The sequence below is a fragment of the Eschrichtius robustus genome, chromosome 11 (assembly GCF_028021215.1).
Source record: "Eschrichtius robustus isolate mEscRob2 chromosome 11, mEscRob2.pri, whole genome shotgun sequence".
In the NCBI taxonomy this organism is placed as follows: domain Eukaryota; kingdom Metazoa; phylum Chordata; class Mammalia; order Artiodactyla; family Eschrichtiidae; genus Eschrichtius; species Eschrichtius robustus.
In genome coordinates this window covers 24218689-24362867 of record NC_090834.1, presented here as the reverse complement: position 1 = coordinate 24362867, position 144179 = coordinate 24218689, and the positions used below count along the sequence as shown (strand labels likewise).

Here is a 144179-nt window from a genome sequence, read left to right as displayed (position 1 = left end):
AGTATTACTATCCCACCTGATAAATGAGGAGCCTGAAGCTGAGAGAAGTTAAATGACTTGCTCAGGGTCTCACAGCTAATAAGTGGCAGAACTGCCTCTTGAATCTTAGTCTTTTCATTCCTAATCCAGTGCTTTTCTTTGAGGTGCCTAGAAATATTTTATAAACATCGTTTTTGGGATCAGTCAAACCTACAAGTCAAGGGAAGTGCTCTCGAATAACTTTCGTAATAACAACAAATTTAATATGGCTGTTTACATGTACTAATGTATTTAGTCCTCACAATGACCTACTAGGTAGATACTGTTGTCATTCCTTGTTTGTCAATGAGAAAACAGAGGCAGAGATGTTAGTGACTTGCTCAGGTCACAGAGCTGCTTAAATGATGGACCTGGGATGTGAACCCGAGCATTCTAGCTTCAGAGACCCTGCTCTTAACCACTACACTATATGCCTCTCAGTTACAGTAATGAGAGCTAAGACGCCATACTGTGTGCTGAGTACTGTTCTAAGGGTAAATGCTATTATCTTCCCCATTTTACAGATGAGAACTGAAGCACAGGAAAGTTAAAGTTTTACCCAAGGTCACTAGTAGGTTGCACAGCTAATATCTGAACCTAAATAATAGCCAAGATTTGTTCTGCTTTGTCTAGCCAGGCCGTCCAGCTTCAGAGCCTGCCTCCTCATCTACCATGTTATCCTGCCTCTCTTAGAACTCTAACCAAATTTTGCAGAGAACACCAGGGTGATATCTATACCCATGCTCTACAGATTCCAGGCTTCAGCAGGAGAATGACTATGGTCTGCCTTCACACACTCATCCTGGCTAGTCCTTTTTTCTATTTTTTCTTGGGGACTGTCACTAAGTGCCTCAGCTGTGGTGGGTCTCCCTACGTCCCACTCCCTCAGGCAGCAGATCTTGTCCTAAACAGGGCAGGGAGGATAATCTTGTGATTCAAGATGAGGACCAGGAGGGCATGTGTGTGACCTTGTATACAGAGCAGGACCTGGATGGTCAGAGATCTCAGACCTCTGACTTAAGGTAACACATCACAACGTGAGGAATTTTGCTGTTGAAATGGAAGAAAAAGAAACCTATCTTGTGAAGATGCAAGGGGTGCAGGGCTGGGGGTGGGGGTGGCAGAGGAGCCATCTGAAAGTAGGAAGACAGAAGAAGAATCAAAAGATGATCCATAAGACCCCTTGAAAGGGAACGTGCTGGATGAGAGGGACATCACAGCATTTACAGAGGCATCAGGTAGAGCAGAGAGAAAGGAGAAGAGGAACTAAGGCTCACTGAATGCCTACTACGCGTCATGCACTTCCCCAAACTTCATGTGATTTCATCTCAGAACAGAAATGTGCTAAAGCTCTGTGATAAACTGACTCACTATAGGAATGATTTAAGTTGAGAATCAAAATCCTATGCCCTCGGAGATGTGATGTACCAGATTCCACACCTAGAATTACACAACAGGCTCCATGATTTCCTTGTGTCATTATAGGAACTTGCTGGGACTTGGGACTTTTGGGGAGACTGAGTAAATGCCCACACAGGCCAACTGCTTCTCCTCATTTTAATATTGAAATTTTTTTAAATTTCAGGGTTTGTGTTAACATTGGTAAGACATGTACAAATGGTTTGGCTGGTTCCAAGACACAACTGTATCTCAGGCAATATCTTAGAACAGGTTCTGTGTGTCTGACTTGGTATCAGTCAAAGAAACTCATACAGTAGTAGTATTTATATTACAACTGCGCTGGCTAAGCATCTGCCTCCATTTTTCACTTCCGTGGGCAAGAAAATCTAACTTGCTTGCCTTTTTTTCCTGAAACTTCAGCTTTAAGGCACTATGCAACACTGGATGCACAACTTTTTAAAAATCAATCAATGAGTAGTTATTTAGTGCCCTCCAGGTGCCCAGAACTGGGCTGGTCAGATACATAGGTGAAACTACAGTGTGTAGTACAAGCCAGAATGTAATTAACTCAACTCTCTAGTAAAAAAAAAACAAAAAACTAACATGATTCAAGAGTGAGAGGAAAAGAGCCCAGAGATGGGACATCAGCAGGATCTTGGAGAGTAAGTGGGGATGTGATGTGAGATGAGAAGGAAGGAAGATTCCAGACAGGCACCAGATATGAACAAAGGCCAGAGGCAGGCAAGCCAGGTGTGTCTGCAGAAGCAGAGGAAGCTTGGCTGCCCCAGAGTGGGGGTGGAAACAGCAGAGTGATCTGGGTTATGAGGATCATAAACGCCATGCGCTGGGTACTGCAAGCAACAGAAGCAGAAATATAAAACCAGAAACGTTTAGAGGCTCTAGAAGAGCACTTTGAAGGTTTTGGACAGGTGTGTGTCCTGATGGAAGTGTTGAGTGTGCAAGTCTGATCAGGCTGAAGCCTGAAGGGAGGGGACTATGGAGGCCAGGAATCTGGATAATACAGATAACTAGGAGGGATGAAAGGCAGATGTAAGCCAGAGAGGGGGGTGGAAAACAGAAGAAAGGACAAAGGCAAGCCCAGGGGAGAGCTGACAGGCTTGATGACTGGATGACACCATCACTCATCACCATCCACCTCACCACCATGCACACACATCTAGGACAAATGTCAGGTTCTCGCTGAGCAAGTCAGGATGGGGGAATCTGGCTCAGCAACGTTGACTGGCAAAAACAGACATAACAGAGAAATGTTTCGTGCTAAGAAAAACAATGGCAACTTATCCAACACCCACCGGTATTAAAGTCTTTACATTCTTCTCTTCAGTCTCCCAGGAACCTTTCAAGATAAGGTATCATGATCTCCATACAATGAGAGATAATGTCATTATCCTCACACCTAGAACCAACCCTAGTGCAAAGTGGGCATTCAATAAATATTTGTGGAGTGAATGATGAACAGGAAAGAAACCAAGGATCAGAGGTGAAGTGACTTGGTCTTAAATGTTAGGGCTAGGATTCAGATCCAGGACTGTCTAATCCTATTGTGCTACAAGATCAATTTTCTTTATTTTGTAAAGGAGAAGCCTTTAAAAGAATTTGGGGTGGCTGAGAGGGCCCTAGCATTGAGAAATTTGTTCAGAAGGGATCTTCTAAGGGAGGAAATGGACACACTGAAATAGTCTCTTGAAATTCCCTCCCCATTACACATCAGAAGGCTGAAAATAACAGGTGGAATTAACAAGTGTCAGTGGGGTCCCTGTGGGCACATGCTGGGCTAGATCAACAGGTGAGACTCACCTGAGTGGAGGGGGTCAGGGAACCCTAAGTGGTTATTTGACAGGTACTTGGATTAGGGCCTCTGGGTCTCAGAGGCCCCCCCCTTCCCTCACTCTCAACAACAAAGACCAAGAACATCAGCATTTCTGCAACCAGGAAATAGGCTTTGCTTTGACTTGGCAGTAACAGTCCCTTATTTCTTGAAGCACTTCCCAGGAGGCCCACTTGACCCTTTCACATGCATCCACCCCTTCTCTCCCCACACTCCATTCTCCCTGAGAGAAGGGCAGAACTCTCATCTGGCAGATAGGAACAGGGCTCAAGAGGTTAAAAGTCAGCCAGGACCTCATCCCTGATATGTAGCAAAACCAGGGCCAGAGTACAGGTCTTCTTTTGTTCACCTTTTCCTGTAGAAAACTTGGAAAACACAAAGAAGAACTAGGAAGAAAATAAAAACCATCTATAACCCCACAACCAAGAAATCCCCATAGTTAATATCTTGATGTATTTCCTTCCAGACTTTTTTCAACTTATTTCACAAAAATGGGACCACACTATATTTACATACTACTTGTAACTTTCTTTTTTCACACTTAATTTTGATTTCATGACCCCCATCTCTTGTCTTACTGCACAGATGGCTGATTGTTTCCTTCTCATTTCCTCCTAGTGTCAGTTCCTGTGAATAACAGTATTAGCTCTGTGGTCCTGCGAGCAATGGACCAGCACGACTCAGTCATTGGCTCCTGGCAAAAAGCTGACAAGTATTGCAACGGCAGCGTCTTGTACCACATGAAGAGCCCATACAGCAAGCTCTTCGAGGCAAAATGGGTATCTCCTAGTTCCATGAACATAACTGCAGTCGAGCTACAGTAAGAACCTATCCATATATGATTTGCTTTGGGCTTTTACAATTTCATATTATGTTTGTACAGTTTTATACTGACCTTGGAGGACTCAAAATACAATCCAGATATGATGTGGATAATTCAGTAGCTGTACTCCTTTTCTGCCTCATCGTTCTTTGTCCTACCTTTATCTGTAGAAGTTTATACATCACACACACACACACACACACACACACACACACACACACACGCACACACACACACACACACCAGGTATGCTCAACATAAACAGAAAGAATTGGTGCTAAAGAAAACCAGAGCTGGATAGTAGTTAAAGCAAAACGAACGAATGAATGAACAAAAACAGATTTTATTCAGGACTATCGCAATAAGAGAAAAGAGAACTCAGTATGGAACAAGTCTCAACTCTGAATACAACATGGGCAAGTGGGAATTTACAGCCCAGGAACAGGGTGAGGGCTCGGTGGATGGAAAATCACTAAGAGGAAACATCAAGACCTGTAAGGGGGCTCTGGCTAAACTGACCTAACAGGATTCTTGCTTAAGGGAGGCCAAGCTGATCTGATATCACCTGGGGGATAGTAGAGGATGAGGAATTCAATCAGATAATAAAGGTGATCAGATATCAAGGGTGGGAGGTTCTTGCTAAACTGACTTATGAGGATTCTGGCTAAAACTGGATTTTACAAGGAAGTGTGCAGATGGGCCTAGGAGAAGGTTCCAGAGCCTGACTAAAGTTTGGTCAAGAAAAGAATCCTTGTCACTGGCACCCAGTTTGCTTCAAATTCTCTATATTCCCTCCTACTCCTACCCAATTCATTCTTATTAGTCTGGGGCAGACAGTACTCCAGAGCCAGGCAGGGTTGGGGGCAGCAGCAGCAAACAGTTAAAAATAAAGACACTCGTCTTGAAACCATCTGGCCACCTGAGCGTTCCCCTCTCTGCCAACCCCCAGGGCAGTCCTCCAGGAGCCCTTGCTAAACTGGGGGTGCAGAGAAGCTGCCAATAGCCAAGAGCCTGGAGGAGGGGTACTCAGCGGCCATTGTTACCAAACCAAACTTGGGTCCACTCACCTGCCGCACAGCAGAGCCAATTTACTGACTCCAGGTTGTGATGAAGGAAAGTGCAGCATTTATTGCAGGCACCAAGCAAGGAGAACAGGTGGCTCATGCTCAAAAGACCCGGCCTCCACGATGGCTTTCAGGGAAGGTCTTTTAAAGGCCACATTTGGGGTGAAGTTTGCAGGGGGTATGACTTTCTTCTGATTGGTTGGTGGTGGTGAGGTAACAGGGTGATGCTTCAGGAATCTGAATCATCAACCTTCTGATTACAACCAGTCTGGGGGTCTACGTGCTTGTGGTCACCATGTAGTCACCATCCTCCACTTGGGCAGGGGTCTTAGTTTCTGCAGAACAACTCAAAGATATGTGTCAGATTGTTATATGTATCCCTTGAGGAGAACTAGGACTCTGTTTTATCACTGAATTATTATTTCTTGACTGCTTTCCTTTGTTTCTGCATTCCCTCACTTCCCTAATTAGTAACTGCTTAAGTCTGCTCTTTGGAACTTGAGGAGGGTCTAGGAGACTAAAGCCTTTTTCTACAAACAAGAAATGGGGGGACATGGTGGGGCTTTTGTACCAGGGTGGGCCCCCAGGGTCCTGCTTGGTTTCAGTCCCCCCGTTTCTTTGATACTCTTCAATCCTAAGGGGAATGGGGGCGGGGAGTGGGACAAGAAAGAAAATAAAGTTTTTGATAGAGTGATTAATCATAAACTCAGCAGGGGATCTCAGTTTTAGGGGGACTCGGTTTCACCATGACACAGAGAATCATTTTTTAAAACATAGATTCATTTTGGAAATGGCTTGCTGGCAGAAAGTGTGATGATTGTACAATAAAACTGGCTTCTTCCTGTTGCACAAAATGGACACACTCAGATTCTGAGGTGAGGCCACCTGGGGACTTTAACAAAAAACTTCCCTCCCAGCTAGGGATTTATTTTCAAGTTCACTTTAAGAACCAAATGTTGAGAGGTCCTTATACTTTCAGACTGCCATTTTGTACTGAAAGGGCAGGTCTGACCATCAGGCCATGTCCACTATGAACTGCCACCAAGTCTCTGTAGACAGCGGTGATGGTGATGCTGCCAAGTCACTCCAGCCCCTCCAGCCATGCCCGGGCCTGGTCGGACCTAGCTGGCTCTGGAGGAGGTGCTATTATGCCCACAGAGCGACTTGCAAGACTAGAATCCAAAGGGAGCTGCTACAACCCAGCCTCACGATGACAGCAGCCCCTTAGAAGCCGGCCAGGGCTAATGAGGGCAATGGTTTTCCCTTCATCTCACCTCCTTAAGGCCTCCACACTCCATGCAACAACAGATAAAACACCAAACGGTGGTGACAACCTTCAATGGAAGCAGCACATTCCCACCAACAGTGCGGTCTCCAGACCCCTCCTCACTCGCACCTGCTGTGATGCACTGGCCTCTCTGCTTGTTTACGATGTACACATGCAGCCTTGATCAGCGAGGCTGACAAGGGGAGGGGAGCAGCACGTACGATGGGGGAAGCCCACTACGCTGAGTAGCGCACAAAAGGCAATGTGAAGAGGTTCCTGCCCACCGAACTTCACAATGAGGGTTGGGAGGTAGGGCCTCTACAGAAATAATTACTGAGGTTACACAGCACGTCCTCAGAAAGCACTCCCTGAGCCCCCAGATCAAGTTCCGCTCCCTGTTTACTCACTCTCATCACTGCCACTGCTTCGTCAGAGCACGTATCATGACTGCGATCACTTCCTTGTCAGTTGACTATTCGTATAAAGTCTCCAGGGTAAGAACCACTCCTGCTGTGTTCACCACCGTCCCCTCAGCACTAACCACAGTGACTGGCATGTAGTGCACTCTCATTAATTGTTCAATGTATGAACAAGAGACTGATATAATAATGGACCCAGTGATATCAGAACAACAGACCAAGCTGTACAGATCATTTAATGAACATTAAGCACCTATGACGCTACGTGTCAGGCGTTGTTGACAACAGAACTTGCCCTCGAAGAGCTGGCCCTCCAGTGGCGGGAGATGCTCACAGCAAGGCAGTGCAGTAGAGGGGCATGTTTCTCAGATGGAGCTCTGTCTGGGTCCATGACAACCAGGAGAAACAATTTCATAGAGGCTACTGTCGAGTCTGTGGGCAGATGTGCCTGGGACTGGTATTACAAGCAGAAAGACTAGCCTGAACAAAGACCAGCCGTGTATACCAGCCTGTGGGGAATTCAGGGTGCTGGTGTTGGTGGGGGAGAGGGATGGACATGATTTTGTCTGGAGCAAAACTGTGGAAGATCTTGGTCAAGACAGTATACAGCAGACCAGTACTGAATGATCTGCTACTTGTGCTGTAAAGAATTTAAGCACAAAAGGAACTAAGAGGTTGGGGTCCCCAGGGAAGGCAGCAATGTGAGCTGAACTTGTGAATTCCTCACCATCATCTCTCATCAATTTGCCCTCCACAGAGTCTTCACAGTCGATTTCCACAACACGGCTAGAGTTTCTTTTAAGATGCTGAAAAGAAATGGTAAGTTCCTCTGCAGTCTATTTACATATCTGGCAGTGAAATCCATCGGCCCGGAAAATTATCTTGTGGGTTTCCTAGAAAAAAGTCATGGGTAATCATGTGCCACCCAGATACCAGTTGAGTCTCCCAGAACGTTGAGGTCTACATAAGATTAGCTCAATCCCTTATCCTGTGCCCTGTGGAAAACAAAAGCCAATTCCAAGGGGCCTTCGATTCTCATGGTCACTTGTGGCTCCAGACGCCGGCTTCCTCAGGAGCTGTTTCCATTCAATACCACACAGATGTGGATATGGAAGTTGGTTCCTTCCTCAATTTTCACAAGAATACCACCTCACACAAAGCCTTCATTGGTATAGCAGACTTTACCGAAGGGTTTAAGGGATGAGAAGGGAGATTTGCACAAAGCAGGGTTGATAGCATAGAAAACCAGTAATTTCATTAGTTCTCAGAGTGGCCTCTGGCCTCCAGCACAACCACCAGGAATTTCCACTGGCCTTTCCCAGGCTGTAGTCCTCAACTTCAAACCATGCTGAGGCTCCCTGCCCTTCTCCCTTCTCTGCACCCTTCCTTCTCTCTTATCTCTCTCTCGCAAGCAAAAACAAATTCAAGAAACTGAGGTTCAGAGAAGATAGGTAATTTGCCCAAGGCCACACAGACAGTAAATGGCAAAACTAGGACTCAAATTCCACATCTTATACTTTTCTCGACTTTTCTTAAACTTACTTTAAAACTATAAAGACAATCTTTTTTTTTTTCAATGAAGTTTTTAAATACAAGCTTCAACCGAGAAGAAGTCACATTAGTCTTTCTCAGTGTCCAGATAACAGGTCTTCCTCGTGAGCCCCCAAACACTGAAATACATCTAGTACGCCGCGCATTTTCCTGTCAGTCAAGCATTGCAAATGTGATAAAAGGCGTATCTATTTTCAACAACAAATATTAAAGTGATTATGCCTAATGAAACTATTATATGAAAGCCTTAACTGTTTCCTTGGTGGCTTCCCCTCTGTGAAAAGTTTGGGATGTTATTTTCTTTCTCCAGGACATTTTTGAAATGAACACTCATATAGATGCTAGGAAAGGAAAAAAAAAAAAACAGTTGGTCTCTAGTCAGGACTCATTAGTTCCATGCTAATAAAATCCAGATTTTAAAAAAGAAGAAAGTGGTTCTGTTCAGAAGTGGTTCTGTTCAGGGCTCAGTGGTGTGCTAGAGAAACATGTGCCCTGAGGAAATGCTAAATGAGATAAGACAATGCCACAGAGCTGGAAGGCACCGTGAAAGTGGGCAGAATGCACAGGTCTGCGCAAATCACTTGGCATTTCCCTTCTTCATCCTATAGTCCCCTCTGTGGTTCACTCAGACCCTTGGAAGTATCATTGCCAAGCTCCAGTTTTCCAGGATCAGATAACCCCCCAGGGATGTAGGCCTGGCTTTCTCTGCTTCTCTGCAAGGCAACCTCAGAGAACCAACATGTGGTCAGATCACTGCCTGTGAAAATGACCAATGCCCCAGACACCACAAAAAGGGATTCAAGCATTTGGACCGGGCCTCCTTCCATTTCCTTTAAAGCAGAGTCAGCCATCCTCAAGTCTGGATGGTGTCTAGTTCTTATAACCTTTACATGGAAACTTTGAAATTAGCAAAAAAAATAAAATAAAATTGTACCACTCTGGATCATATTTGCACTGATTGATCGAATATAATATTAAGGACATGAGGACATTTGAAGGCAGACTGCCTTCCCAACAGCAAATTCAATAGTTATGTAAGTTCAGTATAAATTCCTTCTTCCATAGATCTTAAGGTCAGAGTGTTTCTTATTTTTTGTTCCTTAACATTCTGTACCCCTAGTTTCCCCTCCTCTACACACACTTGGCCCTTGCGAAGTGTTCACTGAATTCTGCCCATGAACTCTGGCTCCAGCATTCCGTCACATTAGCCTAGTTTCTCTAGTGCCCACTCGCCACCCAAAAGAGGTCCTGATGCCATTTTTTTTCCCAGGGACAACCTCAAACTTGACCACCAAGATCTCCACAATCAAGCCAACCACAACCACAACCCCAATCCCAACCCACAAGCTAACCACAACCCCGACCCACAAACTAACCACAAGCCCAACCCACAAACTAAACACAACCCCGACCCACAAACTAACCACAAGCCCGACCCACAAACTAACCACAAGCCCGACCCACAAACTAACCACAAGCCCGACCCACAAACTAAACACAACCCCGACCCACAAACTAACCACAACCCCGACCCACAAACTAACCACAACCCCGACCCACAAACTAACCACAACCCACAAACTAACCACAACCCCGACCCACAAACTAACCACAACCCACAAACTAACCACAACCCCGACCCACAAACTAACCACAACCCCAACCCACAAACTAACCACAACCCCGACCCACAAACTAACCACAACCCCAACCCACAAACTAACCACAACCCCGACCCACAAACTAACCACAACCCCGACCCACAAACTAACCACAACCCACAAACTAACCACAACCCCAACCCACAAACTAACCACAACCCACAAACTAACCACAACCCCGACCCACAAACTAACCACAACCCCAACCCACAAACTAACCACAACCCACAAACTAACCACAACCCACAAGCTAACCACAACCCAAACCACAGCCAAAAGCTCGGCCAACAGAGCCTTCCTCAGCCCCATGAGAGATGTCATTCAGATCCTGCTCATCTTTCTCACCAGCAAACTCCTCTTCTAGAAGGAAGCTGGGGGAACAATTGCTTCTGCCTCCACTGCATCCTTCTATGTTCAGTCCCAAGCCAGGGCTCTGACCTGTGTGAATGAAGACTCTGCGTTCTCAGAGGTACAACTCTACTGCCACTGCTTCAGACCCAAACGGAGACCAGAGGGTCACTTAGTGAAGGGTAGCCAGTCTGCTCACTGCTGTTCAACTGGATCTCTCAGGACACAAATTAGGCTTTTTGTAACCTGGTCTGGGTGTAACTTGGAATTCTGGCTCTTAATTTAACATGTCGACAGCCAATTCCGCAGTCAATCTAAACTTTTGTTTAGATGCAACACCAGTAGTATTTGAAGGGAAAGAAAAGAATGTACCATGTCTGAGTAGCCAAGGATAGGGAAAGATTATGGTATAAAGGCATTATTTTCTGTCATACCAAATACGCTATGCTTCAAGCAAGAATAATGAATGTGTTAAATTCAAATATGTCTTTAATGAGTGATTAACTTAAAATACAGAAAATGTCGTCTAATTTTATTCATTTATGTGAGCATCAAAAAATCAATGGATATAAAATAGGTAACTAATGAGGACCTACTGTATAGCACAGGAAACTCTACTCAATACTCTGTAATGGCCTATATGGGAAAAGGATTTAAAAAAGAGTGGATATATGTATATGTAAAACTGATTCACTTTGCCGTACACCTGAAACTAACATAACATTGTAAATCAACTATACTCCAATAAAAACTTTTTTTAAAAATCAGTGGAATGGTGAGAGTGTGTATATTTTTAAGGCCAGATATAAAAGTAAAATTTTCTCAATTTTAATTTTTCTCAGGTGCAAACTGGTCATTTTTCCCCTAATGGTAACTTCCACTAAGAGAAATGGGCAAAATATTTATAATACTCGTAATACAACATAAAACCAAAAGAAAGTATGGTATTTCCCGTAATAAGCAACCACATTTTCTTTTAATAGTTATGCTAAATTCCAGGATGCCAACATTCAGTGACTGGATGCCAACTTCCAGCTGGCCTTCCTTAGGGACAGTTTCTGTCAATTTTTTCTTTCTCCCTGTGAATAGGCCATACTTTCCTATTTTGTATGTCTAATTTTTGTTGAAAACATTTTCAGTATTATAATGTGGTGACTCTGGAAATCATATTCTCCCTTCTCATCAGGGTACGCTGTTGTTGCTTGTTGAGGGCTGCAATCATCCATTTGTCTAGTAACTTTTCTAAACTAGTTTTGCAATGACTGCGTTCCTTGTTGAATGTGGTCACTGAAGTCTCTCTTCCGTTCTCTCAGTGGTCAGCCAGTGACCTAACAGATTTTCATGTATGTCAAAATTTAGCAGCCTCTTTCCTCATTAAGCATTCCCCTAACAACTATAAGTTTTTTTGTATTAGAGTCTAGAGTTCAGAACAAGTTGACCCTGACAGATTTTGCCAGCTTAATGGCTGCTTCAGTGGAGGGACCAATTCTTGGCGCTCCTGACTCCGCCGTTTTCTGTGATGTCACTTGGTAGCCACTATAGGTATCTGCCAGGCGCGATACTCAGCACTTTATATGCGTCATCTCACTTAATCCTCACAACAACCCTATGAAAAATAGCCATTTCACAGAGGACGACACTCAGGCAGAGAGAGAGAAATAATTTGCCCAAAGTCATTCAGTGAATACACAGTGAAGCTAGTGGGTTTTGAAGAGTGGTCTATACCACTTTAGAGCTTGCACCTTTAACCAGGACACCCTAAGGGCACTGTTGAGAAGGATTCCGAAGCAAAATCCAGGCTCAAAAATACTTCATATTCAACTAGTGATATCTTCGTTGGGCTCAGGAGGCAGGAATTGAAGCAGAACAGGCTCCAAATATTTGCCATCCTTGGTCACTCCTTAAGTGAATCCAGTAAGTGGCAAGCACAGTGAGTAGCAGAAGAAGAGTAAAGGGCTAAAGAAGTATGTACCTTCACAGTCTCAGGGACAGCAAATCCTGATCTTGACTAATGGGAAGTGATAGACCAAAACGAAAAAAAAGGGCACACAAGCAATGGCAAGGAAGCCCACAGGCTGCATGCACCTCATGCACAGACAAGAGACAGACTATTTATCGCTCCCATACTCTCTTGCCCAATCTTGTTCTTCCACTTGTGTGTTTTCTTGTTTGCATCTTCGTGTTTTGTAAATTCAATGCATTCCTATTCTGTGTCAGAAACAGCAACTGCCTACCCATTTAAGGGAAGTGATAATTCATTCTGAGAAAGTAGGAAAGAAAATTAATGTCTTCCAAATCCCATTACCTCAAAGATTTTTCACACACCAGAAAGGTTCCAGACCTGGTCAACAGTCCAACTACAATACCAACCATTCAGAGCAAGAAAGAGACTCAGAACAGGGAGAAAATTTAGACAGTATCTTATTGTCTATCAACCTCCACGTTATTTTTTAAAGTAAGTGTTGAAAACTTTCAGTAAACTTTATTATTTCATAAGAGAGGTAGTTTTGGCAATTGTCTTAAAGGATAAATTCTGAAGCCAGACTGCAGGGTTCAATTTCATTTTATTTTACCCCTTATTAGCTGTGGGACCTCGTATAAGTTACTTAACTTCTGTGTACCTTGGTTTCTTCATTTGTAAAATAGGGAGAAAAATAGTAGCTACCTATTGGGTGTGTGTAAATTAAATCAGTTAATATATATAAAGCACCCAGAACAGCACCTGGCACAAAGTAAGCACTACATAATTATTTAATGCCTTAAAAAGGCACCACGAACAATACACTGATGCACAAGTAAGCCAAGCATTTCTATATAAATATATATAATATAAATAACAATATAAATATATACAAATAAAATGGTGCCCTAACAAGGACTAAAATTTCTCATTTGTAACTGTTGTAAGAAATGGCTAATGTCTGACTTTTCACCGTCTTTCTCCCTCCAGCCCCACCTTCACCTCCACCCCTCAGGATTCTAAGTAGAATGTCTTCTGGCTTTCTGGGTCAGCTCCTAGGCTCTCTTGTAGTAGAGAATCTAAATAATGAGTAAAGGGGTTAAATTATTCTACATAATAGAGAGCTGGGAAAAGGGAGGGGGTGGGAGAAGAGAAAGCAAAGGCAAAGTTTGGGTTGAGTATTATGTGGGCTGAGATAGAAAGAAGCTTTGGAGCCTCTGTGGACTGAAAGGAGAGGCGAGGGGTTTCCCAGGCACTACTCTTGGTTACAAACCAGTTCTGGCAATGTCCTTCAAGAGATACAAGTGAAAATCAGAATTATTTTACTTCTGATTGCTGGACTGTATTTCTTTGAATGTGGCACAACAGTGAAACCAGGACATATGTACCACCCCACCCTGCTTTTATGTAAGTTATATCCATAGATAGATAAAGTTAAATGTATATACCTAATATAACCGGGAAATAATTTAACATATGCAAAAATATCTGCATATTTATCGATGCATACATATATAACCTATATGTAAAAATAACTTCTGACTCAGATGCTTGAGTCCAACAAACTCAAAAAGCCTTTGGCGAAAATAAAATGTGTAGACAAAGCATATTTAAAGAGCTTGGGATATTTTTTGAAATAATTATTTTAATTGTTGAGTTGGGGTTTATTTTTTTTCTTTTTTTTTTTTTAAGCCACACAAACCTAGGTTCAAATCCCAGCTCTTAATATACTTAAACCCCAGATTCCTTTTAGTAAACTGGAGCTGACTCCTACCTTAAAGGGCCTGATGACTGAGACACTGGACACATTGTGACTGACATAACGTTAATTCACAATGAGCCAATAAACGCCAAAAAACCTGTTAGTTAACTACACAGACATCAACACAACTTCAAATGAAGGCGGAAGACGTCACACCCCACACCTGGTTAGGCTGCATTTTTTTCTTTTCTAAACACAGTTTTCTCCTTCAAGAAAGGAACCATGACGTTCCCCCTAGTACTTTGGGAATTACTGAGTTATTATGGCAACAAATTGAGCCCTAGGTTTGCTGAAAAACACATATTGCCTCAGTGTTGCCACCGATCTGTTAGATCTACACTCTGCAAGGAACTCTGCTCCTAGGGGCTAAACAGATGGAATGATAAAAGGCATTCTTTGCAAGACTAGCTGAGGCCTCTCTGCCTGGGGTAAATCCACTCTCCAGGAGCTGGGAGAGTAACTACCCACCAATCTTCAGTCTGTCCTGCCATAAAGGGAGTACCTTAGTGAGCCCCTGAGTGAGCGCTGCTAACAAATGATGGTGTGGTCATGAGGACAGCAATTTACTAAAAGACCCGTGATTCAGAATTCTAGCTTACCTGTGCTTAAATTAGTAGTTGAGGACTAAAACAAATTTTACCCACAAATGGAAATGGAAAATCCCCAGGAAGATAAAGTTAGCCAGACAAACAAGTTTGGAGGAAGACGGAGGATTTTATTTCATGTTGCAGTGGTTGTTCTCTAAGCTGAAGCATGTAAAAAATAACACCTATCTGAAGTATGCTTAAAAGTTTGGTGTTAAACATTGTAAATCAACTACACTTCAATTAAAAAAAGACGTTTTGGTGTTAAATCTCAAAATTTTTACCAAACCAGTTTCAACCAGTGCTTTACTTTCGGGCACTTTCATACATGCAATAATTATTCAGCGCCTGCTCTGTAGGAGGCACTGGGCTAGGTCCTGCGGAAACAATGAATAAGACAGGGCTCTGGCCCTCATGAAGTTGACATCCTCGAGGTGAGTACAGACAATAAACTAACAAGTAAATAAATAAGACAAAAGGAAACATATATATAATTTTAAAACTGCAAGAAAGGGCACTGTATAGGTATTGTAATAGAAAGTAAGAGGATTTCTACCTATACAGGGTGATCAAGGAAGCCTTCAAGAGGGTGATATTTAGGGTGGGATCTGAAGAATGATTAGGTTTTATGAAAGGAATGAGGAATGGGCCAGGGGCAAGGGTTGGGGCAGCATTCTAGGCAGAAGGGAAGTAAACACAAAGATCCTGAGAGACACTGCTTTGGGAAAGATCCCCGGTGTTCTCCCTACTTGCTGCAATTAATAAATTTTTCTCTCGCTTGCAAAAAAAAAAGATCCTGAGGCACGAATGAAGTGAGTGTTCATTAGGAATGAGCAAAGGCCAACGTGACCAAAACATAGTGATCAGCTTAAGGCTGGCGAAGTAGGCAGTGGCTGGATCCTAAGGGGCTTGGCAGGCCAATGTCAGGAGTTTGGATTGTATTTTAAAAACAAGAGGAAGCTTTCAAGGGGTAACATGGGGGAGGGGGATGACAGTGTAGAAGAGAACCAAAGTGGAGCAGGAGACCAGTTAAGAGGCCATGTCAGTAATCCAGGCAAAAAAATGGTGGCAATCTGGACTGGGGTGGTGGCATTGGAAATGGAGAGAGAGAGGCAAAAATCATTGTTTATTTAGAGGTAGAACTTTCTGATAGATTGGAGGTAAGAGGTGAAAAGGGGGAGTGGGAATCAAGGACAACTCCCAGATTTCTGGCTTGAAGAAAATGAATGGGTCGTGGTCCATACTCATTCCCATGAGTATTTTTAGGGAACTAGTAAAAGAAGATTCTGAAGGAGAAATCAGAAATTCAGTTTTGGAAATGTTAAGTTTGAGATGTCCACAAGACACCCAACCACCCATATGCGGTTCTATCTGTGCAAATAAAAACTTTAAAAGGTAAAGGCCAACACTAGTTCTATTTCTTCAGGTTGTCCCCAGCCATAGCACTCACATTTATTAAGATATTTGTGAAAAGTAAAAAAGGGTTTTTAAACTTAGTTCATACTTCTTATCATACTAAATTGGGAATTTTCATTGACTAGTAAACTGGTTGTATGAGGGTGAACTTGGGCTTAAGTACTGATGACTTGTTTCTTGGGCATCTTTAAGAATACATGCCTGAGATGTCACTTCTTTAGCCAACAACCAGGAAAGGAAAGGGAAAGGAATTCTAATTCTCTTTTTTAATGATTAATACTTCTGTCTAGATGGTGACAGAATACTGGTAGGAGTGGGTGGGTGGATTTTGAAGGAAGCAAACTAACTGGTGAAAGCATAACTGCTGCTTTGAAAATCTTCCAGTGCAAGAATCACTTTCCCCTACTTTTCTTTTATGGTGATAGCAGTCCTCTCAGTAGCTATGCAGAGATAGTGTTTATCTGGGGCATTTTCCAAAATGTCTGTCTTGCAACAGAATCTTGTTATAAAGTTAAATTGCATGAAACTAACAATGATTTTTCTATGTGCAAGGGAGGCTAGAAATATCCCAGACATAACAAAAGCAAAATGAGCACAGTCTGTTTCCCATCTTTAAGGTAATTCCATTTCCAGGAGGAATGTAAAAGTTTGCAGTTTAAAAAACAAAACGGACACTTATCATAGATCTCTTTCACTCTTGCAAAATGAAATGTGCTTTACTCCCCTGGGGTCAAAAAGGGCATGCTACACACTCCCTGCCTACCTCTCCAGCCTCATCTCCTGCTATTCTCCATATCACTTTACACACTAGAATATGTTTAATCCCCTCCCCTTGAGTGTGGGACGGATCTGGTGACTTGCTTCCAAGGAACAAAAAGCAGAAACGTGATTAGGTTACAAGACTGTGGCTTCCATCCTGCTAACGCTCATGCCCTCACTCACACCCCCCCCCACTTTTCTCCCTCCCTCCTCGGCCCCCTCCTCTCACTCTCGCTGGCGCTCTCCCTTGCTCACTCTGATGAAGCAAGCTGCTCTATGAAAAGGCCTACATGGCAAGAAAGGAAGGCAGGAATGGAGGCCTAAGTCCAACAACCAGTGAGGAACTGAATCCTGCTAACAACCACACGAGTGAGTAAGGAGGCTGATCTTTCCCAGTCAAGCCTTGAGATGCCTGCAGCCTTGTGAGTGACTCTAAGCCACATCCAGATTTCTGGAACATTAAAAATGTGAGATAATAAATGTTTAATATATGTAATAAATGTAAACATTCATGTAATAAATGTTTAATAGATGCTGTTTTAAGCCCCTATGTTTGGAATAATGTGTTATGCAGCAGTAGGTAACTAGTATGCTCACCCCACAGAGTGGTTATAAGGATACAGTGATGTAACATAAAAAGTATTAGCAAAATGCCTGACACCACAGTAAGGGCCGCATGACATCAGCTCCATTTCCCTTCCCATCACTCTATTTTCACTGCCACCACCACACTCACAACACTGTCATCTCATGTCTAGATTCCTGTAATGACTTCACAACTTGTTTCTTTGCTTCCCTCTGTGCAGCTGGCTATCTTCCTTAAAAAGCAAGCAAATAAAACTTCAACAGCTCCTTACCCCTGGGTAAAAAAAAAAAAATTCACATATTGAGGTATGGGGGAGTCATTCTGGCTTATACATGAGTTAAATGTTATTGCTAACTAAAATAGACTGTTCGTGGCTTATCAAACCTGCACTGTACATCTGCTTTAATTATTAAAGGAAAAGGGCACGGTGACCAGAAGTAAAGAACAGCCATATTAAAAATAAACATTGGGCTTCCCTGGTGGCGCAGTGGTTGAGAGTCTGCCTGCTAATGCAGGGGACACGGGTTCGAGCCCTGGTCTAGAAAGATCCCACATGCCGCGGAGCAACTAAGCCCGTGAGCCACAACTACTGAGCCTGCGCGTCTGGAGCCTGTGCTCCGCAACGAGAGGTCGCGACAGTGAGAGGCCCGCGCACCGCGATGAAGAGTGGCCCCCGCTCACCACAACTAGAGAAAGCCCTCGCGCAGAAACGGAGACCCAACACAGCCAAAAATAAATAAATAAATAAGTTTAAAAAATAAATAAATAAACATTAAATGCCTCCCTTCCTGGGACGCCAATGCTGGTACTCCTTCAGTAAGACTCCCTTCTCAGGTGCCAAGGCCATACTGACTCGCTATGTACATGCTGATCTGGTTTTTTTCAAACGTTGAAGGAATGTATCCCGGACTTGTTTGACATTCTTTGTTCTGACAAGATATAAAACTGTGCTTTGAGCAGTTCCTCAGAGTTATCTGAGAGACTGTCTTCTGGACTATAGTCCTCAGTTTGGCTCAAATAAACCTCTTTCCTATTCCTATTATAGACTGTTTATTGATTATTTTCATCAACACCCTTAAAGAATAAAAATCAAACAGATATTTAAGGCTCGCTAGGCTGTCTCCATCCTGTATTTCCAAACTAACTTCCCATGACTCTCTCACACCGCATCACCATTCTATTAAGATTAATCTACTCATTACATCCCAAATATACTTTGTACACTCCCACCCTGGTAACCTCACTTACGAAATTTTACCCTTTCAGTATTTTCTCCCCTTTTCTCCTGAATTCTAAACCACCACCCTCCCTGTCCCATCACTTTAAACACCATTCAGGACTAACCTTGTCCACACTAAGTTTTTCCACATCTTACCACCCCATAATAATCTTTCCCTTCTCTAAATTAGTATTTACTCATTTGGTATTTAAAATCATCGAGATACAAAATCTAAGAACAGGCAGAAGCAACTTCAGAAAACATCTGTCCAACATTCATTTTGGAGAACTAAGGCTCTGAGATGAAAGTGACACAACTGAGCAGTAATGGCACTCAGACTAGAACTCAAGCCTCAAATTTTTCATGTTATTCAATTCTAAACATATTTCCCAAATGCCCACTATGTACAAGACACTGTAAAATTTTAGCAGTTTCTACCAATACGCCATTCATTTATTTAATCAGTGAAAATTACTGAATACTATTTACCAGATACTCTGCTTAGAATAATTTTGCCCACAAGGTATCGGGGTAGTGAAAAAACCAAAAGTTAAAGCAATAATAAAATAGAGCTTACTAAGGTCTCTGATAGCAGGTTCTAGGGAGACTTAGAAGAAATCATCTATATCCTATCTTTGGTCCTTCACTCATCTACTAACTCACTCATTCACTAAATAGACAGACAGACAGACAGTAGGTACACAAATAGAATTCTCACTTTCCTAAGGAGAGCAAGTAGGAAAAAAAATGTTCTCTTGAAGCAACTCATGAACAACAAACACCTGGAGTGTCCCTGTTACTATAAAAAAATGATGTTTTTCTAATATGATCTCAGATCTGCATAACGTGGTATTAAAAAATCTTGAAATGTATACACTGTCCTTTTTTTAAGAGTCTGTGCTTGGCCCCTCCACACCACGTGGGTCCTTGGGGGCATAGGAGGGAGGCTGGGGAGACCAGGAGAGGAAGGCGGGAGGGGTCCTCCAGGAGCAGAGGGCGTTTGCCCTGCCCGCTCGGGCCCAGGGAGCCTGCTGAGCTCCCAGGCCAATCCCCTGCCCTCCAAAGCCCCCTCCAGGTCTTGTGGGTCCTTGGGGGCATAGGAAAGAAGCCTAGGGGAGAAAAGGAGAGGCAGGCGGGAGGGGCCCTCCCAGACTGGAGGAGCAGGAGAGGAGAGGAGGGCGTCTGCCATGCCCACTTGAGCCCAGGAAGCCTGCTGGGCTCCCAGGTGAGGTCCCCCATCCTCTGAGACCAGGGGTGCGGGGCACGCCTGGGCCCCTTCTGTTCTATTATACCTAAGCCCCACCCCCACAGCCTTTTCCAGCCCTGTGGGTCCTAAGCATAGGCTCCACCCACCACCCAAACCTGGTCCTTGCTTAGGCCCTGCCCTCCACAGCCAAGACCTTCCCCCCCACTTTTTTTTCCCTCCTTTTTTTTTACTATTGTGGTACTGTTGTACCTTCTAGTTGTTGATTGATCTATATTTTTATTTTTATATTCTTTCTAACATATCTGTTAGTTTCCTATGTTATTGTTCTTTTTTTTTTTTTTTTCTGCCACCCCATGCTGCTTGCAGGATCTTGGCTCACGAGCCAGGTGTCAGGCCGAAGCTCCTGCGGCAGGAGCTCCGAGTCCAAACCACTGGATTAACAGAGAACCTGTCTGTTGGACAGACTCCAGGGAATATTCATCGGACTGAGGTCTCACGGAGTTCCTCATCTCAGCACCAAGACCCAGCTCTACCCAATAGACTACAAACTCCAGTGCTGGAAGCTTCAGGCCAAACAACCAGTAAGACAGGAACACAATCCCACTCATAAAAAAAAAAAAAATGAGATGGCAAAAAAATATGTCACAGATGAAGGAGCAAGGTAAAAACCTACAAGACCAAATAAATGAAGAGGAAATAGGCAATCTACCTGAAAAAAGAATTCAGAGTAATGATAGTAAAGATGATCCAGAATCTTGGAAAAAGAATGGAGACACAGATTGAGAAAATTCAAGAAATGTTTAACAAAGATCTAGAAGAACTAAAGAACAAACAGAGATGTACAACACAATAACCGAAATGAAAAACACACGAGAAGCAATCAATAACAGAATAACTGAGGCAGAAGAACGAATAAGTAAGCTGGAAGACAAAATGGTGGAAATAACTGCTGAGGAGCAGAATAAAAAGAATTGAAGACAATCTCAGAGACCTCTGGGACAACACTAAATGCACCAACATTCGAATTATAGGGGTCCCAGAAGAAGAAGAGAAAAAGAAAGGGTCTGAGAAAATATTTGAAGAGATAATAGTCAAAGACGTCCCTAACATGGGGAAGGAAATAGTCACCCAAGTTCAGGAAGCACAGAGAGTCCCATACAGGATAAACCCTAGGAAAAACACACCAAGACACATAATAAAACTAACAAAAATTAAATTCAAAGAAAAAATATTAAAAGCAGTGAGGGAAAAACAAAAAATAACATACAAAGGAATCCCCATAAGGTTATCAGCTGATTTTTCAGCAGAAACTCTGCAGGCCAGAAGGGGGTGGCAGGATATACTTAAAGTGATAAAAGAGAAAACCTGCAACCAAGATTACTCTACTCAGCAAGGATCTCATTCATATTTGATGGAGAAGTCAAAAGCTTTTCAGACAAGCAAAAGCTAAGAGAATTCAGCACCACCAAACCAGCTTTACAACAAATGCTAAAGAAACTTCTCAAGGCAGGAAACACAAGAGAAGAAAAAGACCCACAAAAACAAACCCAAAACAATTAAGAAAATGGTAATAAGAACATACATATAAATAATAACCTTGAATGTAAATGTCCCAACCAAAAGACACAGACTGGCTGAACGGATACAAAAACAAGACCCATATATATGCTGTCTACAAGAGACCCACTTCAGACCCAGGGACACATACAGACTGAAAATGAAGGGATGGAAAAAAATATTCCATGCAAATGGAAATCAAAAGAAAGCTGGAGTAGCAATACTCATATCAGATAAAATAGACTTTAAAATAAAGACTGTTACAAGAGATAAGGAGGGATACAACATAATGATCAAAGGATCAATCTAAGAAGAAGATATAACAATTAAAAATGTTTATGCACCCAACATAGGCACACCTCAATACATAAGGCCAATGCTACAACCATGAAAGGAGAAATCAACAGTAACACAATAATAGAAGGGACTTTAACACCCCACTTACCCAATGGACAGATCATCCAAACAGAAAATAAATGAGGAAACACAAGCTTTAAATGACACAATAGACCAGATAGATTTAACTGATATTTATATAACATTCCACCCAAAAGTGGCAGAATACACTTTCTTCTGAAGTGCACATGGAACATTCTCCAGGATAGATCACATCTTGGGTCACAAATCAAGCCTCAGAAAATTCAAAAAAACTGAAATCATATCAAGTATCTTTTCTGACCACAATGCTATGAGACTGGAAATCAATTACAGGAAAAAAACTGTAAAAAACACAAATACATGGAGGCTAAACAGTGCACTACTAAATAACCAAGAGATCACTCAAGAAATCAAAGATGAGATCAAAAAATACATAGAAACAAATGACAATGAAAACACGACGACCCAAAACCTATGGGATGCAGCAAAAGCAGTTCTAAGAGAGTTTATAGCAATTCAATCTCACCTCAAGAAACAGGAAAAATCTCAAATAAACCATATAACCCTACACTTGAAACAACTAGAGAAAGAAGAACAGAGAAAACCCTAAGTCAGTAGAAGGAAAGAAATCATAAAGATCAGAGCAGAAATAAATGAAATAGAAATGAAGAAAACAATAGCAAAGATCAATAAAACTACAAACTGTTTCTTAGAGAAGACAAACAAAATTGATAAACCCTTAGCCAGACTCATCAAGAAAAAAAGGGAGAGGACACATATCAAAAAATTAGAAATGAAGAAGGAGACATCGGGACTTCCCTGGTGGCGCAGTGGTTAAGAATCCACCTGCCAATGCAGGTGACACGGGTTCAAGCCCTGGTCCGGGAAGATCCCACATGCTGCAGACCAACTAAGCCCATGCGCCACAACCACTGAGCCTGTGCTCTAGAGCCCGCGAGCCACAACTACTGAGCCCACAAGCCACAACTACTGAGGCCACGTGCCACAACTACTGAAGCCCACAAGCCTAGACCCCGTGCTCCACAAAAAGAGAAGCCACCACAATGAGAAGCTCGCGCACCGCAACAAAGAGTAGCCCCCACTCTCCGCAACTAGAGAAAGCCTACGCACAGCAAAGAAGACCCAACACAGCCAAAAATAAATAAATTAATAATAAAAAAAAAAGGAGAAATCACAACTGACACCACAGAAATACAAAGGATTATAAGAGACTACTACAGACAACTATATGCCAATAAAATGGACAACCACGAAGAAATGGACAAATTCTTGGAAAGGTACAATTTTCCAAGACTGAACCAGGAAGAATTAGAAAATATAAACAGACCTATCACAAGTAATGAAATTGAAACCATAATTAAAAACCCTCCAACAAACAAAAGTCCAGGACCAGATGGCTTCACAGGTGAATTCTGTCAAACATTTAGAAAAGAGCTAACACAGATCCTTTTCAAACACTTCCAAAAAATTGCAGAGGGAGAAACACTCCCAAATTCATTCTATGAAGCCATCATCACCCTGATACCAAAATGAGAAAAAGATATCACAAAAAAAGAAAATTATAGACCAACATCACTGATGAACATAGATACAAAAATCCTCAACAAAATACTAGCAAACAGAATCCAACAGCACATCAAAAGGACCATACACCATGATCAAGTGGGGTTTATCCCAGGGATGCAAGGATTCTTCAATATACGCAAATCAATCAATGTGATACACCACATTAACAAATTAAGGAATAAAAACCATGTGATCATCTAAATAGATGCAGAAAAAGCTTTTGACAAAATTCAACACCCATTTATGACAAAAACTCTCCAGAAAATGGGTCTAGAGGGAACCTACCTCAACATAATATAAGCCATATATGACAAACCCACAGCAAGCATCATACTCAATGGTGAAAAACTGAAAGCATTTCCACTAAGATCAGCAACAAGACAAGGATGTCCATTCTCACCACTCTTATTCAACATAGTTTTGGAAGTCCTAGCCACAGCAATCAGAGAAGAAAAAGAAATAAAAGGAATACAAATTGGAAAAGAAGTAAAACTGTCACTGTTTGCTGATAACAAGATACTATACATAGAAAATCCTAAAAATGCCACCAGAAAACTACTAGAACTAATCAATAAATATGGTAAGGCTGCAGGATACAAAATTAATGCACAGAAATCTCTGGCATTCCTATACACCAACAACAAAAAATCAGAAAGCGAAATTAAGGAAACACTCCTATTTACCACTGCAACAAAAAGAATAAAATACCTAGGAATAAACCTGCCTAAGGAGGTGAAAGACTTGTACTCAGGAAACTATAAAACACTGATGAAAGAAATCAAAGATGACATAAACAGATGGAGAGATATACCATGTTCTTGGATTGGAAGAATCAACATTGTGAAAATGACTGTACTACCCAAAGCAATCTAGAGATTCAATGCAATCCCTATCAAATTACCAATGGCATTTTTCATTGAATTAGAACAAAAAATTTTACAATTCGTATGGAAACACAAACGACCCTGAATAGCCAAAGCAATCTTAGGAAAGAAAAACGGAGCTGGAGGAATCAGGCTCCCCGACTTCAAACTATACCACAAAGCCACAATAATCAAGACAGTATGGTACCAGCACAAAAACAGAAATATAGATCAATGGTACAGGACAGAATGCCCAGAGCTAAATCCACGCACATATGGGCACCTAATTTACGACAAAGGAGGCAAGAACATACAAGGTAGAAAAGACAGCCTCTTCGAATAAGTGGTGCTGGGAAAACTGGACAGCTACATGTAAAGAATGACATTTTAACACTCCCTAACACCATACACAAAAATAAACTTCAAATGGATTAAAGACTTAAACGTAAGGCCAGACACTATAAAACTCTTAAGAGGAAAACACAGGAAAAACACTCTGACATAAACCACAGCAAAATCTTTTATGACCCACCTCCTAGAGTAACGGAAATAAAAACAAAAATAAACAAATGGGACTTAATTAAACTTAAAAGCTTTTGCACAACAAAGGAAACCATAAACAAGACATAAAGACAACCCTCAGAATGGGAGAAAATATTTGCAAATGAAACAAGAGACAAAGAATTAGTCTCCAAAATGTACAAACAGCTCATGGAGCTCAATATCAAAAAACCAAACAATACAATTAAAAAATGGGTGGAAGCTACACTCAACACTAAGAATGAACCATAGCTTAATAATATCAAATAGGGACTTCCCTGACAGTCCAGTGGTTAAGACTCCACACTTCCACTGCAGGGGGCATGGGTTCAATCCCTGGTTGGGGAACTAAGATCCTGCATGCTGCGCCGTGTGGCCCAAATAATAATAATAAGAAGAAGAAGAATATTAATATCAAATAAAATATTTAAGTAATTAAGTCTAGAACATCACAGGTACAATGTTCTATTTACAAAGTGAAAAAGTTAAAAAATATGTTATATAAAGATATATAGTTTTAAGGAATATATATGTGTATATATATATTCCCTATAAATTGTATACACGTATACATATGCATACATATATGCCAATCAAAGGAATAATGAACCCAGATTTTGGATGATGGTTACTTCTAGCTGAGGGAAAAGGAGGATGGACGGAGTACATATGACTAGATGTCAGTTGTCAAGATCTGAGTTTTTGTACTGGGTTGTGGCTTTACAGATGCTTATTACCTTATTAAAAATAACCAGCTAACAGACTGAAAAGAGGTTCTGAATGGATCAGTGGCAAAAGTGTGTCATAAACCAAGGATTATGCATAATACAATTCTGTATACCTGAATGCTTTTATAAAAGGTTTATGGCTTTGTATTATAAAAAATTTTGTCTATTTAAGGAAAATGTTAAATTTAATGTAAAGTACTTATTCAGGCTGTGTTTATACATTAACTTAGACATATATAAAAACATTATATAAAATATTTTTTAAATCCTAAAAAAAAAAAATGGGTGGAAGACCTAAATAGACATTTCACCAAGGAAGACATACAGATGGCCAAGAGGCACATGAAAAGATGCTCAACATCACTAATTATTAGAGAGATGCAAATCAAAACTACAATGAGTTGTAGATACAACTACTATGGAAAACGGTATAGAGGTTCCTTAAAAAACTAAAACTAGAACTACCATATGACCCAGCAATGCCACTACTGGGCATATATACCCTGAGAAAACCATAATTCAAAAAGACACATGTACCACAATGTTCATTGCAGCACTATTTACAATAGCCAGGTCATGAAACCAATCTAAATGTCCATCAACAGATGAATGGATAAAGAAGATGTGGCACATATATACAATGGAATATTACTCAGCTATAAAAAGAAACAAAACTGAGTTATCTGTAGTGAGGTGGATGGACCTAGAATCTGTAATACAGAGTAAAGTAAGTCAGAAAGAGAAAAACAAATACCATATGCTAACGCATATATATGGAATCTAAAAAAAAAAAAAAAAGAAATGGTACTGATGAACCTAGTTGCAGGGCAGGAATAAAGAGGTAGACATAGAGAATGGACTTGAGGACATGGGGTGGGAGGGGGAAGCTGAGGTGAAGTGAGAGAGTAGCATCAACATATATACACTACCGAATGTAAAATAGTTGGCTGGTGGGAAGCAGCAGCATAGCACAGGGAGATCGGCTCGGTGCTTTGTGATGACTTAGAGGGGTGGGATAGGGAGGATGGGAGGGAGGCTCAAGAGGGAGAGGATATGGGGACATGTGTATATATATGGCTGATTTGCTTTGCTGTGCAACAGAAACTAACACAGTATTGTGAAGCAATTATACTCCAATAACGATCTATTAAAAAAAAAAAAAAAGAAGAAGAATATACATTTCAACTTCAGGATAGCTGTTCTTCTGGAGAAAGAGAAAAAACGAGCCCCACATCTTTTCCTCCAGAGAAAAGGTCACTCTGCCAGGATGGACTGATGGACTTTTGTGATGCACAGTTCAAGATTAGGAAGGGGTGGGAAGAAGAGAAAAGCTAATTGATGTAGGGTAATTTAAAAATAAGTGACAGGGACTTCCCTGTTGGTGCAGTGATTGGGAATCTGCCTGCCAATGCAGGGGACACGGGTTCAAGCCCTGGTCCGGGAAGATCCCACATGCCGTGGAGCAACTAAGTGCGTGAGCCACAACTGCTGAGCATGCGCTCTAGAGCCCACAAGCCACAACTACTGAGCCCTCGTGCCACAACTACTGAAGCCCATGCACCTAGAGCCCATGCTCCTCAACAAGAGAAGCCACTGCAATAAGCCCACATACCGCAACGAAGAGTAGCCCCCACTCGCCGCAACTAGAGAAAGCCCACGCGCAGCAACAAAGACCCAATACAGCCCAAAAAATAAATAAGTAAGTGACAAAGAGGCATGGACAGAAATGCAAAACAGTTGAGAAAAGGGGAACTGTATTGGAGTGTGGTTTGTAAATAAGAGGCTCCAGAGTAATGTGGGTTTACAGAAAATTGAAAAGGAGAGAAAAAGAGACATAGGAAGTGTTACTGGGGTATATCAAAGGGAATTTATTAACAATTTTAGACGAGAGCCAAGTAAATTATTAGAATTCCTTAAAAAAAAAAAGTGTGCTTGGGAGTCAGACTGAGTATCAAACACTCAGTTTGCTATTTATTTGCTGAGTGAGCTTAGGCAGGTAGCTTAAACTCAGTTCAATTTTAATTTTCTCATCTGTAAAATGGGAAAATGGGAATAATACCTTACATGGAAGCTGTGGGAATTAAAACATAAAGTGCCTTACCAAATTATAGCTATCCTGCTTTTCAAGTAATCAATACAAAATATACATGAATAAGTAATATAAAAATTGTGTTGATAACTAAAACACATTTAAATTTAATCAAGTGGGCATTGTATTATTGTCAAAATTTACCATAAAATTCCTGTAGTTAATAACTCTCCAAAATAAAAGTGTACTCCTTTGAAAATTTTTTTAGTATAGTAATCACCACACATGTCCTTTTACTATTTTCAGGCAGCAACATTCTAAGAATCCATTGTGTACTAGTTGCTATGTGGAGAGAAAAATGAAACCCTATATTTAAGAAGTTCAGAATACAAATGAGAACACAAGTGAGAACAGTTCTTTTTGCGAAGAAAGCAAATACGTTCTTGTGGATTTAGGCATGAGAAAATGATACCAGGGATGAAAAATATAGTTCAACCTAAGCAGATAAATTTAGTGATCAGAACAAAATGGAATTAATTAGGAAAAACTGTATAAAAGAGATCCTTTACAGAGTAATATATCCTTTTCATGTTGATTATTTTAACAGGGTTTAATACATGTGATTATTCTTCAGCCTTCTGAGTTTAAATTGTTCAGGTAGCCACAAGGTCTGGAAACACAGACAAATATACATAAGCAGTTTACTGATCTTCCATGATTATGTTCAATGTGCTATTGCTCACTAGCAGTTCATAGTTCAATAAGCTGTGCAAATGTGCAATGAACAATGTGCATTAAAGCAACATTCCCGTCAGTCCTTGTACATCTATTTACAATGCATTGCCTCAGATGATTTGTGTCTAATTTTCACTGAATAAACTTGCACCTTTAGCATATTCTAGAAGTGATCAAGGGAGCTCAATCTACTAAGAAATAGAATGTTGTCTATGTTTCTAGACTTGGTGATCACCTGTATTTTATTTTTTATAAGATTCACCTACTGTGAGTCTTATAAACATTTTTGCCATTTATATTATGCCAAGAAAATAAAATGAATACTAAAAATGAGATAATGGAAAAACAAAAACAGATTTCTTTTGCTTTCATATAATTCTACACCAAACATTTTGCTGAAATGATTTTAATCTATAGATGAAAGACTCTTTAAATGATACTCAGAATACATTACAAATTTGATTTTAAAATAGATTTGAGTCTAAAACAGGTCTTACTCACAATGATTCCAATAAATCAAGTGTTCCAGAACTCAATATGGATATGCAACAATTATGTGATGACTTCTTAATTGTCCAAGGGGATAAAGATCTTCTTCAAATATGGAAAAAAACTAAATCATTCTATAGTATTAACCTCTAAGAGTTATTCTCCTTTATAGACTACAATATTATTATCAGTTTCATATACTTTTACTTTATAAAGAACTCCCATAGGAAGAAATTTCTGGAGGTTTTCCCAGATATATACAGCTACATTTTCTGTCGTGCTGTAGAAGAAAAGGAAAGAAGATCAAAAGGCAAATAAACAAAACTTCATGTTTAATACTTACAGAGAATAGAAATTCTAGTTTTAAAAGATATTACACTAAAACTTCAGAAATCACACAATAATCAAGTAGAATGTTAAAATCGATTCTTCTTTCTTACTATTTACATAAAGTAAAATAGTCACTCACCTTACAACATCTGCAAAATACGGCACATCCAGATCCAGATTCTTATGATCAAGGGGCTTCATAATTGCCTCCTATAGACAAAACAAAGGAAAAACATCACTAATTCCATTTATGACTCATATTCCAAAGTGTTCTACCTTTGCTTCTAAACCTTACCTTATCATTTAGTCACTAACTCGATACTTGCAAGTACTCGGTGTCTTATAAAACAATCTCAGAAAGTTTAAAGTTGTAAAATAAAGTAAGGCCTAGCTCTCCATAATGACTGGATATCCTCATTACTGAATGCAAAGAGGTAAGAAACCAAAAAACAGAGAATTCACTGGAGCTTTCTCATAACAAGCCATTGTGATTCAGAATTTAGTTTAATACTTCTTGAATTCTGTCCAAAATATTACTAGAAATACTTCTCCCTAACAGTCTCACCTTCAGCACAATGTCACAATTTAATTAGGACAAATATCCAATGAGTACTACATTTATAAAGCAGATTAAGACTGAAATTATGTAAGGAGTTCTGAATTTCTGCTGTAAGGAGTAATTTAAGGATGATCTTGGGCTCTTAGAAGAAAAAATAAAAACATGTAAAGACTATTGCTTCCTAATACTTGTATTAGGAATATTAAACATAATGTTTTTCTTTGTCAATGGCAAGAATTGTAATTGCCTTATTCTTTGTAAATTTTTACTTTTAGCTATTGTAAAAAATCTAAGCAATCTAAAAAATACAATAAACTAGTGAATATAACAAGAAAGAAACAGACTCTCAGATGAAGAGAACTAGTTGTTACCAGTGGGGAGTGGGAAGGGAGGAGGGGCAGTAAAGGGGTAGGGGATTAAGAGGTACAAACTATTATGTATAAAATAAGCTATAAGGATATATTGTACAACATGGGGAATGTAGCCAATATTTTATAATAACTATAAATGGAGTATAACCTTTAAAAATTGTCAATCACTATACTGTACACCTGTAAATTATATAATATTGCTCGTCAACTATATTTCATAAAAAAAGCATTTGTGAAACAATCTAAGTTTCCATATGGTATGGTTCCAAGAAAGGTACATTAATGACAATAGCAATCATTTTCTGAACAAAATCAGAATCATATAAAAAAAAGTAAGTCCTAAACCAAACAACTTTTAAAATAAATCAAATGATATCCATATGGATATCAAGAAAATAAATCTTTGTTTAATCTTTGTTTTAACTGAAAATTCCAGTTCAGATCTCAACTTTTCCATTGAAGCCTCTTCTACAGGGCTCCTTCTAATTTGACTCTGTATGCCATGATCAGCCACTTTTACTGATGTAAAAGTACTAAAGTGTGTGGTGTGTGGTATCCTTCAGGTATGCAAAGATGGGGAAAAAGTGTAGAGAACCTCTCCTTTCCTATTTAACTGTATGCCTGCTTGGGGTGTCTCTTATTTCTCAAGTTGTTGTCTTGTATTTGTGTGTGCACATACGTGTGTGTGTGTGTGCGTGTATATGTGTGTGTGTGTGTATATATATATATTTTTATGTCATCAGTAAATGCAAGCACTCTGTCTTTACAGCTTTCCTACAGTACTTTGAGCACAGTACTGTTTGTTCATTCACTCATTCTCCTATTCATTTATTCAAGCAACATTTATTGAGCACTTACTATTCTTTCCCTGCTATAAAAAGTCATGTGAGGGCTTCCCTGGTGGCGCAGTGGTTAAGAATCCGCCTGCCAATGCAGGGGACATGGGTTCAAGCCCTGGTCTGGGAAGATCCCACATGCCGCGGAGCAACTAAGCCCATGCACCACAACTACTGAGCCTGTGCTCTAAAGCCCGCGTGCCACAACTACTGAAGCCCGCACACCCAGAGCCCGTGCTCCGCAACAAAGAGAAGCCACCGCAGTGAGAAGCCCGCACACCACAACAAAGAGTAGCGCCCGCTCGCCGCAACTAGAGAAAGCCTGCGCGCAGCAACAGAGACCCAACACAGCCATAAATAAATAAATTAATTTTTAAAAAAAAAGAAAGTTTAAAAAGTCATGTGAGCACGCTGTGGCTAACAGCTATGTCTCATTCATCATTGGATTCCCAGTACTCAGCTCAAAGACTGATGCAAAGCAGGCATACTTATTGAATATATGGGAGATAAGTAATGTGAAAGAAGTAATGATGATTAATAACAGCATTTTTATGAAACAAATGTCAAATTTTAGAACAAAATAAGGAGCAAAGCTGAAGCAAAATAAACAGGTGAAATGAAGGCATAATAAAAACTAAGGTGGATGGAAGAAAATCTAATCTCAACTTTGCAAAGGACTAACTACATGACCTAGGGCAAGTCAGTTGGTTAACTGTTCAGCATCTCTCAATCTCAATCTATGGAATGAAGAAGTTGGCTTAGATAACCTCTGAGGTCTCTTACAATCCAAGAATTCTGTAATGATATAATCAGTAAGTCTTTCACTGAACAACCTCTTTTTTGTTATCCCTATGATGAACTGCCCCAGTGAGTTTATAATAAAGCTAAAGTGAATAAAACAGGGTAGTACTAAAATCTGTGATCAAAGGTGTAAGGAAAATTCACAGAAGAAATAGAAAGTTTCAAGGAGAAAGCCGTGTCTTGAAAGAAGGGCAGAATTTGTTAAACAGAGAAAATCAGGATACGCCAACAAAAAATACAAGACGAGCACGCTGCATTTATTCCTATCATTGTAAGACAACCATGACTAATTTCCATTAAGTCATCCAAACACCTTTAGAACACTGAGAGAAGTTCCTCCAACTACTACCCCACTCCCTCACCCAACTCCACTTGCCAGGTCACAGGACCTCTGATGATACTTGGTTGGGGAAGTGAAAAGGGGGCCATCAAATATTATATTCAGAAGACAGCACAAAATAAGCATCCAACATGCCATTACCTCCATATACTCTTTGAGGTCAGTCAAATTCATGACCATTCCTGTAACAGGATCAATCTAAAAAGTAAACAAAGGTGAATATTACTATAACATGCTCTTCATATTTAAACCTCTGGTAAATTATTAAAGGCTGCACAATGTGCAGAAATTGTCCCCACATTGGCCTTCATCCCCGAGACAATCCATCTCAGCATGGAAACACCAAGTACTCTAGGCTTCCTTTTCACTGTAGTGCTCTTCTACCTGCCCACATACAGCACATTAAAGAGGACACTTTGGGAGAGGAAAGGCCTGAAATGGCTGCAGCTCACCATACACAAAGACCAACAATGAAGCAGTACTGATTTGAACAGAATTTTTCAACACAGAATCCATCACGTCGGCTGAAAGAGGGCCCAGCAATGTGCACAAACCACAGAGACATTTTCAGCACGTACCTCTCCATGTACTGTCACCACAACTATGGGGAAGAAAACAAAATACCAAAAAAAAACATGACTTTCAACAGAGTAACATCCAAACACAAGTTACCAACAGAAATTATTAGATCTCACCCCACAAAGCTATATTTTCCCCCAGAACATCTTTTAGTTAAGATCTTTTTATCAACTAAAGCAAGACTCAACCAAGGCAGAGGAAGTTAGAGGTGCTTAGCCAAGGCCAAAAAGGGTATAAATTCTGTTTATGATGCACTTGGAAGGAATCTCCACTAGGTAAGATCAAGATGCTGCTTGATCACTGCCTGTAAAAGTAGAAAATATACAGGAAGAAATCCAGCTACACACTGAGCTGGTCCAAGTACCTTTCTGAGCAAGCAAAACTACTACTGGGCCTAAAATTCTTATTCCTTTACTCATGTGAATGTAAACACAGTTTATAGTAATGCTTTGTAAATTAACAAGTACTTGTATGAAACTTCTGAAAAATCTTGATGATCAGAGTGCTCTACAAATTAATGACTTCTACATATTTTTTTCAGCTCCATACAAACACCATTAGGTATTATGTGATAAGTGAGCAAACTGAGAATGAGAGATATCATAGGTCAAGTAAGTTAGGCAGTAGCTAAACTAGAAATCCCAGACTTCTGACATCTTTTCTGGTCTTTTTACTCCATCATACCATATACTGTGATGCTCTATGGCTTACATAGCTGTTTTGTGGAGATATCATCTGTATCTCAAATAATCAAGTCCCTTGTCCTTGCATAAATTAATTACTTTCTTGGAACACTACTGTCAAAGTTTTAGACCCAACCTATTTTCCTGCCATACCACATATCTTGGGCCAATATGCTCCCTTTGTCAGTCATTATTTACTCAATGAATACAATCTAATTTTAACATTGTCCTCAGCAATACCTAATTAGAAGGAAACATGGTGCCAAAAGAATATCATGTATTCTTAAGACCAAGGAAAACAGTATTTAATCCATTCATTGTTTTGATCTATAACAGCAGACAACTGCATAGTAAAACTTAAGATACATCCAACTAAGGCAACAGATCTTTCCATTTTGAACTTCCATTTAATTTCTCATTCAAGGCTCAAAGCATTCATGTTCTGTCCATAAGGTTTCTTACTCATTTAGACTGTATATGCTGAACACTCTTTCATCATTACCGAAAGTGCTAAAATTTCACCAGTTTTTCTCTCACCTTTATAATTGTGCCCATGGCCATTTGGGTTGTTGCACTTCCCAAACAGTTTCAAGTTTTCCTCATTACTCAGAGATTTGCTGACCAAAAAAAAAAACAACAAAAGTCAACATGATACATGTTCAGATACCTTCTCTGTTCCCTACACTTATTGTTTGCTCTAGCCTTTGAAAAACTTCACAACTTACTATTCTTTAGCTCATCAAATGGAGAGTCATAAATCAATTTGATTTCATTACTCAATTTTATGTCAGGAACCAGTGTATGCCCCCTAATTAGACTACTATACCACACAAATTAGCTTAAATAAATTCAACATCCTTGTTCCACAGCAAGACTTCAACAACTGATCTGCTCAAGGCCCTTCCATTTTTCAACTCAACATTTACTGAGTACCTACTACATACTAGGCATGGGCTGAATGAAGCAAGGGCACATGGTGATTAAAAAAAAAAAAAAGACGCTTATCCCCAAGTGGCTTAGAATCTCATTCCCCTGAAAAATAATTACATGACCTAGTACATCTTCTCTTTAAAATCTTGCTTTATTATCCCTCAACTATTGCCTACTGATAACTTCAATCCATTCAGGGGTATTCAAGTCAGGTTAAATTTTAAAATTACAATACTCAGCGCCGTTGTTCCAGGCAGAGATCCATTTTCTTAATGTATTTTTATACCTATACCTGTCCAATCAACTGTGCATCTTCAATGAGGCCTTACCACTCTCATATGTTTGAGCTTCCTATTAAATAACCCCTTTCTTTTTGAGACTCTATTACTTTCCTTTCTCCTGCTCATCTACTTCTTACATTTAGAGTATTACAGTTCACAAAGCTTTTGCACAAAATTATCTCACTGTACTCTCCACAAAATTGGCCAGTTTGTACACTCCAGATAGAAAACTGTTACAGGTCTTGATCACTGCTGCATCCCTGTTACCTAGCACAAGACCTGACAACAAATACCTGTCCAGTGAATAAATGGACAGGTGAATCCTGCTAGGTAGAAGTTATCCTCATTTTGCAGACGAGGAAACAGATGCTCAGAGAGTGGAGTTTGCTAATGAGTGGCAAAACCCTGCTCAAAATCAACTCTTCAGTGCGATGAAGCAGTCTGAGTACTCCGGGCTCAGATCCCAACTCCGCTGCTTGCTCTCAGGAAAGTGAACATCTGGGTTCATTTTCTCTTCGGTATAAAGTGGACAAAACTCGCCTTGCTGTAACTATATTAGCTATGGGTAGCTAACATGTACTGAGTGTTTACGATGTGCCTGGCACTGTGTAACCTGCGCGATTTAACACCTTTCAACGTCACATCGATCCCCGGGGGGCTGGTCGCCGCCGGTCGCCGCTGTTATGACGTCATCAACGAAGCCTGGCGGCCGCAGGACTACACCACGCCCCCCGCCCGCTCATCAGCGGGCACCCGTGCCCCTCCCGCACCCGGGACCCAGCTCCGGGGCTCGAAGGTCCTGCCCCCACCACTGGTACTGTAGGCACACCCCACCTGTGGAGCCGATGGGTCGCGCTGAAGGAGACCAGGCGGGACACTCGCGCCCGCCGGCCAGGGCCCGAAGCCGCCGCGCTCATGGTTTTGCAGGCCCGCCGCCAGGCAGAGAAAGGGGGCACCTCCCTCCGCGGCTGCGCAGTGCGGACGACGCCCGGCAGAAGTGCTCTCTGCTTCACCCTGCGACTGGGCTCCCTCTGCCGGCCTGGAGGCCGTAACAGGCGTTCCTTGCTATCTCAATCTCTTGGGAGAGCGAGCGCTTAGAGAGCTGGGACCGCCTTTGAGCGGTCAAATGAGGTGGGTGGGGTCTTAGTGTCCTTCATTTTTATGTCTGCTCAATGAGGTCCCTCCCACTCCCTTCTAGAAAGCCCTGGGTTGTAGAAACTTCCAGTCGCTGCTTACTCTGCGACTAGTCCCAGGGCCAGCCTACTTATAGCTTAAAGGGAGCAGAAATTTGAGTGCACGTGTGGGACCACGTGGCTTTCAGAAATGATACTACCTTTGGACTATTTGTAAAGATTCTTACAAAGGGAAACTCTCGAGCTGTCCTTATCATCCATGTGCATGCATGGAGCCGTTTATCACTCTGGGTTGCTGCAGTGTAAACACATGCACCCATGAACACACACACATTAGCTATTCTCTGCCCAATGTAGACACCTCCAGAGTGAAAGGATCTTGTTTCCTCGCCATCTACTCATAAGCAGTGGCCAAACTACTTACAGTTCCCAGTATGCACCAGTGCATTTCTCGCCTACATTCATTCTTTCATTAATTACTGAATACCTACTGTGGCTGGCACTGTTCCAGGCACTGGAAAGGAGGGATAAAATCATGGGCGTGGTGGAAATATAAGCCCCATGATGCTTTCTCCCAGATGTCTCCTGTCTCCAGCTATATATGGTGTTTGTTGTGCATTAAATTATTAATGTGTAGCAAACTTCCTCACATGTTTTCAAATGTTTTTCTCCTTTCCCCCATTGGGCTGTAATGAAAGAACTTCAAATAATTATAAACCAGAGATTTTTGAGATAGAAACTCAAAATCTAGTTCAGTCCTCTCACATTACAGATAAGAAAACACAGACCCAGATAAGTGAATTATTTACCCAGGATCACTTATAAACAATGTTTCCCAGGCATTGACTGCATCAGAGATAAATACTATAACCATCAATGGTTACACAAACACTTCACTTGTTCCCAATTCAGTTTAAAGAATCAAAATAAAAGGTAAAAGGTAGAATTTCTGAGAAATTGCTTTAGTTATTTGCTTTAGTAAAATATGTCACTGCATTTGCAGAGTTCTTGCTCTATTTTATTAAAGCTAATTCTATGTAAAGGTACTCACCAAATTCACCCTCAGTCATCCTGTTATGCATTGAATTGTGTCCCCTCCAAAGTTAAATGTGTTGAAGTCCCAACCCCCAGTACCTCAGAATATGGCTTTATTTGGAAATAGTGACTTTCCAGATGTAATTAAGGTCACTAGGATGCACCCTAGTCCCTTTTCCCCTCACTTGTGCACCACATAGTTCCTTTCCTTGAGTCTCTGGACACTGTCCAGTGATGAGTTGGACTTAGGGAAAGGAAGAGGCTCTGCCTAGGCTTTGAGCCTCAGTCATATGCTCATTCAATTTCCAGAACTTTCTGCATTGGATTACCAGGCATATACACCTAGATTATAAAATGTTGTTGATCATTTCTTGTCTTCTCCTTCAAGAACCGTATAGATGGCAGGGCCAAGGCAGAATTCAGGTGTCCTTGGGTCAAAATCTTATTTTTATACGCTAAACTTTATATGTTTGAGCTTCACTCTCTGTGTAGTAGGATGGAGTAAAGGTTTATAAACAGAAGAAGGACATGATCAGATAGACCTATGTACCTCCCAGATGTCCACTGGAGTCTTCTTCACCTTTCAGATCCAAATAAGATCTGGATCAAATTTCCATGTCTTATCTGGGGGAGTACAATGCCTTTTTGAAGACTTCTGTGAAATACCAAGGGATTTATGTTCTTATGGTTACCTCAGCCTCTAAGCTCCCATATCTGCTCTATTAGTTCTGTTTAGGCATCTTCTATTCTGTACCTATTGCTATTGCTCTGTATCTCACCAACCCAGACACAAAACTTAGAACTTTTATTTTATTGCCACAATGCAAACCCCGACATGTGGCATTTGTATGTATGGAACCCTTTGCTAAGATGAATAGGGTTTGTGATGTTTATAATAACTCTCAAGGAAAACTGAGAAGAAACTGACTATGTTGGTCCAGGACTGTGCAGTGAGGCTAATGAGTTCACACTGCCCCAAACTACATGTTTGGGGAGCTTCTCCAGCACCATTCAACATGCACATGGAGCATGTACAGTTTAACTGGCCTGGACTTGGAGTATAACTGAAGGAAAAGGGAACACGGTATTTTGATGTGTGGTTTAAGTGACAGATCTAGGCTGATTTGGGCTGTTGGTAAAAACTAACGGGGTTTAGACATGAAAAGATTATATGGTCTCTAGTGCCACCTGTTGCCCAACTAAATGAAGAACTACCAACTTTTTTTTTTTTTTAACATCTTTATTGGAGTTTAATTGCTTTACAATCGTGTGTTAGTTTCTGCTTTCTAACAAAGTGAATCAGTTATACATATACATATGTTCCCGTATCTCTTCCCTCTTGCGTCTCCCTCCCTCCCACCCTCCCTATCCCACCCCTCTAGGTGGTCACAAAGCACCGAGCTGATCTCCCGGTGCTATGCGGCTGCTTCCCACTAGCTATCTATTTTACATTTGGTAGTGTATATATGTCCATGCCACTCTCTCACTTTGTCACAGCTTACCCTTCCCCTCCCCATATCCTCAAGTCCATTCTCTAGTAGGTCTGCGTCTTTATTCCCGTCTTGCCCCTAGGTTCTTCATGACCTTTTTTTTTTTTCTTAGATTCCATATGTATGTGTTAGCATACAGTATTTGTTTTTCTCTTTCTGACTTACTTCACTCTGTATGACAGACTCTAGGTCCATCCACCTCACTACAAATAACTCAATTTCGTTTCTTTTTATGGCTGAGTAATATTCCATTGTATATATGTGCCACATCTTCTTTATCCATTCATCTGTTGATGGGCATTTAGGTTGCTTCCATGTCCTGGCTATTGTAAATAGAGCTGCAATGAACATTTTGGTACATGACTCTTTTTGAATTATGGTTTTCTCAGGGGATATGCCCAGTAGTGGGATTGCTGGGTCATATGGTAAGAACTACCAACTTTTCATCGTTCTCTGAAGAACTAGACACCTGGAGATTAGGGGAAAAATGCCTGATTTTAACAACATCCCTCAAAACAACAGCCTCCCAAGGCTGAGCTGGGGGCAGGGTAGGAAGTGGTACTGGGTGGTTCAACTGCAGTGGCATCTGCTCTGGACAGCAGAGAAATAGCCAGTTTAGAAGGAGCCTCCAAGCATGACATCCCCTGTGAGTACCTTAGGACCAGTAGCAACAGGCAGGCTGTAATGGAAAAAACAAGGGGTTTTTCAGACCTATATTCATATTCTACTAGCTACAGTTATCTGTATTTCTTCTCCCAAGTGAGGGAACCTCTGTCATATATTTATAACATATATCCAGTAAATATAAATTTAAAACTCTCTTCAAAAGGTTGTATCAACACTTGCTTAATGTTTTCAAGGAAGATCCCTAAGAAAATATAAACCACAATTATCTCATGAATTCCATTTTTAATAGAAATTTTAAAACCAGATGTCTATGGTTTGGAAGGTAAGGTGCACCTTTGCTCTCTCTTTTGTACAGAGCACATTCATTTAAAACCGAGTTCCCAGACCTTGTGGATGTTCCATCAGATGGTCACGAAGGTGCCATGGAGCCCGTAAGGCATTTGCACAGGCACCTCTGCTCGGCCCAGTTCTTCAAAGTTCTTGGCATCCAAGACTAGGAGGAAGTTTCTTTCATTCTAGAAAAGGAAAGCCAATACTGAAAATTCTCTTATTTTTTTTCTATAAAAAAATCTGTCTGTTTCCTCCAGTGGGCTGTAAAATTTCTAAGACAGAGACTACATATTACTCATCTTCATGTCCACCCCCAGCAACTAGCACAGTGCCTTGCCTATTCATTCACTAAATGTTTGCAGAATGCTGAACTGAACAGAAAAGGAAATTACAGCTGAAGAAGTTCATATCTAGAGTAAAGAATAAGTTCTTTATATCAATCACCTTCATAGGATCTCTTCGGGTTTAAGGATCTTTTTACCTGCCCCTTTTCAATCTCCTAAGAGACATAAAAATCCTTCTAAAATGAAATGCCTCCATTTTGTGTTACTTTGGAGCTGTTCAAAATGTAGCATTGCAAGGCAGACTGAGATTTGCCCTGGTCTAATTACAGGAGTGGCAAGTACCTGGCATGAGGACCAAGTCCTCCTAAGCCCATGGCAGGCATTACTAATTGATCACAGCACTTTCCTCACCTAAACCTTAAAAAGCCTCAGAATCCAACACCCCAGTAATAATTGATCAAAGCTGGTACTCAAAGTGAACCTACTGCCACAAGACTGCCCTAGACAAGAAGTTATATATCGACATTATTGGGACTTCCCTGGTGGTCCAGTGGTTAAGACTCCGTGCTCCCAGTGCAGGGGGCCCAGGTTCGATCCCTGGTCAGGCAACTAAGAGCCCGCATGCCACAACTAAAGATCCCATGTGCTGCAACTAAGACCCAGTGCAGCCAAATAAATATTAAAAAAAAAAAAAAGATGTCAACATTTTTGAGATACTAGGTCAGGGCCTATCACATTAGATTTTTGGATCACTCAATTTATTTTATTTTATTTTTTAGGTTTTTTTTTTTTTAATATTTATTTATTTATTTATTTTGGCTGCACCGGGTCTTCGCTGCGGCATGTGGACTCTTTAGTTGCGGCATGCATGCGGGATCTAGTTCCCCGACCAGGGATGGAACCCGGGTCCCCTGCATTGGGAGCACGGAGTCTTACCCACTGGACCACAAGGGAAGTCCCTTGGGTCACTCAATTTAAATTGGCAGCACAGATGGTGGTATGAAACATTAGACTAGAATTCAGAAGTTTGGGATTTAAATACTGGCTTTACCACTATGAGATCTGATGCAAGTCTCTTTCAACTTCCTTAAGTTACAAATTCTACGTGTAAAATGGTACCCCACAAAGTTGTTTTGATGACTAAATAAGATAATATGTATGAATGAGGTTTGTAAATTCCTATGCAAATGTAAATTATTATTATGGTTCTAAAATAGAACTTTAAAACAGTAATAAAGTACTGATTATGATAAAAGGGTACCCAAATAATAAGGAGAGGAAGAAAAGGGAGAAGGTGCCAAATTGGAATCAAAATAAACCATCAACAGCATCACTAAATATAACCCTCAAAAAGCCCAGTGCTATTTCTCTTTCTGACGAGTGACGGAAATACATTTACCTGGTTGGGAGTGATCACCACAGAAAGAATAACCCCACCGTCTTCTTCATTGGTTCCTGGTACTGGAACAAAAACAGGTTCGGAGGGATAAAAGCCATCTTCTCTCCAAACCTGTAAGTCCCCAGAAAAGTATTTGATAAAAGACTGGTTATGAGCTAGAAGCGTTCTATAGTGATTGTCAGTCCCAGCATGAATTTGGCTGTCAATGCAATGATCCAACAGTAGAAGAATCAGGCTTACTGAGTTAAATATAGGAGAGGGAGCTTTTGCAGCTACAGATTCCATCATCATCAAACACAACTGGTGTAATTATAGTTTCCCATCAACCTGAAATAGAGGTGTCCCATGATTTCTCTCAAAATACTATCAAGCATAGAATTATTTCTCTGGGCTTGTGGTTCATTTAGATTCCCTAGAGGGAACATACCCCTAATCTATGTGATTCCATGGTTCTCAGATTTAATAAAAGTAAGTGGCTGAGCTTCTTAAATATTAAAAAATCTCAAGACCTACCTTAAAAAAAAAACAGAAATTAATTCAAAGGGCAGAATAGGTTTTTTAAGAGTTCAGAAAAGGAAAGAGAATTTCATTACCGTCAGTGTCTTGTTCACCACGTCAACCTTGATCAGAGAATCGCCCACCAAATGCCGAAAGCCACAGCCATAGAAGAACTGATACTTTTTGCCACTGAATTGGCCATAGTTGATCTGGGGAAATTCAACACCTCCTTCCTCTTCTAGGTCCTCAGGATATAGATTTTCATAAGAACACCAAATCTAAATCAGGGCACAAAAGGATTTGTAGTGATTGCTTAATTCTTACTTTCTTCAGTGTAGGTCAGCGTGGGGCTAACACCCTATAAGAGTTTGTGACGGGGCTTGAAAACTGAGGTTCTATGTCATTTTTTAATATTGTTCCTCTTTTCATCATGTGTATGAACATATAAAAGATTATCTGGTTTTGTGACTAAGCTGTCAAATGGCATAGGAGGTAGAAGTGGGCTTTTATTCTACTAAAGCTGAGACATTGTTAGCTACACAATGATATGTAAGTGCAAATTATCTAAAAGGTGGGGATGGTCAATTCCTATCTCAAATACTTAGACATTCCACAACCATTAGAAAGTTTCATATATTTGTTTCAAAACACAAAAGGGATAGGTAAATACACTGCTCACTCCCACACAGAATTCTGTGGCTCTTTTGCAAGCCATGCTCCGTGACCTTACCCTGCTCAGCTGAATGTTATAAAACTTACTGGGCACCAAACATTGTGGAGAACAGCCACACTACATAGCCACACTACTTTACTAGTGAATGAAGAAACACTACTGAGGATCAAAGTCTTAGTCTAATGTCCACTCATAGCATACCTTTCCATCAGCCTGTTTCACAGCACTGGCTGAAGAATAGGACAACGGGCTGAGGTTCTCTCCCTCAGGGGCATTCAAACTGACACGTAAGGGCAAAACAAACCTTCGAGGAAAAGATCTGGCTACTGAATTATAGACCTGTTCAGGAGAGAGAAATAAACTGTTGAGATAATTGTCATTCATAGACTAACAGCATGTCCCAATAACTGAGATCCAGTCAATATTATTGGCATTTCTAAGTAATTGCATAAATGATCACTTTCACTCATTCATTTACTCAGCAAATATCAGTTGAGTACCTACAATAGGCCAAGCTCTGTTTTAGACACTGAGAATACAACAGTGAACAAAACAGTCTCTGGCCTTATATTCTAGTGGAGAAAGAATGATAATAGATATGAAATATATGTTACTTAAGTAGTATCAAATAAATAAATGATTATATAGCTCAAAGTCAGATAGTGATAACTGCCAATAAGAAACACACTGAAGGGTGAGGGACTAGAGAGTAAAATGGGTGCTTCCTTCCTCAGGTTTGGTCCAGGAAGAACTCTGTGTGGAAATGGGCTAACTTATTAGCAGGCCTGGGTTGCTCAAACCCTGCATATTCTCAGGAAAGGCCCGTTTTCATGACTGGTCCTTGGCCCGCACCTGGGAACGGAGCTCTTTGAATATTCAGTCTGATAAGAGTATGTTCGCATGCCTGAGGCCTTGAGGCGTACTGTACTAATTTGTTCTTATAGTTTATGCTAACAACGTGATTCATAATGAACACCTGCCTTCTCTATGGGGCTCTAGAACTTCAGTAATTGAGGTTACTCATGTAGGGGCTATATATGTTATGTGTTGATCCCCAACAAACACCCTGGACCACCAGCTTGGTGGGCTTCCCTGGCAGGCAACATTTCGCACATGTTGTCACGAGTTGCTGGAGGAATCAAGCATATCCTGGGAGAGGGCTCTTGAAAGCACGCACCTGGTTTCCTCCAGACTTCATCCCATGTACCTTTCTTTTTTTCTGATTATTCTGGGACCCATAAGCCCTCCTAGTGAATCATTAAAACAAAGAGTGGTTTTGGGGATCCCCCCAACACAGCATCTCTGCAGAGATGATGCTTAAGCAGGAGATCCTAATAAAATAAGTGTATTTTTTATGACAGTAAGAATGGTTTAAGCACATCTTCCTCTCTTGAAATATTGTAAGATGGGGAACAAACTATGCCATTTTCCCCCATATACCTAGCCCATATTACCTCCATAACATGCAGAAATGTTTTTACTAAGTAAAGACTTAGTGCTATTTTTAACCTTTGTAAACAATTAGCTTTTAAAATTTTATTTTTAAATTTATTTAAACATTTTTGTCTTTTGCAAAACCATAGGTGAACAAAAAGAGAGTGCCAATAATGGTTAGTTAGGCAATATGGATCAACTGTTTCCCTGAGAACAGATAGAAAAACTGGACAAAATGTTTAAAACAGCGATTTGAAGGCGCTGGTGAGCTAAAAAAGGCAATGAAGAACAACGGGGCATCGATTTGGAAGGAGAAGGAAACCCACAAAAACTACATATTGGGGGCAAATTTTCCACTAAGGACATCAGCTGCTTTTAAGAACAAGCAGCTGAAAGGCTGAGAAAATATAAAAGAATTTTTTATTAAACGTTTTAATTTTGAGATATATATTGCAGACCCACAAGCAGCTGTAAGAAATAATACAGAAAAACAAACAATTGATTTTAAAATGGGCAAAGGACTAGACTAGACATTTCACCAAGATATACAAATAGCCAATAAGTACATGAAAAGATGCTCAACATTATTAGTCATTAGGGAAATGCAAATCAAAATACAGTAAGATAATACTTCACACTCATTAGGATGGCTATCATAAAACAAAAAACAAAACAAAACAACAAAAAAAACAAACAAAAAAAACCCAGAAAACAACAAGTGTTTGTGAGAATGTGAAGAAAGTGGAACCCTCGTGCATTGCTGGTGGGAATGTAAAATGGTGCATCTGCTGTTAAAAACAAGTTGGCGGTTCCTCAAAGAGTTGGATATAATAGAATTATCATATGATCCAGCAATTCCACTTCTAGGTATATGCCAAAAAAGAATTGAAAACAAGGACTCAAACAGATACTTGTACACCAGTGTTCATAACAGCATTATTCATAATAGCCAAAAGCTGAAAACAACCCAAATGTCCCCCAACAGATGAATAAACAAAAGGTAGTATATACATACAAGGAATATTATTAAATCTTTAAAAGGAATGAGATTCTGATACATGTTACAACATGGATAACCCATGAAAAGATTATGCTAAATGAAATAAGCCAGACACAAAAGAAAAAATCTTGTATGATTCTACTTATATGAGGTACCTAGAATAGGCAAATTCATAGAAACAGAAAGTAGAATAAGGGCTACCAAGAGCTGGGGAGAGGGAGGAGATAGGGAGCTGTTATTTAATGGGTACAGAGTTTCTGTCTGGGATGATGAAAAAGTTCTGGAAATGAATAGTGATGTTGGTTGCACAACATCATTAATGTATTTAATGTCACTGAATTATACACCTAAAAATAGTTAAAATAGTAACTTTTGTGTTATGTATATTTTACCACATTAAGAAAAACAAACAATGCAGAGAGATCCCATGTATCCTTCATCCAGTCTCACCAATGATGACCTCTTACATAACTACACTACAACGGGGAAACTTACATGGATATAATCCACCAACATTATTCAGATTTCACCAATTTAACACACATTCATTTGTGTTTGTATATGTGTGTGTGTGTGTGTTTAGTTTTATGCAATTTTATGACATGTAAATTCATATGATCACCACCATACTCAAGGTACAGAACAGTTCCATCACCACAAGGATCCTTCATGTTACCCTTTTATAAGGATATTGCCATACCAACTCCCCCATCACTTGGCCCTAATGAGAAGAGATTTTGATAGTTTTGAGGAGCTAGAGAAATAAAAGTTGTAGTTCAAAGTCTCCAAGAAGGGGAAGCATTGATAAACCTCTAGCTCTTTGGGTCAGGATCCCTTAGGCTGTACCCTAGAAGTAAAAATAAACAAAAATAGTCCAGCTCTTGCAGCGACTGTATCACGTTTCAAATTTTCTCAATCCCTATAACTAGATTAAGAATATCTTCAATTGATAATGTACTCTAGCCATCTGCCAGAAGCAAATGAAAATCTTCCCTAGAGGAAGATAACAGAGTCTCAAAATATCCCTCCTACAATTTTTCAAACACAGTATTCTGTATAGAATAAAAATTAGTCAGCACATGAGACGAGAAGAGAGCACGATTTAAAAAACAACAACAACAAGATAAACAACAGATGGTAGAAACAGAACCACAAGTGATCCAGATAATAGAGTTATCAGACTTTAACTATTCTGAATATGTTGGAGGAAATTATTTTAAATTGGGATTGTAGCAGAGAACTAAAATTATAAAAGAGAAAGGAATCAAAATTCTAGAACTGAAAAATGCAATGAGTTTAGGAACATAGTGCCTAGGTTTAACAGCAGAATATACACAGCTGAAGAAGAATGTTTGAACTGTAAGATAGATAAGAAGAAAATATCCACAGCAAGATACTTAGACCAAAGGATAGAAGATACTAAAAAGAACATAAGCAACAGAGGGATAGAGTGAAAAGGGGTAGCATATGTGTACTGTAATCCCAGAAAGAAAAGAGAGAAAAGACTTACCAGATACAATATTTGAAGAAATAATAGGTGAAATTTTTCAAAACTAATGAAAGACATCAAACCATTGATTCAAGAATCTTTAAGGAAAAAAAAAGTAAAAATAAATCAAAAGGAACTCATACTAAAAAATATCATAGTACTAACTACAGAAAACCAAAGAGAAAATCTTTGCGGGGTGGTGGTTCAACTTCAAAGGAGCAAAGCCTTAGACTGACAGCTGATTTCTTAAGAGAAATCAGAAGACAATGAAATGATATCTTTAAAGTGTCAAAAGAAAATAACAACCTAGATTCTTTATCCAGTGGAAACATCCTTCAAGAAAGAAGGTAAAATAAAGACATTTTTCTGACAAGCAAAAACAGAGATTTCATCACCAGCATATCTGAACTAAAGAAAATACTAAAGACATTCTTCAGTCAGAAAGAAAATGATTCCACATGGATGCTCAGAGAGGCTAGAAGGAATTAAGAGCAAGAGAAGGTACAGATGTGGGTAAATGGGTAGTATGGGTAATTATGACTACATAAAACAACATTAATAATAATGCCTTATAAGGGTTAATATATAGAGAGAATTAAAATATATAAGAACAGTAGCATACAAATCAGGAGTAGAGTAAATGAAGTTAAAGTGTTCCAGGGTCCTTGCATTGTCTGGAAAGAATTAAAAGAACTGATTTATAATACATTGTGTTAAATCAAGGATGCATATTGTAATCTCTCAAATAATCACTAAAAGAATGTATAACTACCAAGCTAATGGTCAGAGGGTGGAGTGATGTTTGGGGGAGGGGAGGTGGAAATGAAATAATAAAATATACTCAACTAATGTAGAGAAGGCAAGAAAGGAGAGAAAACAAGAACTAGTGAGACAAATAGGAAGCAAATAGTCAGATGGCATATTTAAACCTCAAAATATTAATGACTGGTTTAACTAAATGCCCCAATCAAAAGTCAAGAATTAGCACAATGGATTTTCTAAGTATATGCTGCTTACATGGTACATATTTAGAAAGGTTAAAAGGATGGGAAAGTTATAGCACGCAAACATCATGGCAAAAAGCATTACTTAGAGATAAATATTCAATAAACCAGGAAGGTAAAACAATTCTAAATTTGTATGCACACAGAGCACCAACATATGTAAATTTTAAATTAGCATAACTATGAGGAGAAACAGAAAAATCTATACTCCAAGCAAAAGATTTTAATATACATTTCATGTTATATGTTAACTGATAGATAGAGATCAATAAGAATAAAGAAGATTTGAATAATATTATTTAAAAATATGACCTAATCAACATATATAAAACACTACATCCAAAATTCATTATTTTAAATGCACATAAAACATTTTTCAAAATAATCTTTTGCTGGGCCATAAAGCAAATCTCAATAACTTTCATAAACTTCAAATCATACAGTAAAATTAAGGTAGAAATCAATGGGAAAAATAACTAGAAAGATTTCCATTTGTCTGAAAGTTTAAAAAAAATTTTCAAAGAACAAATCTCAGTGAAAGTTAGAAAATAATTTAACTGAATAGTAATAAAACATATCAAAACTTGTGGGATGCTCTGCTAGACAGAGATTTATCATCCCAAAGGTATATATGTTGAGGAGGGAAAGGTAGAAAAATAACAAACTAAGGTTTTATATCCTTAGTTAGAAAAGGAACACATTAAGCACAAAGAAAGTAGAAAAGGAAATGAAAATAATAGCATAAATTGATGAAACTGAAAACAAACACACATTAAAGAATATCAACTAAGCCAAAAAGTTGGTCTTTTGAAAAGTCCTCATTAAATTGATGAGAACCTAGCAAGCCTAAAGGAACAAAAAAGACAGCAAAAATAACCATATAAGGGATAAAAACAGGGGCTATCAATTAACCCTACCTACATTTTTTTAAAACATAGAATATCATGAATAACATTAGATCAACAAATTTGAAATTTTAGATGGCATTAATAAATTTCTTAGAAAAAGACTATTCACCAAATCTGACACAATAAGAAATAGAGAATCAGAATAACCCTATACTATTAAAGAAACGTAATTTATAATTTAAGATCTACCTATAAAGAAACTTACGGGCCCAGATGACCTTACTGTTGAATTATTCCAAACATTTAAGAAATAATGCCAATCTTACACTTTTCATGCAGAGAATAGAAAAGAGAACAATTTCCTACTCACTGTATGAGATTAGCAAAACTTTAATAACAAAACCTAACAAGGGGGCTTCCCTGGGGTGCAGTGGTTAAGAATCCGCCTGCCAATGCAGGGGACATGGGTTTGAGCCCTGGTCCAAGAGTATCCCACATGCCGCAGAGCAACTAAGCCTGTGCACCACAACTACTGAGCCTGTGCTCTAGAGCCTGTGAACCACAGCTAACGAAGCCCACATGCCACAACTACTGAAGCCCGAGCGCCTGGAGCCTGTGCTCCGCAACAAGAGAAGCCACTGCAATGAGAAGCCCGTGCACTGCAACGAAGAGTAGCCCCTGCTTGCCACAACTAGAGAAAGCCTGCACGCAGCAACGAAGACCCAACGCAGCCAAAAATTAAAATTAATTAATTAATTAATTAATTAATTAAATCCATTTAAAAAAACTAACAAGGACATTATAAGAAAGAAAAATTACAGGCCAATCTTAATCATGAAATTGATGCCAAAAAATGCTAAATAAGATATTAGCAGAGAAAATCCAGAAATATATTAAAAATACAGTGTGACCAACTGGGATTTACTTCAGGAATAGAAGGTTAGTTTAACATTCAGAAATCAATCAATGGCTATTATAAACGTTTTAAAATCAATCAGTGTATCTCACCACATTTGTAGAAGAAAGGATAAGTCATGTCATTATCTCAACAGTGCAAAAAAAACATTTGATAAAATCCAACATCCACTCATGAGAAAAATTATTAGTAAACAAGCAGGTGTACATCAGCATCATAGTGCATGATATGCTCCCCTTGTCTCTCCCTTCAGTCTACAACCAATAACATAATGTTAACTCAAGAAAGGTTCATCTGCCCAACACACTGGAAGGCTGGAGAGTTCCACACATTTGTACATCTAAAGGTGGGTGGACTGGAGCACACTGAAGAGGCAGAACTGAGAGGAAAGCAGAGGTGGTGCTTATAATCCCGACCCCCGGCTACAGTAGCTGAGCCTGCAGCCCCAGAGAACCCAGTAACAGCAGGGGAGGCAGCACACATGACTCCGGCCTCCTGGCTGCAGCAGCACCCACAGCCGCAGGGAATCAAGCAACAGTGGCAGCGGGGCCTGTGACCCCTCCAGCCATGGAGGTGTTCACAACCCAGCCCCCTATCCACAGCTGTGGTGCCTGGGAACCCAACAACTCCAGACACAGCAGAGGCCCCAGCTGCCCTGGCTACCCCCACCACCACCCTCCCCCAACAGCAGCAGTGCCTGCAACACAGGCAACCCCAACGTGACAGATGTACCCACCATCCCGATGCCCGAGGCAGCAACACCAGCAGCAACAGTGACACCGGCAGCAGCAAAGCACCAGTGACCCTGGAGGCATAAGGTATGAGAGGGAGGGCACCAGGCAACCCCTCTCACAGAGGTGGTAGAGGGTGGAAAGTGCTGATTTTCAAATATAGCCAGAGGCAGCTCAAGTAAGAGAAACCAAAAACTTGTGCCACCTACTTATGAACAAAAGAAAGCCCTCTAATAACTAACCTGTTGAATTGTTAGCATCTAGTAAAAAAAAAAAAAAAAAAAAAAAAAGCTTTACCTAAAGAAGAAAGGTGTTTGCTACTTCAAATGTGCTGGCTACATCAACTCATTAAGCACCATAAAAAAAACATGGTAACACAGTATCACATAAAGAAAAAGACAAATCTCCAGAAATCAAACCTAAAGTCATGGAATATTACAATCTAACTGATAGAGAATTCAAAATAGCTGTCCTGAAGAAACCTGATGAGCTACAAGAAAACTCAGAAAGGCAGTTCAATGAGTTCAGAAATAAAACAAATGAACAGAAGAAATATCTTACCAAAGAGACTGAAACTATGAAAAATAACCAACCGGAAATTCTGGAGCTGAAGAATTCAGTAAATGAGATGAAGAACACGTTAGAAAGCACTGGAAATAGAGCAGACCATATGGAAGAGAGAACTAACGAGCTTGAAGATAGAAAGCTAGAAATTAGACAGAAGAGGAGAGGGAACTAAGATCTAAACAAATGAAAGATTTCTACAAGAACTATCCAACTCCATTAGGAAGGGTAACAGAAGGATAATGGGTATCCCAGAAGGAGAAGAGCGGGAGGAAGGAGCAGAGAGTTTATTTAAAGAAATAATAGCTGAGAACTTCCCAAACCTGGACAACTGGATATCCAGTTATCTGAATGCAAAAAGACCTTCTCCAAGATACATTATGTTAAAACTGTCAAAAGTCAATGACAAAGAAAAAATTTTAAAGACAGCCAGGGGAAAAAAGATAGTAACCTACAAAGGAACCCTCATTAGGTTACTGGCAGATTTCTCAGCAGAAACTCTACAGGTCAAAAGAGAGTAGAATGACTTACTCAAGATACTGAAAGATAAAAACTGTCACCCAAGAATATTCTATCCAGCAAAGTTATCCTTCAGATATGAAGGAGAAACAAAGGCATTCCCAGACAAACAAAAGCTAAGACAGTTCAGCACCACTAAACCTGCCTTTCAAGAAAGGTTGAAAGGAGCTCTTCTACCTGAAACAAAAAGGCGGAAGAACACAAAACTTTGAGTAAAGTCATAAACAGAATCAGAAAATTGCAACTCTGGACTTCCCTGGTGGCACAGTCGTTAGAATCTGCCTGCCAAAGCAGGGGACACGGGTTCGATCCCTGGTCTGGGAAGAGCCCACATGCCACGGAGCAACTAAGCCCGCGAGCCACAACTATTGAAGTCTGCGCGCCTAGAGCCCGTGCTCCGCAACAAGAGAAGCCACCGCCATGAGAAGCCCATGCACCATAACGAAGAGTAGCCCCCGCTCGCCGCAACTAGAGAAAGCCCGCACGCAGCAACGAAGACCCAATGCAGCCAAAAATTAATTAATTAATTAATATAAAACTATAGGGGCTTCCCTGGTGGCGCAGTGGTTGAGAGTCTGCCTGCCAATGCGGGGGACGCGGGTTCGAGCCCTGGTCTGGGAGGATCCCACATGCCGCGGAGCGACTAGGCCCGTGAGCCACAATTACTGAGCCTGCGCGTCTGGAGCCTGTGCTCCGCAACAAGAGAGGCCGCGATAATGAGAGGCCCGCGCACTGCGATGAAGAGTGGCCCCCACTTGCCGCAACTAGAGAAAGCCCTCTCACAGAAACGAAGACCCAACACAGCCATAAATAATAACTAAATAACTAAATAAATAAACCCAAAAAAAAATAAAAATAAAAAAAAATAAAAAATATATAAAACTATAGCAGAAAACAATTTACATTACATAATCCAAGGAAAAATTCTGCCTTGAACTGATTATCAGGAAAAAGTAAATCCCTTCAAGCTAGATGAACTGATACACTTTTTTTTAATCAAAGAATTAATATTATAGTCCATTTTACTATTCCTTCCAGGAAATGTAAGTATGTTTAGTGCCCAAGTGTAATAAGGAACTAATCACAAGTGCTTCAAAACATATTTCTTGGCTTTCTTTAACATACTTTTTATTTATTAGGTATTATGTAAATACATACTTCAAATTATTTTGAAATATTAAATAAATAAATTACAAAGCTGTATCTTCAATGCTTTAAAACCATTCTCCCTCCTTATTTACAAGAGATGCAAGAGAAACAGCTAATTCCAAACCCAAAGCCAGAACTTGGCTAGATCAAAAATATTTTGACAACTCCTGACAAATCAGAGAACTTTACCTGATCAAGCTCTTTCCCAGTTTTCCTAAGATTCTGTAGTTGGTAAACTTCTAGGCTTCTTCCATCATCCTGACAGCACAAATCAATTATGACACAGCCCTGGTCCTCAAAGGCATTGATTTGGTGAAAAGTAACAAAAGGTTTACTGTAGTACATCCCTGGAAGAAGCTGCAGGGGAAAACACAAACAGTGAAAAATAGATATTTTATTTTATTTCCTTTAGGGTACAGATCCACAAAGCTCAAATTAAGATTTCCCCCTCTTTAAGTGACAGGCCTGGTAGGTATAAAAACCAGAATTCGGAATGTAGAAGCAAATATGCTTTGATTTAAAATCATCTCATCTCATATTAATCAATGAACTGGGGCTATTTGATATAGACCAATCAACTGTTTCAACTAACTTTAAAGTTCTCATGAAATATGGCCCAATATTTTGAAGGATAAATAAATCCTAGACTCTTAACTACATGGTTAAATAGAAAATACTTCTATTAAGAATTTATGATAGGGCTTCCCTGGTGGTGCGGTGGTTGAGAATCTGCCTGCCAATGTAGGGGACACGGGTTCGAGCCCTGGTCCGGGAAGATCCCACATGCCGCGGAGTGACTGGGCCCGTGAGCCACAACTGCTGAGCCTGCGCGTCTGGAGCCTGTGCTCCGCAACAAGAGAGGCCGCGATAGTGAGGCCCGCGCACCGCGATGAAGAGTGGCCCCCACTTGCCACAACTAGAGAAAGCCCTCGCACAGAAACGAAGACCCAACACAGCCATACATACATACATACATACATACATACATAAATAAAAAGAATGTAAGCAGACAAGAATAGCATTAAAAAAATAAAAAATTAAAAAAAATTAAAAAAAAAAAAAAGAATTTATGATAAATTAAGTGACTAATCCTTTGAAAAATGCACTCATTACTAAAATGGGATTTTTTTGGTAATGAAATTAGGATACAGTAGATTTAGGATACTATTTCTTTAGAGAGGTTAAAAAGTGGACAAATACAATAGTGCTATTAATCAGGAGTATATAGAAAGATATTTAACCAATATGCTTTAGACTTTGGTAGGATTATCATACTTACATATCAAGAAATCATAGAAGCAGCTAATAAAAATATCACTGCAAAAGTTACAGAAGACCTCTGCATGAACAATATCCTCTTTAGCAAATATTATTATATGGAAAAATCTATGCTAAAATGCTAAAAGGATTTCCTAGATGTCATTTTAATTGAATCAGATAATTTAAAGGATAAAACCATTTCCTACAATTTTCTAATATGCAAAATCCACTGTATTAATTAATAAATAACTAGCCCTAATTATGGAAGAAGGTAATATCCTTGATTAAGAGTGTCTTATGCAAGTAATGCCCAGTGAAGGCAAAAGTCAATCACATGGAAATTTGCCTTCATGTCCAATCATTTTCACAATAAATACACTCAAAATTCTCCACCTGACCAGTGTGCTTATCCACCACATGAAACCGTGTATTATACTGGGGTTCCCAGCTTATTCCATCTGAAAAGGCCTTGCCCCGAATTTTAGAAGTGATGATTTTCCACAGATTCATCTTTAGAGGCTGTTCAATGAAGACAATGTAGTTCCTTGTCATTCCTAAAAGGTTCAAGCAAACAATAAAATGTTATTTGGCAAACTAGAGTTGTCTGAAATGTGACAGTTTGGGGACTTGTCTGAAGGCTTGGACACATTACTGCTGACCTAAACAAATGCCAGTCAGAAATAATTCTTCATCATTTCCCAGCTTTACTATATATATTTTCTGTTCCTACATAAAAACAGGAACTGCTTAGAATAGCTTGGGTTGAATGCCCTCAACTTGCTTTTTGTCTTTTTTTTTCTTTCTTTCTTTTCAAATTGTTTTGGTTTAGGAACAAAGAAGCATTATATTAAAGTGTCATTTATGATCTAGACCTGTATTCCTTAATCCTTTTGCTATTTATACTGGAGGTTAACAATCCAGGAGCAGATTGGCTGTAAAGGTTTAGGATGCAGAAGATAAATATTCTGAGAAAAAGCTGAATCAATCTACATGGAATATGAATTGCCTCCCTCAAAATATAATCAAGGTCTTTCCTGTATGATTATTATTTGTGGTCTTTAAAGTTACCTAAAATATTTAATTCTGTCAATTTTTTATGGTCAAATTATTTTTTTAATTAAGACTTTATATTTTGGAGCAGTTTTAGGCTCACAACAAAATCGAGGGGAAGGTACAGAGATTCCCCATAGACCACCTGTCCCCAAACACGCACAGCCTCCACATTATCAATTTCCTCCACCAGAGTGGTCCATTTGTTACAACTGATGAACCTACATTGACACATCACAATCACCCAAAGTCCATAGTCCCTGTTGTGGAAACATGCATAAATGTATTTTTTTCCTTTGTATTTAGATATCCAATGACATATAACATAATATAAAACAACCAAAGAGACTGATTTCTATGACTAGAGGTTACTCATTGTGTCATCCTGGAGCAGGGGGCTGAAGGGAGAGGCTGTTCTCCATAGAGAACTGAAGTGGAGTTAGTGCTGGGTGACTAAATCTCAGCCTGACTCAATGTGCTGGGAAGGGACCAATGATTTCTTAAACTGACAACTATTTCCTAGAGCAGTCAATTAATTAAAAACTTAAAAATTAATTGGTGTTTCCAATTAATTTTTTAGTAATTGCTTGTATTAAAATATGTTTTCAATCAGTCAGTTGGCTAGGGTAAGAAGTATGTGACTAAACAGAATAAACTTAATTGGCATTAAAATGCAACCTTGGTCTCTTATCACCATACTCTAATAAACTGTATTAACAGAGTACTTGCCAAAATTAGTCCCTCTGCAACAGTTACTTTAAGGCAGGCCCCATTAAAATTTGTCTTATCTTTGGGCTCACCAAAGCTGTGGTAGTAAGAAGGTTTCATCCTCTCTGCAGAAGCAATAGAACATATCACCTGGGCTCCATGGATTGTCTCCCCAAGGTCTACTTTCTCCGGAGGAACGCGAATAACATTATAGCAAGAACCTGGAAAATGGAAAGTCCTGTCTTAACTGTTTTACATTCACTTTAAGAAAAAAGATAACCCTTGCACTTGTGAACTAGGCAAAAGCAGTTAAGAAATTTATACAATATGCATGACACCCATATTTCATAAAGGGTTATTTCAAAGACTTGGATACAAAAAATATATTAACTTTATAAAAGGTATTAGCTAACGTTTTGAAACATCACACACAAAGTAATCATCCAACAACTATTGTATTTTAATGTCCACAAATGGTTCCCCTCTAGCTCTCTGAAGATGAACTCAATCCCAGCTTCATAGGAAAAGATAAAGTAGCAGCCAGGAATATCCTCAAATTCTATTTGTCCTTCTTCCCACTTCCCAGCTCCAAAAACTACAATCTCCATTTGTACCTATGTCCAACTCCTTCCTTTCAGTCTTCTAGATCCCTGGGGTCACTTTGGGTCCCATCTCATCCTGTCTCATCAACATTCATTCATGCAATCATTCATCTGACTATTACTACTTCCTCAAGAATCAACTCAGGTACCCACTCCTCAAGTAGCCTTTCCTGACTCTTCCCCACCCAAAGGTATTTGGTGCCCCTCCTTTATGCTTTAATTATATCCTATACTGTCATAGTACTTATCTCATTGTACTATAACTTTCTGCTTATTTATCTGTTTCCTAGTAGACTGAGCTCTTCTGGAGCAGGAATTGTGTCTGATACATCTTTGCATATTCAGTACCAAACAATGACTTGGCATTTAGTAGGTACACTATAAATACTACTGACAGATTAACAACATATGTTTGTTAAATCACTCAATGAATGAACAAATATTGAGGTCATATTGAATTATCTTCCTGGTGTTAGAAGTGCCAATGTAGGTCCTGAAGAACTTAGGTAACTTATAGAACTTCACAATCACTAAGCTTCCTTTGGAACAAGATAACCATACAGTTCCCTACTCATTATCAGCAACTACTTACTGAGTGTCAACTATGTTCTAGGCACTCTTGTAAGAGTCCTAAGTACCATATCCTAGACACTTGTATACAGCAGTGTACAAAACAGACAAAAGGCTCTTCATTTATAAAGCTCAAATTCTAAAAAAATCATACAATAAGTAAAAATATAATGCATCAGATGATGAGAAGAACTACATTGAGAAATAAACCAGGGAATGGGGATTAGAAGTGAGTGTATAAGGATGGGGGCTACTGTTTGCAATTTTAATTATGGTGGTCTGGGAAGGTTTCACTAAGAAGGTGACATTTGAGTAAAGACCTGAAGGAAGTGAGGAAGAGAGCCTTGAGGATATCTGGGAGAAATGCATTTCAGGTGGAGAGAACATCAGATGCAAAGATTCTCAGCCAAGAATAAGTTTGGAGTGTTCAAATAAGAGCAATGAGGCTGGGCTTCCCTGGTGGCGCAGTGGTTGAGAATCTGCCTGCCAATGCAGGGGACACGGGTTCGAGCCCTGGTCTGGGAAGATCCCACATGCCGCGGAGCGACTAGGCCCGTGAGCCACAATTGCTGAGCCTGCGCGTCTGGAGCCTGTGCGCCGCAACAAGAGATGCCAACAGTGAAAGGCCCGCGCACCGCGATGAAGAGTGGCCCCCACTTGCCACAACTAGAGAAAGCCCTCGCACAGAAACGAAGACCCAACACAGCCATAAATAAATAAATAAATAAATAAAATTTAAAAAAAAAAAGAGCAATGAGGCCAGTGTGGCCCTATCCATAGTAAGCAAAGAGAAAATTCTAGATGAGGTGGGGTGGGTTAAAAGGATAACTGGCTGATATGCTAAGAATAAACTGAAGTGGGGGAAGGGGGGAAGTAACGAGACTAGTTAAGAAGCTACTACAATAATTCAAATGAGAAAGAATGGTGGCCTAAACCAGAGTGGTGGCAATGGAGGTGATATGAGGTAGTCGGATTTTTGATATATTTTGAAGGCATTAATTAAATTACTTTTTGACCCATTAGATGTGGATGTAAGAGAGGTATAAAAAATGATTCCAAAGTTATCATCTTAAGCAAGTGGAAGGACAGAGTTACCATCAACTGAGATAGGGAACATTTTAAGCAGAGAAAGTTTAGAGGGAAAGATCAAGGGTTTGGTTTTAAACAAATTAATTTTGTAACATCTATCAGACATCTTAGTAAAAACACTGAGTAAGCAACTGATGGAGAGGTCTAGGTTAGGACATTATATGTTTTGAGAACCAATTATAAATAAAACACCATGCTTTATACAGTGATGACTTATAAAAGAAATGAAAGACAAACTCTAGAGTTCCAAGAGTACCATACTACTGTCTAACTGTTTATGTATTTTAAATTAGTACTTAAAACTAGCTGGATTAATGTTTAGATGATTTTTTTTAATTTTAAAAAGCCTTTTTAAAATACCTGGAAAGGTAGAAATTATTAGCAAGCACTTTATTTACAAAGAAAATCACTAAATTTCCCCCAAACGCATACTATCTAGTAGAGTTCCCTGCAGCTACATGTACATTTGCGTTCCAGTTTAAAAATTCCTCACTGAACCAAATAATCAAGTAAGAAAAAAGAAGTAAATCCAGTTTTAGTTGAGATTAGAAGATCAAGAGAAAAATTTCCTGTCTCAGCAATTGGATTAAGTGACAATTACTCAATTCACTAAATTTGAACACTGCTAGTTAATGAACTGTCCTAACTTCAAGTCTTGAAGGCATGAGCAAAGCAGACAGACACTCAGGAAACACCCAGCAGAGAACTGAATGCCTAGAGGAATGACCTGCCCAATACTGTGCGCCTAACTCTGGGAGACTCTTCAGGACTTTGTATAAACATCAAATTGAGGCAAAATAACAAGCACAGCCTCTGATGATTGGTGGCAAGGTTTCTCAAAGATTCATGGGCCACTTGCACCAAAATCACCTGGAGATCTTGTTAAAATGTACCAAGATAAGGAGTGAAAGTGTAGTTACAATGCAGACTCTTAACCCTTTTTCAGGTCTAGTGAACCAGAATCTCTGAAGATGAAGCCCAGTGATCTACATTGCTAGGTAGCATTCCAGATGGTTTTTAGGTGCTCTAAAGGCTGAGAATCACTGATCTAATGACTATTTATTTTAGAAAATAATTAAGAATGGTTAAACAGTATTTCTCATATTATGAACTAGTTACAAAGTTATCTACTTGGGTATTAGAGTTAATTTATTAAGAAATGAATTTTTTTTATGATCAAATAAGATGCATGGACAAAATACTGCTGAGTCAGTTTACCCATTTGCTGAAAGATTTTACCTAAAAAGATGTTTGCTGTCTCCTATAACAGCTTTGAAGAATACATCCCAACCTGAGGTCGGGTAACAAAGAAGAGAGAGGGCTGAGTGATGAAGTTTCCAGGGTATCCTAACTCTTCTTGAGCTGGTAAAAAGCAAACCTGCAGTATTCATTTTCATATACACTCATACGTGTAAATATGGAGAGGTAGAGATGAACAACCCACAAAGTCAATTACTTACCAAAGGTATATATTAACCTATTCAAAAGTTAACCCATACAAAAGATTCGTAGGTTATAGATGACAGATTGACAGCTAAGATAGTCAGAAACTTCTAATGCTTATACTTACACATTCCTTTTCAAACAGAGAGAGAGATGTGTACTTGGGTACAGGATAATGAATGTGCATGCCTTGAGAGACTCCTCTGTAGTCAGTGATAAATAATTAAGATGATCTAATGGAGTGACTAGTAGCAAGTTTTTGTGTGTTACTCAGACTAGACACTTGAAGCTTGCCTAAGCAAGCATCTTAAATCTTCTCAAGGTTCACTGCCCTTGTCTATAAAATGGGGGTAATAACAGCCTTTCTTAATGCCATGGATAGACCTACAGATTATCATACTAAGTGAAGTAAGACAGACAGAGAAAGACAAATATCATACGATATCACTTATGTGTGGAATCTAAAACATGATACAAATGAACTTCTTTACGAAACAGAAATAGACTGACAGACATAGAAAACAAACTTATGGTTGCCAAAGGGGAAAGGGGTGAGGAATAAATTAGGAGTTTGGGATTAGCAGATACAAACTACTATATATAAAATAAACAACAAGGTTGTACTGTATAACACAGGGAACTATGTTCGATATCTTGTAATAAACCATAATGGAAAAGAATATATATATACATATATATGTAACTAAATCACTTTGCTGTATACCAGAAACTAACACAACATTGTAAATCAACTATACTTCAATTTTTAAAAAATAAAAATAATAGTACCTTTCTCAGAGACTTTTATAAAGATTAAATGAGAAAATATATGGAAAAAAGTTAACACCAGCACATACTAGGCACTCAATAAATGCTGGTTATCGTTATTAGCCATTAGAACCTTCTGGAACAGATTAATAGGCAGCTGGGGAAGTATATGAATGACCAGGAAAGAGATGTGATGTAAGTGGTTGTGAATGCAACCAAACTTTAACCTTAACTTACTTTGTAGTGTATTACTCCCATGGTAATAATAAATTCCTTCCTATGTAATATACAGTATACCTTCTCTATATCTCTTTCCTGTAGCATTCTAAATTTCTTATACTTACAATATGGTACTTCCTAAAAATTCAAGTTTGAAAAATACATTACTCATCCCTACAATGCTTGTGAGCCAAAAAGCATAATGGAACATAAAAATGTGAGTCATGCTGAAAAGATCAAATAGAAAATCAGCTTCCAAGCATATGTGCAAGAAGACCACAGAACTTAATTATAAATTATATATTTTAAGTTCAGTAATGCTACTTCGGAGATTTCTTTCTCAACCTTTCAAATGAAGTTTCATATATGTTAACATCTTGGCCATAATGGAATTGTGGGAGGATAGTTAACTCCCAATTATTTTTTAAAAGACCCCCATCCCAACTTTACCATGTTGCCCATAGGAGTTCCCCATGTTGTATGCTGTTCCATCTTTGTCATAATGAGGATGTGCAGTTGCTCCATTCACAGCAATAAATTTGCTCCAGTCTACCTGCAAATTTAAGACCACATAGAGACTTAAATATTACATGGGCAGATCTCTATTTAGATGCATAGACAGTAGGGATGTGTCAAATATTTTTAAAATAAGATATAAAAACTACAGTTTAAGCCCTAATGTCTCACCTCTGAGAAATAAAAATTATTTTTCCTACTGAAGAAAAAGAAACTAAGACCAAAGAACAACAAAACCAAACAAAAACTCTACCACCAACAACAACAAAAAATGGACAAAAATGATTATCCAGTACGAATTTTTTTTTTTGCCCAAGATCACAAGATCACAGGAAAGTTCAAAAGAATAAGAATTAAAATTAAAATTCTGGCCCAAAGTTTTATTTTATCTTTAATTAATGTGTAACGTGAAGGCAGTATGGGTCTAGATAATCTCCAGTCCAGTTCTACCTGTAGCTAGGCAGAAAATGAATTGGCAAAAATAAGTCTGACTATTGTAAATAGTGCTGCGATGAACATTGTGGTACATGACTCTTTCTGAATTACGGTTTTCTCAGGGTATATGTCCAGTAGTGGGATTGCTGGGTCATATGGTAGCAACCTAATGGATCAAGAAATGAATGGATAAAGAAGATGTGGCACATATATACAATGGAATATTACTCAGCCATAAAAAGAAACGAAACTGAGTTATTTCTGGCGAGGTAGATGGACATAGAATCTGTCATACAGAGTGAAGTAAGTCAGAAAGAGAAAAACAAATACCATATGCTAACACATATATAAGGAATCTAAAAAAAAAAAAATGGTTCTGATGAACCTAGAGGCAGGACAGGAATAAAGACACAGCTGTAGAGAATGGACTTGAGGACACGGGGAGGGGGAAGGGTAAGCTGGGACGAAGTGAGAGAGTGGCATGTACATATATACACTACCAAATGTAAAATAGATAGCTAGTAGGAAGCAGCTGCATAGCACAGGGAGATCAGCTCGATGCTTTGCAACCACCTAGAGGGGTGGGATAGGGAGGGTGGGAGGGAGACGCAAGAGGGAGGGGATATGGGGATATACGTATGCATATAGCTGATTCACTGAGTTATACAGCAGAAACTAAAACAACATTGTAAAACAATTATACTCCAATAAAGATGTTTAAAAAAAAGATTAAAAAAAATAAGTCTGTACTACTCTATTTCTCCTTAGCCCTAGCCTTCAGACATTAGGACTAAGGAAGAAGAAGTCTAGAACTACCTTTAAGGAAAACCCCAACCCCACAGGCCATTCTAACCAGGACAGAGGGTACACAATGACGTGAATCAGTGGGTAACTTTGATTTTGTTTAAGGATCCAATTTTTTCTTCAGATATTAGCTACTCTAAAAAGTATTTTGAATGGAGAGAAATTTTAGGGTTTATTATATTCATTTTTAACCTATATTTTACCTTTTCTGTTTTTTCCAGGGTTTCAATGTCCACTTTATTCATGAAGTTGGTTTCCGTACTAATGTAGTAATCACCCTTGTACTGCACATAGTTGACATTGGTGTTGTCAGTAATTGCTGAAATCAAACCCCAGAGTTATTTAAACACCACAGCTTTCTCAAGGGAGAAAGCAGTTTAAACATCCTCTCATATCAAAAATATATATATTTCAATATTCATATCTATATAGATCCACATATATCATAATAATTTAACGAATCATCACTATCCCCGGCAAATTCTGAGCATATTAAAGGCTGCTTACCAGGCAGTTCAAATTTTGACATGAAACGTTCAAAAACATTCTTGCATGGATCAGGGAGAGCCAATGTGCCAAATTCTGAGATCACAATTCGATCATGAACACTGTTGGCCTTATATGTATCACTCTGTAGAAACTTGCTCCTGTATGTCACTGTGCCCTTCTCCACCTTGAACTGGTGAAGTAAAGCCATTCCATCAAACCAGTGATTGTACCTTTAAACAGGAGCAAAAATAGAAAAATAAATATTAGGAAGATAAACATGGGGTCAAAATGAGAGATTTCAAATACAGAAATAAGGAAATGGGATGGGTTCCCAGCAGAACCTGCTCAGTCAAAGAACTTGAAATTAAGGGTTGATAGCTTTTGAGTATATCCTGGAGTACAACAATGAAAGAGCAACTTACATTCTCTTGACCCTTACCCCTTATCAAAAAGCTCACACATCAGAGGGCTAAATAAAAACCCTAAGCTGGTGATACCTACGATAATTCTGTCTTTAACCTATAGCCAAGATATCAGCGTGTGGAATGCTTGATATTTCTCAAATTAAAATGGATTCCAAAACTTTTAGAGATAGTTATCTTCATATCTTATACATATTACATTTTCTATTTATTTAAAATTTTTTCAAATTTATCAAAACTATGCTAAAGTAAGCAAGTAAGATGACTGTCTTTACTGGATAATCATTTTTGTCCATATAATTATACTATAGAAATGATGTATCTAAATGATGGAACATCAAAACACTGTAAGGAAAAGTTTGTGCTTTGCTTTTAAAAGGGTTTAACATTATTTAGTCTTTTCTCTCATATGCTTGACAGATTGAATGCTTAATGTCTTCAGCATGAATAACAAGCTAAAAGGCTTGGTCTTCTCTTAAAGGCTTGTCTTAAAAGGCTACGGTCTTGAAAGCAGGGATTCAAAGAGATATTTGTACACCCATCTTACAGCAGCATTATTTACAATAACCAAAAGGTGGAAACAACCCAAGCAACCATCAGCTGAAGAATGGGATAAACAAAATTTAACATACAACGGTATATTACACAGCCTTAAAAAGGAAAGAAATTCTGTCACATGCTATAACATGGATAAACCTTAAGGACACCATCTAAATGAAATAAGCCAGTCACAAAAGACAAATACTATATGATAGCACTTACATGAGATATCTAAAGTAGTCAAACTCACAGAAACAGGAAGTAGAATGGTAGTTACCAGGGACTCAGGGGAGGGGGAAATGGAGAGCTATTGTTTAATGGGTATAGAGTTTCAGTTTCTCAAGATGAAAAAGTTCTGAAGATCTGTTTCACAACACTAACCTGTACATTTAAATATGGTTGAGTTGGCAAATTTTATGTGTTTTTTACCACAATTTTTTTTAAGCTGCAGGAAATAAAGTTTTTTTTTTTAAGGCCCTCTTTACGCAGTGATTTGAGATGACATCTTTATAATTTTATCATTTTTGATATGAGAGAATGTTTAAACTGCTTTCTCTCTCAATTTTATTGAGTTTATAAACCCAATTTCCATAAGTTCTTGGGTCCATTTCTGGGCTTTTTATTCTGTATCACTTGACTATTTGTCCATTCATGCATCAATATCACAATGTTTTAATTATAGAGTCTTTATAGTATATTTTAACATCTGATAGGGCTAGTCCCCACCCCTCTCTGAGAATTTTCTTTATTAGTGTTTTCTTGACTATTCTTGCATATTTATTTTTCCACATGAACTTTAGTATTCATTTGTCTAACTTCCTTTAAAAACTGGAATTTTTATTAAGATTGTATTAAATTTAAAAATTAACTTAGGGAGAACTGACATGTTTGTGATGTTGAATCATCCATCCTATTCAAGAACAGAGGATCTTTCTATTTAATTGTGTCTTTTAGGAGTGTTTGAAAGTTTGCACATTTCTTGTTAAACTCATTTCTAAGCATTTACTCTTCTTTGTTGCTGTTTTAAATGAGGTTTGTTCCTACTATTATGCCCCCTAACTGGTTATTATTTGTGTATATGAAAGCTAGTGATTTCAGTATGTTAATTTTACATCCTGTTACCTCACCTTTTATTTGTTTGTGTTATTTTGTCATTAATTCTCTGCAGCTTTCCAGGTTTACTTTACTAATCCGTGTGCCTCTAATTAGTTTCTTTAGTCTAATTGTATTGGCTACATCTGGTTAAATAGAAGTGAAGATAGTAGGCATCCTTTCCTTGTTTCTGCTTTAGAAAAAAACTTGTAATGGTTCCCAATTAATATTACTGGTTTTAGGACTAAAATGAAAATATATTAATTTATATCTGTGTGTAGATATATACGTGTATATATACGTATACACGTATATATACACACACATATACTCACATATATAAATATATGTATATATAAAATACATACATAAATATGTATGTATGTGTGTGTGTATATATATATATATATGTACAAAATCGTGTTAAGAAAGTATCCATCAAGTCCTACTATCTTGAGTATTTTTATGAGGAATGGATGTTGAATTTTGACAAACATTTTGTTAGCATTTATAGAGAAGATTATGATTATGACTATGATTATGATTATTTTTCTTGAGATCTATTAATATGGTATATGACAGTAATGGATTTCCAAATAATGAACCCATCTTGCATTCTTGGAATTAATCCTACTTGATCATAGTGAATTATATGTTTAATGTAGTGTTGGATTCTGTTTGTTAAGAAAATATTTATATTATATTAGTACTATATATTTCGTACTTTTTTATGGATATTCATAAATATGAATAATTGTCTTCTTTTTTGTAACAACTTTATCATGTGTAGATATCAATATTATACTTGCTTCATAAAAAGTGGGAAACTTCTCTTCATTTTCAATCCTTTAAAATAATCTATAGAGCACTGAAACTATCTGATATTTGAAGGTTTGGTAGAATTTCCCTGTGAAATAATCTGGGCCTAGTGCTTTTTTTTTTTTTTAATAAATTTATTTATTTATTTTATTTTTATTTTTGGCTGTGTTGGGTCTTCGTTTCTGTGTGAGGGCTCTCTCTAGCTGCGGCGAGCGGGGGCCACTCCTCATCGCGGTGCGCGGGCCTCTCACTATGGCGGCCTCTCTTGTTGCGGAGCACAGGCTCCAGACGCGCAGGCTCAGTAGTTGTGGCTCACGGGCCCAGTTGCTCCGCAGCATGTGGGATCTTCCCAGACCAGGGCTCGAACCCGTGTCCCCTGCATTGGCAGGCGGATTCTCAACCACTGCACCACCAGGGAAGCCCCCTAGTGCTTTTTTTAAGAAGCAGTTTCACAATAAGTTTCTTGTTTTCTTCTACAGAAATTGGTCTGCTTAAACTTTCTACCTCTATCAATTTTGGTATTCTGTATTTCCTCAGGGAATTATCCATTTCCTTGAGGTTTTCAAATGTATTTGCATAGAGGCCCACAAAATCTTCTATAATTTTTTATCTGTTTCAATGCCTTCTTTTTCATTGTCATTTCTTTCTTTTCTTCTTTTCTTTTTTTTTTTTCTTTTCTATTTTTCTTTTTTTTTTTTTGGCCACACCATGCGGCTTGTGGGATCTTAGTTCCCTGACCAGGGATTGAACCCGTGTCCCCTGCAATGGAAGTGCAGAGTCCTAACCACTGGACCGCCAGGGAATTCCTTCATTGTCATTGCTTTCTCCCTTTTTCCTTGATACGTTAGCTAGTGGTTTCTCACTCTATTTTGGTAATTTTTTTATCAAAAAACATTCAAAACAAAATAGTTTCAATAATTATTGTTATTCTGGTCTAAATCCCAATAAAATCATGATACGTAGAGCCAAACACAATATTCTGTGTATAAACTCAGACACTCAGCTTCCTCATTTAAGATATTTCATATTCTTTTCTTTCTTTCTTGTTTTTATTTGTTACCACCTCAAATTGCTGACTTGCACTGAGCTGTCAAGCAAAACCCCTAATTTTTAACACATTCTGCTGTTAAACCAATCTCTTCCATCTTCATTATTGTAATAACTGGTTTTCTTGATCCATATTTACCTTTAATAAATTTTAACTTGTTAGATTCCATCTCACAAGATCCTTCTAGACCCTGTCATTCTATTCATTCATTTATTCAAATCAACCAACATTTTTTGAGTCCCTACTATCTGCCAGGCATTGTCCAAGCCCAGCAATTACAGGCATATAAATAACTATAATACAAAATGATTACTGCAACAATGGAGAAGTGTTAAAAAACATTACCTATGCACAGGAGCAACAGGATGGAAGGATGAGGTTATCAGGGAAAGATAAAGAGGAAAGAAGACATTTGGTTGGTTCTTTAAGGATGTTTGCCAATTGGAGAAGAGTAGAAGGGTATCCTAGTGAGAGGTAATAAAAATTTTTAAAAAAAGGAAGAGCCTGAAGGCATATGGTATCTTGGAGGAATAGCCAGTAAACAAATTAGTGTGTAGACAGAGCCATCAGTGGCAGGTGATGATGATAGAGAAACAGGTCAGCACAAGACCTACCAGCACTTAAATTTAAGGCTTAAAGAACTTCAACAGGAAAGCATGAAGTTTTGGAACAGGAAAGTGAAACTGTGAGACTTGTATCTTAAGAAGGTCACTCTGGACATAGAGTAGAATATGGGACAGAAAGAGGAGCATTCAGGCAATAATACAAGTGAGAAAAGATAAGAGACTAAACTGAAGCAGTACAGTTAGAAAGGAACAAATAGCAGAAATAAGTCAGAGATGACTGACAGGAGGTAGGCAGTGACAAAAAGAGAGTCCAAGAGTCACACCTGAATGGATGGTGATGCTTTAACTGAGACAGAGAATACATGAAGAGCAAGTATTGGGGAAAAGCAAACAGTTCAGTTTTGAACAAGAGTCTGAGCCATTTGCAAAACATCAGGGTAGAGATGTTCCACAGCCAGTTGGGAAAATACAGGTCTAGAGCACAAGAGATGGGTGTGGGGTGGGAGAGAGATATTTGAGAGCATCTCTGTGTGACAGACATAGCCATAGGTGCAAATGAGATAATAACACCATCTACTGAGCACTTACTACATGCCAGGTACTGTGCTGGGCACTTCACCACATCTTTATTTATATATATATATATATATATATATATGGTGTGTGTATACAGTTGACCCTTGAACAACATGAGTTTGAACTGCATGGGTCCACTTATACACAGATTTTTTCAGTAGTAGATACTGTGGTACTACATGATCTGCAGTTGGTTGATGCAGAACCACAGATGTGAAGCAACCATGGGTATAAAGGGCTGACTATAAGTTATATGCAGTTTTCCCACTATGCAGAGGGCTGGCGCCCCTAACCCCCAAGTTGTTCAAGGGTCAAATATATAAATATTTATCCCCCCCTTCACATTGATAAGAGATGTGGAACTACTATTACCATATTACAGATGTGGAAACCACGGTTCAGAGCAACAACAAGCCCAGGGTCACAGGACAGGTAAGTGGCAGAACAAGGATCTCAACCCAGTGCTGACTCCAAATCCTGGGATCTACAACACCCCCAAAAGTAAGGTGAACCATAAGAAGTTATTTGGCAGGAAAGGGAGTGGAGAGAGAGGGCATGGAGGGAAAGAGGAGAATGAAAATGTACTGAGTGCCCATCCCTGTCAGCCACTGAATGAAGCACTTTGTATGCATTATCTCCTTTAATCATCATATCCAGTCATTAAAATCGATTTTATTAGCCCCATTTTTCATATGGGAAACCTTGCTCAAGATCATAGTGCTGATAAGTGGTAAAAATGAAATCTGAACCCACCCCATCTTATTCTAAAGAATGTATTATTTCTACTATAGCAAAGAAAACATACAATGAGAGAAAAGGAGGGAATGCTCAGGTCAGAGGCTGGGGAATATCAACATCAAAGGGGCAGTGAAGTGAGCAGCAAAAAAAATTATTTTAAAACATGCAATCAGAGAGACAGAAGAAGAATCAAGAGAAAGTGTTATGTGGGAATCCAGGACCAGAGAATGTTAAGACGGGTGGTCAAAAAGGTCAAATGCTGTAGAAAAGTCAGGCTGAGGACTGGAAAACCCATTTCATTTAATATTTAACAGGTTTTGGTGACCTTTTTGAGAACTGATAGCATAGCACGGTGGGGTGAAAAGTCAGATGGCAGTGAACTGAGAAGACCTCAGTAAGCAGGAAAACAGAAACGGTGAGAGGAGGAAAGAGGGTATTTGCTGGAGAGGAAGGTGGGAAGGAATGAGGGTTTTCTTAGGATGAGAGGACATTTGCAGGCTGAGATGAGGGGTTAGTGAAGGAGAAACAGATACAAGGGGAGGAGCATGAATGAGGAGGGAAGAGGGCCACTTCCTCTGATGATGATGAGAGGCAGGAGTAGGTACCTCTGTGGGGAGATGGGGAGGTGGGGAAGACAGCAGCTGAAGGAGCTCAAATCCAATTGCCCCTCTATCCATTATAAAGTAGGCAGGTCTATCTGTTGAGAGTGAAAGGGACAGGGAGAGTGACGGAGGCTTCAGGAAAGGGACCCTGTGGGAAGCTGGAAAGAGCTAAAGATTTCCTGGCAGCACCAAGGGCTCAGCTGGGGCTGGAAATCATAATTTTGTAATTGAATCAATCCGCAATGTTCTGTGTTTCCTCTAGAAGTGCTCAGGAGGCCTGGGCCCTGAGTGGAGGAAACCAGAAATAGGCTAATGTAGGACCAGAAATGGTCAGAGGAGAGGCAGAGATCGCCAAGGCAAAGGAAGTGAGGATGGTGGTGAGAGTGTATTTGAAGGGATTGATCGTGGAATCTGCACCTGGGAGAAGAAACTAAAGGAAAGCTGATAAACTGAGAAGATGGAGAAGAGTAAGAAGAAGAGAACTTGACGCAATTGAAAATAAGTTTCATGGGAATGGAGGAGTGTGGAAATTGGGGCTTTGAGCACCAAGTGGAGTTTCAGAGTTCAAGATTTCAGGGGTAGGGCAATTCTGTGGAATAAGATGCAGGATGTGGCCTCAGTACGTGGCCTTAGTGAAGTGGCACAGAGGGGGACAATCACTGCAGTGGGGACAGTCAAGGAATTACAAGGCTGGAGTGTCTTCATCATGGATCCTGAAGTCATTCCAGATGAGTGGTAAATAGTAAAATAATGAGGATATTTACTATTCTGCCCAGAGTCCTATGATTTTAAAAACTGATAAGCATGCCTTCAATGCAATCATTGATAAAAAGTTTTTAATTGAAGAAAGGCCTTTGTCATGTCACTACTATGTCTGCATGTTGATCTTTTGAGTAGCATCTAACAAAGAGATCAGAGATTCACAACCAAGTGGGGCTATTCTTGTCCACAGGTTAAGAGTCACATTGACTTCAGGTCTCTACCTCTCCCTTTAAATCTAATTTGGGATCTCGAAGATGGCGGAGTAGAAGGACATGCATTCACCCCTTCTTGCAAGAGCACTGGAATCACAACTAACTGCTGAGCAACCATCAATGGAAAAACACTGGAACCTACAAAAAGGATATCCTACATCCAAAGACAAAGTAGAGGCCACAGTGAGATGGTAGGAGGGGTGCAATCGCAATAGAATCAAATCCCATACCCGCTGGGTGGGCAACCCACAGACTGGAAAGCAATTATACCACAGAAGTTCTCCCACTGAGTGAAGGTTCTGAGCCCTGAGTTGGGCTTCCCAGCCTGGGGGTCCAGCAATAGGAGGAGGAGTTCCCCAGAAAGTCCAGCTTTGAAGGCCAGCAGGATTTGATTGCAGGACTTCCACAGGAATGGGGGAAATAGAAACTCCACTCTTGGAGGGCACACACAAAGTCTTCTGCTCCCCAGGACCCAGGGGGAAAAGCAGTGACCCCATAAGAGACTGGGCCAGACTGCCTACTAGTATTGGAGGGTCTCTTGCAGAGGCAGGGGACAGCTGTGGCTCACTGTGGGGACAAAGACACTGGCAGCAGCAGTTCTGGAAAGTACTCATTGGTGTGAGCCCTCCTGGAGGCTGCCATTAGCCAAGAGAATTCAGCACCACCAGACCAGCTTTGCAACAAATGCTAAAGGAACTCCTCTAGGCAGGGCAGAGACCAGAAACTTAAAATAACCTTGTACACATATAGACTGCTATATCAAAACCTCATGGGAACAGCAAGCCCAAAAACTACAATAGATAGACACACACAAAAGAAAAAGCAACCCAAACACAACACTAAAGATGGTCATCAAACCACAAAAGAAGAGAACAAAAGAGGAAAAGAAGAAAAAAGACTTACAAAACAAACCCAAAACAATTAAGAAAATGGCAATAGGAACATACATATCAATAATTACCTTAAATGTAAATGAATTAAGGGACTTCCCTGGTGGCGCAGTGGTTAAGAATCCACCTGCCAATGCAGGGGATGTGGGTTCAAGCCCTGGTCTGGGAAGATCCCACATGCTGCAGAGCAACTAATCCCGTGCACCACAACTACTGAGTCTGCGCTCTACAGCCCATGAGCCACAACTACTGAAGCCCGTGAGCTCTAGGGCCTGTGTGCCACAACTACTGAGCCCATGTGCTGCAACTACTGAAGCCCGCAAGCCTACAGCCCATGCTCCGCGACAAGAGAAGCCACTGCAATGAGAAGCCTGCGCACCACAACAAAGAGTAGCCCCCACTCGCCGCAAATAGAGAAAGCCCACACACAGCAATGAAGACCCAACACAGCCAAAAATAAATAAAATTTTTTTAAAATGTAAATGAATTAAATGCTCCAACCAATCCTGCAGCACTAAGAGGGAAGTTTATAGCAATACAATCTTACCTCAAGAAACAAGAAAAATCCCAGATAAACAACCTAACCTTACATCTAAAGGAACTAGAGAAAGAAGAACAAACAAAACCTAAGTTCGTAGAAGGAAACAAATCATAAAGATCAGAGCAGAAATAAATGAAATAAAAATGAAGAAAACAATAGCAAAGATCAATGAAACTAAAAGCTGGTACTTTGAAAAGATGAACAAAATTGATAAACTTTTAGTCAGACTCATCAAGAAAAAAGCGAGGGGACTCAAATCAATAAAATTAGAAATGGAAAAGGAAAAGTTACAACTGACACCACAGAAATACAAAGGATCATAAGAAACTACTACAAACAACTGTATACCAATAAATGGACAACCTGGAAGAAATGGACAAGTTCTTAGAAAGGTACATTATCCCAAGACTGAACCAGGAAGAAATAGAAAATATGAACAGGCCAATCACAAGCACTGAAGTTGACATTGTGATTAAAACACTCTCAACAAACAAAAGTCGAGGCCTGATGGCTTCAGAAGTTCTACCAAACATTTAGAGAAGAGCTAACACCAATCCTTCTGAAACTCTTCAAAAAATTGCAGAGGAAGGAACACTCCCAAACTCATTCTATGAGTCTACCATCACCCTGATACCAAAACCAGACAAAGATACCACAAAACAAGAAAATTACAGGCCAATATCACTGATGAACATAAGATGCAAAAATCCTCAACAAAATACTAGCAAACAGAATCCAACAACACATTAAAAGGATCATACACCATGATCAAGTGGGATTTATCCCAAGGATGCAAGGATTTTTCAGTATACGCAAATCAGTCAATATGATACTCCACACCAACAAACTGAATAAAAACCATATGATCATCTCAATAGATGCAGGAAAAGCTTTTGACAAAATTCAGCACCCATTTATGATAAAAACTCTTCAGACAGTGGGCATAGAGGGAACATACCTCAACATAATAATGGCCATATATGACAAACCTACAGCTAACATCATACTCAATGGTGAAAAGCTGAAGGCATTTCCTCTAAGATCAGGAATAAGACAAGGATGTCCACTCTCGTCACTTTTATTCAACATAGTTTTGGAAGTCCTAGCCATGGCAATCAGAGAAGAAAAAGAAATAAAAGGAATCCAAATTGCAAAAGAAGAAGTTGAACTGTCACTGTTTGCAGATGACATGATACTATTCATAGAAAATCCTAAAGATGTCACCAGAAAAATACTAGAGCTCAATGAATCAATTGAGCTCAATGATTCAATGAATCAATGAATTTGGTAAAGTTGCAGGTTATAAAATTAATACACAGAAATCTCTTGCATTTCTATACACTAACAACAAAAGACCAGAAAGAGAAATTAAGGAAATAATCCCATTTACCATTGCATCAAAAAGAATAAAATACCTAGATATAAATCTACCTAAGGAGGCAAAAGACCTGTACTCTGAAAACTATAAGACGCTGATGAAAGAAATCAAAGATGACACAAACAGATGGAAAGATATACCATGTTCTTGGATTAGAAGAATCAATACTGTGAAAATGACTATACCACTCAAGGCAATCTACAGATTCAATGCAATCCCTATCAAATTACCAATAGCATTTTTCACAGAACTAGAACAAAAAATCTTAAAATTTGTATGGAGACACAAAAGACCCTGAATAGCCAAAGCAATCTTGAGAAAGAAAAATGGAGCTGGAGAAATCAGGCTTCCTGGCTTCAGACTATAATGCAAAGCTATAGTCATCAAAACAGTATGGTACTGGCACAAAAACAGAAATATAGATCAATGGAACAGGATAGAAAGCCCAGAAATAAATCCACTCACCTATGGTCAATTAATCTACAGCAAAGGAGGCAAGACTATACAATGCTGGAAAGACAGTCTCTTCAACAAATGGTGCTGGGAAAACTGGACAGCTATATGTAAAAAAATGAAATTAGAACATTCTTTAACACTATATACAAAAATAAGCTCAAAATGGATTAAAGACCCAAATGCGAGACTGGACACTATAAAACTCTTAGAGGAAAACACAGGCAGAACACTCTCTGACATAAATCACAGCAATATTTTTTTTTGATCCATCTCCCAGAGTAATGGAAACAAAAACAAAAATAAACAAATAGGACCTAATTAAACTCAAAAGGTTTTGCACAGCAAAGAAAACCATAAACAAAAGGACAACCCACAGACTGGGAGAAAATATTTGCAAATGATGTGCTCGACAGGGGATTAGTCTCCAAAATTTACAAACAGCTCATGCAGCTTATATCATCAAAACAAATAACCCAATCAAAAAATGTGCAGAAGACCTAAATAGACTTTTCTCCAAAGAAGACATATAGATGGCCAAAAGGCACATGAAAAGATGTTCAACATCGCTAATTATTAGAGAAATGCAAATAAAAACTACACTGAGATATCACCTCACACCAGTCAAAATGGCTATCATCAAAAAGACTACAAACAATAAATGCTGGAGAGGATATAGAGAAAAGGGAAAACTTCTACACTGTTGGTGGGAATATAAATTGGTACAGCCACTATGGAGAACAGTATGGAGGTTCCTTAAAAAACTAAAAATAGAGCTACCATATGATCTTGCAATGCCGCTCCTGGGCATATATCTGGAGAAGAATATGGTCCAAAAGGATACATGCACTCCAATGTTCATTGCAGCACTGTTTACAATAGCCAAGATATGGAGGCAACCTAAATGTCCATCAACAGAGGAATGGATAGAGAAGATGTGGTACATATATACAATGGAATATTATTCAGCCATTAAAAAGAATGAAATAATGCCATTTGCAGCAACATGGACAGACCTAGAGATTGTCATACTGAGTGAAGTAAGTCAGACAGAGAAAGAGAAACATCGTATGATATCATTTATATGTGGAATCTAAAAACAAATGAACTTATTGAGAAAACAGAAAGAGACTCACAGACTTAGAGAACGAACTTATGGTTACCAGGGGGGAAGGGTAGGCAAGAGGGGCGGTTAGGGAGTTTGGGATTGACATGTACACACTGCTATATTTAAAATGGATAAACAACAAGGACCTACTGTATAGCACAGGGAACTCTCCTCAACATTATGCAACAACATAAATGGGAAAAGAATTTGAAAAAGAATAGATACGTGTATATGTATAACTGAATCACTTTGCTGTACACCTGAAACTATCACTATCACAACGTTGTTAATCAACTATATTCCAATATAAAATAAAAAGTTTAAAAAAAAAAAGAAATGCCCCCCAAATGTTTGCAAGTGAATTCTACTGAAAAGACATGAAAGATATGAATGAGACTTAGGGGTCCACAAAAGAGAAAGTTGTATATTATGATAACAAAAATAACTGATGATGCCTTTTAGAAATAAAAAAGAAAAGTCTCCCATGAAAATAAATAAGTAAATCTAAGTTGGGAGCCAAACCACTAAACTAAGCCTCAATTTGTCTTCTCCTCAACTTGAAGATACCTGTACTTCTCACCCAAGAGGCAGGCAAGACCTTGTTCTTGCTATAAATACCTACCGCTGGCTCTGAAAAAGAATTGATTTGAAGGACAAAGTAGACACTTATGAGGACCAACCACACCGCCCATTTTCCTTCTCCCACAAAGATCTTTATCTTAAAAGAGGCCTGTGGTGCAATCCCAGGCCCTGATTAGCTCTGCTACTTGGTTTTACAACTGACTAAAGCTACTCCTGTAGCAGATGAAATACCATGTGCTTTTTGTAAGAGGCTGTTACCCTCTGGGCAGTGGACTAGTAGTTTTATTTTTCTTTTCCTCCTCCTCTTCCTTTTTGCTTCATAATCTTTTTTCAAATTATAACTTTCATGAAATCCAGATAAAAATAGGGAAAAGTAGAGCTTCTCTGTTAGGGCTAAGGGGGGGTGTCCATAGGTCAGTTCAGTCATTTTCTTTTTTTCTACCTCCAAATCAGTCCCCTACCTTCCCAGCCCCCCAACCATTACCAACTTCTTAAGGGCTTCTTGCAGCAGCTGGTTGGTGAGGGGTAGGGCGGTGGAAGAACATTGCATTTTGTTTCCTTCTAGCACTGGCATTTTAAAAGTCTAATATTCAGTAAAGACAAGATGCAACAGGTTCAGCAAATTAAAATATCTGGGTTATTAAGAAATATATCTTAAACATGCCCCTAATTCTTGATCTGTTTCTAACAACAGCTGGAGAAGCACAGTAGGACCGTAATCAGATCCCCACCAGGCCCACAGGAATGATATAACTAATAGAAGTTACAATTAGGTGGTTGCCAGGAGCTTGGGGAAGGGGAGAATGGGGAGTTACTGTTTAATGGGTACAGAGTTTCAGTTTTGCAAGATGGAAAGTAGATGGACGGTGGTGATGATAGCACATCAGTGTGAATGTACTTAATGCTAATGAACTGTACGCTCAAAAATAGATGGCAAATTTTATGTAATGTGTATTTTATCATATTTTTTTGAAGGGCAGTGATTTCTGGAATATCATCCAGCCATTAAAAGTAATAGTCATTCAGATTTTGTAGCAACACAGATAAAAAGGCTTATGACAGTATGAAAATTTTTTAAATGAGGGCAAAAAAATTCAGTTAATATCTAAAATATATAAAGAACTCATACACTAAATAGCAAAATAACATAAACCTGGTTTTAAAATGGGCTGAAGATCTGTATAGACATTTTCCCAAAAAAGACATACAGATGGTCAACAGGTACATGAACAGATGCTCAACATCACTAGTCATCAGGCATATGCAAATCAAAACCACAATGACATACCACCCTACACCTGTTAGAATGGCTATTATTGAAAAGACAAGAAATAACAAGTGTTGGGGAGGATGTGCAGAAAAGAGAACACTCACGCACTGTTGGTGAAAAAGTAAATTAGTACGGCCACTATGGAAACCTGTATGGAGGTTCTTCAAAAAATTAAAAATAGAACTACCATATGATCCAGCAATTCCACTTCTGGATATTTATCCAAAGAAATCAGAAACACTAACTCAAAAAGATATATGCACCCTCATGTTTACTGCAGCATTATTTACAGTAGCTGAGATATGGAAACAACCTAAGTGCCCATGGACAGATGAATGGATAAAGAAGCTGTGGCATCTATATACACAATGGAATACTACTCAGCCATAAAAAGGAAAGAAGTGTTGTCATTTGCAACATGAATAGAGCTTGAGGGCATTATGCTAAGTGAAATAAGCCAGACAGAGAAAGACAAATACCATATGATCTCACTTATATGTAGAATCTTAAAAAAAAAAAAAGAAAAAGAAAAACAAGCTCATAGATACAGAGAATAGACTGGTGATTGCAAGAGGTGAAGGGGATGAAAAGGTACAAACTTCCAGTTATAAAATAAATAAGGGATGTAATGTACAGCATGGTGACTATAGTTAATAATACTTATTGCATATTTGAAAGTTGCTGAGAGTAAATCTTAAAAGTCCTCATCATAAGAAAAAAAATTTTGTAACTATGTATGGTGATGAATGTTAACTAGACTTATTGTGATGATCATTTCACAATACATACAAATACTGAATCATTATGTTGTACACCTGAAACTAGTATAATGTTATATGTCAATTATACTTCACTAAAAAAAATTCTACATATGATTGTGATTATTTAAAACCAATCTATAGAGATTAGCAGGAAATACACCAAAGTGCTAACAGAGCATGTGGTACACACTTTTTCCACACTCTGTTCTATACGTCAAAAAGTTTTATACAGGTAAAAACTTTCACAATGAAAAAGAAGTTTCAAATATTTTTAAATGTTTAAAGCAAAGTAGATTTCTTCCTGACCATAGTGGTTTCTTCACATCACTTCATGTCCCTAGTAGACACACAGAGAAATAATTCACTAAAGAGTTATTGGGTTTTTTCAATTATTTACATATATTTATTGAGTGCTACTTAAGTATAGGGCATTATCCTAGATATTGGGGATATGGGTTGAACAAGAAAACGTCCCCACCATCATGGAACTGCCATCTAGTGAGGAAACACAGCTAATAAATAAATAAACAAACAAAAATATACTGGATATTGATAATGCAGATAATTAAAATAGGTAATATAAAAAATAGTAGCATTTTTAGATTGGGAGATCAGGGAAGGCTCAAAGGATGTGAAATTTGAGCTCATATCTGAATGACAAGAATCAGACTTGGGAAGAGAGATGAGCAAGCCAATGCCAAGACCCTGAGCAAAAATAAACACGCCTGGTTTGAGGAACTGAAAGAGCCATTGTGTCTGGGGAGTACTGGGTAAGGGAGTGGTATGACGTGAAGACATTGCCCCTTCCTTCAGAAACTTGTGATGAAATAGAGCTTGCTAATCCTATAGATCGTTCCTGACACTTCTCTTTTAGCACAAACTTTCAGGTGACTTAAAATTTACAATATTCTGCAAAGCAGAAAAGTCAAAACTTTTAAAAAAGAATTAAATCTCCATTTTTTTCTGTAGACTACAGTTTCCTCATCTGTAATCAAAGGGATTGCATGGCAATGTTAGCCTCAGAGAGGAAGCAGATATTAATGCATATTCCATAGAACCAGTCCATGCTAAGAAATCCAAATTGTTCTCCAAAATCAAGGCTTACTTATCCTTCCCATACTCGAACTTCCCAGGTCCAATTCGAAGCAGACAGCCATTGAGCCACTTAGGAAAATGTCCCCGGACTCGAGCAGAGATGATCTGCGGAGTCTCCTCCACCGTGGTTAAAAGTGGTGCAATACATGGAAGGCTCTTCCGCTTACTGAAAATCACTTTTTTCTGATGAGTATTTTCCATGTACGTCTTCAACACTGTGAAGAGTAAATCAAAAGCACAAAAATTTTACCAATCTTCTATGAACATTCCTGTCTCTCCATAGACAATAATCTCATCTACTGGTAAGGGAAGTATAAACCTAACACCAAATATAGTCCCCAAACTCCTCTCCTTCCTCATTCTCAGACCACAAACTCTTTGGTTCTCCATTTTTGAACCACAATAATCCTTTTTGTGTTCTTGCAGTACAAATCTGCCCAAGAATTAACTCAGGACTTTAGTTACCACTATTGTCATTTCTCATAGTTGAACAATGCTGGTTTTTTCACAACACTGAATCTATATGCTAAGCACAGATGTACTAATAGCTACACATCGTTATAATAAAAAATACCCACCATTCAATATTATCATAATTACACTGACCTCAGTACTTTAGGTACACCAGAATGTGATCCCAAAGATTTCATAGTGATTTATGAGAATTTAATAGGATCTGCAATTTAATTTCTGCTATTTTTTTTAAATTTTATTTATTTATTTGTTTTTGGCTGCGTTGGGTCTTCATTGCTGCACACGGGCTTTCTCTAGTTGTGGTGAGCGGGGACTACTCTTTGTTGCAGTGCGTGGGCTTCTCATTGCAGTGGCTTCTCTTGTTGCGGAGCACAGGCACTAGGCACGCGGGCTTCAGTAGTTGTGGCACGTGGGCTCAGTAGTTGTGATGCTCGGGCTTAGTTGCTCCATGGCATGTGGGGTCTTCCTGGACCAGGGCTCAAACCCATGTTCCTTGCATTGGCAGGCGGATTCTTAACCACTGCGCCACCAGGGGAGCCCCTAATTTCTGCTATTTTAATGGTACACTCATGAATGAACATGGCATTTTCTAGGAAAAAGGTATCATAAATTAAATTATGCAGTGAAGCCTGGTCTGAAATTACCTGAAATTCAAAAGCCACAAAAAAGTCATTATTTTATAATAGAGAGCTGAAAATTATCCCTTTATTTCATATTTATTCAGTGTTCACAGGCAGTATTTCCTAACACAGAGGGGTGGTCAAGTACATAATTAATTAGATACTATAAAATATAGTCCTTTATTTTATTTCATAAAACTTTAACAGTGATGAAGTCTAAACTAGAAAACCTAACTAAAACATAGGGACACTATTGTTTTAGCAAAACATTTTATAGTATTGTATCTATTATCCCACTTCTTTCAACTCTTTCAAAAATTGAGTTTAGAGCACTTGAGTCCTTCTACTTTCCTATAAGTAACAATTTGGTCAAACCCAACTATTTCCTGATTTCCCAAAGAAAATTCACTTTCACCCTGAATGTCCTTCCCACTAATCTATCCCTAAGGAAATTTTATCTATTGTTCAAAGTCTATCTGAAATGCTATTTCCTTTAAGAGGCAGCATAGTGTAATACTTAAGAGTGTGGGCCCAGGCTCTGACTGGCTCTAGAATGCTTGGGTTCAAATCTTGGCCTCCCATTTTCCAAATAATTAGCCTTGAGGAAGAACACCTCTCTGTGTTGCTTCCTCCTTCTAAGACGGGAATAATAATAATCCTTATTGCTCCTAAGGCTATAAATAATAAACAAGTTAGGTTATATAAAGTTTTTAGAGCATAGTAAATACCCAAACAATTTTTTGAGTCTTTTTTTATAAATTTATTTATTTTTTATTTATTTATTTTTGACTGCATTGGGTCTTCGTTGCTGCGTGCAGGCTTTCTCTAGTTGTGGTGAGCAGGGGCTACTCTTCATTGCAGTGCATGGGCTTCTCATTGTGGTGGCTTCTCTTGTTGCGGAGCACAGGCTCTAGGCACGTGGGTTTCAGTAACTGTGGCACAGGGGCTCAGTAGTTGTGGCTTGCGGGCTCTAGAGCACAAACTCAGTAGTTGTGATGCATGGGCTTAGTTCCTCCATGGCATGTGGGATCTTCCCGGACCAGGGATGGAACCTGTGTCCCCTGCATTGGCAGGCGGAGTCCCAACCACTTCGCCACCAGGGAAGTCCCTCAAACAATGTTACCTATTATTATTTATGTAGCTTTCAATGACCAATCAACAAGATGTAATATCTTCTTTCTTTGAATTATTTATTCATTCAACAAAGTGATAGGCACTGCTGAGGGATAAAAAGTGTTAGAACTCAGATGTAAAGGAACTCACTGCCTAGGAAACAGACATACAAGTAGATCATTTATACTGTAGTCAGCGTTTTCTTTGAGCATTATTTCTCAAGGTCTGGCCTGGGGTCTACTTGTAACAGAAATACCTGGTGTTATTGCTAATGCGCAGATTCATGGACCCCACTCTGGACCTAATCAGAATCTCTGAGGTAGGGCAAGCAGGTATTCTTAGGCATACTACAATAAAATTTGAGAGCCAGAAGATTAGAGGTATAAAGAGGATGCTTTGAAAACTTAGAAAAGGAAACCCTCTGGTATTTATCTTACTACTTTTATTATTATTATGCATATTTACCTTATTTTCACTCTTAGATTAAAATAAGTTCCCTGAGGTCAGATCTTTTACTCCTCTTACTTAAGTAGAAGTAAACTGAATACCCTGATTGGGTATTTGTCTGAATAGAGATTCATGAACTTAAAACATTTTACATTTTAGAAAATATTTACATGTTTATATGTTCTGTACTCCATAGCATGCTGGTGGCAGTTTATTATATATTCTTCATATTTTCCATAGTGCTTGATAATGTAGGCAACAGCTCCTTAAACCCCTTTCTATTCTTAGCTTCTGAGACAATGCACTTTTCTAACTTTCCTGCTTCCTCTTTGTTTGCTTTATGTCAGCTTCCTACTTACTAGCTAACAACCTTGGGCAAGTTACTAATCACTCTAAGCCTCAGATTTTTCAATGATAAAATGTGGATAATGAGAATAAAAGGCAGATAAAACTTCCTGTTCAAGTCCATCATCATAATTAAATATAATAATAGTAGATAATTTCCAAAAGTTAATTCCCTTTATTGGTTCCTCATCACCTCATGAATGTGTTCCTGAAGTCTGACCTTGGACCTTTACTCTTTAATCTCAGCACTCTCCCTTGGTAATCTCTTCTAGTCCCTTATTTTCACCAATTACTTCTTGCAAGTGACTCTCAACATGTCAAAAGAGAATTTTTCATTTTCCCCCTTCCAAATCAATTTTCCCACCTGCTAAATAACCTAGCTTCAAAATCTCTGTGGGCCTTGAATTTGTCTTCCTTCACTGTCCCCCTAACATTCACTAAGTGGTTAAATTCTGCTGATTATACGCACACAATGCCAGGAAGAGGACAAGGGGATGATATAGGGTAGCCATTATAAATTACTAGGGCTCAGAAGTTTGCAAGGGTGCCTGGGACAAATCCTTTGTAAAGATTTTTACCAGTCCACCTCTCCTGGGCTGCTCCCTAAATTTTTCTTCCAGCCTGAACCTGTTCTCATAAGCACTGATGCTTCATATTCTCTTGCCTAGCAGTAACTTCCTTTCTACTGTCATAATTTAGGTCCTCACAATCTCTTAGATGGATATTATCACAGCCTCTTAATTGAAACTAGATAGGGAAGCTATCATCTATGCCAGAGCTTCCTAATTGGTGGGCCTCTTGATCCCCTTAGCCCTTAGGATGGCCAGAGGCCCCATGTCAATCACCTCCATCTCTAAGCAGCTCATGGGGTTCCAGATCCCATCCAATTTACTCCAGTATGCAGTAAAAATATTATCATTTTCTATGTGAGCTATAACGTAAAAGCATTAGGGAGCACTGCTACTAAATTCATCTTCTAAGCACAGATGTGATTGTGTTGTATATTCCTCCATAAAACCTTTACTAACGACTCCTCACTGTCTACCAAATAAGGTCTAAACTACCTGGCCAGGCATTGATGAAGGCACTGTACAGTCTCACACCAACCTACCTGTCCAGTAATGCCTCTCACTAATACCCTCTCCTCCAGCCAAACTCGACCACTCTCCAGTCTCTTCTCATCATGACTGTATACCTGTCTTCACCTAGGATATTTCTCATCTACTTAAGGTGATGCATCCTTCAAGATGCAGTGCCCATGTCACCAGCTTCATAAACACAATATTCCCACTTCATATAGTAAGAACTGATTCTCCTTAGTCTGAAATCACACAGCATCTGTTTTAGCTCTCTTACGGCATTTGTCTTACTCCACCTAGTGTGATAAAGATGAATATACTTTATGACTTCTACTACTAGTACTCGAGTACAGGGCCTTGTTTTTGTCCCCACCCCATTACCTAACACATTTGCCTTACATAGAGCAAGCACTACATTATTGAATTAAATAAGTTTATTTTTTTATTTTTTATTTTTTTGCAGCCCTGAAATTGAGCATTTATTCTTAAATCAGATGCAGCATATTTTTATTTATAAAATATATTTTATATACTGCCCCTTTCTCAAAAGAAAGCAGCAAGACTCAGCAATTAATTATCCAAACCTAATGAGGGAAACATTCACAAGTGACTGCAGCTTGATATTTATCAGAAAGATATAACAGCCTGGGCGGTTGTTATTTTCCCTCTTCAGGTGCCATCCTCCCATAAAGCACGTTTCAAGAACAATGGGAATGTGTGGTTGAAGGACAATGAGGTTTTTTCTTGGTTTTTTGTTTTGTTTTGTTTTTGAATTTTTGAATTTTATTTATTTTTTTATACAGCAGGTTCTTATTAGTTATCCATTTTATACATATTAGTGTATATATGTCAATCCCAATCTCCCAGTCCATCACACCATCACCACTCCCCCCAAATTAAATAATTTTTAAGTTTTTAGTGCATATCAGTATGATTTCTAATAGTTCTATATCAACCAATTTCAAGAATAAAATCATGTAACAGTTAGTTAGTAGATACAATAGAAAGCTACAAAACAATAAACAGAGGTTTTAAGGCAGTCCCCCAGAATGCAAACAGAAGAACCAAACATTTACATTAGAACATGTAGCAGTGATTTTCAAATGAGAAAATTCTAAATAGTGAATATTTTTCCTATTGCAGATCCAAGAGAATTCCCCTGAATCCCACCCCTTTATGTTGTATAAAATATACAAACAGAAAGGCTATTTCCCTGACAACAAGTAAACAAATCCTGACTCAATCTTCTTCAACTCCCAGCTCTGCAGTGCTGCCACCTGTATCTGCTCCACACAGATCGGAAAACTTGAGAAGCCCCTAGTATTCTTCAGGAAAGAGGCACAGAGATCTAAGTTCAGGCTGGTAGGAAAAGGAGAAAGAGGAAGAGGAAGGGGCAAATCCCCTACCTGGAATCCGGTGTACTGTCACAGAAAGGAAACCAGTTACAATGGTAGAAGGGTTGCTGACAAAACGTAGAAAGATTTGAAAAAACATCTTTGTATTCAGTTCAGTAGCCGCAGATCCTGTGATTCGCAAATCCTCACACTGACTGGCAGTGAAACACTCACTTCCTGGGCTGTCCCTGGCTCACTGACAGAATAGAAGGGGGTGGGGATTAAAGGGCAGGACCTCAAAATGCCTGCAACCGCTCTCAGTCTCATTTCCAGAACAAGTATCCCAACAACCTATCTATAGTAAATTGTTGTTAGAAATACTGAAATTGGACCACCAATAGTGGTCTCCCTCCCTAAACTTTCCTCTTTCAAATCTGTCCTCACACTACAATTAAGTCAGTTGATCCAGGGGATCAATTTCATTACGCCACTCCTCTCCTCTGAATGATTCAGATCTCCTCTTCCTTTACAGAATAAAGTCCAAATTTAATCTGTCAACAAAGGACTTTACAATCTGGCCACAACCTACCTTTCATCCTTTGTCTCTCTGCCTTTCTAGCATTTCACCTTTCCTTTTCTATTCACTTAATTTGCAAAACATTCTCTAACAATCTAGTATGACTAAAGCCCTGTGAAGGTATACCCTTAAAAAACTAATAACCATATATAATTTTATTAATTTAACAAACATTTCTGAGCTCCAATTTATCAAATACTGTGATACAAATTGAGAACAGATTCTGTCCTGCTGTCTAGCAGTTTAGACGATACACTATTCCCCTTTGTGAATTCTCAGCCCAGTAAAATGACTTACCACATGTTTTTGTTCTTCTGTGCCTCTGAACAAATTTTTCCCTGCCTGAAATATCCTCCCTCTTTCCTTTTCAAAAACCCATTTCAAAATCTACCTATCTGACCCCCTTGCCAAAGCCTTCTAGTAACTCCCACTAGAGGTAGTTAATAGCAGTGCCACAGAAGTACTTTTAACATTGACATATCCTGTCTTCCTAGCAAAGACACGTAAGTGTATTTCAAGAAAAGAGTGGTTACACAGGGAGATCAGCTCGGTGCCTTGTGACCACATTGAGGGGTGGGATAGGGAGGGTGGGAGGGAGACGCAGGAGGGAGGAGATATGGGGATATATGTATATGTATAGCTGATTCACTTTGTTATAAAGCAGAAACTAACACACCATCGTAAAGCAATTATGCTCCAATACAGATGTTAAAAAAAAAAAAGAGTGGTTAAACTTGTCAGAAGGGAGAACAGAGTATCTTAAACTATTCTGTACTCCCCACAGTGTCTAGCAGATTATGATGTACAAAGAGACTCAATATATATTTTGATTTGTAATTGGTGAAAAATAATTTATAAACTTAATGAAATCTTATTGAAATGAAAGAGTGACAAGTATAAATTAAAGGGCAAATATATTCCTGCAATAGCATATTTCCAGATGTGAGATAATTATTCTCATGTGGATGGTACCAAAGACACCCAATTTGATTAAAAAATAAGCCTTAATTAGGCTTTCAGGAACTTCTTCCCCAGGAGGTAGCTGTTCTGGCCAGTAAACACATTGTGATTAAAAATCAGTTCCCTAGTCTTATACACACCCAATGAAATGATCAAATTTAACCTGCACAGGGAAGAACCAGATGCTGAAGAATGGTGACACTATCCAGATATAACAAATATAATACGAAATCCACTCTGAAACAATGTTAGCCTTATCTTTCACATTACTAACAAATGCTTAGAAAAAAAATAACTCAAGAATATTTCTTAATGATGATGGGCTGGCAGAGTCATCTTCATATTTAAACATTAAATAACTCTAAGGTAACAGAATAACTCAAAATCCAGCTGATTTGTCATATCAACTCAGAGACAGTCTTCCTGTTGCACTCAGTATTTAAAAATCCCATTTCTATGGATGGACCTAGATTCTGTCATACAGAGTGAAGTAAGTCAGAAAGAGAAAAACAAATACCGTATGCTAACACATATACATGGAATCTAAAAAAAAAAAAAAATGGTTATGAAGAACCTAGGCGCAGGACAGGAAGAAAGACGCAGGTGTAGAGAATGGACTTGAGGACACGGGGAGGGGGAAGGGTAAGCTGGGATGAAGTGAGAGACTGGCATGGACATATATACACTACCAAGTGTAAAACAGCTAGTGAGAAGCAGCAGCACAGCACAGGGAGATCAGCTCAGTGCTTTGTGACCACCTAGAGAGGTGGGATAGGGAGGCTGGGAGGGAAACGCAAGAGGGAGGAGATATGGGGATGTATGTAAATGTATAGCTGATTCACTATGTTACAGAGCAGAAACTAACACACCATTGTAAAGGAATTATACTCCAATAAAGCAAAAAACAAAAACAAAACAAAACAAAACAAAAGCACTTTTTGGATGTGCAATGATAACCCTGCCTTCAGTACCAATAAATCATCTAACATATTCTACAATTACAGAACTGAAGAATAACTGTATATAACCTATGAGAAAAAAACGTCACAAAATGAACCTCAGTTCATACTTAGCAAGGGCAGCAGTGGCATGTAAACCTCAGAAGCAAAAACCGGTGGAGCTGAGAAAGGCACTGCATTCTTTTGATCATGATCTTGAGCTTCAAATCACACTTCAAACTAGTTAAAAGGGGAAAACAAAAGAGAAGAAATGTAATAACTGTTAGTTTTAGAGCAAAAAACACAAGTCTAGGAGAATACAAATAATAACAAATTCAAACAAGGTGTGAAGACACAGTACATACTAAAAACCTATCATGAAAGTATGATGGTCAAGAACTCTCTCAGTAAAAGGTCAGACAAAAACTAGAACAAATGATCATGAATTCTAGTAGTTCTGGGGCTGAACAACCTGCTCACTTAAACAAAAGGGATCATCACAAAAGCGCAGGTATTAAAAAATACTACATGAAAGGCAACTATCATGAGTCATTTTCTTAAGTGTTGTGTGGAGCATCACATTAAAATAACTGGAGTCTTTCAACACCCCATGACACACAGAAACAGAAGGTCAGACATATGGATCTGACAGGATAGGATACAACCGTTACAACCTCTCACTACAGAAGAATGGACACAGGGTATAATTAACCAACTAGCCAAATTAATACAAACAGCCAGTAAACCCACCAGTAAATCGAAGGAATTCAAAATAAAACAACATGTGGTTATTCTCCTATCAGATTGCGCCAAGCCTTTAAAATGTGTATACCCTTTATATACCCCAACAACTCTCTTTCTAAGTATTTAACCAAAAGAAATAGTCAGAGATATAGGCAAGGATACATATCAGAGTACTATTTGGAACTGAAAAACTGGACACAGCTTATATACAAGAATGAATAAGCTATGTGTACTGTGGCATATTCATATAAGGGAACACTGAACAGTCACAAAAAATGATGCAGTAGATGCAAATTTACTGACTTGCTAAATTAACTGAAAAAAGTTATGATATTTGGAGTAATCCCACTTGCATGAAAAAGGAAGAGGTACTCATTTTTGTAGTTTTACACTTTTTAAAAAGTGCTACAAGCCAGTGTTTGTGTGAGGCAGGCTTCACATCCACTGTTGGGGTGGACTACAAATTGGCATAGCGTTTCTGGATGGTAATTTGGCAATGTGTATCAACAGTCTTAAAAAGGCGGAAGCAAGAAGAACTACAATCCCACAGCCTGTGGAACAAAAACCACATTCACAGAAAGATAGAAAAGTTGAAAAGGCAGAGGGCTATGTACCAGATGAAGGAACAAGCTAAAACCCCAGAAAAACAACTCAATGAAGTGGAGATAGGCAACCTTCCAGAAAAAGAATTCAGAATAAGGATAGTGAAGATGATCCAGGACCTCGGAAAAACAATGGAGGCAAAGATCGAGAAGAGGCAAGAAATGTTTAACAAAGACCTAGAAGAATTAAAGAACAAACAAACAGAGATGAACAATACAATAACTGAAATGAAATCTACACTAGAAGGAATCAATAGCAGAATAACTGAGGCAGAAGAATGGATAAGTGACCTGGAAGACAGAATGGTGGAATTCACTGCTGCGGAACAGAATGAAGAAAAAAGAATGAAAAGAAATGAAGACAGCCTAAGAGACCTCTGGGACAACATTACATGCAACAACATTCGCATTATAGGGGTCCCAGAAGGAGAAGAGGGAGAGAAAGGACCAGAGAAAATACTTGAAGAGATTATAGTCGAAAACTTCCCTAACGTGGGAAAGGAAATAGCCACCCAAGTCCAGGAAGCGCAGCGAGTCCCATACAGGATAAACCCAAGGAGAAACACGCCGAGACACATAGTAATCAACTTGCCAAAAAATAAAGACAAAGAAAAATTACTGAAAGCAGCGAGGGAAAAACGACAAAAAACATACAAGGGAACTCCCATAAGGTTAACAGCTGATTTCTCAGCAGAAACTCTACAAGCCAGAAGGGAGTGGCATGATATACTTAAAGTGATGAAAGGGAGGAACCTAAAACCAAGATTACTCTACCCAGCAAGGATCTCATTCAGATTCGATGGAGAAATCAAAACCTTTACAGACAAGCAAAAGCTACGAGAATTCAGCACCACCAAACCAGCTCTACAACAAATGCTAAAGGAACTTCTCTAAATGGGAAACACGAGAGAAGAAAAGGATCTACGAAAACAAACCCAAAACAATTAAGAAAACCGTCATAGGCACATACATATCAATAATTACCTTACACATGAATGGATTAAATGCTCCAACCAAAAGACACAGGCTTGCTGAATGGATACAAAAACAAGACACACAAATATGCTGTCTACAGGAGACCCACTTCAGACCTAGGGACACATACAGACTGAGAATGAGGGGATGGAAAAAGATATTCCATGCAAATGGAAATCAAAAGAAAGCTGGAGTAGCTATACCCATATCACATAAAATAGACTTTAAAATAAAGAATGGGGCTTCCCTGGTGGCACAGTGGTTGAGAATCTGCCTGCTAATGCAGGGGACACGGGTTCGAGCCCTGGTCTGGGAAGATCCCACATGCCACGGAGCAAATAGGCCCGTGAGCCACAACTACTGAGCCTGCGCGTCTGGAGCCTGTGCTCCGCAACAAGACAGGCCACGACAGTGAGAGGCCCGTGCACCGCAATGAAGACTGGCCCCCGCTTGCCGCAACTACAGGAAGCCCTCGCACAGAAACGAAGACCCAACACAGCCAAATAAATAAATAATAACTAAAGGTGCTAATAATTAAAAAAATAAAAAATAAAAAAAATAAAGAATGTTACAAGAGACAAGGAAGGACACTACATAATGATCAAGGGATCAATCCAAGAAGAAGATATAACAATTATAAATATATACGCACCCAACATAGGAGCACCTCAATACATAAGGCAACTGCTAACAGCTATAAAAGAGGAAATCGACAATAACACAGTAATAGTGGGGGACTTGAACACCTCACTTACACCAATGGACAGATCATCCAAAATGAAAATAAATAAGGAAACAGAAGCTCTAAATGAGGCAATAGACCAGATAGATGTAATTGATATTTATAGGAGATTCCATCCAAAAACTGCACATTACACTTTCTTCTCAAGTGTGCACGGAACACTCTCCAGGATAGATCACATCTTGGGTCACAAATCAAGCCTCAGTAAAGTTAAGAAAATTGAAATCATATCAAGCATCTTTTCTGACCACAACGCTATGAGATTAGAAATCAATTACAGGGAAAAAAACGTAAAAAACACAAACATACGGAGGCTAAACAATACGTTACTAAATATCAAAGAGATCACTGAAGAAATCCAAGAAGAAATAAAAAAATACCTAGAGACAAATGACAATGAAAACACGACGATCCAAAACCTACGGGATGCAGCAAAAGCAGTTCTAGGAGGGAAGCTTATAGCAATACAAGCCTACCTCAAGAAACAAGAAACATCTCAAGTAAACAATCTAACCTAACACCTAAAGGAACTAGAGAAAGAAGAACAAACAAAACCCAAAGTTAGCAGAAGGAAAGAAATCATAAAGATCAGAGCAGAAATAAATGAAATAGAAACAAAGAAAACAATAGCAAAGATCAATAAAACTAAAAGTTGGTTCTTTGAGAAGATAAACAAAATTGATAAGCCATTAGCCAGACTCATCAAGAAAAAGAGGGAGAGGACTCAAATCAATAAATTCAGAAATGAAAAAGGAGAAGTTACAACAGACACCGCAGAAATACAAAGCCTCCTAAGAGACTACTACAAGCAACTCTATGCCAATAAAATGGACAACCTGGGAGAAATGGACAAATTCTTAGAAAGGTATAACTTTCCAAGACTGAACCAGGAAGAAACAGAAAATATGAAGAGACCAATCACAAGGAATGAAATTGAAACTGTGATTAAAAATCTTCCAACAAACAAAAGTCCAGGACCAGATGGCTTCACAGGTGAATTCTACCAAACATTTAGAGAAGACTAACACCCATCCTTCTCAAACTCTTCCAAAAAACGGCAGAGGAAGGAACACTCCCAAACTCATTCTATGAGGCTACCAACACCCTGATACCAAAACCAGACAAAGACACTACAAAAAGAGAAAATTACAGACCAATATCACTGAGGAATATAGATGCAAAAATCCTCAACAAAATACTAGCAAACAGAATCCAACAACACATTAAAAGGACCATACACCACGATCAAGTGGGATTTATCCCAGGGATGCAAGGATTCTTCAATACACGCAAATCAATCAATGGGATACACCATATTAACAAATTGAAGAATAAAAACCATATGATCATCTCAATAGAGGCAGAAAAAGCTTATGACGAAATTCAACACCCATTTATGATAAAAACTCTCCAGAAAGTGGGCATAGAGGGAACCTACCTCAACATAATAACGACCATATACGACAAACCCACAGCAAACATCATTCTCAATGGTGAAAAACTGAAAGCATTTCCTCTAAGATCAGGAACGAGACAAGGATGTCCACTCTCACCACTATTATTCAACACAGTTTTGGAAGTCCTACACATGGAAATCAGAGAAGAAAAAAAAAATAAAAGGAATACAAATTGGAAAAGAAGAAGTAAAACTGTCACTGTCTGCAGATGACATGATACTATACATAAAGAATCCTAAAGATGTTACCAGAAAACTACTAGAGCTAATCAATGAATTTGGTAAAGTTGCAGGACACAAAATTAATGCACAGAAATCTCTTGCATTCCTATACACTAATGATGAAAAATCTGAAAGAGAAATTATGGAAACACTCCCATTTACCACTGCAACAAAAAGAATAAAATACCTAGGAATAAACCTACCTAGGGAGACAAAAGACCTGTATGCAGAAAACTATAAGACACTGATGAAAGAAATTAAAGATGATACCAACAGATGGAGAGATATACCATGTTCTTGGATTAGAAGAATCAATATTGGGAAAATGACTGTACTACCCAAAGCAATCTACAGATTCAACGCAATCCCTATCAAACTACCAATAGCATTTTTTACGGAACTAGAACAAATTATCTTAAAATGTGTATGGAGACACAAAAGACCCCGAAGAGCCAAAGCAGTCTTGAGGGAAAAAAACGGAGCTGGAGGAATCGGACTCCCTGACTTCAGACTATACTACAAAGCTACAGTAATCAAGACAGTATGGTACTGGCACAAAAACAGAAACATCGATCAATGGAACAAGATAGAAAGCCCAGAGATAAACCCACACACCTACGGTCAACTAATCGATGACAAAGGAGGCAAAGATAGACAATGGAGAAAAGACAGTCTCTTCAATAAGTGGTGCTGGGAAAACTGGACAGCTACATGTAACAGAATGAAATTAGAACACTCCTTAACACCAGACACAAAAATAAACTGAAAATGGATTCGAGACCTAAATGTAAGACCGCACACTATAAAACTCTTAGAGGAAAACATAGGAAGAACACTCTTTGACATAAATCACAGCAAGACCTTTTTTGATCCACCTCCTAGAGTAACGGAAATAAACACAAAAACACATAAATGGGACCTAATGAAATGTCAGAGCTTTTGCACAGCAAAGGAAACCAAAAATAAGACGAAAAGACAACCCTCAGAATGGGAGAAAATACTCGCAAACGAATCAACGGACAAAGGATTAATCTCCAAAATATATAAACAGCTCATGCGGCTCAATATTAAAGAAACAAATAACCCAATCCAAAAATGGGCAGAAGACCTAAACAGACATTTCTCTAAAGAAGACATACAGATGGCCAAGAAGCACATGAAAAGCTGCTCAACATCACTAATTATTAGAGAAATGCAAATCAAAACTACAATGAGCTATCACCTCACACCAGTTAGAATGGGCATCATCAGAAAATCTACAAACAACAAATGCTGGAGAGGGTGTGGAGAAAAGGGAACCCTCTTGCACTGTTGGTGGGAATGTAAATTGATACAGCCACTATGGAGAACAATATGGAGGTTCCTTAAAAAACTAAAAATAGAATTACCATATGATCCAGCAATCCCACTACTGGGCATATACCCAGAGAAAACCATAATTCAAAAAGACACATGCATCCCAATGTTCACTGCAGCGCTATTTACAAGAGCCAGGGCATGGAAGCAACCTAAATGCCCATAGACAGACGAATGGATAAAGAAGTTATGGTACATATATACAATGGAATATTACTCAGCCATAAAAAGGAACGAAATTGAGTCATTTGTTGAGACGTGGATGGATCTAGAGACTGTCATACAGAGTGAAGTAAGTCAGAAAGAGAAAAACAAATATCGTATATTCACGCATGTATGTGGAACCTAGAAAAATGGTACAGATGAACTGGTTTGCAGGGCAGAAGTTGAGACACAGATGTAGAGAACAAACGTATGGACACTAAGGGGGGAAAACCACGGTGGCGTGGGGATGGTGGTGTGCTGAATTGGGCGATTGGGATTGACATGTATACACTGATGTGTATAAAACTGATGACTAATACGAACCTGCAGTATAAAAAAAAAAAAAAAGTCTTAAAAATATGTCACACTTAGTCATTCCACTTCTAGGACCTTATTCTACAGAAGTAATCCCAGTGGACACAGAGACGTATATACAACGTATTCACATTGTTTCTGACAGGGAAAAGCAAACTGTGTAAATCTAATTGCAAAGAATTGATTAAACTATGGGACATCAATACGATGGAATACTACATGATACATCATTAAGTGAAAAAAAGCAGGAATATGAAACAGCAAGTATACTACGATTCTATTTTTGTAATCACTAAGTGTACAAATATGTTTACAGAAAAATAAAAGACTGAAAGTGTATGCACCAAAATGAACAGCGATTATGTCTGGGTATTAAGATTACAGGTAATTGTTCTCTTGTTACTCTGTAGTTTCTATAAAGAATATATGCAACTCTTAGAGACAGATTAAAAGCAAAATAAAGGTTATCACTAAAATGAGGCTTTAAAAAAAATCCTATCACAACAGTATCATGCCAAAAGCTAAGCATATATCATATTAAAAATTCAATATTTTCAATTTTAGAATTTACCTCTAAGCCATAAATCCTCACTAAGAGATTCTGCCAAAGCACTTGCACCCAGGTCACCAATGAACGTGTTGCAGTTCAGAGTGATGCGCCTCAAACCAGCCATACAGTCAAGATCAGGTCTCCTGGAACGAAGACTCTCAGCCCAGGTTTCTTCATGCCTTCCGGTAGTCTGATACTTCAAAGATTTAATGGGATGAAATTAAGATGCTTGAAGAAGGGAACAGGGTGTGCCTACTGAGTATGGCTTATTATGTCAGAGATTTACACACACACATATCAAGCATGTATGCCAGGAGAATCAACCTGAGAAATTAAACAGTCACTGCTGCTTTACGAGTCCAGTGACCCAGATTCTAGTTGGTCAGTGATTAGATTCCAGCCACTGGATGACCTGCTTTTGAACAGTTATGTCAAGTTGGACAACTCAATTACAGTCGATGAATTCTTTTCCTTATCTTCTAAGTCAGGGAATTGGTTCTAAATTCTATCATTGCTGAGGCTCTAAATGTCATCATTCTGTCCTCCGATGGTCTCCAAACACCTGACCGGGCAACCCATAAGAAAACTTTTTAATATGCATCTTATTTTTTAACAAATTATATACATGAAGTTCTATACATATAATGTATGTACATTATAAACTACACAGATAGTGTTTAAATGATACAAGCTAAATAGGTTCTAACATGTTCTTTTCCTAACTCCTAAGGCATTATTTTATTTATTTTTTAAAAATATTTATTTGTTTGTTTGTTTGTTTGGCTGTGCCGGGTCTTTAGTTGCAGCATGCCGGATATTTTAGTTGTGGCATGTGGGCTCTTAGTTACGACAGGCACGTGGGATCTAGTTCCTTGAGCAGGGATCGAACCCAGGCCCCCTGCATTGGGAGTGCAGAGTCTTAACTGCTGGACCGCCAGGGAAGTCCCAGGCATTATTTTTAAAACTATATTTACAAAATGGATCTCACATGCTACCTAGGGTATGCACACGAACTTTAGAGGCCTGGACTATGCACAGCCAGTTGGATGCGCCTTGGGAAAATAGTGGTTTGACATTTAACCACAAGTATTGTCTTAAAGACATTCAATTCTTTATATTCATAAAATAAAGTTTGCTAATAGGGAACACTGACTTTAAATGGAAAAAGTCTTATTACATTCTTGAAAAAATAAGACTCAAGGTGCCTTTGACACTCTAAAATGAAAATCATTAGTGTCATTTTTCTATTAACGATAACATATAAAAGCTCCAAGCAGAAATAACAGCAATCACTTACACAGTGCTTAGTATGTGCCAGGCACTATTTATACAAATTAGTTCATTTAAACCTCATAATGAGGCACAGAGGTTAAGTGATTTGTCCATGGTCACTTGCTATGAAATGGGAGGAAGGGAATTTGAACCTAGGCCATTTGGCTTAGGCACCCAAGTTCTTGACTGTTTTCAACCCCAAGGGTCAATGGACTTGCCCTGTATAGGCTCAAAGAATTTTCCAATTTTTAAAATCTAAATTTAAACATTTCCAGCTTTGTGGGCTATACAGTTTCTGTTGCAACGACTCAACCCCACTGGCGTAGGGTGAAAGTAGCCATAGCTATCATGTAAACAATGGGTGCGACTATGTTCCAAAGTAACTTTCTTTACCAGGCAACGGGCTGGATCTGGCCCACCAGCCATAGTTTACCTACCCTTGATCTGCACCATCAAACTATTCAGAAGGCTTCATGTCAAATTAGTAAATAACTTTAGGCCTAAATACAGTAATTATAACCACTGTAAAGTTGTTAAGGCATTATTTTAAAAACTGTATTTACAAATTGCTGATGTAGTGATTTTTATTAATTTATAAACTACAGCAGCTAATAAACACTTGATTCATTTGAAGACTTGAAGACTATAATGGCATAGTTTTTCCACAGTATCACAATGTTTTCTGTAACTAAAAATACATTAGAATATTATTATGTATTAAATCTCTTATTTCTAAAATTAAGTGGACTATCTTTACTAAATGGCAGAATCCCAAACTGAAAACTGGTCATATTCTTTCAACAAAACGAAAGCCGCACTCACACGTAGCAAAAGACAAAAATGAACTGCCATCTGTATCAATATATTAATGTGCCTCAATCACATAGGTTTTCATGAAAGTTCAAACATAAAAAAATCACCTTTAAGATCTTGGCCATGTGATCTGCTCCCTGCCATGTCAGATTACACCCCGCGAAGTTTACTGTCTTAAGAGTGGTAGAGTTCTTTACACCTTGACAAATAACTAAAAGAAAGAAAAAAAACCACACACACAATAAGATGAAGAGCCTATACATTTGTCAATCTTGACTTATTTGCTTTTCTTGAGTCAATTGGAGGTTTAGAGCCACATTCTTCAAATCATTAACTACAATCTTCCCAAACAGGTAATTGATGAACAGATGCATTCGAAAACTTGTCAGTAACAAAGTGTTATTCCAGTTTACAGCAGCAGTTTAATTCTATTTCGATACTAAAACTGAATACACTGAATACTGCAAACTTTATTCCCAACCACTCAGTAAAATACTACATACCTTTTGAGACATAGGGAAGAAAAGAAAAACCTAAAAATCTTAAGACTCTTCCTATTTTCATTTCCAATGATACTTCCCAATCTTGATGCTCAATCAGCGATTTAAATGTCAACTATAACCCAGTATTTTATTAGGTGCTATGCAGTATACTAGAGCAATAGAAGAGAGAGGACCTCAAACCCTCTGCTCCCTCAAATTGAAAGGCAGGCTTCCTTACCCCTCCAGACCACTACTGGACACAGGGAAGAAGTCGGCCGCGCTGTCGCAGCGCAGCTTCACCGGTCATCATGGCCCGAGCGCGGCCTCGGGGACGCTGGCTGTGGACACGGTGCCCACACCCGCCTGGGGGCCCCGGCTCGCCTCCCGGCCCTTCGGGCGCCCGCCGCCCGGCGGCTGCGGCCCCGCCGCGTGCGCAGGACCCGCGTCGCAGCCAGAAGACGCAGGGCCACGGGCCCCAGTTAGGCAGGCCCCTCCATGCCGCGCTCACTTTGGCGCCGGCCTCGTCGCCCTGCGCGACGGGGGACTGCCGTTCCAACCGGCAGGCGGCCCCGTGGGGGCGGGGCTCGAGGACGTCAGTGCACCCGCTGTGCGTCAGCACGCAGCCCCGCCTCCCATGGGGACCCGGCCTGAGGAGCAGGGCAGCTGGAAAGGTAGGAGGTGTGGAGAATTTGGGGTTTCCAAAAAGCGTTTGCTGACTGATCCAAGCAGAAGTGAGACATGGTTGTATCAACGCAGTTTTTTTTTTAAATATTTAATTGCAGTGGTTGATTTTTCAAATATCAATTAATTAATTTATTTTTAAATTTAATGTTATATATAAATTTATTTATATTTATATATTTATATTTATATATAAATATATATTTTTATATGTTTATATTTAATTTTATATAAGTTAATATTTTATTAATTAATTAATTAATTTTTGGCTGTGTTGGGTCTTCGTCTCTGTGTGAGGGCTTTCTCTTGTTGTGACAAGTGGGGGGCCACGCTTCATCGCGGTGCGCGGGCCTCTCACCGTCGCGGCCTCTCTTGTTGCGGAGCACAGGCGCCAGACTCAACGCATTTTAAAAGTAGTAAAACTCCCAATAAGTGTCTGTGCTCGCCCAGCCCAGGAGAGAGCGTGCCCTCCGTGAGGGACACGTGAAAGGCTGAGTGAACGTCTGCCTGTGGTCCGTTACCTGGTGCATGGGTGTGTGAATTTCTGCAGAGAGCTCTTAATTTCTGTAGTTGCTGCTGACTTGACACGGTGGTTGGCAAATGGTGACGTGTTCCATGCATTCAGGACATGGTCGTGGTGACAGCACCACAGTTGCAGCCCTTCCTCCAGGGAGCTTGTCACAGCCCTGCAAAGCCACTGACTGGCAGAAGTGACAGCGCAGCAGATAGGAGGACCTTAAACCAGAGGGGGCAGGTCAGCTGGCACGTATTTTCAAGTGATTCCAAAACAAACCTTCCATCTGTATCAAACCATTAGACAACTAGACTCGTTTTAGGCTTTGAGTTATTTAAATGTATCGACTCAGGGAGAGTAAAGCTTCTTGTTTTCCCTCTGGGTTAGTCTGCTCATTTCAAAGAGCAAGTCCAATCAATCAAGATATTATTCAAGAAGGTGCCGGGGAAGCTGACCCCAGAAAAGGCTGCCAAAGAGTGTGGCACTTTGCATCACTTCTGCTCTCAATACATTCCGAAAAGTGTGGTGAAATTCTTCATTCGAGGTCTTGTCATGTGTTTCCTGGCCTTTGGAGAAAGGTACCACTGTGTTTTGGGAAAGGGGCCAAAAAGAAGATTAAAATCTAGTATTATGACTGGAACTTTTTTAACAATGTAAAATTTCATAGAAAAAAATGTTTCTAAAAATATGCCTCTTTATGAATATAGAAGATTACATTTTCTGTTTTTGGTGAGTTCAAGTCGGCACTCCCTGTAAAATGAATTCTCTGTTTTCTGCCTCAAATCCTTTTTAGAATGAGTGTAGAATACATAAATTACATGTTTCTCTTTGCAAATTGGCCTTCAATATTTCATGTGCCAAGAAAATGTTACAAAATTAGGGCAACATTAATATCTTTATCGTAATAATGCTCTCGAAACACAGTTTTGTCTATTTCACTTCATCTGCATAAACTGTTTGGTGGCTGGCAAAACTGGGAGTAAACTAATATGCTACAGACAAAACCCAAGATGCATTTAGTGCTCAGATGTAAATTATTCCCATTTTGGCATCCTTGCCACTACAAGGGATCTTCACACCGTGTTCTAGGAAAGCTGAATTACAAACGTGATGTCCTGCCTTCGGGTCAGTTACACTGTTTTAGATGAACAGAGCCTTCCTCTACCCATGGCATTCTGCTCAGGGACACAAAGCGCCTGTACCTTCCACCTCTCCCCCACCCCGCCTCCCTCGGTCCCCCAACCCAGACCATCTACTTGTCATGGCAAAGGTCTTATTGGCTGTTTTGCTTTGAAACCAACCACAAAAGGATTGCAAACGTTTTGGTGACCATCCAGAAATTGCTCTCCATGGATTATAGACTTCAGGGATAATGAAAAGTACTGATTTCCTCAGAAACTTTGTCCGGCTATACTGAGGGAAAACCAATTTTAAATGGGCAAAAACCACCTAAATCCTGGTAAATTTCATGCCAGTTATAAATGTATGAGATTTCTTAGCTTTTAGTTTATAGTCAGAACAGAAATGGATACAGTGACCTATGAAGGTCAAGTAATGGTACATCTTTTATCATCACAAGGAACTACTTGACGTCTAAAATTTGGAGGGGGTAGGAAAAAGAATGACAGATTTTTTAGTACACAAAATACTGTAAATAGGCATCTCAAGCAGTCATTTGCTCCACATCTGCAATATCATCGGGACTACTTAGGCTAAGAGTGATTAATAGCAGTGATTGTAAGAAGGTATTTTTTTAAGTGCATTATCATCTGTTATTTTCAATTTTGGTTTCATGAGGTTCCACTGCCAATACGACTTTGTCATATTTTTCCAGCTTAGTCTTCCTTTTTCTGAGGTTTCTTTGTATCCTAGTGTCCAGGTACTTGAAACTAAGAATAACTTGTTAAATCTTTGTACTCTCAGAGGACATTAATCTTATTTCTTAAGCATTTGTTCTTCAGCTGTGTCTGTGTTGGAGAGGAGTCCTGCTTTTGTTCAGCTGTTTTTCTAGCCCTGATGGGTAGATGAAAAACCTAAATGAGCCCAAAGGATTCCCATGTAATTAACAATTATACCTATTAAATGTCTCGGAAAAGACCACTGCCTTTGCTGGGGAAGCTTTTCTCAGGCTTAGGGAGAAGTTGTCACTGGGCCAGATCCATTCTGTATCTTATCAGCGCCTCATTTACAGCCCTTATGGCTTTCAAAAGTGAGGAGTAGGCCTTCCAAGGGGAAGCTGAGCTCTGAGTCAAGGGTGATGGCAAGGGCTGGGCTTGAAAGAGAAGACTGACAGACAGGCAGAGGTGGAGCCATAGCATAAAGAAACAGTGACAGAAAAAGTGAAGGAAGACAGCTGTGTGGGGGTGGATGGAGTGAATCACAGCACACACCAATAGTAAGTTCACAATAAATGTGTGATTGATTGGATCAGATAAAAGGCAGGGAAGGGGGGATTATGTTACTGATTGTTTCTAAAGAAGATTAACTTTTTCTTTCATTTCCTTTCTTATTATCACCTAAAATTCAGTAGCTACACTGACTTAGATATATGGCTATTAGTTCCTATTTACATCTTGTATTCTTTTCATTCTTCTTATAATGTGTTCCTTGATTTTTTTTTAAATAACTGCTTTATTATTTCAATAAAATATTTGGGGAAACTATTGTACACATTTCATTATGTTACAGTACTTGTTAGTGATTTCTAAGGAGATGATGAAGAAAAAATAAGACAAAACCAAATATGTACAGGCAGGAAGCTGTAGATCCTAATTTTTAGAAACTGGATGGATCTGTCATTTTACAGTTGGGTCGATTATACGCCTTCAGAAATGTTTGAGTTCATAAAGGTACACATTGTCCTATTTTCTTCTAAGTGGAGTTCATTTGGGGGTAGATTCAGGATGTTGGTGTGTTTTGTGGATGTAACTAGTAATTTGGTCTTGAGAATGTGTTGGAAAGTACTCTGGACTGCAGTCAGAGACAGGAGTTCAGATTCTCCTAGAGTGACGCGTAAAGAGAAATACCACAAAAATTACGTCATGCCAGCCCCCTGCTTAAAGCCTTTCAGTGACTTCCTTAATAAGATCCAGCTTCTTCAGAAGCCTCCTGTGAGCTCTGGTCCCGCTCTCTGAGTCTTGTCCTATGTCACTTTCTCCCCTTTGGCTGGGCCCCAGTCGCTCACACATTCTTTCCAAGTTCCTAGAAAACGCAAGCTCCTTCCTGCCTCAGGGCTTCTGTGCCTGATGTTCCTTCCCCTGAAATTCTCTGCCCCACCTCCTTGCCCAGCTGGCTCCCTTAAAAACCAACTCCTTGGAGAGGTCTTCTCTGACCACCCATCTCAATCAGGCCTCCTGCCTGTTCTCCCAAAGCATGCGAGTGATTTTCTTTGTAACACATGGCAACACCTCTGAATATTTTATATATTTAGACTTTACTGTCTCCCCTTCTGGAATATAAGCCAGTTACCTTATCTTGTTGAACGATGACCACCACCACCACCACCACCCCCCCCCCCCCCGGTGCCTGGCCCTATTCCTGGCTTATGTAGGTGCTCAGTAAAAAGGTTTGGGTAAAGGGAAGCTTGAGTTCTGAACTAAAGCACTAAACTTGCGAATCTGTACAAGTGAAAGGAATCTGCAAATAAGAAAACCCAGAGACTTGACAACTGAAGTTTAGTGCTCATTTGAAGCATATAGAATGAAAAGGAGCCATTGAAAAACAGAAAGGCAAAAAAAAAAGAAAAGGCAAAAAAAACCTTTCATATTTAAAGCAAGTCAAGAATAGCAAAAGTTTAAACTATCAAACTCTTACGATGACAGAGCACAAACAAAAATCAATGTAGTTTAGTGCCTTTAAAAAATATATATTTAGAAAGAAATATAAAATGTTCAAATCACCTTCAAATTATGAGAAGAACATGAAAACATTGGACAAATGCTAAGGTATCACTTCATGGGCAGTTTTAAGAGAAGGAAAATGGGAAGAAGAGTAAGAAGGTAAATAGGAAAAGGGGGATGGGAAGAAGAAAAACGAAGGAGAGAAATACTCTGAAGACTCTGGTCACTTGGGGGTTGGAGAGCACTTTGCTTTCCCTGTCCTGTGAAGTACTAATCAGTTGAGTAACCAGGGCTGAGGGCTCTCGACCTGCCCCGCTGGAGGGAATCTGCCTTCAGAGCTGCAGAGCTTCTATCCAGAGCGATAGCCAATGATAGCCGTGGACCAGGTGAAATCAAGCCAGCCGTCAGACTCGGCCAAGAGGACAGAAGTTCCAACAGTGTTTCCTAAGCCACGGGTACTTGTGATCCGGGTGCATAGGCACAGTGAAATGGAAAATGGCATCACTCACAGGGAACTGTCTTGCTTTTGTTAGAATGGTTCGTAGCAGTGCCCCAGACCCTGGGGTTGATCTGGCAACCATGACGATGGAGTTTGGGAATGGGTGAAAATTGCTTTGTTAAGCCTAATGCAGGTCCTAACCTTGGTGGAGGAAGTGATATTTAATGTCACATAAAACCAAAATGAATTATCCTCTAGAGAGTCATCTGGTTGGCATTTCTTTCCTATTTTTCTTCCTTCCTAGGCCAGCTCAAGTCTATTAAAATTCTGTTAGCTAAATGTCAGTGGGTTCAGCATGCCTCCTCTCTGTGGCACATGTTGAAATTTTCCTATAAAATACTATTTTAATGTATCAAACAGAATTTTATTAATGTCAGCCCCATAGATTTCCATACAACCCAGTACCCTGTCTGGAGTTACACTTACCGGCGTCGGTTTATTTTTATTATTCTCAATTCATGATGACAAAATACTTAGTGGGAACAAGAAAAGGGAAAGTAGCTTTGCTGCTTGAGCTAAATTACTGGAGGACTAAGATGTGCATTTAGCATTCTGGCTGTTGGGCTTAATTAGGCCAATAGTTTCCTAAAAGAATTGAAGCTAGAGTTTTCTCTTGGTTGTCTAAAAAGAATTAGCCAGGCTTGGCTGTGCCAGGCTGGAAAATTTACCGGTTTATTAAGAAGGGGCGTTTTGCAGGCACGACATTAAAAGATTTTGAGCTGCCTGGCACTTTGGTTTCCCCAATGAGGAATTTGTGATGTTAATCCTGTGTTTGCTCTGAGGAGCTTCCGGGGCCATTAGCACCCTGTGGGCTGACATTATCCAGAGGCAGTGTTAAGATCAGCTCGGTGCTTTGTGACCACCTAGAGGGATGGGATAGGGAGGGGGGGAGGGAGATGCAACAGGGAGGGGATATGGGGATATATGTATATGTATAGCTGATTCACTTTGTTATAAAGCAGAAACTAACACACCGTTGTAAAGCAATTATACTCCAATAAAGATGTTTAAAAAAAAAAAAAGTGAACTCATTTTGGAAAGCTGGAAGGTTTCAGAGTAGAAGTGTCCTTATCTTTTTTAGTACCCATGTTACCGAACAAATTTCGAGTGCCTGACACACAGTGAGGCCAAACAAACCAAAACATCAGAGTTTGGAGCAGAGAAAGGTTATTGCAGGGCCATGCAAGGAGACAGATGGCTTCTGCCCCAAAAACTCCGAACTTCTCAAAGGGTTTCAGCAAAACACTTTTATTAAAGGCAAGGTGAGGGAGGGCGTGGTTAGTTGTACAAACTTCTTGGTGTTGGAATCCTTTGTTCTTGCAGATATCTACATAGGTCAGGTCAGGGTGTTCCTGTAAACCTCCAATAAAACAAATGTTATTTTCTGTTCTGCAACTTTGTATCTCTATATGAATGGACTCTTAAAGGTCAGAGTCCTGAGAACAGGCTATCCTGTATATTTCAGGCTATAGGCAACATTGTTTTACAAAAGGTTCAGAGCACAGGCAACAGAACAGATCTAGTTTGTCACATACAAGCTTATCTTTCTTCTCGACCTTGGATTCAGAGTTCTACTGCAAGGAAAAGAGAAACATTGACTTTTTTCTGTTGAGAAATGCTGTAGACATATTTTCCTCTCTCTTCTCACAAATAAAAAGACTTTAATAATCGTTCCATTAATACAAGGTACCAAGGATTATCACTCAGGCTGTTGAGCCGCAAATGCAGGATACTTACAAGAAACTTGCCTACAGCAACTCATGCTTTACTTAATCACAACTGGAAACTCGTTATTTTTTTTAATGAATCTAAGTAATGAAATTTAATTCATACAAAGATGGTCACAAGAATGCAGCATCATTCCACCCCAGTTAGGGATTAGACTGCTGGGGTGAATCATATATCCAGGGGAAAAAAACTGGGCTGCTTTGAAAAATTATTTGATGGGTGTAAGTTTTCTCCTTAAATGCTTACATTTTCCCATATTTCAGGCTGTTCCTCAAAATGTACCAGGTTCATAAAAGTTAAATCTGCAGTTGTAAGAGCAGCTAAAAGAAAATACAAGCACATGACAGAAAAAAAAAAAAAACACTTCTCTCTAAAATGGTGAAAGGACTATGCTAGTAGGGAGGGCAGTTTCCCAGAACATTCCCAAAAGGCGTTCTCAGTTTGGGCTAAGTCTGAGGCATCCAGCTGGAATTCAAAGTTTTATATGCATTGCTTTTTAACCATTTGAATTGCTGAGAAAGCAAGAGGCCAGCCCCACCCCATCACTACATCCCATTCTGATGGATTGGATTTTCATTTTGTGGATGAAAATGTCATACGAATTACGTGGCTGTTTCAGGGGAACCCAGTGCACCTAAGCTCGAAGGGCAGATGGGAGAGGATGGAAACTCTATTAAGGTGAACCTGATCAAGCAGGATGACGGCGGCTCCCCGATCCGACACTACCTGGTCAAGTACCGAGCGGTGAGTGGCCTCCTTCCCGGGCTTCACACCACCCCGCAACCCTGACACCTGCCTTCTTGGAGCAGCAGCGTGCAAAGCCCAGGGGGGCAGGGGCGGCCTCTGTGCCTGGCAGGTGGCTCCTGGGTCCAGGTTAGGGTTTTACATTCCAGGATTGACTTGCAGCCTTTAGGTCATGTCTACACTGAGACCATGTTTTTTTCAGTCCCCTATTTTATATTTTTTAATTGAAATACAGTTGATTTACAGCGTTGTGTTAATTACTTCTGTACAGCAAATTGACTCCATTATACATATATATATATACACATTCTTTTTCTAATACTCTTTTCCATTATGGTTTATCATAGGATATTGAATATGGTCCTCTGTGCTACATATAGCATGGATAAACACACTGAGACCATTTTAAAACCTCTAAAATGATTTTGGTGACGACAAATCCATACCATGGTTGATTTTTCTGCTTCCTAAATTATTCTACGAAGTTATCTTGCCATCACCCAGTACTTTTTGCAAATAACATACTGATATCTGATAATCACACTTGGATAAAGTGTGTATCATAGGCCAGGCATGCAGGCCCATGATCACGTGCATTTTCTTCTCCCCAAGAACCCTACGAAGTTGGTCTTAATGATTATCCCCACTGTACAGAGGAAGTAAGTGAGGCTTATGCAGTCAGTGACCGTGTGACTCATACAGCCAGGCAGCCAGGGTTTGAATCCAGGTCTGTGTGCCTGAAGAGACGGGGTCCTTAGCCCCCAGCCTGGACTGCCTCAGGTCCTAAATCAGCTCCTTCCCTCGCCCCACCCCCAGTGCTCGTGCAGCCCACCTGAGCTGTTGTCACCCTGCTGTCCGGCTACCAGTGAGCCTGGCCTTAAGCCTTTTCTTCTGGGTTTGCCCACCACCCATCTAAGATTTCTGACATTCCACCTGTCATCCCCGACCCCCAAACTGAAAATCATCCCATTGTGGTTTTTTGGGGTTTTTTTGGTTTTAGAATGACCCTTGGCCATTGCCTTCCACAACCAATTGCTGAGAGGTTTAGAGGCAGCCTCTGAGCATTGGAAATAGCCTCTTGCTAGGATTTCTTGCCCGTAGAAAATAATGAACTTGAGAGGAGTTTTCTTTCTTCAGATAGCCCCCAAAATAGGCTTTTCCCAGGAAGTTTGACTTACTCCCTCTCTGCCTTTTGATCAGCCCTGCTTGAAGTGCCGTGGGAGCCCTAACCCGGTTAGGTTTACGGAGAGTCCGTACAGCACAGAGCACTCCCGGGCACACGTCTCAGCCGCTGGGCAGCCTGTCAGTCCACTCAGCCCTCTCCTAGTTAACTGTGAAGTCTGGTGTGAGCCTGATGTTGGAGGAGGAGCCTCAGTTGACTTTCCTAAGGCCCAGCCCAGAGGCACCACCATCTGAGAGGTCCCTGTGGTTTCCTTGCTGTGGAGTAGGATGCAGGGACTGGGCAGGTGGTCCCATGGAGCCCACTGGAAGTGGGCAGTGTGGGGGGAGGATGTTATTATGTGGTGTTATGCTGATGTGGCCCAACAGACATGGGACCCAATTCCAGCTTTGGGACCTGAATAGGTCACCCAGTCTTCCATAATCTCCATTTCTCCATCAATAAAATGGGGAGAGCTTATCGAGCTGTTGTAAAGATTAGTTATAACATAAGCAAAGAACCTGAAATGTGCCTGACACTTGGAAAACTCTGTACATGGTAACTGTGATAATCACTGCTATGATGCAGGCTGGGGCTGGAAATATCTCCCTTATGAGTCCACATCAGGTGTCAGTGTTCCAGAAGAGCCGTCCCAGCTGTGCCAGGCAGGCCTGCCTTAAAAAGACAATTGGGGCAAAACACTGGGATATGTTAGACTTCGACAACCTTAGCTGTCCTCTCTCTTCCACCTCAAAATCCTAATATTTGCTGAACATTACTATTATTATATATTATTAATATGTATTATGTAACATAATGTTTGCTTTATATTCTGGCTCTCTCTTTTGTAATGTTGTTTGCCAAGGAAAGAAGCCTTTCAGAGAAAGAGTGCAAAAACTGCTGAATTTCTTCGTTTTAAATTAAAATGGGGCACATGCTGACACTCTCAGGAGCCAACTTAGAGCCATAGCCCGGCTTCCAGTTAGACTCTGAGGACACGAGCGCCCCCTTCCAGCATTTCCCCACACTGCTCATGGCCATGACAGGAGAGCTATCCCATTCCTAAAGGTATCTCTTTGGCTGGCACAAAGCATTTTTCTGGGAAGACGGCTGGCTCTCCTGGAATGTAACTCTTCCTCCAGCCTCAGCCACGGGCTAGACCACCTTCCAGGTGACACTGCTAGCATGTTCTGCTCTTCCGGGGAGCAGCCCAATATCCAGTAGACATGGGTCAACGGCTCCCACCCAGAACAAACTCACTGGCAAACGTGTAGGATAGAACTGGAAAGAACATTTGAGAAAAGAGGGGCACCTATAACTCCAGTTTCGTGCCTGAAATTATGCCCTGGGCAGTGCTCTGCTAAGCTGAGTGTACCTTGTAGGCATTCTGGGCACCTCAGCCTTGGACCTGACAGAAGAATTCACACCTGTGACACCTCCAGCTCCAGTCTCAGAGACCAGGTCACACTGCATGGAAAAGGACCATCCAGTTCAGTGCAGCAGATGTGTGTTGAGCTCCCTTCTACGAAAGGCTTTGGGCCCAGAGGCTCTTGGCCACAGCTCGACTGCCCATGTGGCTTGGGGAAGTCACCTGACCTCTCCCTCCCTTCCCAGTCATCAGCTTTAGTAAGGGCCTGGCAAAAGCGCTGGCAGGCTTGTTGTAGGGATGCAGTGAGAAAATGTGCAGAAAGCCTTTAGTCCAATGCCTGGCATGTAGTGGGTGCTCCATAAATGATAGTTTTTATTTTTAATAAAAGTGGAATCTGTGCAGTGTTCCCATGTCAGGGAGGTGAGTCACACACCTGAGTGTGACCAACATTCTGAAACAGGACAAGAAACACAGTTGTTGGATTACTCTTCTAGGTCATCCTTAGGCCATGGGCCAGCATTCCAGAGTGTAGCTTGGGTCCCTGCATGCTCTCAAGGTGATGCACAGGACATTGAAGAGTTGGCCACATGCCACACTGGCAGTCTGCCGCTGTTTGTATTTGCAGGCACGCACGGTTGACCTCCTGACCTGCGTGATCATTTACCTTTGGGTTTTTCAGGCTGGTTAAGAATAAAGACCATGTCCTATCTTTGGTTTTTATTTCTGTTTTGCACAATCCCTTATGTTCCTCCTGTTAGCTGGTCTTAGCAGCTATTTCATCTAAAGCTTTCTGGCGTCTTGTATCTTTCTTGCCGGTTTCTCCCAGAAGCTCTCCTCCGAATGGAAACCAGAGATCAGGCTCCCATCTGGCAGTGACCACGTCATGCTCAAGTCCCTGGACTGGAATGCAGAGTACGAGGTCTATGTGGTGGCTGAGAACCAGCAGGGAAAGTCCAAAGCAGCTCACTTTGTGTTCAGGACCTCGGCCCAGCCCACAGCCATCCCAGGTATGACGGCTTTGCTTTCTGTGAGTTTCCCGCTTTGAATTAATGCACAAGTGCCGCACCTCCTAATGTGCCTGAACAGCCCCTGATAACTCGCTTGCTTACAGCCATCCTCGTGATCGGTTGCCCATGCAAAGCTTAGTTTTGCTTTGTACCTAGCTGTGCAGTAGGTTGAGATGGACTGGACCCCCAGGAAGGCTTGGCCAAGCCTCCTGAGTGAAGGTCCTGTGTCATTCAGCCTGGGAGGACTGATGATAAGCCAGTCCGTGGGACCCCTCAGATGGGAAAGACCCCAGCTCCAGCCAAGCTTTGGATGCTGGTTGAGGAAGGATCCTTTTTCGGGACCTTATCTGCTATCTACCATTTCATACAAGGACCACGTAACTATTTTTAAGCACTTTCTATCTGATGCTTGCTTACCTGCACTACTGTGGTCCAAATCTCTTCTCTGTGGGAACCCCGAGAGAAGGAACATATGGTGCCCAGTTAGTCAGTTAAAAATCCTCTCTGCCAAGGGCCTCTCAATTGAAACAAAGATTAAATCGAGCCACTTGAAACAGAACAAGTGGAGAAAGTAGACGCTGGAAACCCCCATCCGTGAAAGGCAGTCCAGTCTGCTAGCGGCCGGGATGGGAGCAGCTCTCCCAGGAGATGCAGATCTGTCTCTAGGGATCCAGGACCAACTCAAGTGTGGGAATAAAGTGAGAGTTCTGCTTTCCGGCCCAGCTGGCTTGCTGCTGATGGCCAGTCTCCTCAATGACCTAATTCCTCGGAGCAGAAGGAGATCTTCATCGTCCCTCTCTGCTTTTCCAGAGCAGCCAGATGCCAACCACAGGCAGGAGAGGTGGGCATAGAACCTACAGCTGCAGCCTAGTGGAGGGGTCCCCGTAAGCGCTCTGCAGTGTCCAAGTGTGGTGGGAAGATGCCCCAACCTCCCGGTGGCCTCCGTCTGGCCTCCATTACGCCTGTCCTGTCTAGAGTGCCTGCCCCCAGCTCTCAGCTCAGTGACCACGATTGCTCTTTCCAGAGGGAGAGAGGCCAGAAAGGACATGGGCTACTATGCCACAGGGCTGTGTGTGTGGAAGTGGGTTAGTCGAGCAGCAACAAAGCAAGATCAGTGTGTGCTTCCCGACGGTTGGTTGTGCATGAGTGTGTGTGTGTCTGATAGATGTGTGCGGGCCCCCAGGGAGCTGGCGGCCATAGCTGAGAAGTGTCCGTGGTCCTCCCCTCTGCATTGACAGGGAGACCCCTTAGCATAGGCTAGGGTGGGTGTCTCTCTGCAGGCACCGGGCAGGTGGTCAGTGATGAAGCCAAGGCATCTGGTTGTGACTGTAAACAGTGTTCTCCTGACTGCTTCATAGGCTGTCCAAATAGAGGTGGCTCTCTCTATTCTCTGCCCCTTCTTTCTCTGCGTTCTTGGGTCCGTTTTTCCCTGAAATTGACAGTCTGGTGGGAGTGTCCAGATCTGCTCGGCTTTTATGGGGCACTTAGGAGATGGGGGAGTGAGAAGCCTTGAGTGATTCCTTTGCAGTGAGACAGATTTCTCCTGGCATCTATTTCCTCGGGTAAATAGACTTCGTAGGTGGTGATTCCGACACACTGCGTTCCCAGGCTGGGTACTGCCAGCGGCATCAGCTTCTGGGGTTGGAGAAGTTGGGGCCACTGTGTGTCAGATACAGAAATTCTGGGAAGACCAGTCCCCCGGGTCCTGCCCACCGGAGTTGTCAGAGTCCTTCTGGCTAATCTCCCAGGCTCCCAGTTAAAGGGGAGGGTTGGAGGGGCTACTCACCTCCCCAAGAGGGCTTCGGCCTCTACTGCATAGGTTTTAGAAGGAGGTTGCTTGGTTGGACTTCTCTGGGACCTGCGAATAAAACCTCTGAATTACGAGATGTACGTTCACGGTGGAATTCTGTGGTCAGTGGGTGGTGGAGGTGAGAGGTGCAGAACTAGATTCTCTTTAAGAGCGCTGTGGGTGGGGGGATTGTACAATAGGAAGAAGAGTCCGATTTATTGCTGAAAAGGTGGCCCCCGTCCTTGCATACAGTTTGCTGCACATACTACAGTGATCAGATGCATCTCTACCCCAATGTGTAAAAAGCTCTAGAGACTAGAAGGCCGTGGGGAGACTCCTGACTGCATCTTAGAGACCTCCCCTTATCAAAGGTAACACTTTCCTAATCAGACTCTTGTATTTGCCTGTGGAGGCTTCTGTTCTCTCACTTTAGTTTCATTTGCTCGCTGACCCCTAACCCCTGAATTCACCCTGCTGTGCTGCTTCTGGCCTTGCTGAGCTTCGGAACTGGCCTTGTGGTGATAATACCGCACTGAACTCTTCTCTAACCTTTGTCAGTTTAATTTACAAAGTTGAATTAACCTTTGATTCTTGCATTTTCTATATTTGACCTATTCTTTTTTTCTTTTTATCTATTTTTTTTCTCTGTTTCTGTCTCTTCCTTCTCTTTCCTCCTCCCCCCTCCCCTTCCTGTGTCTGTCGTCACACATATCACCTTGGACGTCACTGGGACATCCCCACTGCCACATTTGTTTTTAAACAACCACATTCTCTCTGGGGACCCATTGCTTGGCACCTGCAGCGACCTTGGGAGGCTCCTCCGCGTCCTACACCTTTGTCTCATTGCTTTTCTCTGCAGTGACTCTTCTCTTGCTCTGTTAGGAACTTGAATGCCAAAAAACTAAATTTGCCTAAAAGCCCAGTTCCTATGAGAATGATCAGTGCCCCCTTTGGAAGAATCTGTCAGGACTGCCATGGCCACACCACCAAGCTCTCTGTGGAAGAGGAAGGTTTGGCAATTGGAAAAAGCTGGACCTCCAGACTTATTACCCTTCACAGATACTTTTGTGCCACTTCATAAGGAGTTTGCCCCCTTTTTCATAGCAGTATAAAAATGTTTGGGAGCTCTTCTCTTTAAACTCTCTCTATATAATATATATTAAAAAAAAAACAACAAAAAACCATTACACTAGGTTTACAGAAAAGTTTCTGCACATCTGCTACTGGTTGCATTTTTGGTTCTTACCTGAAAATGATGTAGCAGAGAAGGATTTCTAAGTACTCTCTAAAGCTTGCATCAGATTGTTAAAATCACCCCGTGTCCCCATTGTAACCCTGTGCTCCTCTGCTGCCCTTCAATAAGTAGTTGGCTTCGCTTGCATTTTTTTTTTTAAATTATTTATTTATTTATTTATGGTTGGGTCTTCGTTTCTGTGCAAGGGCTTTCTCTAGTTGCGGCGAGCGGGGGCCACTCTTCATCGCGGTGCGCGGGCCTCTCACTATCGCGGCCTCTCTTATTGCGGAGCACAGGCTCCAGACGCGCAGGCTCAGTAGTTGTGGCTCATGGGCCCAGTTGCTCCGCGGCATGTGGGATCTTCCCAGACCAGGGCTCGAACCCGTGTCCCCTGCATTGGCAGGCAGATTCTCAACCACTGCGCCACCAGGGAAGCCCTCGCTCGCATTTAAGTGCCCCTGGTAAGCCTGCTGCGATTCGCCGGAGCATTTTGCTGGCATGATGAGCAAAGTAAGTCACCCTGTTGCCCATGCAGTGGAAGAACTCGGATTTGTTGAGTATTTTCTGGGGCTGATCCAACATCCTGGGAGGCACTTTGGTCCTGGTAGTATAACCAGCACCCGACGCTGGCTCTGTGAACAGGGCCACCCTAGGACGTGCCCAGCACCTGTGGGCTCTGGAAGGTGCGTGTCTCCCAGTCAGGGTGATACCTGCTGCATGGCTACAGATCAGCCACAGACCTCGTGTCTTGGTGGATGTGACCCAACTGTGACCCACATTATCGCGTAAGCATCAGTCCCCCAGGTTGGAAGCATCCACTGTGAGCCTGGCGCGAGTCGCGCCCCCCTCCCCACACGTGCTCAGTAGAGCGCAAGGCAGGGCCAGCCCCGAGTGCCCATAAATTGGAACCCAGCCATCCTGTCATACTGCCCGAGTGCCCCGACCCCCTGTCGGTCAGTGGCTTCAGTGACATTTTAAAAATTCTGGTGGAAGCCAGCTGCCCCTCTGCTGTTGGGGGTACCCCACGACATGCCCAGGAGAGGAGGTGAGGTGTGTTTGTTAAAGTTCCCCGTAGAGACTCGGGTGAATCCTGCTCAGGGGCGTCAGTGTCTGAGCTCGGGGGTACCTTCTCCTGAATAAAAACTGCCCCCTCCGTGTGGTCACATATCATTCCACATATCTCATCTCTGAGCATCTCCACAGAAGTTTGATCTTTGTTCTTTTTGGTTTCTTTACTTTTTGGTTCTGTTGTTATTTTTTAATGTTCAAAGACGAGCCTTTCTCTTTGGGAATCCAAATGATCCTATGGTCTGCAGGGCAGAGCTGCCCGTGTCAGTGGGCACAGGCCCGTGTCCCCAGTGCTGGCAGTTTAGAGGGTCAGGTACACACACCGGAGGCCACAGGTTACCCAACAGCTCAACCAGGCAGCGCCTGTCGCCCCAGCCCCGTTGGCCTCCAGCCCCGCCATGAACCCCTCCCCTGGGATCCCCGATCTCCCGTCCCACCACGGCAGCAGGAGCAGACACGGTTCTTAGGCACAAGGCAGAGTATCAAGAAGAGGCCCATGGTGCCTCCAGGCCCAGCGTAGAATCCCAGGGCCATTAGGAGGGCAAAGGAGGGAGAGGTGGTCCTCACGCAGGTCACCCGTCACTGTCCCCTGACTCCCGGCAGGCTCTTGGTATCATCTTCGGCAGAAGTTGCATATTCACCGAGGAGGGCCCATCTCAGAGGTCTGCCCCACCCTGGTCCCAATCCCATAGGCAAGGGCCTATGTCTGTGTTTCTGAAGATCTGGCCCAAAGTGTGGGGAGGGCTGACATCCATGACCCTGTCCCCTCAGCTCATTCTGGGCCAAGCAGGCCTCAGCTGAAGCAAATTTGGGGTCATTGCATTGGCCCCATTCAGACAGGCCCATGGTTTGTAAGGGATGCCCTTCGGAAGACGGCATTCAGGCACGCCCGCTCCCACCAGACACTGAGTTCTCTCATGGTGGCTGCAGCCCTCAGCCCTGCCGGGAACCCCCTAAGACAGGCCCTGAAGGAGGGAACGCTCGCTGCCCCGCTCAGCCGCCCTGCCCCTGAGCCCTGTCTCAGTGCTGCCCAGTCTCGACACGCCACAGGGCTTCTCTGCTCATTTTTTGGAATATTTATATGGCAGGTGTGGATCACGTTTTTCTACTAATAAGAATGCTAACATTGTTGTGTAGATAATCAGCGAGGCCTTGATGAAGTTTACACCTTCGCATTATTAAAGGAAATAACAATTCATGTGAACTCACCAGCGTGTTTGGATTTTATTTGATAGTTGTTTATCCTACAAAGTGCCAAAATCCCTTTGCCTCCACCTCACAGGTACCTGGATTACTTTGATTGCCCCAGAGAGCCCTTTAAATTGGACCCCAAACTCGTAGCTTGCTGAGTGGAGTTCTAGCCAAAGGAATCGCTTTCCCTTCCTCATGAGGAGTGATGCAGTTTTCTCAGCTCTCCTAAGAGCTGCTGTGGGTCACCGCCTCCTTGGACTTTCCCCAGCAGACAGGGCGAGGGGAAAGTGCCTTTGCAGAGCCAGAAGGTGGTCACCTTGGGATCAGGGGCACACTCTGGGCCACCAGAACCACAACTCTGTTGCAAGTTCTCCCGATTGCACGGCTCCCTTCACGACTTCATATCAGAGGCTTCACAGAGTGACATGGTGACAGAGAGAATCTAAGAGAAGGGTCTCATTGGCAAACCCTATTCTGTTTAAAATCACACTTAATTGGATGCCTCCTGAAAGCCCCAAGACCAGCCATCTATTCAGCAGATTCCAGGAAGGAACAAGCAGACGAGTGAACCAGAACCTCAGCTTAATGGTTCCAAGAGTCGGAGGCAGGAGGGGGCACTTCTGCACTGATGTCCCGCGACACAGTGACTCGGGCCCCCTCAACTGTAAGGTGGGAGATATCTTCCCATTTTGAGGCATTTATGAGCGTAGGCACTTGTAGGTCTCAGTCTTGGGCAAGCCAGGTGTTCAGTGCCGACACCTCCCAGACCAGGAACCACAGAGGATGGGCAGCCCCAGCTTCATAACCCCACCATTTAGCACAGCTGGAAGCCCAGAGGTTGTGGAGGAACTGCTCCCAAGAAGCACTCTAGGTATGCAGGTGTGCAGATGGGGTAGCCAGGAAAGGTCAGGGAAAGGTCATGCAAAGATAGACCCCAAAGTTGTTTTCTTTTCCTTTTGTAAAATGTTAAGCAGGATGCAGGAGATAACCTTTGTCCTTCTAGTTTCCTGGACTAAACAATTCTGTAACAGCCACCAAGAGGTAATGAATGTTGGCTTGACTTGGATACCCTTTCATTTGCATCCGGTGTTTCCTTTATTTACAGTTTTTTGTAAAAGCTCCGCACATCCTTTCTCCAGCTTGAGGGGTACCTCACTTCCTCTGGAAGTCTAGACTCTTAATGGTGAACTGGGTGGTCCCTTGGGGATAAGTCTTTGCTCTCTCTCCATCCAGTACATCAGTTAGGTCAGGGCCACCAGGTAAGACTGCACAACTCATCCTTGGGTGGGGAGTCATAGGAACAGCTGTTATTCATTGTAATGCAGGCAGAAAACTTAGAAACAGTGGTCCTCAAAGTCTGGGGTGCATAAGAATCACTGGGGTGCTCCATCAAATCCTGAGCCTGAGCCTCACCCCCAGAGATTCTGACTTGGTGGAATGGGGGATCCCCAGAATCTGAATTCTTAACAGAGCACCCCAGGAATTCTGCTGCAGGTAGAGAAACATTATGCTAAAAGGTATTTATTTTTCAACTAAAGATAAAATCGTAAGAATCAATGAATAAAGATGGGACCTACCGATTGTCTTGCAGGAAAAAGTCCTGCTCAGTACGCACTGTGGAGGACATGGACATTAGGGAATCTGTACCCTGTGCTGGGGACTGTAGGACATCTCACATGCAATGACAGGCTCTTAGAGTTGAAGAGGACCTGAAGACATCCTCTATCCTAGGCTCTTCCCAGTGCAGGAAACTCATCCAGAGCATTACGGTATCCCGGCCAAGGGATTTTCCAGCCTCTGCTTGAATGCCTCTGGCAACAGGGAGCTCTTCCAAGGCAGCTCACACCACACTTAAATAGCTCTTGTGTGTTAGTTCTGTCTCATGTGAGTTCAAGTTTGCCTCCTACCCCCATAGTTGCCATCCATTAGGGACACTGAATAAGACTACTTCCTTCTCATGACACACCTTTAAATATTTGGAGACAGTGTTCTTATCTCCAAGGCTAAACACTGTTCCTTTGTTCAACAAATATTCTTTGAACGTTTCTTATAAGTTGGGTTGTCCTAGATGCTGGGGAGACAAGAGACAGACAGGGTACCTGCCAGGATATTCTAGAGGGCAGGGCAGCCAGATAAAAAGCATGTCAATGAACAGAAAATGGCAGATAGTGGTAAGAAGAGAATAAAACAGAGTAATGTGGTAGTTACTGGCTAGAGTTGCCTGAGTAGATAAGAGATCGGGGCAGGGGAGGGGGGAACCTCTGCCAGAAGGTGACATTTGAGCTGAACCTGCAGGATAACAAAGAGCCACCACAAGGTGACGGGGCTGGAGGGTTCCAGGCAAGGCATCAGCCAGGCACTCTGACAGGAACGGGCTGGGCGTGGTGAGCAGATAGAATGGAGGCGCTCCCGGCTGGAGCACAGGGATGGGAGGCGGGGCTCAGTGCCCTGAGTTATGATGCTCAGAGGAGTGGGAGAGTCCACAGCACGTGTAGCACCTTTTAGAATAAGGGAAAGAACTTGAATTTTATATCAAATGAGAGAGAAGACCATTGCCCTACCTTCTGTTTTCTATCAGTCTCGTTGCCCTCCTGGCCCTTGGAGGTGTTGGCCTTGGCCTTCAGAGCAGTGCAGCCCTCTGATGGGTCTGCCGAGCCCAGAGCACAGGTGGATAACGGCTGCTTCTCCCACACGGAGCAGCTTTGCAGTGGTTTATTTTTCTTCCTTAGAGACATGACTAGTTCCCTAAAACCATATTTATGTATAAACCTCAGAACATGGTGTTAGTGCCTTTGAGTCCAAAAATACAGACATTCTTTCCCCACAGAAATACCTTAGGCTCCTTCTGCAGGAAGTAGACACTTAACACCTATTGGGTATGGGTGTCAGGTGGCCTCCAGCCCTGAGTCATGGGATGGGGAGGAAGCCCAAGGCCATATTTCTTCCCTGTTCAGGGAAGCAGCTTTGGTATTCTGAAGACCAGGAAGGCCTGCATGTCTTTCTTTGCTTTTGTGTGTGGATGTGTGAGCACCACGGGGAAGCAGAGTGGACGGTGTGCTACTGGGGAGAAGACCGGCTCTAGCTGAACGCAGGGACCCGTGGCCGGTTTCCTGCCGCCAAAGGCCAGAGACAGAGTGGCCAGAGCTGGGTCCTCTGAGCATGGAGCCCGTTGCCAGACTCGGGCCTTCCTGGGGAACAGGCTGTGTCTTCAGTGTGGGGTTGAAAGGGACCAGTGGAGGAGCCTGAGGAGGGGCTGGGAAGCAAGAACAAGGTCCCAAGGAGCCAAAAATATTCAAGATCCTAGGAGGCTCCTGCGGCGCCAGGCCCAGCTGAGCCCTGGGTGCCAGGAATTAGGTTGTGAGTGGTCGTCTCTTATGTGCTGGCCAGTGGCCTATACCCTGAATTGAAGTTAGAAATAAGGGCCATCAGAATAGGACAGCAGTTGAAGGAGCCCCGCCATGCCTGAGCAGGGCCCCTGGGACACACAGAGGGCCTCCCAGGAGCACAAACCACAGGGAGACAGAGTGTGTGGCCCATCTCTGTCACCTTGAGTTACCTGTTCTTTCCATCATTTGGCACGTGATGTGGCCAGAGGCCCCTGGGCCTGGCCCAGATTCAGCAAAGGCCCAGTGAGACCCAGGTTGTGTTGGCCACAGTTCCTGCCTCCAGTCAACAGGCCTGGGTGACCCCAGTGGGTCCGGAGGACACAGGAAGCTTCAGACAAGGTCTGGTGGTGTGATGGGGCTGCCCCTTCTGGAACCCTGTCCTTCCAGAAGAAGAAAAATGAAGCAGCGTACCCACTTTTCAGCCTGGGGTCATGGTTTCCACACTGGCTTCGACAGAGCTCCGCATGGGTCCTTGCTTCCCCCAGCACAGCCTTCCGCCTCCCAGATGCTGGTGGGAATCACCAAGTGGTCAGGGGTCCACCGCAGGCACCTAGCACCCATCACGAGGGGGCCCGATGGAGCCGAGCCTGGGGTCCTTCTGTGATACCATCAATAGCCCAGGGCCCCCAGGGGATTCTAGATGGACACCAGGGAGTAAGACACAGAGGTTGAGTCATTCAAGTGAGTCCAGCTAGAGCGGGGATGCTGGGTGCTGCTCAGAGGTGAGAATGTGTGTCCGTCTGTGGTGGGCACGTGTCCTGTGTGAGTGAGCCTGTCGTGCGTGCGTGTGTGCATCTCTGGGTGAGTCGGCTGGGTTTCCTGAAATCTGATCCAAGCGTGCCTGGCTCCCAGATGGTGAGTATTCCCAGACCTTCCACCTTGCCCTCTGGGCCTGGCGAGGCCCCCATATCTCCAGAGTAAGTGAGCTTCATTCGTCTTCCTGGTGCAATGAAGAAGGATGTGGTCCAAAGTCGGGATCCTCTGGAGCGGCTCCTAAAGAGGGGGAAGGAAGTGCGGAGGTGCGCGGGGCATCTTGTTGTGCCTGACGTCACCACAAGCCCAAAGGAAGCCCTGGGAACCCTCTGTCGCCCCATCTGGGACCCTGTCCCTGGCAGCTCCCAGGGCTCACGGGGAGACCAGCTGAGTGTGGTTTGAGAGCAGGGATGGAGACACAGTGCCCAGTCTCCTCCTGACTTGTGGGTGCCTTGTGCCCTTGTCCCCTGGTCTATGAGAGGAGGCTGCCATCCCTCCCTCTTGAAGATAGAAAGAGACCCTGTTGTCTCAACACCTGGGGGTAGAAAGGCCCCAGGGAAAGTGTCACTCTGAACACAGATGCCACAGCCGTCCTGTGGGCTCTACCCCACCCCCAGGGCTGTTGCTCGGCAGGTCCAGGTCTGCATCTCAGTGTACTAACCAACACCATCCCTCTCTCCCTCCCCCCCAAGCCAACGGCAGCCCCACCTCAGGCCTGAGCACGGGCGCCATCGTGGGCATCCTCGTCGTCACCTTCGTCCTGCTCCTGGTGGCCGTGGACGTCACCTGCTACTTCCTGAACAAGTGTGGCCTGCTCATGTGCATCGCCGTCAACCTGTGCGGAAAAGCCGGGCCTGGAGCCAAGGGCAAGGACATGGAGGAGGGCAAAGCCGCCTTCTCGTGAGTGCAGACCCGCCCGCTGCTGCGGAGTGCTAGACTCTGCCCCGGCCCGGGACCCGGCAAGGGAGCCACCTCAGCTTCCCCATTGGAAACCCCGAGGGGAGCAGAGCATTAGAGAACTGTCTCTCAAAGCAGGGTCTTCAGAGGTACCTGTTTAAAAAGCAGACACCTGGACCCAACCCCACAACTAGAATCGCATAGACGTTTGAAATCCCTACGTAGGTCAAAATGAGGGGAATTGTCAGAGCTAAGCCTGGAGGGGAGCTACCAGGGAGGGGTCAGCATTTGAGAGACACACTTGCCTTGCTGCCGTTCATGCATCCATCATTCAACAAATATTTATGGCGCAGCCGCTACGGGCACGGCACCATCCCCAGGCGTTAGGGGACAGCAGTGAACAAAGCAGATGAAAATACCTGTCCTCCTGGAGGACGATCCAGCATCCTCCTGGAGGATGTGCTCCAGCATCTCTGGAGAAACAGATCCTGAGCCAAATAGCAGGAACCTTCACAGACTGTCACTGGGTGGGGCTGAGGTGGAGCAAGGCGAGAAGGGACGGAGCAAGGAAATAAGTTGTTAGCACCACCCCATGCCAGGCACTGTATATACATATACGTACATCATATACATGTATGTACATGCATATACACATACGTATACATGTTTTACTTACATATACGTATAGCTATACTTATACACGTGTGAACTTACATATACATATACACTTACAGATATACATACATCATATACTTACACGTATACATACGTACATATATGTACACGTATACTTATATATACATCATATACTTATCCGTGTTCGTACTTACGTATACACATACACATACGCGTACATACTTATGTGTATACGAATATAGATGACTTGAGCACTGAACTGTGCCAGGCACTGTGCTAAGCACTTTATATCCATTATCTCAGTTAATGTTCATAACGTCTAGGCAAGGTAGAAATGGTTATTTGCCCCATTTTCCAGGTGAGGAAACGGAGGTATGGGTGAGCAGGTCACACAGCTAGCGAGAGCGGGGGCTGAGATGCCGCACTTGACTCTGGTTCTGGATCCCACCACCCACCCCCAGCCTCGGGCCAGGCACAGGTGCCTGAGCTGTAGCTGGCTTCCCCGGGAGCCCCCTGCATCCCCCAGCTCCCTGGGATGGAACCAGCAGAGCTGTCTCCACAGGAAAGATGAGTCCAAGGAACCCATCGTGGAGGTGCGAACTGAGGAGAAGCGGACCCCAAACCACGATGGAGGGAAACACACAGAGCCCAACGAGACCACGCCGCTGACGGAGCCCGAGTACGTGGGCGGGTCAGGCTGCCACCTCCTCAGCAGAGCCTCACACCCACCGCATCACCCTACGCACAGCTCCATGCTTCCCACCCACGCCTCCCCGCCGAGCATGGCAGGCCAGAATTCTGGAGTGCTGGGCCAGGAGCGCCTGACCCCACTCTCTCCCTAGACACGAGGCATTCTTGATTCTACCTGGGTGGCTGTGGATGCCTTAAAGCCTCCGTGCGTACGTGGGATCCCTAGACCCTGTGCCCAGGTCACACACACATTCTGGAAATGGCTTAAGGAGACAAAACTTCATTGAGAGAGGCTGAGCTTAGCAGATTCTGTTTAGGATTTCCAAGAATTCTAGGGTTTTCTGCATTCTTCCTAAAAGAGCAAGGGAAGCTGGGGCCCTGGTAAAAGCTCCCTGGTTCTCCTGGTCTCGGAAGCCTTGGGGACCCTCGGTCAGAAGCCACATCCAGCTGTGATGGTAATGACCACGTGGGTATCATGGGTCCTGTGGGTTTGAAGGAAATGGAGTTTCATGGAAGCACAAAATCTCTGGCTGGACCACCCACAGCCCTGAGGGACCACGTGGAGCCCTCTTCGTCTCCAGGGCAGGTGGGCCCAATTCCCCAGGGACCTATGACGCCTGTGGTGGTGGACGCTGAGCTCCAGCTGGCCTCTCCCTGAGTCGAGATGCAGGCAGGGGTCCGAAAGGGCCGCCAGGGCCGTAGGGAAGGGAGCCCCGTGCAGATCGGGAGGGGAGTCAGTAGGGAGGAAGGTGACAGGCCCTGTTAGACTGCTGAGTCCTCTGTTGTCTCCTGTGTCCTCTTCTGCCCGCCTGGGCGTGTGCTTCCTCTCGCGTCCTCCTATCTCTGTGGGCCTGTGTCCATGCCTGTGCGTCCCCTGCATGCCAGCCCCCGGCCCCCGCCTTGGCCTCCGCCCTTCCCGGCTTCTCTGTCCGTCTCAGCTTCATCGTCTATCTCTTCTACTTCCTGTCCTCCCCACAGGCTGCCTGCTGACACCACAGCCACTGTTGAGGACATGCTGCCTTCTGTCACCACCGTCACCGCTAACTCTGACACTATCACCGAAACCTTTGCCACCGCTCAGAACAGCCCCACCAGTGAGACCACCACCCTCACCTCCAGTATCGCCCCCGTGGCCACGGCCACCCCTGATTCAAACTCTGTGCCCGCCGGCCAGGCCACCCCTTACAAGGGGCCCGGCGCCGCCGCCACCTCCCCGCCCCCAGCCTCAGCCCCCAAGGTCGCCCCCCTCGTTGACCTGAGCGACCCCCCGACCTCAGCCCCCGCCGCCAGCAACCTGTCCTCTAGCGTCCTGGCAAACCAGGGGGCCATGCTCAGCCCCAGCGCCCCTGCCAGTGCAGGCGAGGCCCCCAAGGCCCCTCCGGCCAGCAAGCCGGTACCCCCCCCAGCCAGGGCATCCGGTCCCCTAGCGGTGGCACCGACGACCCCCACCCCAGAAGCCCCCCAGGCCAAGCAGGAGGCTCCCGGCACCAAAGGTCCGGACCCTGAGCCCACCCAGCCCGGCACCGCGAAGAGCCCAGCCGAGGCAGCCAGGGCCCTCGCCAGCCCGAAGAGCGAGGCGGCCTCCATCAGCACCACAAACCCTGCCCAGGGCGAGGACTTTAAAATGGATGAAGGGAACTTCAAGACCCCAGATATTGACCTTGCAAAGGATGTTTTTGCAGCCCTGGGCTCTCCTGCTCCCGCCGCCGGGGCCAGCGGACAAGCCCCTGAGCTTGCTCCTTCCACGGCCGACGGCGCTGTTCCTCCTGCGCCAGCCAAGACCGAGTACGGCCTCTCTCTGTCCACTGTCGTCGGGGGGTGTCCCGTGGTGGTGTGCGTTTGTGCTGTGTCCTCCCTGTTAGATGTGTCTTCAGCCTACTCCAGAGCTTCTCCGAGGCGACTGTCAGCCAGGGGCTGGGCCGAGGCAGAGCGTGGGCACAGGCAGCAGGCCCGGCAGGCAGCCGCCTGCTGACTAATTAGGCCACGTTAATTAGGTTTTATCCTTATCATCCTAGCAGTGGCGTCTGTTGTCCCTGCAGGAGCCTTTGCACTCGGGCCACGGATGAGCGTAGCTTGGGAAGTGAGCTAAAGGAGGTCAAGGTGCCCTGATCGGCCACCCTGGGGCCCGCAGGCAGTGTGTCATCCAGGGCAAGGCCGAGTCCCCAGCAGAATGGCACGGGTATTCGGGAAGTAAGGAGGCAGACCCTGAGGCTTGTGTGGGGAGAGGCTCTGTGTGGTCCAGAAGGCCCCGTCACACTCCAACCGACACACCCACCCTTGCTTCTCCTGCCCTTGAGTGACTGGGAAGACGCAGAGCTCCCAAGCACTGAGTGACCGCTGGGTCTTCCAAGTTCGAGGCCAGGTCCTTCAGCTTACAGGTTTCTTCAGTGTGAGGCCAAAATGCAGGGGCACCAGCTGGGGCTGGGGTCTGAGTCTGCTCTGGTGCGTCCTTAAACCAGATTCTCACTCTTGGGACTGATAGAGGCAGAGTCAGACAGAGGCTTTTATAGAGGCTCCTGTGGCTGCTCCCAGATAAGCGGAGGTGCTGCCACCAAGAGCAGCAAGGGGACCCTCACCAGGAGCCCCGAATCTGTCAGAAAGTAAAAGGACAGCCCCGCCCACTCCACCCCAATCAGCTCCTCTGCAGCCCGGCAGCCCACTCTGGCCTCTCACCCGACTCCCATGGAAAGCTGCCTCAGTAACAGCATTTTCTTACCCTGCCCGGGCAAGCCATAGAGGCATCACCAGGAAAGGCAGAGCACAGAGGTGGGGGGGCGAGGACAGGCAAGAACAGGTGGTTTGCAGAGGGCCCCCCGGAATCAGTACCAGGGAGCCCAACATACATGATTCATACCAAGCTGGGCCGCTGCAGCCATGCAGGGTGAGGAAAAGGCTGCACCTGCTGCACTTGCACCACCCCAGGTAAAGCTGGAGCCCCTGGCATCAGATTAGGGCCGGAACGGCTTCTTCCGCTGATTCAGAGGTTCTTCACTTTGGCTGCAAGTTAGAACCACTTGGGTGCTTTTGAAAGTCACCACGTTCAGACCGATTAAATCAGGATTTCTGGGGACATGGCCCAGGCATCAGTGATTTTTAGAGACGCCAGGTGATCCTGACGTGCAGCTGAGTTTGGAGACCAGTGCTCTAACTGGAGCCCCCTTTGAGGAACTGGCCAGAGGGTGCGTTACTGCAGACCATGGTCTCAGTGCTGTTTTCCTGATTCTCCGCAGGAAGTGTCCTGTAGAAGCAAAGCCGGAGTGCCAGGAGACAGAAACGAAGCCAGCGCCAGCCGAAGTCCAGACGGTCCCCAACGATGCCACACAAACAAAGGAGAATGAGAGCAAAGCATGATGGGTGACGAGATACCAGCAAAGATCAAAATAAAAAGTGACACAACAGCTTCACCAGAGCATCTCCAATATCTCATACACACACACACACACACACACACACACCTCATTCCTTTAGTGTCTTTTGCCTTTAAAACAAAAAAACAAAAACTAAGCAGATCAACGTGGGATCTCCTTTTTGTAGATTTATAGAAAGGGTTCCTTTGTTGTGCACTCACTTGTAAGAAAATGAGACAAAAAGGTGAAACCCACAGCCAAACTAGGACTCTCCGTTCCCTGAAACCATTTAAAAATTAAACAAAAGGACCCCAAATTAAGAATCTAGGAAGCTCAGGAAAAAAAAAAATCTAGGTTCAGGAAGACTGCACTTGGTGTTGCCCAACTGGCACAGACCAGGTTCAGAGAAATACTTCCACACACTAAGACTAACCGAATGAACAAAGTCCAAGTTTATTTTTATACTTTCAGTCGAGTTTGAACTCTGTAAAACCTCATAAATAAGTCATAATTTCTGTTCACTTTTTATTTATTCACTATGCAAAGTGTGTCACCCTTTCTAGCTGAATTCAATTCCCACGTAGACTCTTGTTTTGTAGGAAGAATGCCAACTTGCAGCTTCTGGGGGTAGATCTCAATTTGCAGTATTCGGATTTCTTTTCCTTTCCTTTTCTTTTTCCTTCTTTTTTTTACCTTTCTGCCAACTTTGCTTTCCAGTGTTTACAAGTTGACAAATGTTTGACTTCAGTTGTGTTTCAATGTCCACGTAAAATTTTCATGATTGTGATTTTATGTATGTCTAGTAAAATTATTCCAGAGTAAGAGTTACTTAATGACAGCTTGCAAAGAGCAGTATAATTTCCAGGGGCCATTTGACTAATTTTGTGAACCTTTTATCAGGTCATGCCAAAAAATACTCACAAACTTAGTTAGGGAGAGCTCTTACTGTATTTCAGTCCTTTGAAATGGTTCTTGAGGTCGGTGCTAAGCAAGGAATCTAGTTACTTGATAATAGCTACTTCAGTATAACCTTCAGGATATAGAGGATCTACTTAAATGTCTACTTACTTGATGAAGTAATTTTGAAAAATATTGATTCTTGTCCATGCTAACATTTAATGAATTAATTTTATTCATTATTCTTCACATATACCTTGACCTACATGTCTTTAACACAATGTTTTGGGTCATTAGCACAGCTTGCCAAAATACCTCTTTCTTTTAGTTTAAGATTAGTGAGATAAAGTACTTTCACAGCTGTCTATAATGATTGTATCTAAAGCCACAAACACCTCTTCTTATAGCTTAAGACAGTTGGGGTTTTCATTTTTCCTCTATGTAGCTATCTATTCTTGATTGCTACAGTGAAATCATTTACTAAGTAGTTTAAAATGTGCTCTTTGAAAGGTTTCTTTATAATAACATCCATCCAGCATTTAGAATTGAAGACTGGGAATAAATTTTTAACCTTGTTGTATTTCTTTGCCTTAAAAAAATTATCATGTGAATTTTGTATATATTTATATCTTAGTCTTGCACTGTTTTGGACTAATGTGTGTTCCCCAAACAAGGAAGCATGACAAGGTGATTGCCTGTTTTCTGAAGCATTTTTTGGTGTGGGTGGAGGAGGGTAAGCATTGCTTTACCCTTTATTTGGTTGTGGAGTCTATTTGGCTTCTATATATAAATTCAGATTTTTAGGACTCATTTCTATGCAAAATACAACTAATTTTAAAATTAAAAGGTATCTTTTTGTAAGTTCATTGAGATTGATAATACAAATGTTCTAAAGCCTCACCTACGAAAAGGGTTACCATTTTTTCTAGTTTCAGGATTTAAAAATTGAGTGAAAGTCACAAGTGAGCAGAAGTAGAGTATTCTTATTACATGGCATAAAAAATCTACCTCCTTTTAAATACTACCTCGACTCAAATAAAGTAAAATTAATGGGTAAAGAAAAGTATTTTTTATAATAGGTAGCAGTGACCTGTTCCAGTTATTACTGAAATTTATCAAATATGGTACATAAATACTTAGGAATTTAAGTGAGCAAGTATCTAGTGTCCTAATGTTGCTGCTGCTCACCATTGTTTGATATGCCAAGAATATTCTTTTTTTTAGATCTTACCCAAATATTGGAAATTATTCATTCAGCAATTATTTCATTGAGTACCTATTGTGTTCTTAGAGCTTTGGTTACATAAGTCACTGAAATATAATAATTTTTCCTACCTTGGGACATCGTAAAGACTTTGGCATTGCTTTAAGTGAAATGGGAGCCATTGGCCAGTTTTTAACAAAAGAGTCATAAATCTTATTTACATTTTAAAAGGAATTGGAATACTTAGAAATCTGACTTAATTATTTGCGCTTGACTAAGCTTTAGGTTTTATATATATATATTATTTATTTATATATATATAAAACCTAAAACATATATAATTTAGATAGGGTTCAATCATTTATTTGGATGATAGTCTATCCCCTCCTCTGTTGCTGTCCATTGTAGAGTATTATCTCTGAGCAGTGGAGCCAGCGAGACAGTGAAGATAGTAAAGGCAAGGCTCTGTACGTTCCTCTGAGAAGAAATACAGGAGGAAGAAGAGCTTTCTCTTCTTGGAGATGGGGAAAAGAGTACAGAAAGATTTCAATTTAAGATATGTTTCATTGAGGTGTCTATAGCACATCCAGGAAGAGATATCAAACAGTTTAGATAAAATAGAACTGATGCTCAGCAGAGAAGTCTATTTGGGAGAGATAAATATTTGAAACTTATCAGTGGAAACTGATATTTTAAATTATCAGTTAAAACGTGTTTATGGATGACGTTACCTTGTTAACTTACCTAACTTAAACATAACTTAAACAGACAAAAAGACTCAAGATGAAACGAAGGGGACATATTAGTATTTAAATGAGTTAGTCCAGGAAGAGAAGCTCAGAAGGGCGTGATTATAAAATACTTGAGATGGTGGGCACATTTATTTGTGAATTGGTCGGGAAGGAAACGATCCAGAAGGGAACGGATAGACTGAACGAAAGAGGAAAGGTTTAGGATCCTAGAATGCAGTTAAATAAGGTTTAATAGATAATAACAAAATGATAGAATGATAGAGGCTAGATATTAAAACGTAAAACTTCAGAGTTAGAAAAAGGTGTAAATGTTCAATGTATAACCATGAGAATAGGTTATCATTGATTAGGTGATGTTTAATGTCCTTTCCACCTTCAAAAATTTAGGATTCGTAGAATGGAGCATTCATTTTTTTTGTTGTTAAATATAAAAGAAATATTGATACTAGAAATCTTTCTTTTTAATTGACATTTAACCTCATATTTGATGTTTATTGAGTAGTAAAATTTTATCATTTTTATCATTTTTAAGCATACAGCTTTGGTACAGTATGACTTTCTGTCAATTATCATTCCATTAACTTTATTTAAAATTCCTATAAAACTTCAAAAATATTTTGACTCTGATGAAAAGATTCTGTGTTCTCTGACTAATGGAATTAAACTAAAAATAAAAAATGGAAAGATCTCTGGAAAACCCCCAAATATCTAGAAATTAAATAACATACCTTAAAAATAATACATAGGTTAAAGAGGAAGCCACATGGAAAATTAGAAACTATTTTGAATTGAATGAAATATATCAGAATTTGTGGTATGCAGCTAAAGCAATGCTTAGAGGGAAATTTATAACATTAAATGCTTATATTAAAAAAGAGTAAAGTCAGTGACCTCAAGCTCTATATTAAGAAATGGAAGGACTTCCCTGGTGGCACAGTGGTTAAGAAGCCACCTGCCAATGCAGGGGACATGGGTTCGAGCCCTGGTCTGGGAAGATCCCACATGCTGTGGAGCAACTAAGCCCATGCACCACAACTACTGAGCCTGTTTTCTAGAGCCTGCGAGCCACAACTACTGAGCCCGCATGCCATAACTACTGAAACCCACGCACTTGGAGCCCATGCTCCGAAACAAGAGAAGCCATCACAATGAGAAGCCTGCACACCACAGCAAAGAACAGCCCCCAATCGACGCAACTAGAGAAAGTCCGCACGCAGCAATGAAGACCCAATGCAACCAGAAATAAATAAATAAATAATTAAAAATAAATTAAAAAAAAAAAAATTGGAAAAAGAAGAGCAAATTAAACCAAAGCAGGCAGAATGCAAGCAATAATAAACCTAACAGTAGAATATAAATTAACAAAAATAAACATAACTAGAAATTAATGAAATTGAAAATAAAAACAACAAAGAAAACTGAAAGTTGGAAGTAGGTTCTTTGAAAGAATCATTAAAAGTGATTGAGAGAAAGAGAGAGAAAAGACAAGCTATCCCAGCCATATACATTAAAAGGTTAATAAGGGAGTATTATGAATTACTTTGCCAGCTAATTTAACTTAGATGAAATGAACAATTCTGTGAAAAACACAAAATATGAAATTTCACTCAAGATAAATAAATAACCAGAATAATATTATATCTAACAGAGAAATAGTATTTCTAATTAATAACCCTCCAGCAAAGAAAACTCCCCATCTGAATGGCTTCATCTGTGAATTATATGAAACATTAAAGGAAGACATAATTCAAATTCTGCAGAAACTTTTCCAGAAAATAGATGATGAGGAGTCACTTCCCAACTCATAAGACCTGCATTATTACCCTAATACCAAAACCCAAGCAAAGATATTATAAGAAAAGAAAATTATAGACCAATATGCAATGAACCTAGATGTAAAATCCTAACAAAATATTAGCAAACAGAATCTAGCAATATATAAACAAGATTATACATCATGAACAAATGGTGTATATTCTAGGAATGCAAAGTTGATTTTTATTTTTTTTTATTTTTTTTAATTTTTTATTTTTTATTTATTTATTTTTTACCTTGTCTTTTTTTTTTTTTTTCACACACACACACTGTATTTTATTTTTACAAGGGATAAATAGACTGACACCAAGCATTGTACATGGATGACCACAACAAAAGCAACAATGATTGCAATTACCAAACATGAAACACACTCACTATGTCATAATATTGACATTCAGTCCAGTAATCCTCCACTGTAACAGCTCCTTTACTTTGCAGTGAAAATTGATTTGTATATTCTTTGCCTCTGAGTCCTTGTGGGATTTTTTTTTTTTAATTCAGACAGAAAGTCACAAAAATTATACTCATCCTCATCAGTTCACTCAGTCCCATGTAATTAATTTTTTTTTTCATCTTGATCTTTTGTTAACACTTTTATGAGTTCATCAGTTATTCATTAGAGTTCTGAAAATGCTTATTCATTCAGTTCAGCAGTGCAGTCAGTTACCAGAAACCTGTACTTGTCAGAGTCTTTTCCATGAATTTCTTGAAGATGAAACCCTTTTATAGGAACATATTTGCAAAATCATCAGAGTACACCCAGAACTGTCTGTAAATGACAAAAGACTTAAAAATGACCACGGTTAAAGATTTGACGAAAGTTCATAATAATGCAGTTGACAAGAAAATTAGTAATTTCTGAGATATACATTTTAAAGTAATAACTAGGATTATTACTTATAACATTATACCAGAATATATAAGATTTTTAGAAATTTCATGTAATGTCTGAAACATTTATATTAACATATTTCCATACATATTTCCATACAAATACAAATATAAGATTTTTAGAAATTTCATGTAATGTCTGAAACATTTATATTAACATATTTCCATACATATTTCCATACAAATACAAATATAAGATTTTTAGAAATTTCATGTAATGTCTGAAACATTTATATTAACATATTTCCATACAAATAACCCAATGAAAGTTTAGTATTAGTTGTTTTGTTTGTTTTTTTATACTGCAGGTTCTTATTAGGCATCAATTTTATACACATCAGTGTATACATGTCAATCCCAATCGCCCAATTCAGCACACCACCATCCCCACCTCACCGCAGTTTTCCCCCCTTGGTGTCCATATGTCCATTCTCTACATCTGTGTCTCAACTTCTGCCCTGCAAACTGGCTCATCTGTACCATTTTTCTAGGTTCCACATACATGCATTAATATACGATATTTGTTTTTCTCTTTCTGACTTACTTCACTCTGTATGACAGTCTCTAGATCCATCCACGTCTCAACAAATGACTCAGTTTCGTTCCTTTTTATGGCTGAGTAATATTCCATTGTATATATGTACCACAACTTCTTTATCCATTCGTCTGCTGATGGGCATTTAGGTTGTTTCCATGACCTGGCTATTGTAAATAGTGCTGCAATGAACATTCGGGTGCATGTGTCTTTTTGAATTACGGTTTTCCCTGGGTATATGCCCAGTAGTGGGATTGCTGGGTCATATGGTAATTCTATTTTTAGTTTTTTAAGGAACCTCCATATTGTTCTCCATAGTGGCTGTATCAATTTACATTCCCACCAACAGTGCAAGAGGGTTCCCTTTTCTCCACACCCTCTGCAGCATTTGTTGTTTATAGATTTTCTGATGATGCCCATTCTAACAGGAGTGAGGTGATACCTCATTGTAGTTTTGATTTGCATTTCTCTAATAATTAGTGACGTTGAGCATCTTTTCATGTGCTTCGTGGCCGTCTGTATGTCTTCTTTGGAGAAATGTCTATTTAGGTCTTCTGCCCATTTTTGGATTGGGGTGTTTGTTTCTTTGATATTGAGCTGAATGAGCTGTTTATATATTTTGGAGATTAATCCTTTGTCCGTTGATTCATTTGCAAATATTTTCTCCCATTCTGAGGGTTGTCTTTTCGTCTTGTTTATGGTTTCCTTTGCTGTGCAAAAGCTTTGAAGTTTCATTAGGTCCCACTTGTTTATTTTTGTTTTTATTTCCATTACTCTAGGAGGTGGATCAAAAAAGATCTTGCTGTGATTTATGTCAAAGAGTGTTCTTCCTATGTTTTCCTCTAAGAGTTTTATAGTGTCCAGTCTTATATTTAGGTCTCTAATCCATTTTGAGTTTATTTTTGTGTATGGTGTTAGGGAGTATTCTAATTTCATTCTTTTACATGTAGCTGTCCAGTTTTCCCAGCACCACTTATTGAAGAGACTGTCTTTTCTCCATTGTCTATCTTTGCCTCCTTTGTCATAGATTAGTTGACCATAGGTGCGTGGGTTAATCTCTGGGCTTTCTATCCTGTTCCATTGATCTATGTTTCTGTTTTTGTGCCAGTACCATATTGTCTTGATTACTGTAGCTTTGTAGTATAGTCTGAAGTCAGGGAGTCTGATTCCTCCAGCTCCATTTTTTTGCCTCAAGACTGCTTTGGCTATTCGGGGTCTTTTGTGTCTCCATACAAATTTTAAGATGATTTGTTCTAGCTCCGTAAAAAATGCCATTGGTAATTTGATAGGGATTGCATTGAATCTGTAGATTGCTTTGGGTACTATACTCATTTTCACAATGTTGATTCTTCCAATCCAAGAACATGGTATATCTCTCCATCTGTTGGTATCATCTTTAATTTCTTTCATCAGTGTCTTATAGTTTTCTGCATACAGGTCTTTTGTCTCCCTAGGTAGGTTTATTCCTAGGTATTTTATTCTTTTTGTTGCAATGGTAAATGGGAGTGTTTCCATAATTTCTCTTTCAGATTTTTCATCATTAGTGTATAGGAATGCAAGAGATTTCTGTGCCTTAATTTTGTATCCTGCAACTTTACCATATTCATTAATTAGCTCTAGCAGTTTTCTGGTGGCAGTTTTAGGATTCTCTATGTATAGTATCATGTCATCTGCAAACAGTGACAGTTTTACTTCTTCTTTTCCAATTTGTATTCCTTTTATTTCTTTTTCTTCTCTGATTGCCGTGGCTAGGACTTCCAGAACTATGTTGAATAATAGTGGTGAGAGTGGACATCCTTGTCTCGTTCCTGATCTTAGAGGAAATGCTTTCAGTTTTTCACCATTGAGAATGATGTTTGCTGTGGGTTTGTCATATATGGCCTTTATTATGTTGAGGTAGGTTCCCTCTATGCCCACTTTCTGGAGAGTTTTTATCAGAAATGGGTGTTGAATTTCGTCATAAGCTTTTTCTGCATCTATTGAGATGATCATATGGTTTTTATTCTTCAATTTGTTAATATGGTGTATCACATTGATTGATTTGCGTATATTGAAGAATCCTTGCATCCCTGGGATAAATCCCACTTGATCGTGGTGTATGATCCTTTTAATGTGTTGTTGGATTCTGTTTGCTAGTATTTTGTTGAGGATTTTTGCATCTATATTCATCAGTGATATTGGTCTGTAATTTTCTTTTTTTGTAGTGTCTTTGTCTGGTTTTGGTATCAGGGTGATGGTGGCCTCATAGAATGAGTTTGGGAGTGTTCCTTCCTCTGCAATTTTTTGGAAGAGTTTGAGAAGGATGGGTGTTAGCTCTTCTCTAAATGTTTGATAGAATTCACCTGTGAAGCCATCTGGTCCTGGACTTTTGTTTGTTGGAAGATTTTAAGTCACAGTTTCAATTTCATTCCTTGTGATTTGTCTGTTCATATTTTCTGTTTCTTCCTGGTTCAGTATTGGAAGGTTATACCTTTCTAAGAATTTGTCCATTTCTTCCAGGTTGTCCATTTTATTGGCATAAAGTTGCTTGTAGTAGTCTCTTAGGATGCTTTGTATTTCTGCGGTGTCTGTTGTAACTTCTCCTTTTTCATTTCTGATTTTATTGATTTGAGTCCTCTCCCTCTTTTTCTTGATGAGTCTGGCTAATGGCTTATCAATTTTGTTTATCTTCTCAAAGAACCAACTTTTAGTTTTATTGATCTTTGCTATTGTTTTCTTTGTTTCTATTTCATTTATTTCTGCTCTGATCTTTATGATTTCTTTCCTTCTGCTAACTTTGGGTTTTGTTTGTTCTTCTTTCTCTAGTTTCTTTAGGTGTAAGGTTAGATTGTTTACTTGAGATTTTTCTTGTTTCTTTAGGTAGGCTTGTATAGCTATAAACTTCCCTCTTAGAACCGCTTTTGCTGCATCCCATAGGTTTTGGGTCGTCGTGTTTTCATTGTCATTTGTCTCTAGGTAGTTTTTTATTTCCTCTTTGATTTCTTCAGTGATCTCTTGGTTATTTAGTAACGTATTGTTTAGCCTCCATGTGTTTGTCTTTTTTACGTTTTTTTCCCTGTAATTCATTTCTAATCTCATAGCGTTGTGGTCAGAAAAGATGCTTGATATGATTTCAATTTTCTTAAATTTACTGAGGCTTGATTTGTGACCCAAGATGTCATCTATCCTGGAGAATGTTCCATGTGCACTTGAGAAGAACGTGTAATCTGCTGTTTTTGGATGGAATGTCCTATATATATCAATTAAATCTATCTGGTCTATTGTGTCATTTAAAGCTTCTGTTTCCTTATTTATTTTCATTTTGGATGATCTGTCCATTGGTGTAAGTGAAGTGTTAAAGTCCCCCACTATTATTGTGTTACTGTCGATTTCCTCTTTTATAGCTGTTAGCAGTTGCCTTATGTATTGAGGTGCTCCTATGTTGGGTGCATATATATTTATAATTGTTATATCTTCTTCTTGGATTGATCCCTGGATCATTATGTAGTGTCCTTCCTTGTCTCTTGTAACATTCTTTATTTTAAAGTCTATTTTATCTGATATGAGTATAGCTACTCCAGCTTTCTTTTGATTTCCATTTGCATGGAATATCTTTTTCCATCCCCTCACTTTCAGTCTGTATGTGTCCCTAGGTCTAAAGTGGGTCTCTTGTAGACAGCATATATATGGGTCTTGTTTTTGTATCCATTCAGCCAGTCTATGTCTTTTGGTTGGGGCATTTAATCCATTCACGTTTAAGGTAATTATCGATATGTATGTTCCTATGACCATTTTCTTAATTGTTTTGGGTTTGTTTTTGTAGGTCCTTTTCTTTTCTTGTGTTTCCCACTTAGAGAAGTTCCTTTAGCATTTGTTGTAGAGCTGGTTTGGTGGTGCTGAATTCTCTTAGCTTTTGCTTGTCTGTAAAGCTTTTGATTTCTTCATCAAATCTAAATGAGATCCTTGCCGGGTAGAGTAATCTTGGCTGTAGGTTCTTCCCTTTCATCACTTTAAGTATATCATGCCACTCCCTTCTGGCTTGCAGAGTTTCTGCTGAGAAATCAGCTGTTAACCTTATGGGAGTTCCCTTGTATGTTATTTGTCGTTTTTCCCTTGCTGCTTTCAATAATTTTTCTTTGTCTTTAATTTTTGCCACTTTGATTACTATGTGTCTCGGCGTGTTTCTCCTTGGGTTTATTCTGTATGGGACTCTCTGCGCTTCCTGGACTTGGGTGGCTATTTCCTTTCCCATGTTAGGGAAGTTTTCGACTATAATCTCTTCAAATATTTTCTCTGGTCCTTTCTCTCTCTCTTCTTCTTCTGGGACCCCTATAATGCGAATGTTGTTGCGTTTAATGTTGTCCCAGAGGTCTCTTAGGCTGTCTTCATTTCTTTTCATTCTTTTTTCTTTAGTCTGTTCCGCAGCAGTGAATTCCACCATTCTGTCTTCCAGGTCACTTATCCGTTCTTCTGCCTCAGTTATTCTGCTATTGATTCCTTCTAGTGTAGTTTTCATTTCAGTTATTGTATTGGTCATCTCTGTTTGTTTGTTCTTTAATTCTTCTAGGTCTTTGTTAATCATTTCTTGCATCTTCTCAATCTTTGCCTCCATTCTTATTCCGAGGTCCTGGATCATCTTCACTATCATTATTCTGAATTCTTTTTCTGGAAGGTTGCCTATCTCCACTTCATTTAGTTGTTTTTCTGGGGTTTTTTCTTGTTCCTTCATCTGGTACATAGCCCTCTGCCTTTTCATCTTCTCTATCTTTCTGTAACTGTGGTTTTTGGTCCACAGGCTGCAGGATTGTAGTTTTTCTTGCTTCTGTTGTCTGCCCTCTGGTGGTTGAGGCTATCTAAGAGGCTTGATGGGAGGCTCTGGTGGTGGGTAGAGCTGACTGTTGCTGTGGCAGTCAGAGCTCAGTAAAACCTTAATCCACTTGGCTGTTGATGGGTGGGGCTGGGTTCCCTCCCTGTTGGTTGTTTTGCCTGAGGCAACCCAACACTGGAGCCTACCCGTGCTCTTTGGTGGGGTTATTGGCAGACTCTGGGAGGGCTCACGCCAAGGAGAACTTCCCAGAACCTCTGCTGCCAGTGTCCTTATCCCCACGGTGAAACAGAGCCACCACTCGCCTCTGCAGGAGACCCCCCAACACCAGCAGGTAGGTCTGGTTCAGTCTCCCCCAGGGTCACTGCTCCTTCCCCTGGGTCCCGATGCACACATTACTTTGTGTGAGCCCTCCAAGAGTGGGGTCTCTGTTTCCCCCAGTCCTGTCAAAGTCCTGCAATCAATTCCCACTAGGCTTCAAAGTCTGATTCTCTAGGAATTCCTCCTCCCATAGCCGGACCCCCAGGTTGGGAAGCCTGACGTGGGGCTCAGAACCTTCCCTCCAGTGGGTGGACTTCCGTGGTATAAGTGTTCGCCAGTCTGTGAGCCACCCACCCAGCAGTTATGGGATTTGATTTTACTCTGATTGCGCCCCTCCTACCGTCTCACTGTGGCTTCTCCTCTGTCCTTGGACGTGGGGTATCCTGCTTGGTGAAGTCCAGGGTCTTCCTGTCAATGATTGTCCAGCAGCCAGTTGTGATTCTTGTGCTCTCGCAAGAGGGAGTGAGAGCATGTCCTTCTACTCCGCCATCTTGGTTAATCCTCTATTTTATGTTTTCTCTAGATAAACCTCTTTTATTTTGGTATTTTATGTTAATGTCTTTGTTTTTCTTCATTCAAATAGGCAATACAGCACTTACATATGCTTGTGCTGGAGGTTATGTAGATGTTGTAAAGGTGCTCTTGGAATCCGGTGCTAGCATTGAGGACCATAATGAAAATGGTCATACTCCTCTTATGGAAGCTGGAAGTGCTGGACATGTGGAAGTAGCCAGATTGCTGCTAGAAAATGGGGCTGGCATTAATACGCATTCCAATGAATTTAAAGAGTGTGCCCTTACGTTAGCTTGTTACAAAGGTACAGTAAAGAACTTGTTTTTTTAAACAAAGTTTTTAAACTCATGCAATGACAGTTACTTCATATAGAATGGTTAGTCACTTAAAATAAAAAATAAAATATGGTAATAGTACTTTATAAATAAGTGTTTAAAGTGTTTTAGAATTTAAAAGTTTAATATATAAACTTTATATATTAAACTTTTAAAATATACACTCAATATTATAAATATTGTCAATGAAAATGACTATTGATCCAGTTGTTTTATTAGAAACAGTTATTTAATTTTAATATGCACTGTATTTTTTAATGATTTTGCTTGTCAGAGTATTTTGCCTGGTTTACAGAAAAGAATCCAGAAGTATTTCGCCTGTAAATGTAAAGTAAATGCAATAAAAGCTAGAATGAGGGGCTTCCCCGGAGGTCCAGTGGTTAAGACTCCGTGCTTCCACTGCAGGGGGCGTGGGTTAGATCCCTGGTAGGGGAACTAAGATCCCACGTGCCGCGCGATGTGGCCAGTAAAGAAAGAAATAAATAGAAGCTAGAATGATTTATTAACAAGAAGGTGCTTAAGCTGTTTCTCATGATACCAAGAAGAAAGGAAAAAAATTGAAGAGAAAGGAGGATATATGAAAAGAAAAATAAAAAGTGGTGTGGAGGGAGTTTGTATTCAAAAGAACAATTTTAGAGTATCATCAACACGTTTAATAAAGTTAGAAGGAAGAGCTGGTAGAAATTGAGAATACCTACCAATATATAGCTGTACAAAGGGGGTACATAGTGTTCTAAATGATGTCGATCAACCTGAAAATATTGATAATAGAGTAAAATATCTTCTTTTGGGGGGGGCAAGATAATTGTCTGGAAAGATACTTGGTCTTCAGCTAGTTAATCTAGATTCTAGATTCTAAAAAGACAGCCACAGAGCCAGACATTTTTCAGAATCAAACTTTTTGACAGATAAATTGCTATAAACTAAGAAACTTTTTAAAAAGAAAATTTCATGAAATTTTATACCTGCATAGCCATTCACTTCAATGTTTTCTACCACCCGCAGCTGTGTCATGATTGTATCATAAAATAAGTGATACATTTTTGACCCAGAGGCATCAAGATAAAGCTCTTGCAAGGCAAGGTACAAAAGTGAAGGAGGCACTCACTCTCAATGGCTGAATCTTCACGTACACTAGCTTGTGAGTGAATGTCTCCTTAAATTTTGCACCCAGGGCTTTGATTCCTTCCCCCTTGTGTTGGCCCTCCTGTTGTTTTGTTTCATTCTATCAGTACTTCAGAGTGGCCAGGGTTTTGTTAGGTCTTTTGGAATAACTTCACTTAAAAAACATGACTAAAATACTCCTTAGCCACATAAATGACTAAAATTTAAGTTAAATGTAAAAATGTGCTCTAAAGGACTTTTGATTATCTCGTGTTACAGATAATTCAGATTAAGGGTACTTAGGAAGCACACCTGAGGTCTCTTACTTCTCCAGTTGTGTTTAGTAGTTACGCAGAGGTTGATCTTCATTGGGAGGGGAGGAATTAAGCCTTGGGACAGCCTCTCCAGGGCAGGCTGGTTGGGTGGCTCTGTCTCACCTTTCCATCAAATACTTTTGAAACCGGAGCTAGCTCCATTTTACTACTGAGACCCAGCTGGCCAATGAGCTTTGAGATGGGGCTATGTATAACTACTCTTCCCTCTGTCTTATGCTTGTAGCCCCACCATGCTGAGGTTGGGGCTTGCAGGCTTTCGTTAGAGAAACTGGATATAGAACTGAGCTGGTGGAGAACATCTCTACTACTTCCAAGGATCCATGGACACTCTTACTTTCCTCTATTTCTGGTGAGGTCTCTTAGGATACAGATTGACAAGGAGGAGATGGGGAAGGGATAGAATTCAGGCTGAGACTAAGCATTGATGTGGATCTTTGGGAAGGGAGAATGACAGAGAGGAAGGAGAGATCGTTTGTTAGCAAAAACAAGGCATGGCAGGTGCTACACTTATTCACCAGAGTTAATTTGAACTGTTTATGATTCCGCCATCCACTCCTTCCTCCATTCCCAGTTGACTGAAAATTGACTGCAGCTCATTCCGGATGAAGTTGGAAAAAAATTAGTTACTTTTCTACTGTTTCTTACATAGTATCTGAAGTCCTTTTTAAAATATAATTCATGTTCATTGTAACTACTCACAAGGTAATCTTTATCTGAACTGAAGCATATGGTTTATTTGAAACTCCATAAATATATGTGTGTGTGTATATATATGTATGTGTATATATATATTTATATCTAAATGAATAAATATAAATGGTGTTGTTTCAAGAATATTTTTATATATACGGTTTCCAACTTACAAGCAGGTTGTTCCTAAAATGTCTGTGAATTAGTTATTGAAACTTAAAGCTCATTTCCTCATAGAAATAACTTCAGTGATGATTATCATCCCAGGCTACTAGTTCACAAAAAGGAATTTAGTCTATAGTATAAATAAAATAACTATGGCATGCCTGGGCCCTAAAAAGGTTGTAGAGGGGATATTCTGGGTGTTGCATTTTAGGGCCACCTTTGCTCACCTACAGCAAGGATTTTAGTAATAGCAGTTTCTAGGGTAACAGGGTAAGGAGTAGAACAGCACAGATCACTTGTATAATTTGTGTTGGGCAGTTGAGGGTGGCTTGTAGCTGACTTTAGTATTATGGTAATAAATGTATTGCTCTAAGTGAAATATAACTTTTCAAAATATTGTAATTTTATTTTTGGGGAATAATAAAATATTTTTAAGTAATCTTATAAACTTTTGGTTTAGGACATCTAGAGATGGTGCGATTTCTTTTGGAAGCATGCGCAGATCAAGAGCATAAAACAGATGAAATGCACACTGCTTTAATGGAGGCTTGCATGGTAAGATTGGTGAAATACATACATGAAATATATTTATATATTAGGTAGAGACAGAGCCAGTGTATAGTGAGTGAGTGCCGTTTCCTTGGGTTCAAAGATTCTGTTTATCATGACTTGTGGATCAGAACCTCAGCTATCTGAGTTATAAGAGCCAGTTGTGCAATATTAACTTCTATCAGAGGTGCTTTCTGAAGCTTTGTAGCACTACCTTCATTTTCTGGTTTTATGTAATTGGCACAAAAAGTGACTTTTTAAAAGATGGATCAAGGATATTAAAAATGAGAATATAATCCACAGAGTATGCACATAATACTACTAAGTAAAACATGTTCATCAAACCCATAATGTAAAATGTATGAAAAATTTGAAATTAGAATATTATTTGCATTACATAATTCTCCCTCTGTCATTCTCCTTTCCCAAGGATCCCTTTCCGAAGATTCTCCCTTCCCAAAGATCCTCTATCGTGGTCTTTTCTCAGCCCTGAATTCCTTTTTTTAAGGACTTTTTTTTAAATTTGTATTTGAGAATGCATAATAATAGTACTCTTCAACTTTTGTATCTCAGTCTATGACTTGTGGCACAGAAATGAATCAGAATAACATTATAGACAGATTTATGAGAAAAACACAGCAAAGGTAAAACAGACCCCAAATTAATTTTAAGTTTCTTGTCTCAACTTCCCTTCAGAGAATGATTATTGAAAGGATGTTAAATTTTAATTACTAATTTAAAAAAAAATTAAGTAGCCATTTAAGACTTGAGTTATTTTTTGTTTTTCTTATTGCCATACCAGTGTTTGCTTTAGTAACTTACTCTTTTGATTAAACAAGTTTTCTGGGAGGGTTTTGAGTTCCCCATCTATGAAAATAATATCCTTCTCTAGGGTTGTTGTAAGGATTAAATAACATAATGTGTGTAAGGAACTTAAAACATCTTTGCCACCCCCATTAGAGAAACAAACTATATGTAGATTAAAAAATTAAAGTGGAATATTCTGTAGACCTACTCTGCATGCAATGGAAGTGTTATAAGTAGATGAAAGATACTAGTAGGGGCCATACGTTTGGAGACTTGCTAAGAGACTGAGGTTTTAAACTGGACTTTAAAGGAAATGTAGGAGTTGACTACTTATGGAGGGAGAAAATTCTGAGCTAAAGGAACAGCAAAGTAACCACAGTGATAAGACTTTAAAGTTGTGTAATATGGCAAGTACCAAGGCAAAAATGGGCATGACATGTTCAAAAGAAGATGAAATGTCTGTGAGGTAATACAGAAGGAAAAATTGTATCAAAGGAAGAAAGAATGGAAAAGTGAGCCTTGGGGTTGCCAATATTTAGGGAAACTGTGAGAAAGGGAGTCCGGTAAAAAAGACGGAAGATATTAAGAGAGAACTTCTTTTTCTTTTTCTTAATTTTCACTGGCATTTGATTGTCGAACAACAAAGGAATTACCATGTACATATTGTGTTCCCTTTTCCCTAGCACATCATGCTCAATTCCCCCACTCCTCTAAAAAGTATTGGATTTTTCTTTTTTTACCTAGCCAAAACTTTGCTTATCCTTAAGGTTTCTGTGAAAATCCTGCTTTCCCTTTCTAAACTTTATCCTTTTAGCATTTAAGCTTATACTATGCAGTGTTGATGTTATCTCACAGTAATCTCTTATTTTATGTGCTTACTGGGTTTTTTTTTTCTGATGGTTAATAAGCTTTTTGATTGAAGGTATTTTTCTACATATTTTATATCCTCAATTGCTATTTACTACTAGAGTAAACTGTAGATACGTCTTAATTAACGCTTGCTTACTCATCTGTTAAATGTAGATTTATTAATTCTTATTTGAATTGAGATCAGTAAACTTCATTGTATAGCAACTGAGAAGTATTTTTAAAGATTTTTTAATGGTGCTGATTCAGTTTTTTTACTTGCATTGTAATCAGGATGGCCACACTGAAGTAGCTAGGTTACTTCTTGACAGTGGTGCCCAAGTGAACATGCCTGCTGATTCATTTGAATCACCATTGACTTTGGCTGCATGTGGTGGGCACGTGGAACTTGCGGCTTTACTTATTGAAAGAGGAGCTAGCCTGGAAGAGGTCAGTGATGAAGGTTATACACCATTGATGGAAGCTGCTCGTGAAGGACATGAAGAAATGGTGGCATTACTTTTAGGCCAAGGTAACCAATACCAATCAAGACACTAACGCATAAATGTGTAAAATGTAAGTTTATGATTTTATAAAATTGAATTTATTTCATTTTTCTAGTAGATTTGTAATGAGGTGCTATCACAAAAACTGAAGATGAAATATTTTCTTTGAAAACAGCTCTCATACTGTACTCAATAAAATCAGATGGACTTCTTTAGTATTTAAGAGCTTTCAGAGCCATTTTGTGCTGTGTTAATAAAAATAGAAAGAAGTGGGGGTGGGATAGGGTTGTAGGTTATGTGGGGGCATGTATGAGATTCAGCATTTCTGCAGCTAATATATTGAGAGAATGCCTCTTAGGGCAGAATACCTATTAATAAATATTTGATGTTTCTAGTGTTTCATAAAGTACACTATGGGAAATCTTGCCATAAGGACTAACTTGATGAGAATGCAAGAATGCGTGTATAAGAAGCTGTCAAGGAGCTCAGTACACAGTGGGCTTCTCTTTTGGGGAAAGTGAAACAGTTACTTGACGGTATTAAGATACCTTAAGTTTAGAAGTAATCTCGCATCTCTATCCATATTGGTAGCCTGGTTTTATATCTCTTTTACTAATAAAGGTTTTGTTTGTACAAATTTAAGAGGAATGGCACATTTTTCAAAAACCTTTTACTGAGAGGTAATATTGACTAGAATTTTAAAAGCATAGTTTTCGGAGCAGACTTCTTCGGTTTGAATCACAAATCCACTGCTTGCCGACTTTGTAACTTTAGGCAAGTTTCTAACCTTCTGTGCCTCAATTTTGTTGTCTGTAGGGCTGTTGTGGGAGTTTATAGATGTGTATAAAGCTTTTCAAACACTTTGTCATATAGTGCCTGTTAAGTGTTAAACTGTGGTGATGGTGGTAGTAGTGATGATGATAATGTTGTCGTGACCTTGGGCAAGTTAGTTAATCTCAATTTCCATAGCTGTAAAAATGGAGCTAACAAACTATGTAAAATGCTTTAAATATTGCCTGACAAATAACAGCATATTAAATATTATCTATTATCATTTTCATCAACATCTTTATCATCATTATTTTGAATCTTTATAATGAGGGAATGTGGTTTATTTTCTAAGGCCTTAAATCACATGACTTTTACCTTCTGGCTGAATAAATCTTCTTCCAGCAGTGTACATCAAATATGGGCTAGTGGATGTGGTGTTGATAGTTTTGTTTTATTATTTATTTATTTATTTATTTATTTATTTTTTGATAGTTATATTTTTAACTGCCTCCTAGAATAGGGGAGAGGTACTTCATCATTTAGTAAATTAATATTAATGTTCATTTTTGAAGTATAGTTTACTAGGAAATAATCATGTTTTGCTTATCTCTGGAATAAGTTAATGACTTTCTTTAAATAATTAGAATCTTTATTTTAGGAGCAAATATCAATGCACAGACAGAAGAAACTCAAGAAACTGCTTTGACTTTAGCTTGCTGTGGAGGCTTTCTGGAAGTGGCAGACTTTCTAATTAAGGCAGGAGCTCATATAGAACTAGGGTGTTCTACCCCTTTAATGGAAGCTGCTCAAGAGGGTCATTTGGACTTAGTTAAATACTTATTAGCCGCAGGTAGGCATTTTTGCATTTGGGAGTTTTTTTACATGATTTCTTTAAGTAAAAATATTACAATCCAAATAGCTTTTTTCTGATGTATGATGCACTGAATGTGTATAGAAAAATCATGTGACCAATTTTTTAGTGTATTCTGAAAAAATAATTTACCTTATTGCTGTTTGAAATATCTGCAGTTTTAATTTTAAGCAGTAATCTATTTCTAATTATTTTTCTTTTTTGCTTTTAAAGATGCTGACAATATTCTCTATTTCTAGAAATGGATAAGGCTGTTTTGTCTAATTTGAGGAGATATGGCTTATCTAGAAGAAATTTCAGTATCCACATTTGTGTCTTATGATTCTTTTATTAAGGCTGTGTATCTAACACTACTGTAGGAGCTAATGTTCATGCAAAAACAGCAACAGGGGGGATACAGCACAAACATACACCTGTGAAAATGGTCATACCGATGTAGCAGATGTCTTACTTCAGACAGGAGCAGATCTGGTAAGCTATGTCACTTTCTAAATCTTAATATTTAAAGCTAAGGCAAGAAATTAATTGAAAGGAGATTATAGACAAAAGGTATTTCTTTACTTCTAATTTTATGTTGGCCTTTTTGCCATTCTTTATCTCATTTAGTCATATCTTTTTCCTATGCTGTTTGGTGTCCATTCTTATTTTCCTTGTTAGCAGGACTATCCAGTCTACTACCCCTCTTCCCCTACAAAAGAGGGAAAATTTTGTGTTTGATATGTTAATAATTAATCATAATAATTAATACAAATTTTCTCTTAAGTACTTAGCTATTTTTAGAAACTTTTCTGATTTGTCATAAAAAGGCAAATATGGCTTAGAGGCGGCATTTCACTGTCGTTTAGGAAATAAATTGTACCTATACCATTCAAAGCATTATTAAATAAAGGAGTTAAAAAGATAAGTATTCAGTAAATCATATTTTTCCCTCAAATAACTTTTTATTTAGTGAGAAGGATGAAATACTGAGGTCATTTTTAAAACTATTTATTTATTTATTTATTTATTTATTTATTTTGGGCCGCGTTGGGTCTTCGTTGCTGTGCGCGGGCTTTCTCTAGTTGCGGTGAGCGGGGGCTACTCTTCGTTGCGGTGCGCGGGCTTCTCATTGCAGTGGTTTCTCTTGTTGTGGAGCATGGGCTCTAGGTGCGTGGGCTTCAGTAGTTGTGGCACTCAGGCTCAGTAGTTGTGGCGCACGGGCTTAGTTGCTCCACGGCATGTGGGATCTTCCCGGACCAGGGCTCGAAGCCGTGTCCCCTGCATTGGCAGGCGGATTGTTAGCCACTGCGCCACCAGGGAAGTCCCTACTGAGGTCATTTTAAGGTAGATTACAAAGAGATGTCATAGGGAAAGGACAGACAGTCAAAAAGCTCAGAAGAGGTGAAGACGTCATCTGAGATGTTATGTTCGGGGCTGGGTAAAGTTTAGAAAGGTAGATACTGTGCTCTTGTTACAAAAGAGATACTCCATTTGGAAGAAATAGTATGACTACAGCCTGAGAGGTAGGGAAGAATAAAGCAATTGTGTGTGGGGAAAATAGTCATTCTTCCAGTTTAGCCTGTGAGGGAGTAAGAAAGGTAGGTTTTAGTTAAAACATAAGCACCCGTGTGTTCATGGGGCTGAGATTAATAAGTAAATGTGTTTTCCTGTAGAAGTTCATAGTTTATGACAGAAACTCACATGCAGGCAGAAACAGGCTCCTCAATTAACTGGTTTCTTAACTTAAAATTTACTTAACTTCTCTTTCCTCATTTATGAAAGGAGAGGGTTAAATTAGATTACTGTTGTGGCCTCCTTCAGCTCTGTCTGTGTTGGTACAACGCTTGGAGAACTTATGACGCACATTATATTCTAGCTAGTCATGTGCATATTCCTCTTATTAGGTTTTGAGCTTCTTCAGCTTAGGAACTAAATTTCTAGGGTTTACTACAGTGACTGTGAAACATACAGCAATGTAATCTTGCTTAGTGAATTGCAATTAAAACAACTTAGTGGGGCTTCCCTGGTGGCGCAGTGGTTGAGAATCTGCCTGCCAATGCAGGGCACACGGGTTCGAGCCCTGGTCTGGGAGGATCCCGCATGCCGCGGAGCGGCTGGGCCCGTGAGCCACAGTTACTGAGCCTGCGCGTCTGGAGCCTGTGCTCCGCGGCAGGAGAGGCCGCGATGGTGACGGGCCCGCGCACCGCGATGAAGAGTGGCCCCCACTTGCCGCAACTGGAGAAAGCCCTCGCACAGAAATGAAGACCCAACACAGTCATAAATAAATAAATAAATAAGTTAAAAAAAAAAAAAACAACTTAGTGTATGACTTAAGAGAAGAATCATCAGATGTAAGTGTAAAAAATATTGACATATAAAATGCTTTATAAAAGGTGTTTTTTTCTCAAACCTTTATACCGTAAGATCTGAAAATTTTTCCTATGCTGATATTCTGAATTGCAAAAATGCAGCTGGTTCTCCATCCTTTTGAAACCCAGAAATCTCTAGTAATATCTTATAATTGATAGTATTAAATGTCACTAGCCTTGTTATTTTTATGTACGGTAAAATAGAGATAATGGGAAGTCTGTAAAGGCAGAGAGTGATATATTTAGAGAAATTCATACACGTAGGATACAAACTTATGAAAAGAAAATCACTTGTAGTGGATTAGGATAATGTTGATTGTTTGGAGAGGGCTGTGCTAGAGTGCCATTCATTGTTCAAGTTCCACAGTCCTTTTCGTAGAGAGAAGGAAAAATTACCCAGATGGATTTCGATGAGGGTGTAACAATCACATGAATATAACCCCAGTTCTTAATTTATCTATATTTCCATAGAACATGTTTCTAATTTGAGATTGTTTAAATTAAAGAATATATTCCTTGATTTACTTCAAAGCATGTTATTTAATATATTTAGATTCTGAAATTTGTTCAGTTCTCTTCCTTTTGATTTTCATGAAAAAGAAAAATTGTTCATTAGAAATTAAATATCAAGTAAGTCTGTGTTTTTTAAACAGGAGCATGAATCTGAAGGTGGAAGAACTCCTTTAATGAAAGCTGCAAGAGCTGGTCATGTTTGTACCATTCAGTTCCTAATTAGTAAAGGTAGGTTTGTGTAAGGCAGTAATTTTTTTCCACAGATATCTATCCCCTGCCCTTGCGTATTAAGAGATTTACAGGTAAAGGACATTTTGGAGGTGTCACGTGGTAGAGGGATGCTACTGAGATTTTTGTGAGTGGGTAGTTGATAAACATCCTGCAACACATAGAACCATTCCAAACTGTGAGGAATTCTGATACCGAATACCACCCTTGTTAAAAAACATTTCAATACAGACAAATTTCTCTCTGTAAAAAACTTTGAGGGTTTAGATACCTTGAAGTCTTTTTTGTTCATGTAATAATATATCTTGAAACCTGGATTTTTATGTTGTTTCTGCCACTGATTAATTTGAGGGCAAGTCACTTTTCTTCTTTATATTTCCTTGGGCCTAAGTTTCCTTCTTTGTAAAATATAGAGAGGTGGTCATAAATACAGCACCCCCCCAAAAAAATCAAAATTGAAATGGAACAAATATGCCAAAAATGCATTTTCATTCATGGTCATTTATTCTACTTTGAATACCAAAATCCTTAATAACAAAAGTAGCATATTATTACTTCCTTTAAATTACTTTTTAGGTATTCACTGTATAAGTTCAAGTTGAAAGTTTTTCATGAACTTTAGAAGATTAGAGATTTCATTATATTCTTAAGTATAGGAGATTAAAGATTTTACTTTTGATTCAACATTAGTAAAAGTGAGACTGTGTAGACCATATACAATTAAAAAGGCAACATATGCCATTTCCTTCTTACCAAAAATACTAAAGTTTGAAATCATTTGTAGGTAAAGAAAAGAAATCAGAAATAACTTACTGGTCAAATTATTTTAGGCAATTTGAACACTTCCTTGTGTTATATGTTTATAAATAAGACATAGTATTCTCAAGAATGAAATTATTTTCAGTTATTATCTTCTCTCTTCTTTGGTTAATTTTAATGAATCTGATTCCAGTTTCTTCCTGGTATTTTACTTCCATTTCCCACATGCATAGCACAGTGCTCCAAATCAGGGATGAATTCATATTAAGGGGAAAATGTACCTGTTTTCATTCTCAGATATTTCCCAATGAAAAAAGATTATACTACTATTACTTACTAGTTTTTGTTAATTCCTTCCATATTTGGCCCATAGAGGGCAGTGTGGTTTATTTTTTATTGGTTTTCAGTCATCTTTCCCACTGAAG

At 40.4% G+C, this 144179-nt stretch overlaps 4 protein-coding genes across 7 annotated transcripts in view; 2 read left to right on the top strand and 2 right to left on the bottom strand.

The window, feature by feature from the left end:
* The window catches only part of PLET1 (placenta expressed transcript 1), an 11322-nt gene extending 734 nt beyond the window's left edge, over nucleotides 1-10588 (top strand). The window contains exons 2-4 of the mRNA XM_068555254.1: nucleotides 3887-4088; nucleotides 7599-7660; nucleotides 10472-10588. Coding sequence (XP_068411355.1) covers nucleotides 3887-4088; nucleotides 7599-7660; nucleotides 10472-10503 — 296 coding nt within the window. The 3' untranslated portion in view covers nucleotides 10504-10588. The remainder of the gene's footprint in view (nucleotides 1-3886; nucleotides 4089-7598; nucleotides 7661-10471) is intronic.
* An 18113-nt stretch (nucleotides 10589-28701) lies between these two features.
* PTS (6-pyruvoyltetrahydropterin synthase) lies at nucleotides 28702-35471 on the bottom strand. The gene is made up of 6 exons (XM_068555196.1): nucleotides 35345-35471; nucleotides 33837-33916; nucleotides 32616-32638; nucleotides 32179-32235; nucleotides 29270-29340; nucleotides 28702-29080 (listed from the first exon to the last, which is right to left on the bottom strand). Exons 1-6 carry the CDS (start codon nucleotides 35425-35427, stop codon nucleotides 28957-28959), a joined length of 438 nt encoding a protein of 145 aa, XP_068411297.1. The 5' UTR covers nucleotides 35428-35471; the 3' UTR covers nucleotides 28702-28956.
* A 2589-nt stretch (nucleotides 35472-38060) lies between these two features.
* BCO2 (beta-carotene oxygenase 2) lies at nucleotides 38061-95221 on the bottom strand. Of its 4 annotated transcripts, XM_068554728.1 has the most exons (15): nucleotides 94900-95221; nucleotides 94287-94390; nucleotides 92116-92290; nucleotides 77052-77256; nucleotides 61605-61816; nucleotides 61301-61416; nucleotides 59793-59895; nucleotides 54744-54872; nucleotides 53287-53447; nucleotides 51823-51990; nucleotides 42181-42318; nucleotides 41402-41584; nucleotides 40809-40919; nucleotides 39182-39310; nucleotides 38061-38847 (listed from the first exon to the last, which is right to left on the bottom strand). In XM_068554728.1, the coding sequence occupies exons 2-14, from the start codon at nucleotides 94302-94304 to the stop codon at nucleotides 39197-39199; spliced, it is 1833 nt and encodes a 610-aa protein (XP_068410829.1). In that variant the 5' UTR covers nucleotides 94305-94390; nucleotides 94900-95221; the 3' UTR covers nucleotides 38061-38847; nucleotides 39182-39196. The 4 variants fall into 4 exon arrangements, with proteins under 4 accessions (XP_068410829.1, XP_068410828.1, XP_068410831.1 ...); XM_068554727.1 differs by lacking the exon at nucleotides 38061-38847 and having other exon boundaries at nucleotides 39058-39310; XM_068554730.1 differs by lacking the exons at nucleotides 38061-38847; nucleotides 94287-94390; nucleotides 94900-95221 and adding an exon at nucleotides 85060-85168 and having other exon boundaries at nucleotides 39058-39310; nucleotides 92116-92284.
* Nucleotides 94822-121243, top strand: LOC137772156 (neural cell adhesion molecule 1-like). Its single transcript, XM_068556057.1, has 7 exons — nucleotides 94822-95332; nucleotides 102542-102666; nucleotides 106021-106201; nucleotides 116315-116522; nucleotides 117718-117834; nucleotides 118824-119630; nucleotides 121076-121243. Exons 1-7 carry the CDS (start codon nucleotides 94822-94824, stop codon nucleotides 121194-121196), a joined length of 2070 nt encoding a protein of 689 aa, XP_068412158.1. The 3' UTR covers nucleotides 121197-121243.
* Nucleotides 121244-144179: the final 22936 nt, after the last annotated feature.

Coding starts and splice junctions, on each gene's coding strand:
- PTS (XM_068555196.1), bottom strand. CDS start 35,427: ATGAGCGCGGCGGCTTCGGGCCCTGGCCGGCGGGCGCGAGTGTCCCGC. Junction 33,917..35,344: donor GCGACCCATCGGCTCCACAG/GTGGGGTGTGCC, acceptor TTTTTTGGTCAG/CAAATCTCTGAGTAATGAGG. Junction 29,341..32,178: donor ACCTCAAAGAGTATATGGAG/GTAATGGCATGT, acceptor TTTTGTCTATAG/GAGGCAATTATGAAGCCCCT.
- BCO2 (XM_068554728.1), bottom strand. Junction 61,417..61,604: donor GTCAAAATTTGAACTGCCTG/GTAAGCAGCCTT, acceptor GTTTGATTTCAG/CAATTACTGACAACACCAAT. Junction 42,319..51,822: donor CTGGGAAAGAGCTTGATCAG/GTAAAGTTCTCT, acceptor TCTCCTGAACAG/GTCTATAATTCAGTAGCCAG.
- LOC137772156 (XM_068556057.1), top strand. CDS start 94,822: ATGCAGTATACTAGAGCAATAGAAGAGAGAGGACCTCAAACCCTCTGC. Junction 102,667..106,020: donor ACCTGGTCAAGTACCGAGCG/GTGAGTGGCCTC, acceptor GGTTTCTCCCAG/AAGCTCTCCTCCGAATGGAA. Junction 116,523..117,717: donor GAGGGCAAAGCCGCCTTCTC/GTGAGTGCAGAC, acceptor CTGTCTCCACAG/GAAAGATGAGTCCAAGGAAC.